At 28.6% G+C, this 144179-nt stretch overlaps 5 protein-coding genes and 2 long non-coding RNA genes across 9 annotated transcripts; 1 reads left to right on the forward strand and 6 right to left on the reverse strand.

The window, feature by feature from the left end:
- Window positions 1–350: 350 nt before the first annotated feature.
- On the reverse strand, window positions 351–26339 carry LOC135925902 (alpha-mannosidase 2-like). Its single transcript, XM_065461465.1, has 22 exons — window positions 26218–26339; window positions 26015–26171; window positions 22815–22978; window positions 22427–22577; window positions 16359–16530; window positions 15187–15314; window positions 14050–14223; window positions 13477–13663; window positions 13187–13364; window positions 12808–13025; window positions 11137–11319; window positions 10306–10485; window positions 9884–10070; window positions 9082–9239; window positions 8426–8537; window positions 7613–7856; window positions 3621–3716; window positions 3277–3422; window positions 2720–2876; window positions 1862–2262; window positions 1153–1263; window positions 351–668 (listed from the first exon to the last, which is right to left on the reverse strand). The coding sequence occupies exons 2-22, from the start codon at window positions 26070–26072 to the stop codon at window positions 483–485; spliced, it is 3591 nt and encodes a 1196-aa protein (XP_065317537.1). The 5' UTR covers window positions 26073–26171; window positions 26218–26339; the 3' UTR covers window positions 351–482.
- A 4236-nt stretch (window positions 26340–30575) lies between these two features.
- LOC135927449 (uncharacterized) lies at window positions 30576–37333 on the reverse strand. Of its 3 annotated transcripts, XR_010572093.1 has the most exons (7): window positions 37222–37333; window positions 36507–36605; window positions 35249–35379; window positions 33072–33240; window positions 32807–32956; window positions 32507–32610; window positions 30576–31091 (listed from the first exon to the last, which is right to left on the reverse strand). XR_010572093.1 is itself a non-coding variant. In XM_065463425.1 (6 exons), exons 2-6 carry the CDS (start codon window positions 36580–36582, stop codon window positions 30958–30960), a joined length of 660 nt encoding a protein of 219 aa, XP_065319497.1. In that variant the 5' UTR covers window positions 36583–36605; window positions 37222–37333; the 3' UTR covers window positions 30590–30957. The 3 variants fall into 3 exon arrangements, 2 of the variants coding, with proteins under 2 accessions (XP_065319497.1, XP_065319498.1); XM_065463425.1 differs by lacking the exon at window positions 32507–32610 and having other exon boundaries at window positions 30590–31091; XM_065463426.1 differs by lacking the exons at window positions 30576–31091; window positions 32507–32610 and adding an exon at window positions 32617–32645.
- A 7565-nt stretch (window positions 37334–44898) lies between these two features.
- On the reverse strand, window positions 44899–47275 carry LOC135926477 (uncharacterized). The gene is made up of 2 exons (XM_065462367.1): window positions 47084–47275; window positions 44899–45879 (listed from the first exon to the last, which is right to left on the reverse strand). Exons 1-2 carry the CDS (start codon window positions 47214–47216, stop codon window positions 45272–45274), a joined length of 741 nt encoding a protein of 246 aa, XP_065318439.1. The 5' UTR covers window positions 47217–47275; the 3' UTR covers window positions 44899–45271.
- Window positions 47276–62351: 15076 nt separating this feature from the next.
- LOC135925796 (large ribosomal subunit protein uL24-like) lies at window positions 62352–63004 on the forward strand. The gene is made up of 3 exons (XM_065461287.1): window positions 62352–62566; window positions 62612–62752; window positions 62794–63004. Exons 1-3 carry the CDS (start codon window positions 62399–62401, stop codon window positions 62926–62928), a joined length of 444 nt encoding a protein of 147 aa, XP_065317359.1. The 5' UTR covers window positions 62352–62398; the 3' UTR covers window positions 62929–63004.
- A 2745-nt stretch (window positions 63005–65749) lies between these two features.
- LOC135927307 (uncharacterized) lies at window positions 65750–66491 on the reverse strand. Its single transcript, XR_010572034.1, has 4 exons — window positions 66418–66491; window positions 66237–66375; window positions 65941–66193; window positions 65750–65880 (listed from the first exon to the last, which is right to left on the reverse strand). It is a non-coding gene; the product is annotated as an uncharacterized LOC135927307 (long non-coding RNA).
- Window positions 66492–79589: 13098 nt separating this feature from the next.
- LOC135926424 (uncharacterized) lies at window positions 79590–82757 on the reverse strand. Its single transcript, XR_010571868.1, has 3 exons — window positions 82661–82757; window positions 81187–81994; window positions 79590–79984 (listed from the first exon to the last, which is right to left on the reverse strand). It is a non-coding gene; the product is annotated as an uncharacterized LOC135926424 (long non-coding RNA).
- A 30112-nt stretch (window positions 82758–112869) lies between these two features.
- On the reverse strand, window positions 112870–129682 carry LOC135927428 (eukaryotic peptide chain release factor subunit 1-like). Its single transcript, XM_065463405.1, has 11 exons — window positions 129553–129682; window positions 129336–129511; window positions 129150–129289; window positions 128947–129085; window positions 123058–123248; window positions 121883–122012; window positions 121504–121665; window positions 119101–119165; window positions 118478–118550; window positions 114781–114855; window positions 112870–113229 (listed from the first exon to the last, which is right to left on the reverse strand). Exons 1-11 carry the CDS (start codon window positions 129627–129629, stop codon window positions 113123–113125), a joined length of 1335 nt encoding a protein of 444 aa, XP_065319477.1. The 5' UTR covers window positions 129630–129682; the 3' UTR covers window positions 112870–113122.
- Window positions 129683–144179: the final 14497 nt, after the last annotated feature.

Genomic DNA, 144179 nt, shown 5'->3' on the forward strand with positions numbered 1-144179 from the left:
AAAAATAAGTATCATTTTGACGAAAAACGTGAAATTTATAAAAGAAGTAAAATAGTCTTAAAATCTATTACAAGTCAAAACAACTTATTCCCCTCTCGATTTTTTTTCCATTTATATAATAATAGTAATTAGTGTTACTTGCCTTCCCCACTTACTATCTAATTATTCTTCTTTAATTCATTATTTAATTCCTATATTTTTTTAAAGTTTGATTTCGTAGATTTTTTTTGCCCCATACCTAATTTTATAGGCTAGTTTATAATTCAACATATGCGATATAGCCCTCTTTTCTTAAATAATATTCAGGGCAAATTCGCAATAGGAGATATTTCACCCTTTCCTGTGCGAAGTTCATTAAAAAATATTCCCCATTTTATAATGTATTTAAATTTCGAGTTACAACGTTGAGACCAGGTATAATATATTAGACATAATGCAATGATAATTAAATATTCGCATGCTCGGGAATTATATTATGATGATTATATATAAAAAATGGCTTTATAAGCTTGGAGTTCGAAAGGTTTCAATGCTATGATGTAATCACTTCCATTGCTCGTATCGCTGTAAAGTTTCGAATAGCTAATTTTTTCGGAAGTGAATGCTAAATTTGTAGCGTAGATATGTTTGAAATTCGAACGTGATGGCAGGAGTCGAGATAGGTCAATCTAGGGTTAAGTATTTAGAATATTTTTTTTAAAAAAAAAACAAATATAAAATAAAATCAACAAATCTTGTTCAACTTTAAGGAATTTTTTTTATTGAATGAAATATTCTAGAAGCGTCTGGAGTAAGGAGTAGGATTAAAGGTTTGAGAGATATGGGTTAGGAAGATATATCAATTAATAACAAGTCAAATCTGACAGGTCATGTGATTATAAATAGACCAATAGAAATTAAATTAAAATAAAATAGCCATTGTAACAAAAATTCCGCGCGTTTTTTTTAAAAATTTTGAAAGACCTGATTGAAGTCGGATTACCCATTCTGCGAATGTTTTAAACTACCCAATTTTTTACTTATAGATTTACTAAATTAGCAAAAAAATGACAATTTGCTTAAAAATTCTCAGAATAGGTAGTGGCTATACATGATTTAAATTTAAAAAAAAATTTGCTAAAAAATGTTTAGCAAGGAAGGAATGGAACAAACTTTATAGGAAATTTTTGAGGTATCCATTCGGTAATCGCAATCGTACAAAGTAGTATGAAATATAAATCCTACGGAGAGAGGGAAGCGAGATACGGGGTCATCAAAATTTTCCTGTTAGAAAATAAATAAAAAGTAAATTTAGGGAAAAAATGATTATTTATTTTAGTGTGGATAACCCCTTTGATATATAGGTTCGGTTCAGGTTCCAAGAAGAAATATTTAGGTTCGATTCAGGATTAAAATCAATGGTTTAGGTTTAGAAACCTTCCTCGAAGGTTCTTATAGCTTCAGTAATTTTTTTTAAAACATATGGTAAGCAACCGTTCATAGTTCTTTAATTAAGCTGTTTTAGGTGGGGGTAGATATTATATTTTTATATCCTAAATATTCTCTAACGACTGAAATCTGTTTAAATGTAACATACATTGTTATTGATTGTAGCAAATAGGTAGAATTCAGTAAAAGGTCGCTAAAATTTTCTACCCTTCCATTATGTGTAAAAAGAACTGTTATTGTTAGTACTGTCGATGTCATACTTTATCAAAAAAAAACTATCTTCTTGTTTTTCTATTACGCGCCATATTTTTTTAATGTTTTAAAAGTGAGTCAGTCGTCCAGATTAAATCTTTTTGATTTGGAAACTAATAAAAGAAAGAAGTAATAATTTCACAAAAAATTACCAATTGTTAATTTAATATAAATATAAAACCATATGAGGATCCCTCAGCCGCAAGGTTATAAGATTAACTAGATGCGAATTGGCGGGTAAGTAGTCACCGTTTCCGACATTACCTATCGCAGGCGCTTTCAGGGTCTTCATAATATTGTACCCTTTCTTTGCGCTATCAGAATCCGAACTCCGTAAAATCGCCGGGTGTAAGAGCCTAGCCGAGGCGTGCCATGCTTTATAATTTAGCAACCACGTATGGTCAATAGTTGGCTTTAGATCCATAAATGGTATGCGCGGATCCGAACTGACAGATTTCGAGCTCGAGATCTCGAAAACGAGTTTGAATTTGTTGGTGTAAGGCTCATTGTCCGCCATTACCTCGCCTAGACCGCGGTTGTCATCCTGAGAAAATTTTCGGTCCATTATGACTTCTAAACTGCCTAAATCAAAAATGGGTAAATTAAAGTTATTAAAATCCTCACTTTCATTGGTCCTTAAGGGATCCAATGAAAAAAATAAGAAATTTTTTGAATAGCAGATGAACGTAAAAAAGAGTTCACGTTTGATTTGTTGATTTGCATTTTTAAAGAAGTGGAAAAAATAAATTCAAAAATTTGGCCCATAAATTATTTTTCATAGAAAAAATAATAGGAGTGACTAGTAATTGTAAAAGGCTGTCAATCTCTCAACGCTGTCCATCTAAAATATTTTTTAGTCACCATACGAATTCAAGTTAGGCATTTCTGATGATTTGGGATAAGATGGGGTAGTTAATTATAAAATAAATGCCTTTCAAATTCAGTAAACGCCATTTTTAATTACAGTTACGACACTCATCCCCAAAAATAATAACAAAATATTTTAAAAAATCGTTCGATATCCATTTTTAAAAAATACCTAAATGCAAGCTGCCCACCCCTAGCGGCTGAGCCGTCAAAAGGGTCATTCGAACTTTGTCCCCATTATATGAATCATCTTCGATAAAACTAGAAGTCGGCATGGGATAAAAATTGGCCTGAATCGGTAATTTATCCAAAAAACGTCTTTTTTGAATCTAAATTTTTTTTTTGATTGTTAAAAAAAATAATGACGATTGGTTAAATATGCTTTTATCCATATCTATAATTGGGTTTCTTAATAAAAAAAAGATTTATTTGCAAAAATATTTTTATTATTTTCGGAAAATTACATTCTATTAAAACTTAATATTAAACGGTATCACCTCATTTCTGTGAAAAACACTTTTTTGAGAGCGAACGCAATACGTCAAGGGTAACGCGTTTCGCTGAAATGACAAGTCATCTAGATATTAAAACTTTCCAATGAGTGAAGGCTATATAAAGGGAGAAAAACCGAACCCTCAAAGGTAAGATTTTTGACCTCGACATAATTTAGACTAAAGGTTGTGGGAAGCATATTCGATACGAATATCCGCTCATTATTACCAGTGCTACCTGAAATCCATTATTGTCGGTGTAGAAATAACGTTTTTGGTTACGGATATCAGTGTCGATCCTCATGACAATTTCTTTGTTCGCATCGGTCGATGAAGCCATGTATATATCATTTTCTATGTGCAATATATCGTTCTGAGAGATGGCTAGAATATATTTCAAAAAAAAATACACATTTATATATTGTAATTTAGAGATGTTCAAATATCTTACAATCACCTGATTCTGATTTCGTTTCTTATTTTAGAGAGATCGATCTTTCTTAATACGATTTAGAGTTTCATAAATCATTATAGGGTAATATCTTATTAAAAATTATAAAGCAAAGAAGAAAAAAAACTTACCATCGTCGACTCCTACATTCCACAAGGATACTTTGTGAGTCAGATAAGAAAGAGAACCCATTGAATTGTCTTGATAATTGTCCTCGTAATCATCGTCTGTATTAAAATATAAAAAAAAAAGTTGAATTTTTATAACTCCCCTAGAGGTCGCACGGGTTGTCGTAGCCCAACCTGACTCGGGTACAGACATAAAGACCTTTTATTTTCTGGCTAGGGTTCGGGTTGTATGAGGTGTCTGACCAGAAACCCGACCCGATAAATATAACCTAAATAAAAAATTCGACGTCAACCTGAGTACATTTTTTTAAAAAAAATATGGCTTGTCCAAAGTACCCCGGATAAATTGGGCCTGCTGGTCTCTGATATATAGTTGTAATATTCATCATTCATATATTAATGTATATTCAACTTCGAATATCTTTTTTTATAATATAATACTAAAATACATTCGCGATCCTCAACATTTTGGTGTTAACATATATATTTTGGATTATGCCCTCTATCAAAACAAAAGATGGATTGGGTAAGCCTTAGTGCAGGCTGGACCTGGCAAAATTTTTAGGCCTTATTTTGCCATCTGCAGGCTTCCTATGAAAAATGCACATTTAATACTTTATAAATGTTCCATTTTTATAGAAAGTATGAAATTAAAATAATGGAAAGATTCAAATATAAATCGTTGGACCAATAACAAAAAGGTTTGATCGTTGGACCAATAGCAAAGGGGTTTGTTTATGTATTTTATTTATCTTAAGAATATATTTTTAAATTATACAAACTCTTCCACCCAACACTTAATTGACTTGGCATATCTTGAAATAAAAATGTACTTTTATTTTGCAAAACATAATTTTAATTTATTAAAAACAAATATTCTCACCAGCAGTAAATTTTTTATCCTGAAAAACTAATTTAAAAAAAAAATAATATAATACTTAATTAACACCAAAAATGAATGGGTAAATAAATTGAAAAAATGGAAATTTTGTTAATCACAATATTTGAATTAATAAAAAATATCAAAATTTTGATGCATAAAAGTTGGTAATAAGAGAATCGAAATTGTTTTCTGTATATTTATTCATTAACTTGACGTTGACAACCATATGAGAAGTGAGTGAAAGTATATCATATAACGCGCATCAAAGTGTCAAAAAATGATTCTTAAAAAATGAACGTCCTATTACAAAAAATGTTAGCTATATTTAAATATATATCTATTTGTTAATCGATACTAATCAATCAATCAATCAAGTAAGGCAAAACGAAAATAAACAAGCTCTTCGGTTTAAAATTAAATTTAACTTTAAGGTCATAACATGTAAATTGAAAACGCAATAAAATATTAAGAAAACTAAAAATACAAAAAGTGAATTAATAAACTCCAATAAAAAAAAAATATATCCATTTCCGTAAAATTGGTAATGGCTTGTTATATCAATAAAAAAATTTTCGCGCCTACTTTGAATATTTGAATTTAATGACAAAGATCTTAACCTGAGCCATGCATCCATGATCTCGTACAAATCAAATCAAATCGAGTATTATAAAAATTAACGTTATGTTATATAGTCGTCTCCTTGAATTGTAATAACTTTTAAGATGATACGAAAAACGATCATTATGTATATTAGATTATTATCAATTTTTTATACAATCATTCAAAAACGAACATACATAAACAAAAATTGGGGTGGGGGCGGAGGTTGTCATTTGGGGGAGGGGTAGTGTGAATTCACCACTATTGATAACTTAACCTGAATCTTGATAATTTAAGTTTCTTTTTCAAAAGCATATTATGGCAAAAATATAAGTTATATAAATAACCCTAATTTAATGTTCCTGTTACCTCTAATAAAATAAATTTTTCTTTGTTTGTTTAGAACCATGGATAGGGCATTAAAATGATATAACAACATCTGCGACAAATGCTAGATAAGGTATTTATATGGTTTATTATATATATATATATATATGTGATTAACGTTCGTGAAGTTTTTTATTATCAGCATGTATGATGTGATAAAATAAAGATAAATTATCTCATAAACTAATAATCACTTCATCAGCGACCAGCTGTATGCTGTCAAAACTTCGCCCATAGCTTCCTCTGGCTCCTTAACATCTTTTCTAGTGGCTAGATATCTAGCCCGTTCGTTTTGGAGTGGTAAGGTGTTGAATGTATTAAAGGGAATCTTCGAAATTCTCCAGAAATAAACTGATGGCCATTATCTGATACAATTTATTTTGGCCTTTAACGGCCCGATAATTGCTATAGACGTGGTCTCTCTCATCAACTCGACCCTCAACCCATTTAGTGTGTGTATCATCTCCAACTAACCGTTAATATGAATCTATAAACCCCGCTAAATCTAGATGAATGCGTTCCCATGACGTATTAGAGATGTTCCACGAATATAAAGGTATCTCCGTTATAATTGACCCATTATTTTGAAAGAAAAACATTAAACCAACATTTTGTTCAATACCTTTATCGCAATTAGGCCACCAAACATTTTAAAGAAGCATTGATTCCTGGATACCCCCTTGTGTATGATAGTTAATATTGATTTTCTTGACTAGTTCTACTGACTATTCCTTAAGACTATTACTAAAAAAACACGTTAACCTGAATTATTTTTGGCATCAAAACAAAACCAATTCATGCTCGATCGATATTTTAAATTGCTTTATTTAGCAGTCTATCATTCGTTGTTTCTCTATGGATGTTCAACTTTAATCGAGATATGTAACGAGTAAATCTATAGATTTATATTTTTAAATACTTGTTTTTGGTCGTTATTTGATTCTATACTTTCTATAATGGGAGTCTAGATAATATATTTGCCAGAATATGTTTTCTTGGACGTTATTTGTAGTAATGTAGGAATATATTGTAATATACTATTTATATATTATGAATTATTATATTCGTCAATTAGATATGATTATAATGATTTTATATACAGTTGTATGATTATTATAATATTGGGTGAGGTTAACTACCTAACACCCATAGCATCAATTGTAATTATAATTTCCGCAATTTCCATATGATTTAACAACCTTGTGAAATTATATATATTAAAGATTGAATAAACCTGTGTACGTAGTATAGTATTCAATTTCAAAATCATGGACGAACATTTTCCATGCCCTCTTAGCTAATCGACATTGGAGTCGGAGAAAAATTATGCACCAATAGAAAATGAGGCACAAGCACTCTTGTTTGGAAATGTTAAAATTTTCCACTTTTATTTTTGGAAAAATTTTTTTTATTGCGAACAGATCAAAAATCTTTGGAAAAATTATTTGGCGATAAACGAAGTAACTCAAATACAATGGGGGTTCCTCATATTCGTGGAACATCTCTAAGCCACAAATCGTCTTAGATAATGACTCTCGGCTTATTTCTGCAGAATTTCGAAGATTCTGTTTAGTAAAAAAAAAATATTAAATTAATACATTTACCACACTTAAGAGTCGATATTTTCATCACTAGATAAGATGTTAAGGAGCCAGAGGAAGCTATGGCGAAGTTTTAATGAGCCGCGAGCACCAATCTACTGGCGAGAAAAGACAGCTCACGATGAGCACACTCGAATAAGGGAATTCGAGGTTTCATAACTTGTATGAGGAGAGAATGAATTATAGAATCCAGAACTGGTGGACATTCATATTCGGTAGAAAGTAGGGATATAACGATACGGAAGCATCAAAAGAAATGGGGAAGCCAGAGAGTGAAAGAGAATATGGTGTGGGAAATAGATAAAAATTGGGAAAATGTAGAAAAACCACCTATAGAAGGATCAACCAGCGAAACAGAAAAACTGATGAAAATTCGGGTCGAATGGATATGTCTTCAATACTTCCCGAAATGGAAACAAAAATGAGACAGAAATCACAACGATCGAGGAAGCCTACCTATCTTCTGAATGAGGAGATTTAAAATCTTAAGTGTAGGAAAATGTGATAAATGCTATAACGTCTACCTTTATTCGACGACTTTTGAATGTTGTCGTAAATGAGAGGAAAACGCGTTAACACTTTCGATTCTAAGGGTCCCCTCATCACGGCGATAAAAGATTTTTGCGGATCGCGAACCGGATTCAGCTCCTTTGCTTCCGTTTCGGGCATGAATATGTAAGCACCGCTGGTCTGAGAGGTGGATTCCTTGGCTTCGTAGTAAGAGAATTTGAGGCGAGAAGTTATGGTACGCGTTTGGGTTATGTATTTCTTGTAGTGTTATTTTCGAGTTATATGGAATATAAATCCTAAACCATTTATTTGCCCTATTCCCTTTTAATTTTATATAATACGTTCCTTCCTTTTCTTTCTTTGTTTCAGATATAGAAAATTTAAAAAAAAAGACGCTCAATTGAAATTCAAATTTATAAAGGACAATTTAAACCCGCGAAATAAAAATGTCACCTTAATTTAGTGTTATTAAACGGTTCATTTTGAGCCGATTTTTAAGAACGGCTAACTCAATATTTTAGCCTAAAAAATATAGCCTAAGCCTTGGATTTCGCTAACAGATGTCCTAACCTTGGTTCCTTCTACAAGCAAAATCTTCAGGCTTGAGTTATATTATTCTGGATGAGATAGTGAGTTAGCCGTTCTTAAAAATCGGCTCAAAACGAGCCGTTTAACAACACTACCTTAATTCACCGAATATCTTCTCAAATAGCGATTTAAAGGAATATTTAAAGCAAATGGTTCGTGGTTAAAGGATATAGCTTCATTATAGATATAATAAAGATTAAGATTAAAAACTTGAATAGAAAATATATTGTCTTAAAAACCTGTAACAAGGCGGTGCTAGAGTCGAACATCAGTTTGACATCCGAATTGTAAATAGAAAATGCGTCAGCTCCCTCGTGGGTGGGGGATTTGAAACCCACCTTAAAACCGTTCCTTTTTAAATGGGGGAAAAAAATAGCTATTTATTTTTAATATTATCATTATATCTTTCTTAGGTTGATATAAATGAGTGTTATTTCGTGGTTAATTCGCGACTTTTAAATTAAATATAATATGAAATTTAATTAAATTATTTTTTTTGAAATGTAATATAATTACATTTGAAATATAATGAATAAATATTTTTTTTGTATTTATAACCGGAGATAGACCATCTTATCGAAAATAATTACAAATATGTAACGAGACAAAAGGTTTCCTTTTTCTAAAATTTGAGAAGCATTATATAAAACATGTAGGAAAAAAAACAAATCTAGGAATTATAATCTAAAGAAAACAATCGTTACATTCTTTTTTAATATTAGGATTACAAATATTCATTTTCTTTATTATTATTATTAAAAAGTAACTTAACGCAGGTAAGATACTTTTTAAAACTAGTAGCATGTAATAATAATAACACTTTTCTACCCCCTTCTCCTAATTCATTTTCGTCAAAATATAAATTTTGTTTAAATCATGAAGATGAAAAACAAACCTCTTCAGATCTCCGAGTAATCGATTGTATATCCTTCCACCACGATTCCAAACATCAATTCCCGCCAGGCTCGTTTGAGAAGATAGCAAACAGGATTGCTCCCTTTTTATCTCATACGGGGTGGCACTTAAGGCTGGCAACGTTACCTTGAAGACCAGCTGATTTAAGAAGAATTATATATGTAATTTGGTTAAATTAAACACATGGAGGAAGGAAGAAGAAAGTGATCTTGTTATCAAATAAATTAAAAAAATGCGCAAGTTTTTAAGTGTAAAACTTAACACAGTAATGCGTACAAAAAAAAAGCAGACGATAATATAATTTACAAAAACCAATTCTTTTTTTTTTAAAAAAAAACAAGGGATGCATTTGGTAAAAAGCAGACGTTAAATTTGCGTGAACTAAAATGGCGGATAGATTTACGATTACACAAAAAAAAGGTATATTTATGATGCGAAACGAAATGTCAATGAGTGTGTGTGCTGAGGATAAACAAGTTAAAGAACAATATTTTACGAATTTGCGGATAATTCTTTGGTCAATATCGGCTCACAAACTGTTACTCGATTATTATCCAATCAATTCAATGTGTACTTTCATCTTTAAATCAGAAGAAATATCTGGAAACGTGCCTTTATCTATCACAATCAATTTAGCCTTCCTCCAATCCTCCACTACTATCTTGATTACAAGTTTTAACATTTAGATTACTTAATATTTTAAAGATCGAATAGTATATTAATTCTAAACATCAATCTATCAAAAGAGTTATGGGCGTATTATAAATTATTTTCCTTCTTACCTCGAAGGCCCTCAATTCTTCGGTCGTAGAAAGTCCAGCGAATGGATCGAACTTGAATTCGGGATTTATTTGAGCCTTTATGACTTGCTTCGTGGCGGGATCTAACAGGCACACCTCTTTGATATTCACGCGTAAGGTGTAGAGTTCCTGCCTCTCTTGGGCGAGAGAATTGACTAAGTAAAAAATTCTTTTTTTAAAAAATACGTCGATTAAACCTGTGAAATAGGAATAATGACTCGAAGATAAGGTGAAATGCCTTATATAGGTGTGGTAATGGTAAAGGGCTGAGGTTGGGGAAAGTCAACATAAAATGGCTAGATTATAGATTTAATAAAAGAGCGACCAATCGCAATAATATATGTGCTCCTTCATTTTTTTTCTTTAACCTCAGATATATATAATAAAGCAACTTAGAGATTTACTTGCTATCCTGTTCCTTTTCGGGATCAAAATATATAAAAATTTTGGACTTCTCAGTTTCGTTTCCGCTAACGATGATAAGTTGTTCAGCGCCGTTTAAAAAGTTAGATGACGAAGAATCCAATAAGAGATTGAGAGACGAGTCTAATATTCTTTCAGAGATTTTTATAGCTCTTAGCATTCTAATAAATATATTTTTTTGGAGTAATTGAATAATATCAAAATAAAATAGATAAATATATGATTTTCTTTGGTTCTTTTCTTAAAAACTCGCCCAATTGATTCTGTATATAAATACTTAAAAATGGAAGACATTTCCTGGTCAGGCCTATAAATGTATGTCACCTGACCATTCCACAAATCTTTCTAACAACTTTCCCTAGTTTCTTCATCAATCCATGAAATTCTTTTTTTTTCTATTTCCATGTAGATCAAAGTTTTACGCTCACGAACTTCAAAAAGCATGGCTTATTATCTAATTCTTTCATTTTTTTTATTCCATTGTACTTATTCTAAATTTATTCATAAGTACAATGCAACTTATTTGTTGTGAGTTTCACATCTTCTCGTGTTATCAAATTTGCTACAATTGACCGGCGGCCTTCGCGAGAGAATTTTTTTTTGAAGCAAAAATCCTAGATTTCTACAATCGCCTCTCCGAAATATTTTTTATTTGCCAACACCCTTCCACAGGAGTCTATGCCTCATGTAAGATATATGGAGCCAACTGACCCCCCCCCGCCTCCATCTTATTTTTGTTATCAAAATGCCCTAAAATAATTCACTCCCCACCCCCTTAATAGAAAAGAAGCGATAGTGTAAATAGATCGAACCTGAAAGCATAGTCCTCCACAACATGATGCCTAGCTGTACCCGTTATACCATCGTGATGTTGAAACAATCCCAGATCATTCCGCGCCGTATCTAACAGAGGGTAAAAAATTTCCAGATGATCCCTGATAGTTGGCTGGCTTTGGTAGGTCACGATAGCCAGGGAATAAAATATTTCTGCCGCTCTTATAATAATTATTTAAATAATAATAAAAAAAAAATATATCCTACAATGATTTATAAAATAATAGCAAGGAACGTTTTTTCCCTCTACCTCATTCTTTTAGAATTTTTTTTTTTTTTAAAAATTACTGTATAAGAACATTCCGATTCTGATATGTTGTGTAATCTTTAGGAAATTTTGGGGCAAGGTTTTTACAATCGGATGCCCTTCCTGACATCAACCCCCTTTAGGTGGTTTTTACTCTCCATCGAGGAGACGGTGATCATATTCTAGACCCGGACCGCGGGGAACCTTTTAAACCCCCATTAGCCACCAAAACACGTTGCCACTCTCCGGCCACGATGGGGCTGAAGGTAGGTTTTCGGGAGTGAATTGTTATAAATATCTTTTCTTTTTCTTTTTTAAAAAAAAAGGCAAAGTTATTTCAAAAAAAATATGAAGCTACCGTTTAAGACTATAGTAAAACCCTGTTATAGATAATTTCCAAAGGGGGCAGAAAATTTAGTTAACTATGGCAACTGTTAACTTTACCCGATAGAGCTAACTTTCACGTTTTTTTTAAATTTTTTTTTATCTTTCTTTCTTTCTTTCTTTAATCCAGGTATTTAAATAATTAAAGATATAAAACTATAATCTACTCTTTCGAATATTATTCGATGGTACCCGGGTAGGCTAGTTTTTTTTTTCTAATCCCCTTTTTTCATTTTATGTTATCGTTACAGATCAAACCTATCAATTCTCAAATAATTATCTGCTATTTTCACCCAGCTTGTCTTTGGTCGCCTTTTGGGTCTTGTACCCTAAACTTCCAAGCAAAAGGCATTTATCCATTTAAATGTCTTTTGACTTCCGAAAGTTTCAACATGTTCAAACACCATTTCAGCTTATATTATCTCACGGCACCACCTATCGCTTTTATCCTAATCATTTAATCAGTTTTTTGCTAGTTTTTCTCTCTCAGAGATACCACAATACCTAATTAACCATTCATCCGTTTTTCCTAGCGTGGCTTCATGTCCCGCTGCCACATATTTCACAAATCACAACTTTTTTTACTTTCATTTGCATAAAGTTTTCCCTTCATAGCTAGAGAGACATTTTTGTCCGTTAAAATGGAAGACATCTCTCTGAACTTCTTCCACGCATATCTTAATCTTTGCCAGTCAACGCCTCCATATGTGCCATGAGTATTCGCTTGGGTAAAAAAAGCTTCCCACTTTTTCCAAAGTTCTTCCATATCCAATATCAGAATTAGTCTTATCACCATCGTCATTAATCAGTTAAAGTTTAATCACGTGATATTATAATATTTTCAAAAGATCACGTGAATGCATGTCGTGTCCTTTTCGTTTAAAATTATTATTTAAGAAGTTATTTAAGCGAATGATATTTTGATTATTCAATACATGTACACTTTTAAATAAATGTAAGCTTAGGTTACCATTAAAATCATTGGTATAAAATTTGTAAGCAAAAAAAAAATGAATACCTCAGTTTGTATTCCAAGATCCTCTCCATCCTCTTGTACTTAGGTCTGCTCGTGTAATACCCACTCCAATAATCGTTATCCTTGTCGGCGTACGTGAAAAAGTCTCCTCTCAAAACCGGAAACCTCTTAACAGATTTTTCTTTGGAATTCGCATCGTTCTTAGTAGTAGTGGCCTGTTTAATCGCTTCGAAGTATTCGGAAAGGGTAGCAAATTTAATCTGCGTTTAATAACACAACTTTGAGTATCTCAATAAAATATTTTCCAGGAAAATTCATCATTATGGTTACCCTGTATTAACAGTTGGCACAAATTCGCGGTAAAAAAAATGCCTATAGCCATGACTGGCGCCAACTGTGAATGCACGGTTAGGCATTTTACTTTGGCATTGTATTGCGGATGATTATTGAGGTAATCCATGATTTGCAGATAATTTTCCATTTGGTAAGTCCATTCCTTTCGCGTTTTATACCTAAAATCGTCGCCCAATGGCACTAAAAGATTGTTGGTCTGGTACAACTGGCTTTTTTTGCGATACTGATCAAGCAAAAGATTGGCTCTGCATGCAAACAATAAATAGATAGTACGTGGTGTTTAGTTATATTTTTTTTCTCTAAAATAATAGAATATATCAATATTTTTCTTCCCCATAATTATCCCACTAATATAACCTCTCTCTAACATTTGACGCGCTTATGGATTGAGGGGCAACATTCCACGGACAGCTTATGCCCGTGTTGGGAAGTCTGTAGAAATCGAATTGGCAACAAACCTTGGGGTCAGGGCCGCAAGTATGAGGTATATCGTAGAAGTAAAAGGGCATCATGTGACATAAAATGTCGTTGGAACCTACGAAATCTAAATATATAATTTGTTGTTTTTTCATTTTAAAAAAAAAGATTTAATAAGACCATGCCTAAAATTATTATTAAAAAATAACACTCAAAAAATTAAATCAATAAAATAATTTTCCTATAAAAAAAAATAATAAAATATTAAATTTAACAAAATAAGTGAATTATAAAATGATTGAGTGGCTTGATTATGAATAATATTCAACAAATATTGGCAGATCATATCTAAAAATATATTGATATTTTAATATTTGCAATTAAATATTGTTATAGATTATATTTTATATTAAGGATTATATTAATAATACTCAGAATTTACGGAAATTATGGCAGGAAATTCATTGATATCAAATGATATTTTAAATAAGATCTGATACATAATTCATTTACCCCAATTTTGCCTCCAATAAAACTCCAGGGACTTTGAGAGGGCTAACGTTTTTTTGACGAAGTAATGCACCCTTTGTATCAGGGTCGACTCTAACCCAAAAGACTTGAGGATGTAAGCGTTAACCGGAGAATGGCCGAACGGATCTATGAACCAGCCGTGCTTGGGTTTAATCCCTTATATATTTTACATCTTTATTGTTCTTGTAAGCTAAAAATTATTGTACACTTGATCTAAAGCCATTCAATTGGGAAGCTAAATTGTTACAAAATTAGCATCATGCCAAGAACGGTAAATGTAAAAGAGCTAGATATCTGGTTACTTATCTGAATCAGTTTCCAAACCACAAAAAAAATGAGTTATAATTATGATAAAACTATAACGTCACGCGTTAAGCGTGAAGTAAATCATGCTTTTGGAAACACCAATTCTGAAATACAAGTAGTATATCTTATTGCTTTAACCTGTTTGTGAATGGTTTAATGGGGGGGGGGGGGGGGATAAAATCGTTGGTATAATAGAAAACATTTGCTAACATTAGCATTATAAGCCAGAACGGAGATTATTGAAGTTCTAAATATCTGTTGTTAACAATTAAGTCCTCACTTATTTAAGCCTTCAATCAATTTGGCTAATCACAAAAAAACTAAGCAAATTATAAGCCAAAAAAAAAAAAACTATGACATGACGCTTGCTCGAAGTCAGCCAAACCTTTGGAAAGCAACTCTGAAACTTATAATAATTATATTTTTAAGCGCCTAACCCCGTTTGGTAGGTAATACATAGAAGAACGCATCATTGACAAAATAATAAAAATTGCCAAGATTTACAAAATGTTAGCACTAAATATCTGGGTGCGTCAACCTGATTAATACTCACTAATTCATCAATCAGTTTTCCCCAATCAGTAGACAAATCAGTTACAAGCAAAAGACTATAATGGAGAGCCTTATCCCCCCCCCTCCTATTTCAAATAAAATCTCCTTTCATAAAATATCAAAATAGAAGAGTTATTTATTCCGATTTTGGGGATATAAATAATTTCGGCATTTTTAAATTTCGCTCTAAAGTAAAAAAATTACTTACTTCCCAATTTAAAAAAAAAAGGATATTTTTTTAAAAAAGCATTAAAATGGAACCCAAGTGATTGTGCAACCAGACGTTCCCTTGTATCATTTGGCCCACCATGGCGGAATAGTGGGTGTTCGCTTCGTCATTCATGACCCAACCCCCGTTTACGAATTCCAATCTTCCTTCTTCCGTGAGTCTTTTTTTTAATATTTATTTAATGAAAAGTATGATAACAATCTTGGGAAGAGTTTTCAGAAACCTAAAAAAAATGTTTTACACAGTAAGGAAATAGAGTTCCAAACCCTTCTGTCATCTATGAGCAAGATCTCCAAGCTCACATAAATGTTACTTTTGGCTAAAATCTTAAACGGGCAGTTTTTAAAAATCGATACAAGTCCGGCTTTTTTTCTAGCAACACTAGAGAAAGAAATATAATTTTTTTTAAAAAAATCAAAAAATCTGTGCGGCAGTTAGCGGGAACGGCGGGGGTTATTTATTCCAATAATCTATTATTTCTTTAAAAAAAACAATAATCCATGATTGAGTTATAGTATTAGAGATAAGATCTAGATTTGGAAATCAGATTAAGCTCAAGGAAGTAAAATTTTTCCCAGATTTTGGGTTTTAGCTAGTGCTGTTTTGATTTTGGCCGATTTTTAAAATTAAGATTTTATAACCAAAATAATATTAAGCACCCCTTAAGATTTTTGTTGTTAATACATGCCTCCAAACCATGCTCAACACATGAACGGACTCTCCTGTGTAGTATTTTTTGGTTAGAATATTGTAGCCGTTTTCAAAAACTATTGGCAACGGGTTATTAATTTACTTCAACTTTAAATAATCCGAGGAGGTTTTTAAAAATATGGGTTTGGAATACCTGTCCTATAAATTTTTGTTTTACTTGACAAAACCCCTTCCTAAGTCATTTTTTTTTTAAATGAGAGATTAAAAAGTTTCTGGAAAATTTAAAGCCGGTAGTGAGTATTCTAAGGTCTGCACCCAATGATGCATATATTCAACTCGGCAATTCATTAATAAAAAGTGTCCAATCAATACCTGAGTCATTAAGCTACACCGACCTAACTTTTCATTTTTTAAATATTGCTTTTATTTTATAAATTTTTTAGTATTTATATACAAAAATTTACCTTGTAATTTTTCTGATATAGAATTTGAAAAAAATAAATGTATTTTAATTATTTATCAAAATAAAAAAAATCCTTTATAAAATGAAAACTTTTTAACGGCTGCTCTCTTTTCATTGGTAGTTGAGTTCCACCAATGGGAGAAAAACGATATTTCGGCATATATAAATTTCATTCTTGGTTCGGTGGTCAGGTATTCAACCATGTAATCTAATATGTACTTCGTTTCTGTGTCGTAGTATTCCAGGAAGGTTTTGTGCCAGCCTGCGAGATGTTTGTGGTGACATGAGCATATATTTGTTTTTATAAAAATATATTTAAAAAAAAGTTTGAGATTTATATAAAAGATTGCGATATACATTTGCGCTCTTGGCAACTCTCACTAATTTGACCAAAATTTTAAGTCCATTAATAAATTGGGCATTTCTCTAAGTTTGGCAAAAGTCTTGGCACCAACGGTGGGGGAATCAGACAGGTTTTACTGTATATCAAAAATTTATAAAAAAATGTCGGGTTATGTTGTGTATGTCTTAAATTTTTTTTTGAAAAAATAAGTTAAAACTACCAGTTTGAAATCGAAACGAAAAATAGTTCTGCTTCCGGTTATTAAAATTTTGAAAATAGGAATCCAGTTCAATTTCCGGTTGCTAAATTTGATCCGCGGGTTCCAGGATGTGCGTTATTTTAAAAGGAAGCAAAGATTGCGTTACCAGAATTACTAACAAACAATAAGGATACTAGACTAAGAGACGACAAGATGATCTACCTTCCGGAGTTCTTATGGAGTTTATAATTTAGGTTAGAACAAATTCTGCAAACATTTTGTTTCTAAAAGAATTTGTATGCGTTCGACTGTTCAAAAAAATAAAATGAACACGTTAGCATTCAATCTTCACTTGCAAAGGAATAATAGATGATATTTTCGCAAATTATCCATCTATAGCAACATAAATCATAAATTTTGGAATGGAATGAAAGGCTTAAAATTTTAGATGCCCTGCCGAGGGTCCAGCAGGTCCGTGAGACTTTCCACTGAAACAAACCTCATCGAATAAGTTGGGATCGGAATTGAAGGTTACAGTGATGTGGGTTAGGTTTAATATATTTAATAAAAATGGGTCTTATCGCATTTCAGTAAAATTTGGGCATTGAGTGAAATTGATATAATTTGGTAAAATGTTAAATAACGCCATTTATCTTTACCAAAAAAAAAATGAATATACGTTCGCGTTCATTCATCGAATCTAATAAATAGGCTAATGATAATGCACGCTAAGCGTGCACTGTTTTTTCATGATTTTCATAAATTACCTATCACGCCAAAAACGTCATATGTTTATTTTTATATAAGTAAATAAATAAACTTACGAATGTAAATGTAAACAATTATTTAAACAGTCAATTTATATTATATAAGTAATCGTATTTATATACTTAGTTACAATATTTAAAATTTAATAAAACAGGTTATTCCTTTTACAGTACCTGTTCATTTTACAGTACCTTGATAGCGAAGTATTTTTATACTCAATTTATATTATAAAAGTATATTGTTATATACTTAGTTACAATAATAATTTTATATTTAAAATTAAATAAAACAGGTTATTCCTTTTACAGTACCTGTTTCTTTTACAGTACCTGTTTCTTTTACAGTACCTTAATAGCCAAGTATTTTTATACTCAATTATATATTATAAAAGTATATTGTATTTATATACTTAGTTACAATAATAATTTTAAATTTTAATAAAATAGGTTATTCCTTTTACAGTACCTATTTCTTTTACAGTATCTTGATAGCCAAGTATTTTTATACTCAATTTATATTATAAAAGAATAATAGTTGTTTAATTTATAGTTATGCTTATACAGGCACACTGGACAGGTTAAATGTAAGCCTTTGTAGCTACCCACCCTATTCAAATTTTTTACTTAAGTTGTTAGGCCCACCCTGGTTCTCTTTAAATACAAGCCCTAATCAAAAATGTATGTAGTTGAACATACAAATAAAAACTATTTGTGATATTTGGAATGGTTAAATTAAATATACTACCCCTTATTTACCATCTCTCTATTAATTCAAGATTATGATATAAATATTAGCACAAAAAAAATCCATATAATAATGATTATTAATTTATACCCAACTCATTAATATTTTTTACCCAACTCAGGCCAAATAAAATTTTCAAAATATTGCTCAGACTGGCCTATCATGAATATTTTTTATAAAAAATCTTATATTGATTCTTATGGATGAATATCAAAGCAATTTTGATCTAGATGAAGAAATAATTTCTACAAGTCAAAAAAAATTAAAAGTAACAATACATATTTTTTTAAATAAGGTTATCTATTCTATAATCTATTTCATAGGTTGGGGCACAATTTGTAACATTTAATGACTTGCGAGAAGCTATAGATAAATATGAAAATCTAGTGTTTACTAATTACCATATAGCAACATGTACCAAGCTTGGTAATTTTGATGAAAACATAATTCAAACAATACAATACAAATATATACGTTATGTTTGTATCCATGGAGGAAGACACTTTAAAAGTCGTTGGAAAGGAAAACGACTCACCCAAACTTTACAACTAAATTTCCCAGACAGCTTTTCAGTAAAGCACATAATAATAGGGGATCTACATAGGCTAGAGGTTTCCAAAATGAATAGTGGGCATAATCATGATTTGGGAATATATTTTTAAGAAATATACAATTTTTATTTATTAATTTAGATTATAATTTATTCATGCGTTTACCTAAGCAACGTAAAATAAATGATGAATCAAGATCATTAATTGTCAAGTGCTTAGAATATGATGCTTCAATTCCTAAAATAAAATATGTCCAAAAAAAAGGAATTTATGCTACAAATCGTGATTTATATAATATAAAAAAGAAAATACTATCAACCAGGGGACTCTAAGCTCTTGGATGTTATCGACTTATTAAAAAATCAAAACCCTGATAATATTATCAAAATAGTTAGTGAAAATAATAGCCTTCAGGGGATATATTACCAGACCCAAATATGAAGGAATACTTTAGTGCATTTCCAGAGATTCTCCTGGTTGATGCAACTTATAAATTAAATTATTATCAAATGCCAGTATTTACTCTCTTTGTTATTGATGGCGAAGAACAAACGAGATTTGCTGCTATCTGGATAATTTCTTAAAAAGAGTTAAAGATCAAACCTTTTCTTTTATTTTTAGCATCTTTGCGTCTTTTCAAATATCCAGGACTCATTTTTTCTGGCATTTCAATATTTTTAATAACATTGAAATTGATTTCTACTTCACTATGTTTCTGTGGATTTTCTGGTTTTTGCATAACATATTCTAAATAATCATTATTTAAATTTACAGAAACATTAAAATTTTTTTAATTAAATATAAAATGATTACCATTGTCATTAAATTTAAGTCCTGATGTGGGATAAAATATTTCAATGGCATGTTCAAATTTTTCAATAATTTTAGGATTTGGCTGGCATACATCCTTATAAATATAATTTAGGTATGAATATGTTTTGTCAAATGCATTTTGATTCATTTCAGATGATATTGAGGCTATATTTTGAATGATATCTTTAATTTTTCTTAATTTTTCGTCAGATGACAAAAAAATTTTTTCTTTTACAATATGATTTATTGTCATGCTATGATCAGATATAATATCATTCTGATAAATATTATTGGCAAATCTATTTATCCTTAGTCATATAAACTTTAGAATTCATGAAATAATCTCTCTGATATCTTGGGTGACATAAATTTTGATCATATAGATCCATACAATTGATCTTTAACTCTTTTTAAAAAATTATCCAGATAGCAGCAAATCTCGTTTGTTCTTCGCCATCAATAACAAAGAGAGTAAATACTGGCATTTGATAATAATTTAATTTATAAGTTGCATCAACCAGGAGAATCTCTGGAAATGCACTAAAGTATTCCTTCATATTTGGGGTCTGGTAATATATTCCCTGAAGGCTATTATTTTCACTAACTATTTTGATAATATTATCAGGGTTTTGATTTTTTAATAAGTCGATTACATCCATGAGCTCAGAGTCCCCTGGTTGATATAGTATTTTCTTTTTTATATTATATAAATCACGATTTGTAGCATAAATTCTTTTTTTTTGGAGGTCATATTTTATTTTAGGAATTGAAGCATCATATTCTAAGCACTTGACAATTAATGATCTTGATTCATCATTTATTTTACGTTGCTTAGGTAAACGCATGAATAAATTATAAATTAATAAATAAAAATTGTATATTTCTTAAAAATATATTCCCAAATCATGATTATGCCCACTATTCATTTTGGAAACCTCTAGCCTATGTAGATCCCCTATTATTATGTGCTTTACTGAAAAGCTGTCTGGGCAATTTAGTTGTAAAGTTTGGGTGAGTCGTTTTCCTTTCCAACGACTTTTAAAGTGTCTTCCTCCATGGATACAAACATAACGTATATATTTGTATTGTATTGTTTGAATTATGTTTTCATCAAAATTACCAAGCTTGGTACATGTTGCTATATGGTAATTAATAAACACTAGATTTTCATATTTATCTATAGCTTCTCGCAAGTCATTAAATGATTCAAATTGTGCCCCAACCTATGAAATAGATTATAGAATAGATAACCTTATTAAAAAAAATATGCATGGTTACTTCTAATTTTCTTTGACTTGAAGAAGTTATTTCTTCATCTAATCAAAATTGCTTTGATATTCATCCATAAGAATCTAATATAAGATTTTTTTTTAAAAAATATTCATGATAAGCCAGTCTGAGAAATATTTTGAAAATTTTATTTGGCCTGAGTTGGGTAAAAAATATTAATGAGTTGGGTATAAATTAATAATCATTATTATTTGGATTTTTTTTGTGCTAATATTTATATCATAATCTTGAATTAATAGAGAGATGGTAAATAAGGGGTAGTATATTTGATTTAACCATTCCAAATATCACAAATAGTTTTTATTTGTTAAATATAAAATTATTATTGTAACTAAGTATATAAATAGAATATACTTTTATAATATAAATTGAGTATAAAAATACTTGGCTATCAAGGTACTGTAAAATGAACAGGTACTGTAAAAGGAATAGGTACTGTAAAAGGAATAACCTGTTTTATTAAAATTTAAAATTATTATTGTAACTAAGTATATAATTACAATATACTTTTATAATATAAATTGAGTATAAAAATACTTGGCTATCAAGGTACTGTAAAAGGAACAGGTACTGTAAAAAGAATAACCTGTTTTGTTAAATTTTAAATATTGTAACTAAGTATATAAATTCGATTACTTTTATAATATAAATTGAATGTTTAAATAATTGTTTAGTTTTTCAAATAGAAAAAATAATAAACAATAACATTTACATTCGTAAGTTTATTTATTTACTTATATAAAAATAAACATATGACGTTTTTGGCGTGCTAGGTAATTTATGAAAATCATGAAAAATAGCCTAATAAATATTTAATATAAATAAATGTCTATTTTGGCAATAAGACCACATCACATGTTTAGTCGTTCAATATTTTTACTTTGCATACGAATAGAATATAATATATTATAATGTATAAAATAATTGTAAAACAAGAACAATAAAATATGATCAAAAACTTTTATATTAGTTTTTTTAAAAAATTATCGTCTGATAAACACAAAGGGCGATGCTTAGTTAAAAACGAAATTTACTCCACTAAAAAAAATGCGTTAGAAAGTGAGCGAAAATGGGATAGCCGTATTGTATTTAATACTTAATCTTTCTTCCAAATTCCTCGCCGAAAATAAAGACCAAATTTTATAAATCGATATTTTGTCCTTAGGAGGGAGGGGGGCTTCACATATGCTTATTTTTATTTATCCTGTTCTGTGGAAATCTTATCTAATCACTTTACTTTTCTAGCCAATAATCTATACCGAATGTATGTATTTTAATTTTTATATAATTATTCATGAAAATTTTGCGCATATGTAAATTATATAAAAAAAAGAAGTTAATAGGCACCTATCTTTCTTTTTTGTAAGTTTAGAAAATTTGCCTATTAAATTGTTTGTTTTTTCTATAAAATTTAATTTTTAGGTATTACAGCTGGGTAAAGCGTTCTTACCGGGGTCATTATGACTATGGGGTACTATAAATATATTAAGCGGGTTGTCGGGAGTCCAATCCTTCCTGGAATTGTATTTAATGCTGAAGCCTTGTTTCCATACCCCTCCATCCTGATTTTCGAACGTCAGCGAATCATACAAATCCAGCATCTTAATATAATTTTTTTTTCAAAATGAGCTTCTTGTAAATTATATAAAAATCCCTAGGACCAACAAGCCCCCAGCCCGGATTGGGTTCAAAAAGGGTACGAAGGGGCAGGGGCACATTTGAACCAGGACAATTTGGTATCCTCCAGGTTTCCGTATAAAGGTTACATACATCTATAGGTTAACAAATCAGAGGCAATAACACTTCGAATAAAATTAAATTAAGCTATAATTACATACGTCAATATCAATGGCTGGATTATGAGTTGATGCCCTGATAACTGAACATTGATCGGCATTTCTTGGCTTTAATGTGTCAGAATCATTACGCTCAGTTTTAGTCACGAATTTGGAAGCTATGGCAACGGTAGAAATTTCGTCGAGTTCTTCGGTGATTGGATTGTCTAAAATTAGTATTTAGTAGAAAAGTGAGAAGGGTAAGAAATGAGATAATAAATATATTAAATTCCGTCAAATTTTTAAAATCTTGTAATAATAATAATGGCTCAATTTAAAAAACCAAATTTATATATAGTACACATATGCATGTAATTTTTTTTTTTATCTCAATAGAATGGATGTTAAAAAAAATAAGTTGAATATAAAAATTAGAAGTGCGCTCATACCATTTTTGTTGGGCCGATACTAATACAGTTACAAATTTTTAGTGTTTAAGTGTCTCGATTTTTTATTTAATAATGAATTAATGTTCGATCTAGCCGATATTTTTAAAAAACGACAAACTCAATATCTTAGCCAAAGCTCGTAGATGATAGAAATATTTCCATATGTTAAAAAATATGGCGACTTGGGGTATTATTATTTTAACTAAAAAATCTTAATTTAGCCGTTTATAAAAATTCGGCTAAAAGAGATCGAGTCGTTTAACAAACTTATCAGGGGAAGAAAAAAAATTAACACCATCTTTCTTTCTTTCTGTATGGATTAAAAAATTATTTTTCATAGCTGCAGACCATAATGAGGAATATTAACTATTATTGTTTGAGCAGAGTTTGAAATGCCTTCAAAACAGATGTTTTTCAGGATGCCCAAACCAACAGAATTCTTGCTCAAACTAGACCTAAAATTTATGCACAAACAAATCTTTCACGATTGAAATCACTTTATTTTATGATCTATGCTCAAAATTTTGGTGGAAAAAAAAATCTATGTTTTTATGAATATCAGTCACACTGGTATTAGTTAAAATTAGGATTGACCAATAAAAACAACTTTAATTAAAATGGCGATTTAAATCACCCCCTGATTCTTTTTAATAAAATTCTATTTAATAAATTTGATTAAATTTACCTAAGGTATGAAGGAAAACAAAGATTTAGATTATTCCACAATTAAATAATTTTTATATGAACAATATTACTAAATTGTACACTAGTAATTATTACTTATTAAACAAAAAAAAAATAAATTACTTAATATATTTTGATTTTTATTTATTATTTCATCTGAAAACATAATTCAATATAAAGGGTCAGATTGTAGTTATTTTTTTTTTTTAAACAGTTGAGCAAATATTTTAAAATCTGAAATTTATCACCGAATATTTTGATATAAATCTTAGGACCAGGGATGAGAACGCGCACCCACGACATTTCGTTGAACCAAAACCGAACCCTTTTTTAAAATTTAGAGTTCAGGGTCCAAATTTTATAATTTATTTATTTTAAATTATATGTAAATAATATAATATAAAATAAAAAACATGCAATTTTACGATTTTCATTAATAAAAGATTTCCTATTAAAAAAAATACATTTTTTTGTTTCGTGGAATCATTTTTGTTATATTTTAAAGAGTCAGCCATTTTTCGTTAAAAATTTTTAAATTTTTACCCAGCAAAGCAGATTTTAAAAAGTTTTTTTTTTATTATTATAAAGATGATAATATATAATGATAATAATATCTAATTTAGGATATTGTTTGTGAATTATTAAATTGATAGTAAAAAAAAAAGATGTACAAAATCAAGCAAGTGGTAAAATATTTTTATAAAAATTGTAAGTTGCAAATAAAAATGGTGGCCCATTTATTTATAAAGTAAAATTTAAGAAATCAATTATAATATTATTTCCTGGAATATATGAGAGATCTAAATTGTAATTGGAATAAGGCAAAATCTTATGTTTAAATAAATTTTATTTAAATTTAAATAAATTGTTTTTTAAAAAAAAAAAATTAAATTTGTAGATGAAAATCAAGGTTTTATTTATTAGCTGAACATTTCAAATTTAATGATAAGGGAATTTCTGAATTTAGAATGTGATTTAATATTAGCAGGGGAGTCATAATAGTAATTTACAGAATCATATAAAGAGGAATCACTCAAAGTATTTTGATGAGTATTTAGGTAAAAAAAAAGAAAATCATAGAAAATTTGACTAAAACCTCTATTACTAACAAATCTGATATAAAAAATATAATATTAATAAAATTGAAAGATATATTATTATACAAAAACATCTATTCATATTTCGATGTCAGAAGAAGATCTAACAAATGCTTTGGTCTAACCCTAACCTAGAAGTATTCTAGTAATAAATATTCAGTGAGTTTGAAATAATATTATCGTATTAAGAAATTTGGCTCTAAAAGAAATAACTACAGAAGATAATACTAAAAAAAAATGCTTTTAGAGACCCTGAATAAATTTGGCATTCCATTAAACAACCTATATATTACAACAACCAGGGTGAAAATTTAATCAAGTCTATAAGATTATTAAATGAATCTGTGAAAGGGGAGAATTGGGATGAAGATGATATAATAAATAAAGAAATAGCAGATCAGGGCCAGGTGTAGAAAGATTTAACTCCCGTTTTTAGCACTAGATGTACAGCACACACATTACAGTTAGCCATTAATGATTTTTTTTTAAAGTTATGCAAAATTGATTATTGACCAAGCAAGACAATTGGTAAAATTTTTAAGAACTTCAACGATCATTAAAATCTTGAAATCACTGAAAATGATTATTTAAAAAAAAATTTTTTTAAGGGTATAAATTTAAATTTTATTTCTAAAACTTTGCAAAATATTTTGCATGATTTGCCTGTCCCATAATTTTTTTGGCATACTGTCCCTGATATGTCCAAGAGCATAATAGGAAGTCTAAAATTTGGCCCAAATTTTGGTTACATAAATAGTTTAATACAGAACAACTAAAATAATATTTTAAAGAATTAGTAATAAATATTAAGTAATAAAACATATTAAAATTACTTATGCTATTTGATTTGTTTTAAATTTGAATGTTATTATATAAAATAAAATGAATTAAAGTAAAAAATTGACTTTATAAAAGATCAGTCAATTATTATAAATTATTTTAATTAATATTAAAATATTATTTTTTTAGCATCTATAACAGTTTTCAACAATAGGATAGTGAATAATAATATTATTAAAGAAATTATGCTTACCAAAAAATGCCTTTATTTTGTTAGTAGATATCTCTAAATTTGAATAGTTATCATTCATTGATAATCCTGGATGAAGATTTTTTATGATTTGGGAATTTTTTTCTATTTCATTTTGAATAATTTCTAAGGAATCAATAATCTTAATACTGGGAGCTTTCTATAAATAAAAATTAATTAAATATTAATAATATAAAATATGGTACCGGTAAAGATTGAATGATAAATAAATTATTATTTTTATATAATAATATTAGACTAGTTAAAAATACAAATGGTATGACATACAACAGTATTTTAATTATTCTACGATTTAATCTGAGTCTCATTTTTTAAATATTGACATATGACTTCATGAATGGAAAGTGTGCTCTTTTTCAATCTTGACCAACCAGGAATTAGTCAATAGAAAAAAATATTAATTAAATTGAAGAAATAAAGTAATATAAATAAATCCATGCCAATCTTTGCTTATATAATACATGATGCTGATTCCATATAATACATAAAGCACATTTTTATTTTTTTCATATGATATCCTCATTAATTATATATCTCACTACCTGAGACCAGGGGCGTCACTAGCTTTTATAATCTCAGGGGCTCAACTAAAAAATTTTATATGGAGGCTACGCCCCCATATCCCGTATTTGACGGGCCTACGCCCGTTTTTGCCTGGCCTTCGGTCTGGTTTTATAATATTATATCGTCGGTCTAGACTTGGAGTGTTCCACTCGACATTTTCAAAATTTTTGAGTTAGAAGTGGATACTAACTTAATTACACCCAATATATATAAAAATAAAAACTAGATTAAAAAATATTAAATTTTTGCCAAAGTTATTGTCTAAATTAATCAATAACTTTTTCCTATATTTTATTTTAAACTTTAATAATGATTTTCTCATTTTAAACATTCAAAAATTTGAGTTAGTAGTGGATAATAACTTATTTATTCCCAATATATTTATAAATAAAATCTAGATTAAAAATTATTAATTTTGGCCAGAATTATTGTCAAAATTGATCAATAACATTTTAGTATTTTAAAAATTTGCACAAGTTGAGCACTTCAATTCTAGACGGAGGATATTATAATTTTTTAATAAAAATTTCAAACTCTAATCAATTATTCTGAATTTCATACTTTGTCATTTATTATGCATACAAATAATGAAAGAAACAATACAAGATATTTCTAAAAATAAAATTTTTTTATCACAAAATATTTATCCATTTATTACAATATTAAATATTTTCTATTAAGGATATAAAAAAAATTTACTTCTCAAGAATTACAAGTGATAAAAAAAAGGTTAATTAATTAATTCATACATTGCATCAATTAATAATGGTTTTCAAAAACCATATAAGGCAATATATTTCTTAGCATAAACTAATATAAAGTTGTGTTCATTTTTAGATAATGTTGTATAGAATGGACTAATAAGAAAATATTTGTAGACCTAAACAAATAAATATTTCTTGAAGAAACGAATATAAACGACTAACTCAATTTATAATACTATAAGGTGGTCAGAGCTTTTTCTTACATGTTATTATGGAAACCAGATAAAAAATCAAGAAAATTGTTCTGGAATATTAAATTTCCAAAAGATTATCTTCCATTTTTAATGATATATAAACGACCAGACAGACCATTATTGCTCATCAAAATTATGCAATTAAATGCTCTCAGCAATAGGAGTAATAATCTTAAATTATAATAGTCACACAAATAATAGATGTAGGTTAATTTACAGTCATAGCCATGACACTCACGGTGTAATTCATATCAGAACCTATTATGATAAATTATTAAAACAAAAAATCTTTAAAGGAAATAATTATACAAATATATTGAAGCCTTGAGTTATTTACACGGTAAGGATGCCTTATTAGAAATGAATAATATAGTAACTAGAAAATAAGGACCAGAATAAGATGAAAGCAAATAAGATTTTATATATTATTGTCGCACCATCTCTAGTTAGTATAAATAATATTAGTTTGTAATAATATCAAAATGTTAAGGTATTATTAAAAATTTAACTCAAAAAATGTTTTTCAAAGAAGAAAAAAATAGCTTTCCTAAAAGCACGTAAAAAAGGAGAAAGTAAAAAAGATATCTAATGGAATTACATTCATTGTGAGATAAATAATAAAATGTTTAATTATTTTTTTTTAAGTTAAAGAATTGAATGCAAATTACTTATATTTATTATAAAAAGCATTGATTAGTATGGTTTATTATAATAACTGTAATATATTCTATATCTTTCAAATATGTCTATAAAAGTGACACTAATATTTTGTAGCCAATTTATATAATAGAGGATTAAAGAAATTTCTTATACTTGTTTGAACCTTGGAAATATTTTTAGGAAAAGGCATGGTAATTAAATTTAATAATGGATTAGTGATTTTGAACTCAGCTAATCACAATATTAAATTTGTTAATTTAGTTAATTATTTATTTATTTAGGGTTATAAAATAATTTAAATAATAAAAATCAATTACGCTTTAACTGTTAATGCTAAATTGATATATAGAGATTATGATTGATATTCCATTTAACACAGAATTTGATTGTGCAAGCTTACATAGTAAAAATATAATTTATATGTATTAATCTATTCTAATAATTAAAATAGTACTCATTTAATGTAAATTTAGATAGTCTTATTAATTTTTAAATAATAATATTATCTATATATTACTTAATTGAATTATAATAAAAATCGTTCAGGGAGCAATCAAAAAAAGATTATTTTTAGATCAGGAGGATATTAGGGAGCTAAAAAAAATTTGTTTATTTTTCATTTCGATTTGCATGTGTGTGCGAATGTTTAATTTTTGGCCAGGCAATACCTGTCTATTCATTAAATGTTTTTTATATGTATATTATATAAAATTTCTAGGTATACTAAAAATTAGCTAAGATACATATTATAAATATACACATTTTCACCAATTTGTAGACTTGGTTGAATAGATAAGAAGTTAAATGGTGATGGCCTGTCTTAAAACACCATTTATCCCACATCTCCTTTAATTTTATGACCTTTTTTTTAAAATATAATACAGTTAGTTTATAGATTTTTTTTCCCCAGATTCTTACAATATTTTTTTTGATAAAACAACCATTTAAAAATAAAATTTTAATAATTTTTTTTTCCATAACATTATATACATTTATGAGATTAGTTTTGCTCAACTATCTTTACGAGAATGAAGAATAAATTTACAAATTATTTTATTGGGGTTTCATTAACCATGGGATATACTATATAATCTCTTAAAGAATGATTAAACTCCTGATAAAAAAAAATTAGAAATTTTGAAAAATATATATCAACCGGATATAACTTTCCCATTTATTAGGGACACTACAACAAAAAAAACTAAGTTTCCTATATGATCGGTTATCAAGGTGGCCATGGCTAGCATTTTCTCCCACCATTAATGGTGCATTCTGCAATAATTCCGTTTTATTTGGTCCAAAATTTGCTAGAAGAGTCCAGCAAAAATTACAAAGCTTAGAATTAACAGCATTTACTAAATGAAAAAAAAACGCTACTAAAATAAAATCCTCCGCCCCCCCTCCCTTCATAGGAAAATCCTGGATTCGGCACTGAAATAATTTATCTAAATTTGGGGAATATTTCTGTTATGAATAATTGGGATGATATTAAATTAATTTTTAGGAAATTGATGACTTAGTAAAAATAGAATATTATAGGAAATAATAGTGTGAAAACATGGATACTGATGATGTTGTGTCCTGGTATTGTTAAAAACCCATGATAGATTGATGGAATTACACCTTAAATATCTTATAATTCAAACAAAGGCTTAGATAGCCAAAAAAAATTTCCCCAATAAGGGCGCTTAAGAGTAACATTTAGAAGGCATTTATTCGTATTTTTCGCATTGCTAAATATCAGAGTTGTTAAAAGATAATTTTTAAATGGATCTAGATACAGACACATCGTCTAAAAAAATATCTAGATACTGATATTTTAATCAAAAATCTATCTAGATACATATACAGATACCATATTTTTATATCTAGATACAGGATCTAGATACTTGTATCTAGATCTTTTAACAACTCTGCTAAATATTATTCCAGAAAATTCTCAGAATATATAAAATTTAATTTCACGACATGATTTTGGCTTAATTCTATCTTAAAAAAATTAACTCAACCTTTATTATATTATGGCAAAAATTGCTCGACTTATGAAATGAGGTAGTTCCTTTTTTTAATCAAAGATAACTCGCGGACAGCATCGAATTAGGTAAAAGAACACTTTTAAGTATTCTGTCCTTTATCATGCTACATTAAGACTAAAATTTAATTTCCTGTCACCCGTGCCATAAAAATCTAGGAGAGAATAATTAACAACTTGTTATCTCGAATTATATTAGTATTAATAGATTTTATTATATTATATAATTATTTTTCTTTAAAATATGTATATTTTAGACCTACGTGTTAAGTATTACCGTAAAATTAGGAAATTAGGATTAATATCTTTATAAAAAAAGACACATATAAAATTGACAATGTTTTGAAAATATACATAAATAATAAATACCCCATATTTATATAATGCAGCGAAAAAAAATAAATATATATATAAATAGCATTGTATAATAAATATAATTACATATTTTTAATATATAAAAATTTGGGGTTTTTTATAAAGGGTTTAAATTATAAAAGTTTGTTTAATCAAGATATTTATACAATATTATGCCTAATACATTTGATAAATTGATTACATGGTTTGCCTATATTATGCTTTATGCAACAAAAAAATTATACTTGATAATCATTAATTTTTTATTTATGGCTAAATGAATAATTAATTGAGCAAATATTGAATTGAGATTATGATTTTACGAATAAAATAAAAAGGCCAAAAAAAAAATTTAATTTATTTACCAGGAAATAATATATTAGTTGGAGTGCAGAAACTAGGAAAATAGAGAATACTTGTGAGTGATGATGCCATTGATACAACTTGAAAAAAGTTTGCGTTCTGAGACGCAAAAATGTTTATGTCGATTACTTGAATAAAATAATATAGTAATTAAGAAATATATAATATTATCGAGAAAAGTATTTATTTATTAGGGAAAATTTTTTTTTTATTGTATTGATATCACACTCAAATTAAAATTAGGGTCGATACCAGGGGGCTAGTTAGCACGAAATTTTTGTCTAAATCATTATAGGTTCAGGTTTGAATTTACAAAATAGCCATAAGAAAGCCCAAAATATCTAATCTAACCTTGTATACATTGAACAAATTTTTTTAAACTTTAAGGTTCTAATCTAAAATACATTGTTATATTTAATAAAAAATTTATTTTTTTTCATCATTAAGAATATCAATTTTTTTATTATTAAAATTAAATTTTAATAAAAAGGAAATAAATTTTAAATATTATCATTTTTTTTACAATTTATATTATAAGTAAGTATATCTATTGTGCTGGAAGTAGAAAGGTGATTAGAACGAATGGGTTAAATTTAAGTGAACTATTGGGGAATAAAAAATTATTTAAAAAATATAGCGTTTTACGGGTCAGATAAGAGTTATTTAATGGGTGGGTGGATTGTATTAACAAACATCAACACCTGGCATAGAATCTTGCTCTATGTCGACATTTAAACGCTATTATTAAATTAATTATAAATGTAAACTAGGGGAGAGCGGGGCTAAGTCAGCCCAAGGGGCTTATCGGTTCAGCGGATTTTATTTAAAAAGCCAGACATGTTTAGAAATTCATATTTAATATGTGTTTTTGAGGCTAAAAATAAGTAAATACCCCCCTAAGTTATTTTAATTTTTTATATGAAAAATTGTGTTATTTTTGGCAAAAAAAAAAAATCAAAAATGTTTATTTTTTATATTAAAAATTATAGACATTTTTTGATAAATCAAAAATAATGTCAAATTATGTCATTTAATGGTATATTTATATCAATAAAACATTTGTCCACGAAAGTAATGGTCTTATGTGAGACTTGATAATTATAATTGAGTCTATAAGCCCCGGGTTTAGGGCTTGTTGGCGCAAATAACTACTTTTTACTCTTTTACTAGGAATCAATCTTGATTTATTTTTATACTTTTTTAAAAAAAAATATTAACTGTTACATGTATGTAAATCTTTCAATTTAAAGTCTTTTTATTTATTATTGTCTTAAGTTAAATGATTTATTGTTTAAGGCAATAATTATGTTATATTTGGATTTGTTTATTATATTATAAATAATATTTTTAATTTCATTTTATAATAATAATAGTATTTATTTTATGAATCATGGTTTAAAGACTTTCCGTTAATTGGATACGTTATAATGAAATTCATATATATTTATCATCAATCAATGCTACCTACTTCTAAGTCCTTATATTATCAAGCACTACTACCGACTAGTGTTAAACTTAAAAACCCGCTAACTCATTATTTTACCTAGAATAGTATAACGCCAACCTGAAGATTTTGCTTGTAGAAGGAACAAAGGTTTTTAGACATCTATTAGCGAAATCTCGGAGCTTAGGGCATAATTTTTCTGGCTAAAATATTGAGTTAGCCGTTTAACATAGAGAAACTTTTAATTTATTTGTAAATAATTATATGTAAAATTTTTGTACACATTAATTTTTGATTCCCATAATTACTAACCGACTACTAGCTATTTTTTTTTTTTTTTTTTACTAAAGATAATGTTTTAAACAAATATAGAAATTAAATACTGCAACACAAACTTACGATTCGATTTCATGAGAGCAGCTATCGGACCAGGATCTACGCTGGACTTTTGAGAAATAAAAATCAGAACCTTCTTCTTAGTATTCGTGCCCCCCTTTTTTAACATTTGATTCGCGAGTGCTAAAGCGCCCGCTACGTTGACACTGTGCACTGCGGAAAAAAACAAAAACGTTAAATTTTTCATTTTAAGATGTATATATATATTTACTCTTACTAAAAAAAAAATTTGTTTTATAACTATCATTTAAAATATTTAAGTTTTAACCTCTAGGGTTATAAATGGCTGTAGGTGAAAGAACCGAAATTATCTGAGCGTAGGTGATGGCCTGTCTCATTTTTAACGTGATCACGTAGGATTTACCGTAAGTCACGATCCCAATAGTGGAGCCATTTTTACCCAAAGGGTTATTAAAATCCCTGAAAAAGGTGGCGCTCTGTTTATTTTGTCGTTGTTGCAAACAAACAAACAAAACAAAAATATATTATCATATATTTTGATCTAAAATTCTTAACGGTGTATATCGGAGACCTGCAGAGATTGCTCGGCCATTGTCCGGATTTTTTTTTAAAAAAATTTACAAGCCCGACCCGGCCCGGCCCGGGTATATTTAAAAAATTGAAATGCGACCCGGACCGGGTTTAGTGCCCGGGCCTGCAGGTATCCGGCATATATATATCAATCTCTTTCTCATTCATTTAATTTGATAAAGTATACAATCTAAGGTTTTAATTAAGATGAATTTGTTGTAAAGGTCTTAATTAACTTAATTTATTTCAAAGATTTTATAGAAATAAAAAATAACTTGGCTTTCTTAACGTTAGTTAAAAGCCTGTTGCAAATAGTGTTGTTTAAATTTTATATATATATATATATATAATAAAACTTGTGAAATATTCATCTCAATTTTGATAGCTGACACTCAAACTTATAATTTTTTAAGTCGAAGGTTAAGTGATTTTGACAACACTAGTGACCGAACCTCCTATTTTTTTTCACTCTTCTTTTAAGCCCCAAATACGATGTCTCGTTTTCATTCGATTTTATTTTTCTTTCTCCCAATTTATTTGTTAAATTTTTTTTAAAAAATAAAATATAAAAAAATTTAAAATTAATTTAACCCCGAAACTTACACCACCATTTTTTATTTTATTTTAATTCAATCATACATTTTTAAAAACCTTTCCTTTCCTTTCCTTTCCTTTCCTTTCCTTTCCTTTCCTTTCCTTTCCTTTCCTTTCCTTTCCTTTCCTTTCCTTTCCTTTCCTTTCCTTCCTTTCCTTTCCTTTCCTTTCCTTTCCTTTCCTTTCCTTTCCTTTCCTTTCCTTTCTTTCCTTTCCTTTCCTTTCAGAAAGAAAGAAAGAAAGAAAGAAAGAAAGAAAGAAAGAAAGAAAGAAAGAAAGAAAGAAAGAAAGAAAGAAAGAAAGAAAGAAAGAAAGAAAGAAAGAAAGAAAGAAAGAAATTTTTCGATTTCCCCTATAACTTTCCAATCGAGGCTATTAACTTCCATATAAAGATGATCTTAATAATGCAGAAATATTACAACTTCAAAAGCGCAAGTTCTTTACAACATTTTATGGGTCCTGTCGTAACACAGAACTCTTATCTTTATTTTTTAAACCGGAAGGCTAATAAATTTTCTGAATGCAAATCATTTCAAATTTTTAGAAAACGTAACCATACGCTAATTCGTGTTGTTAAACAGCGAACTCAGCATTATAGCCAGAAAATTTTTTTTACCAGCATCGATAATTTCGGCAATAGATGTTCAATCCTATGTGCCATCTAGAACCAAAATATATAGGCTTGCATCATATTTTTCTGGATAAGAAATCGAGTTGGCCCCTTTTTAAGAAATCAGCTTTAAATTGTTAAACAAACACTAGCTCTGTAGAAGAAAATCTTAGTATTATAATAACATTCGATAATAAATTTAAGTTCGATAGTTGGATATATACATATAATATATGATAAGGCAATTTTAATATAAAATATATTGAATTTAAAGATAAACCACATCAGAAATTCTTTGCTCCTAAACATTTGATACATCAAATAAAATAGAGGGTATTTAGAAAGTTACCAACAATTTTTCGAAAAAAAAAACGTTTACTCATATACTACATTCGAATACCGATTTCAATGCCTATAACTTAGTCGAATAAAATATTCGGCTTTAGAAGCGTCAATCAAATGATTAAACACACTTCAAAATCTAATGCCTGTCAAAAATATTTATGGAATATGTAACATAAAATTAAAATTTATCTTTTCAAAAATATATAATAATAAATTGATTTTTTTTTTTGGATTTTATGCCTACTTGTTTAAATGAATCTGGCAACTGTTAGAGTTCTTGTAATTAAATACGCCAATTACTTCTCACCTATTCTCGGGCGACGATATATAAATTTAATTTTTCAAAAAATTTTTTAATTATTTACCAATATCATGGACAGAGCGCAATCGTATTCGAGTGAAGAAGTGTAAGTATCTTCTATTAGAAGCACCAAGTCGGTTGAATTCGGTAGAGGTCCAAACATACCAAAAAAGACGCCGAAGTCAAATGCGGGAACTATACGTTTATAAAATAAAGTAATATGGTGGGAAAGATTTTTCGATCAGTTAAAACCAATGTTTTTTTGGGGGGATATTTTTACAATTTTGTCTATAGTTATTTGTTAACGGTTCGGTTTGAGCCGATTTTTCAAAACCGGCCAACTCAATATTTTTATCCTGGAAATAATATTACGCAAAATGTCTAGACATCAATTAAGAGAAATACTCAAGGTTTAGACAATATTCTTCTAATTAAAATATCGAATTAGCCGTTTTTAAAAATCGGTTTGAAACGGGCCGTTTAAGCAACACTATTCGTTATTCGTAATCATTAATATTATGAAACCTTTTCCAATTTTCTATTTTATTTATGGATGTTAAGGCTTTTCAATGTGTATTTTTTTTTCTCCAGAAAATGTGTTATTTTTGTTTGTTTTCAAACTTTAATACATTCGAGACACGTTTTATCTGAAATGTATGTATTCCATCATGTTTTGGAATATCTAACCCTATACTATAAAATGTCAAACAAAGTCGCTATGTAAATGACTAAAAGATTTGACGGGGAAAAATTATCTACGCAATTTATTATTTATATTGAAAATATAAATAATAAATTAAACATTATATTTTTTAAATTTCGCACTTTGAAGACGGTTAAATAATTTTAACTGAAGGGATGGTTTAAGATTATTTTGTAGACGAAGGAAAAGAGTGTCCGAATTATATTTATTAATTTAAATACAAAGAAGAAGAAAGAATGAATTTGTCAAAGTTCCAGGACAATACCAAAAATGGCTAAAAACCCAGCAATATAGGAAGCATAAGTAGTAAATTTTCCAATCGTTAACGACATGTATAGCATAACAGAAGCTAGAGTGAAATGGTTTAGGAGATTTCAATTTTTCACGATAACTAATAAACTATATTGAGGTTCACTGTTGATAATCTTATTGTTAGAATTTATAAATTTTTGATGAATTTATTATTACGATAATTGAAGAAGGTTAAAAAGAAGTAAATTTCTTTAAAAAAATTTTCTATATCTTTGTAAATGTTTAATTATGGGATTAAATCGTATTTTATACCTTATAAGGTGGGCTTATTAATAATATGTGAATTCAAAATTTTAATTTAGCTTACAGCCTGCTTGAATCGATGGCAAACATCCTATCATAGCTGAGATAAGTACCAGAACACGTATGGAAATCATTCTCATAGTTTTAATGTTTAGGCTTTATTCTGAAATAAAAATAATAATATTGAAGCTTTAAATGATTTTGAAGGAATTAGAAAAAGGATATAAATTCTATTTAACGAATTCTCATATTTTTGATAACTTATGCCTTTATTTTATAAAAAAAAAAAAATTGGGGTTTATATTAAAGATCTGCAAACCGGCCCGTACTCAGCCCGGGCCTATATTTAAAAAATTTCGGGTTCGGTTAGAACCGGCCAAATACTTTTAAAAAATTTCGAACCGGGCCGGGTTTGAAAAATTAGGCCCGATGCAGATCACTAAATGCCATACTCTGAATTATAGGCGTAGCAAGGATTTTGCTAAGTGGAAGGGGGGGGGGGGTGCTGGAAGCATTATTAGATTGGTCATTTCTCACATATGATTTTATTGGAAACTATTTAAGTTCACATATTGCACGCCTTTGGTTATATTTGTTTATAAAATAAAAAAAAATATCTTGTTTCCATAAATGTTAAATCCCTTACTTCTAATTAAATGTTAAATGTAAAAAAAAAAATATAATTCCATGATTAAAAATATATATTATTTATTAGAATAGAACAATGTAAAAAAAAATCTTAAATATCTTAAATTGCAATGATAAAATATTAGGATTACCTTTCCTTAAAACGTTCAAATTTAAGCTAGAAAATAAATTTTTTAATTATTATTTAAAAAAATTTATGCTTATTTTTTGAAAATAAAGTGATAAAATTATTTATCACCTTAAAAATAAAAATTATACAAAATTTGGAATAAAAAACATAGTTTTTGTTCCAAAAAAACAGATAGCTATAGTAATATACGTATCACGTTTTTTTTTAACCTGTTACGAGAAATTTTATTATTTTCTAAATAATTTTATTAATTTATTCATAAATTCTTTTAAAATTTCGTTGAATTAACGGGAAGTTTTATTTAGCTACTATAACATCAATTTATCAATTTTTCTAAATAAAATTTAATGATCCAAAATTTTCATTTTTTTTTATCATAATTAATAAATATTAAATAATCTACAAATTAGAAATACGAATACAGATAATTAATCATTGGTTGTAAGGAAATCTAAATTATCGTGGTAAGCGGTTCGGTTGAGGTTTGGTTAAGGGTTTAGCGGCGATTTTTTATAGGTTACGATTCGGGTAAATTAGATACTATAAGACCGTGTTGTGGTTCAGCACATTTTCGATGCTTATTTCTGCTTAGTTCTATATGCTAAAATAGCTTTTGTGTTTTGGGTATAGCAATTGTTATTTCTTCTGTATTTTCTTTCTCCAATATAAAATGTTTGCACTATCCAAAAAAAAAATCTCCTTAGCCCACCATTCTTTTAACTTTATCATATATGCATCCATCAAGAAATTCATTATTCTATATCATTTCTATTAACCCTGAGTTCACTTATATTATTATCTTGAAATAGTGCCAGAGCATGGCAAATAATTTAATTATGCAACTTGATTCCTTATGAATTCGGTTATACTATATGCCGTATCTTGACGTGTGACCTTTCTTCCTATCTTTTAATTGAGCGACGAAATAACTTTATAATCGCGTGATTGACTCGAGCCTACTAGCGGCCCGATAGCTATTCACTATAGCATCTTCCGACCCCTCTGTCTGTTATGGCCAGCGGCCCGAATTTAAGAAGGAAAAAATGAAGGTTTAATAAGGAAGAAAAATCTAAAAACTTAAAATATAATCATTTCTTTTATTCCCTATATACGATTATTTCTAAAATTCATCAATCAGCAAATTCTTCTTTCCACCGCCAGTCGAAATGACAGGTCAGCCCTACAAGTCTTTAATATACAGCATGGAATCATAGTTTGAAAACGGCTTACTCGATATTTTACCCAGAATAATATGGCGCAAGTCCTGAATATTTTGTTTGTAGAAGGAACGAAGGTTCTGAAGCTTAGGCAATATTTCTGGCTAAAAATATTGAGATCAGTTTAACAACACTCATAACAATAAGAATAGTGCATCATTTTTAAGAAGAAAAATGAGGTGCACCTATCACTTTTATAACGAATTTCAACCAGACAAGGTCTCCCACATGTCAAACTAAATAGCATTAAAAATTTCCAATTTTCTGCCGACCTTAGGGCTCATCATATACGTTCTAGATATATTTTTTTAAAAAAAACTAAATTATAGTTCTGGTGGGGGGGGCAATTATTATTCGAGATAATTGGGGAGTTTAAAATACAAAACTTCTGCGCCGACTCTTTGTCTCCAACCCATAAATAACCGAGGTATAAATAAGGAGGAAGGTACATATGGTGGTAATATCATTCATCACGAGTAGTAATTTGAGGAACACAATGCTATGCTGACTCCTTTTTAAAATGATTAGTTATTAATTATTTAAAAAATGCCAAAATCAAATCTGTATATTAAATTTTATATTTTATAAACTTAATAAGCACGTGAGGGTTAAAAAAAAAAACTAAGTGGAAATTTTAAAATTAATTTTTCCAGTTTTTAAAGTAATTATTTCCTGCATCGTTTACTATTATGTAAGCTCCTTTAAGTGATTATCTCCAATTGCGTAATTTCCTCATAAAAATATGTTTGTTGAATTCATTTTTAAATAGACGTAATAATAGATGACGTTATTTTATATATAAACATTACTTATACAATAAAAGGATATTTTTTTTTTTTTACAATGGTTCTATTTTTAAATTAAAACAAAATTGGCAAATCTACTTTAAAACAAAGTTTTTAACTGCTTAGTATTTTTATTTTTTTTTTACTAATTAAATCAATTTTTTGAAATATCAAATCTTTTTTTGGCTCGGAAATTACAAATACTTTGAAATCAAGAAAATGAATAATTTTATTTATGATTTTCTAAGAATTCGGTATCATTTTATCACCCGTGGGAGGAGAACATGCAGGGGGTCGAGCCCCCTAAAAAATACGAAGTGACCCCTGAAAATTTTGAATCTTTTTTATATACCCACTTTCTTTCTTTCTTTCTTTCTTTCTTTCTTTCTTTCTTTCTTTCTTTCTTTCTTTCTTTCTTTCTTTCTTTCTTTCTTTCTTTCTTTCTTTCTTTCTTTCTTTCTTTCTTTCTTTCTTTCTTTCTTTCTTTCTTACTATAAAGAGCTAGTAATTCCCTTAGATGTAAGTATGAGGGGGAGAACTTGTAGCATGCAGTACATACACCGCTAGAAATTTTTTAAAAAAAGGTTAGGCGTTCCAACAAAATAAAAAAAATTAATCTTTATAATGGTATCTTTGCATATTATTAATATTTTAATAATCATGAAATAAAACATAAAATATTTTATGAACAAAATAGTAGTATATTAATGTAATTGTATACATTTCTTAATTCAAAATCTAAACCTTTCTCTATTATTTTGATTGTTTCTTAAAAGAACAATATCCGATAGGAATAGAGAATGCCGTTGTATCCGTTTTGGCTAGCCGTTTACTATCTGTGGCTTTCGACTTCCCCGCAAGGACTGCGTATTTCAAGTGAAATGTTGCATTTTAACAATTGTCAAGAGTGAACACATCAACTACGATGTTTTGCGAAAAATATTTAGGAAGCAAGAAACGCACACAAAGCTGCTGAAGAGGCAATGAAACCAAACAGGGAAAAAAAAATCTGCCCAAGAATTGCATTGGAATTAGCTAATCACATTGACAAACAGGACCAAGATGATATCTAATATTTGTAGATTTGGATTTGTTAATTGATTATTTTTTTTTACACGGACTTGAAGGCCGGAGACACCCCGTGAGCTATTTTGGTTAACCTAACTTCCCATAGCTAGCTTTTAATTGTTATTTAAAGTATCGTTGTCACACAGTTAAACAAAAGGTAAAAGTATATAATAAATCGATAATAAATAGTATAATGTAAATCGCGTGGCAAGATATAAAATGGTAATATGAATGACGAGGGCCCGAAAAAATTTGAGGGGACCAAGATGATAACATTCGCAATCATTTATTTAAAGAATTTTAGGGTAAAATTGACTCGAATGAACGTCGTTATAATATATCAATAATGAAAGATTATACTTTTAAATTTCTACATTTTTTGTTAATACTGTGCATGATATATATATACATGTCGTATGGGGATTCAGAATCTCTTGATTTTAAAGCTACCGAGGGCGATTTAAAAAATTTTAAAATCCCATTTAACCGGAAATGGATTCGAGCATGTGTAGAGTATTTACCCTATGAATTTCAGCCAATTTTGCCATGAACTTTAGAACTACTTCCAATTTATATTAATTTTTATATGGATTTTTTTTATATAAATTAAAAAAAAAATACTAAAATGTCTATGGCTGAAATTGGCTGAAATTTATAGGGTAAATACTCTACACATGCTCGAATCCATTTCCGGTTATATCGGATTTTAAAATTTTTTAAATCACTCTTGGTAAAGGATTTAAAATCAGGAGATTCCGAATCCCCACAAATTCCGAATTTCTATACGACACACACACACACATATATATATATATACATATGCGGGACTTTCTTACTTGGGGTTCATTCTTGACGTCTGATCCCAAAATTAATTTTTAGGGTCCGATTAAAACAACTAAATTATAATGCAAATTACATATTTAATAAATTAATGCGTAGATATAAAAGGCCAACTGTATTAAATAGACAATGGTAAGTACAATATTGATAACAATATAAATTAGCCGACAGGCCTATTGAGGTGCGGGTGGTGTGTAGAGTGAGTGGGGGACATTTCGTATGTGGGGACGGGCCTGTAGGGTTAAGTAGTATGCTAAAGGTTTAATCTTTATTTGTGTTCAAGATTTCCAATGACTGTGGGATCGAAGTTTGCTATCATCTGGTCAATTGCTCTCGTGGGTCGCCTAAATCGAGTGGGGTTGGTTGGTCAGTCATGTTGTTCTCAACTGACGGTTACGATGGATGCAATTTTTCCGAAGGGTATGAACTGTTAAAGACATGTTTTATTTTATCGAAGATAAGGGAGAATTCTGCCATAGGTCCATGTAGAGATTTAATACATCGTTGTAGATGATGTCATTAAGCTGGAAGGCGTAGGCCTTCATTAGAGCGGTTATGGTGACGACCTTTTTGAAGTAGGCTTGGAGGTGGTCAATCGTGTTAATCTCGAACAGGTAAATCATCGTGCTGTAAGGAGCAAAAACTCTGGATAATCCGGTATGAAATACATAATGGTTAAGAATCCTCAGTACCTTTAGGGCGATGCTCCTTTGGATTTGCATGCTTTAAGGCATGTTTTTGTACAGAATTAAAGAACCTTAGCCTTGGTTTGTTTTCTTTGTCAATTGCCTCTGATTTAGCTAGAAAATTGATGTCGATTCTTTGGTAAATGCCAACCTTGCTGATCCCTTATATAAAATAGTGAATAAAGATAAATGGGCGATGCCGGACATGAAAAATGTTTTGACCAATTGAAATTGCTCATCAGACAATTGCCGACAAGCTTCTTCGACCTTCGACTCCTAACTACCGATTGGCATTGCGACAGATGCATCCAAGCAAGGATTAGGAGTGGTACTGTTATACATAGAAGGAGACGGTAAGGAAAGACCCATAGCTTTTGCCTCGAGGTTATTAATAAAGACTGAGGTCAATTACGCTAATATAGAGCGATAAGCATTGGCAATAATCTTAGCCATCAGGAGATTCCAAGAAAACATCATCGGGACTAAATTTAATATTCTAACGGCCCACAAACCGCCGATTTATATCTAAGCTAAAGTGGATGAATGACATTAGAAAAGACGAAGTTATCAACAATAAAATTTATAGATTTAGAACGGATTGAACATAGCTAAAAATTCCCCTGATAACGAATCTGAGCTACTCATACCGTCTAAAATGAGAAAATTAATGTTGCAGGAATTACATAGAGGTCATTTGGGAGCACAAAAAACAAAACTGCCTACCAAAGATTACATGGGGTGGCTCGGTATCAATACAAACATAGATAAGGGGATAAAAAATTGCGAACCATGCAAGGTTTGGACTGGCAATCCAAAAACATGGGTTACTATTAAGAAGCTCTTGCAGGGCCATTTCTTCATACTCATTTGTGATAGTGGATGATTACAGCAAGTACCATAATAAAGTCGATAGTCGATAAACTTATCACCGGTGAAAAGACTGTCATCGGATTAATTTGGGACCGAAGATTGTGATCGATAATGGCACTAACTTCACCATTAAGTAATCCGGTAAGTTTTGCAATGATCTTTAGATTAAGCACACTATAACATCAGTATACCACCAGCAGTCGAATGGACAGGCAGAGAGAATGATAAGAATGTTTAAGACACACATGAGAAGAAGCCTGAGGAACAATAAAATCGATGTGAACATTTCCCTGGAAAGGTTTTTGTTCAATTATAGAAACAAGCCCAACGCTACAACGGGTATTCTGCCAAGCAAACTCTCCCTTACGCGACGAGAATCAAATGGAACCTGTTGAAGCCACAAGATGCGTTCGTTGACAAGAGAGGAAAAAAGTATTGCTCAGTAGTACCATAATGGTGATAAAGTCAGGTTCAGAACATTCAAATAAAATAGATGGGCCAGAGGTATCGTAACAGAGAAAGTTGAGAGTCTCTAATAGCTGCATCGTAAGAAAAATCTGGACCATATTAAGTGTAGATCTTCAGACAAAAATATAATATTCAAACCAACTCAATCATACGAGGGTTAGTAAATCTACAGGTGCAAAATACTAACGAGTTAACGCAGAAACCTACACCTAGCAGGGTCAAGAGATTGCCCAAACATATTCGTGACTGCGTTATGCACATATGCGATGCTGAGTATTGGCATCACCTCGAGATGTATCTGAGAAAAGACACCTTTAACAGTCGATTCTTAACACGTCTAAGGAGAACCTAGGGAGGATTTTCTTATAGGGTGAAATGTTAAGAGAGTCGATTTATTTTATTTTGCCTTTGAGATATAGTTCGCGAATGTTTAAAAATTTGTTATTTTTTTGAACTAAAACTTCCTAGCGTAGCTCTGTTGAAACTTCAACGCCAGAGGGCAAAAGCGCTATATATCACGTATCAAAGTTAAATGGGGGTTTGTTTTTTTTGATTAACTTGAAAATGAAACTCAAAACAGTACATATACTGTAAGATATACGATTATTTGATGTTGAAATAGGTAGCCTTATTTATCTGTAGAAGATTTCAATTTATACTACTATTCAAAATAAAAGATTCTACACACACTTAATTAAAGTTTTAAAAACAAAATCATAATCATAATCTGTTTTTCGTTACTAAACACACTCTTCCCAAATAACGGAAATGCCTGTTTGCATCAGAAGTACCTACAACTATTAATGGAAACTCCTACCACATTATTTATAAGTGTAATCCCACATGGAGCTTAGTTGAAACTTGACAGACTGGCTGGGATTGAGGAATCGTTTTGTAGAGATACATATTTAAAAAAATTAAATTCAACTTTGTCATCATGTATTTCAAAATTTGCTAATAAAAGCAGCATACTCGGAAATTGGTATTAATGATTTTTAGGCAACCCATTCTTCCATTTCCCCCAAATCTATAATTGAAGACCCATATTTTTCTGTCTTTCATAATAGTTTTAGAGACCCATTTTAAATAAAGTTTATATTTCTAATTTTTTACATCGCTTAGGAATTTTGAGAATTTGAAATGTGTAATAAATGTTACGTTATCATATAAAGAATATAAATTTTTAAACTAAATTGCATCTAATATAACTAGTGTAAGAAATTAAACTCCCCAAGTAAAAAAAAAAAAACTTGAAAATTATTAATTATCATTTACCAGTAATACGTTAAGTTTTTTTAAATTGTCGACAATCTTGTATTCCATAATTTTAAACTTAAAGAAAGCAACAAAATTTATTAAAACTAATAAATATTCGAATCCAATAGTGATCATAAGTTTATATTTATGAATTTATTTCTACAGTAATAAATATTCGTTGAAATTAAGCGATTACAAAGGGAAATCATAGAATTTATAATTAAAAAAAATAAATAATAGATGGTTGTAAATATGCTTGGCTTTTTTTTTAACGTTTATTGAAGAAAAAAATAATATTGTTATAATAGTCCTATTTCTAATGTTTGCTCACTAAATAATCAGTTCTCTAAGAAATTTTGTAAAAAAAATATAATTTGTATAAAATAGACTTAACGGCAATATCCTATGATCCTTTAAAAAAAATCACCTTAAATTGATTTAGACAAAATTATATTTGGTTGTTTAAAATAAACATATTTCAAAGATTAATACAATTATAATGTTATATATTAAAAAATACATAATATCACTAAATATAAATTACGTTAAACGGCTCGTTTTGAAGCGATTTTTAGGAACGGCTAACTCAAAATTTTAGCCAGAAAAATATTGCCTATGCTGCTTCTAGATTCCGTTGATAGATGTCCAAACCTTCGTTCCTTCTACAAACAAAATCTCCAGGCATTGCGTAATATTATCCTGAATGGTTAAGTCGTCTTTAAAAATCGGCTCAAAACCAGCTGTTTAGCAACACTAATATAAATACTTGATATGATGATGGCGAATTATATTAGAAATTCAGTAAAAATATTAATGGAAAATTGATTCTCGCAAAAAAAAATACAATTTAAAAAAAAATTTTAACCGGCGAACCTAAAATCAGTTTTTACGGCACCGGCCCTTATCATCTTCCCGCATAAATTGATCATGCCATTAACCGCTCCGGACTTTTTAGCCGAAATCAACATTTCCAATAATGTTCTCAGATCTTCCCTAGAATATAAACAGTCAGCATTATTTCTCCCCACTATAAAGCCACGCTTGTTAAGCTCTACTAGTGAATGCCGTTGTTCTGAGTGTTTACTAGGATCATCTTCTAGGTAAAGTTCTTCTTTTAAATGATTGGGCATCAGATTCTCGACTATATCTGAAGTATCATACTTACCATTTAGCTTGTGTCGCTTTAGCAATGTATCTTCTGGGATTTCGTAATCATCATTGTCATTATTACCATATTGGAAATAAATATTTTTATCTTCGTTATAATCAAAGCGAGGTTTGTAGTAAGTCACGTGTTCCCGATTTCTCAACGAATTGCGCCTGTTTCTTTTAGAAGTGCTTCTTCTTGTGTCGGAATTGGTATTGAAAAACATATTTTGATTCGAGTTCTTTAAACGATTTGTTATGTATTCCTTGTGTTTATCCAATTTATTGCTAGTTTTGCTTGAATCACTCTCTGATATTCCCTCTTTGTTATGAGCATAGAAAAAAAAACAATGGCATTAATAAATATAGCTACTATGTATATAATTTAATTTAATTTAATTTCAGGAATCATTTATAAATGGAACTGCTATAACAACCTCATGATATCAATTTAAAAAAAATCTTATGATGAACCATAATTTACCTCCCAACGGATTTCTAATTAAAACTCTTTCATGCCTCATGATTTAGGCTAAAAATAACTAATAAATATTTGTCGGTGAAAATCAACTAGTGGTTATATTTTAAAAATTAGCCCTCAGTGTATATAAATTCCTAAAATGTTATCTGTAAACGAAATGGTTTAAATAATTAAATCAATTTATTTTTATCTTTAATCTGGACGCTTACCTAATTATACTCCCTTTCAAAACTATTGGAAATAAATTGCTACTACACCACACTCTCACGCGGATGCTGTGGTCGTTATGTTGCTGAATATTTAATCCCCACATCTATTATTTTTAGTACTTAATATTATGTGGAGAAATTTTACCGTTTATTAATCGCTAAAAGAGTTAAGTCCTTCTTATCAGAAGGATTTACATTGTTTATTGAACCCCAGGTCTGGATCCCGACAGAGCTTATGAAATAGGTTGTTCGACACAAATTTTGATATCAAAGACAAAGTTCTATAGAAAGTCATTGGTTAGGGCCTCCCTATCAATAACTTTGGAAAGTAAGGGATATAATATCCTTCTAAATTAGATATTGGCCAACTCATCCTTCTTTAGTGCTTAAATTTCATTAGGACAACTTACCGGGTTGTCTCAAGTAGTCATTAATCTATATTGATTCTGAGAATATGACCTAATATAAAGCTACTTAAAAAAATTGATGACTTATGACAAAATATTTCATGATTATATATATCATAATGGACGGAGATAAAGTATATGTATAGGACTTTCTGGCTGAAATCTTATTTTTAAAAAAATTAAAAGATGTGTCGAGCGTGAAGAATGTAAATTTTTTTTCCCTTCCATGAGTGGGAATGCCAGACGTAAAAAAAACTAACACACCTCGTGGAATTATATTTCTTTCTACAGAAACAATTCGTTTATATTACACATCTATCTATTTATAAACCACTTGATGGGAGGTGGGGGGGGGGGGGGTTATATGATACTCTCACCTTAAGTTGAATACGCTTACATAAAATAAAAGACTTAATTAGTTCATTATACCTGATAGCGTGTCACGTGGATTGTAGCGAAGCGATGGCAAGTGACTGGCAGCGGTCAGGGGTGATGATAAGAATCTATGACATATAATCAAAATTAGAATCAACTTAATTTCGTTCGCAAAATTTTTAGGCATGGTTATCTTGTTATTCTATAATTTCGCCATGCACTTACAATTCATATTTGATTTTAAAAATTAAAATTATGAATTTTTCAAAAAAAAATATAAAAAAATACAAAAAATTATATATATATATTATTTAATTGTTAAAGAAGAAATTATTTATTAATTGATTAATTCCTTACAATTATCTACTATAAAATACACATTTATTTTTTATAAATTATTAATTTTTTTTTAGAAATTCCCATAAGGGGAAAAGACATAGGTAGTAGATAAAATAGTGAGATCTAATTCTGATATTATTTTGAAAATCAAAGTATAAAATAATTTAATAAGATATTATTACATTATTAGTAAAATAATAAATAAAATTAATCTTTTTTTTAAAACATTTGAAAAAAATTTATATACCAAAATATAAGTGTACATAAATGAAATTGATTTAAGTGATTTTTTGATTTTAAAAAAAAATTGAACAAATTTCACAGACTAAATTAGTAGTAAATCATGTTTATGTATTTATTATATAAAGAAAGAAAGAAAGAAAGAAAGAAAGAAAGAAAGAAAGAAAGAAAGAAAGAAAGAAAGAAAGAAAGAAAGAAAGAAAGAAAGAAAGAAAGAAAGAAAGAAAGAAAGAAAGGAAAGAAAGAAAGAAATTAAACAAGAAGAAATGATTTAATAAAAAAAATTTGTCGGTCTTTCAAAGTAAAACGTCATTAAATATTAATGTAAATAAATTTTGAAGTTTTTTTGTAATTTGAAATAATTTGTCAGAATGTGTTCATGTAAAAAAAAATTTCAACATAGGTTTTGAAGCATGAAATATATTTGTCAAATATTTATGAAAAATAAGGAAAGTGAGACATTTTTTATGAATATTTATTTTTGAGATTGTAATGATCAAATATTTATTGGAATTTAATGAGTATATCATTATCTTTTTTCCTCAGGTGTAAGTTAAGATGTGAATTAATCCTTTACTACATAAGGCCTTATTTTTAAAGTAAGAAGAGACGCATTTGGAGAAAAAAAAAATATTTCCCTTTTCATCGGTACTTTTTCTTTGATAAAAATCTTATAAAATTGGACAACACTACATTTTAAAATTTAATATAATAATTTAATTGAGTTTAAAAAATTATGATGTCAAAATCTTTAAAAAACTTATTTTTAAAAATAATCAATTATTTTTTTTTTCTTCTTCATTTAAGGTTTAACAAAACCCGAACTAGATTTTGCTGTATCTGACTAAAATAGAAAAAATATGTTTAAAATCTTGCTTTGAACTGAGAACCGTAGAAGCAATGTTTATTCTAAGAAGGATTGGAGAAAGGTAAAAGAAGCCCATATTATGACTTGAAAAAGAATGATAAGCTAAGGATGGAAATTCCCATGAGGTTGAGAAACAGGGAGTTCAGGATTTTTATCTGCATGTGTCGAGGTTAGGAAGGGTTCCATATATACTATTATCATATTTAATTTGGAAGTGATTGGATCTACCAAGGTATAATCCATGGTAGAAATTAAAATGGAATATTTTGACTGTTTATTATGCTGAAAATGGGAAAATCGAGCAAGAGACCATTGCTCTATGCTGTCAGCTGAGGAGATGAAGGATGAGACAAATGATAATTTTAGGATTCGCGTTGATAGCTAAGGAATGAAAAGAAAAAAATAAGGTACACTGAAATGCTAAGATCTCTGACAATCAAACTATAAGCCTCGTCATTCTAGCTAGGGAGGTAAATGAAAGGGGAAGTGGAATCGTTAGGTTTTGCGATGCTGGTCGAATAGAGCAAGGGTTTGAGTAAAGATGCTAATAATAACTACAAGATTAAAATTTTAGCAAAATCAGGAGATCGAGATCGTGACTCCAAGGCGAAAATAGGATAGGAATTTGGATAAGACGTTAGATCAACCGGAAATGAAGGAGGAAGAGAAACCTATCCCAAGAGTTTATAAAGAGTTTGATACAGACGCAAAAAGGTTTCTGGTAAACGGAAATGACAGCGACAAAGGAGCAGGAAAGTGTACAATAATCTTTTGCGAAACGAAGCGAGAAATACCTGTGGATTGTGCCAAAGTTCGGTGCCCACAATAACGATTGTAGTATACTACAGTTAATAAGGAAGAGAGGGTGGTAAGCTCAAGAGTGTGAAGTGTTGGAATACATAAAAGTCATATACAGGAAAAGAATGTATTAGACATTAGACGCTTAGTAAGAAAGGGTATAAATTTCCTATTATTAAATGTTCATATTGTTTCCTTTAACATCTAATTTCTCATATTTTTTACTAAAGAATTTGATAAGACAATAATGGCGGGAGGGGGGCTTTTGCATTAACATTAACGGTAACTATATCTTTTCCTAAGTTATCACCTTTCATAACATTAAGTGTTCCTACCTTAGTTTTCATAGACTTGGAGAAACTCATCTCCGCCAAGATACATGACCCAAAGAATAGATTATATTTTATGCAGAGATGATTTAGAAAATGTTCGCTTGTAAATAAATTGTCTACGTATTTTTTTTTTAGAATGCAAATTTTTAGGTTTAATTATTTGTTCAAATAAATTTGTTAAAAAAATGTATAATAAAAGTTTGTAAATATATAATTAAAGCCACTATTTTAATTAGGAAATTAAAATTTAGAAAAAAAAAATAACAGAATTATATAAATCGCTGCATAAATATTTACTTCTACGGATAATCTTCCCATTAAAAGATTCATTTTAAAAGGCCCGAATGTTGCTTGGAAATTTTTTGTCAAGCGTAAACTCTAGATTCACCTTATCTATTGAATAATCTAATTTTGATTATTGTCTGTCACTATCTTTCTTTTGGTAGAATGTGTTTATTTTCTATAGCATATTCCTATGTCTTATAGTGCGCATTTCAAGCGCAAATAATGCATTTCACATGACCTCGTTCAAATCGGTAAAATTAGAGTTTGGCGTTAGCAGCCATTTAAAAACGGGAATAGGTTTGCTTTTTCAATTACTTTTTATTATTATTCGCTGTGTAATATTCAGAGTTGTTAAAGGATCTAGATACAAGTATCTAGACCCTGTATCTAAATATAAAAATGTGGTATCTGTATCTGTATCTAGATAGATTTTTGATTAAATAATCTGTATCTAGATATCATTTTAGACGTTGTATCTGTATCTAGATCCATTTAAAAGTATCTTTTAACAACTCTGGTAATATTATATAAAATGTGATATAAACAAACAACTTACTTATATCCTAAAAAAGGAATATTTAGAAATTAAAGAAATTAAAAAACGCAGACGATAATATAATTTTCAAAAGACAAATCCTTTTTTTTAAAGAACTTATTTAAAATGTTGCGTTTGCAAACGCAGCGTTTGAAAAGCTTCAATTTGTGCGCCTGCGCACTATTAGTCTTGAAAATGTTTTTTTTTTCACTTGCTAATTTTTCAAGTCCGCAACTTTTATCTCGAGGGTCTTGTTCAAAACACTGTCCCTGTTCCTACTCACATGTACAGATGGTATCATTTTTCTTCTGATTGGCAGGCGACGGCTTAAGTATAACATATTTTTTTTCAACCTCCCAAAGAGTGTCGTTAAACGGTCCGGTTATTTTAAAAAACGGCTGACCAACTATTTTAGACATAAATTCAAGCCTCGAGATTTCGTTAATAGATGTTCAAACCTTTTCTGCTGCCATCTTTTAGCAAAATCTTCAGGTATTTCTTGGCTAAAATGTTGGATTAGCCGTTTTTTTTAAAAAAGAAATAGAGTCGTTTTAAACAACATTACCTACCCTCCAACAACCAATCATTATTTTATTTATTTTTTTGTTTTATTTATACATTTGATTTTCAAAATAAGATTGTACTTATTTACCTTTAAATCCAAGTTTAATATTTTAAATAAATATTTTATTAACATTATAATCAATTTTCTATTAGTCTGTTTTTTTAAATATAAAATGATTTCCGATAGATCATCAAAAGACTAGCCTAAATTATTAGTTAGTTCATGATCCAGAATAAGAATTGCGCCAATTTTTAGGAACATACATTAACCCTGACCCATATTTCTAAGATCTTTCCTAACCTTGTCCAGTGAAAAATATTGGTCCCTTGGCGAAGATGAAGAAGGGTTTCATCAACGCTGTTATGGCTATGACCGCTTGGGGTAGGTTTTCAAGTAAATCGATGGGAGGGGCCTCCTCTTCACCGACCATGGTCGCGTAGTCTGATGCAAATACTCTGGATAATCCGTGTAATGGATTAGGTTTAGTGGTATAAGGATGCCTAGTACCTCCAAGGCTATGCTGCCGCTCAAACGACATTGATTGCAGCGCGCGTGTTTGCGCACTTATTGGTTGCCAGAACCTTAGTCTGGCCTTGTTCTTGGCAACACGCTCTATACTCTTCTATTTCCTAAATACATATCTCCAAAACTTTGATAAGTATAATACTTTTAAAATATATTGGGAATTTTCCTCATTTCATAATATTCGATAACTCGTTATTTACTGTTATTTCATTATATACTGTTATGTATTATACGACATGTAATATGTAAAATATGTTTTTAGGAGGCTGTAAAAAAAAAATTAATTATGATAAGTTGAAAATAATTTTATCTAAGAACATTATATATTTAAAAAAAAAAATTAAATCATAAAATTGCAATAAAATTTTAATATTTTAAAGGATTTTAATTATATTTCGGAAAATATGTTTTTGCATTTATTATATCATATTTTTATATTTTGATCTTACTTACGGTAAGGGTTCATTTTGAGAACTATTGATTTAAATATTTATTTTATTTTGGATAATTATTTTGTGGGGGAAATTTATCTGATATATTGCACAATATTTACAATATTTTAAGTTGGAAAAATCGTTTAATTTTTTCTAAATTTAAACTCTTTTCGTAGCGAAGGCCAAAAGAGCGGGAGCCAAAATCGGTTATAACCGGCCAGAATGATCATCAATTGCAAAACCGAACTGTGACACTGCCGTTCGAAAATCGAGACACTCATGTCCTATCTTTTGGTCCTAACCCTAGGCCTCTATTCATGTTTAGGACCAAGTTATTAACTTTCTAATACAAAGTAGACGCAGGAGTGGCGGCTAATAACCAGATTTTATTGATTTTATTCATTCCTAAATCATTTTTTTATTGCTTGTGTTTAAAATCCCAAATTTTATGTGCAATTAGTAGGAATCCAAATCAATCTCTGAATATCACGAGGGCACCATCTAAAGATTAATAACCTCTCGAAATATATATTAGAAGGAAGAAATTAATTTTATTCCGTAATTATATACTAAAAATTTAATATTGGTATAAACACATAAGTAAGGAAGGAAATATAAAATTAATAATTATTTATATATAAATGATATAGTTAAATATATATATTTTTTTAAAGATTTTATTAGCAATTATTATCGGATGATTAATAACATATTTATCATGACAAAAATTTATTATAAAATATTTGATCAATTATTTCTAAAAAAAAAATATTATTTCGAAAAAAATGCCTTCATAATTAATTAAAAAACTGTTTTATATTAATGTTCACCAAATAAAATAATTTATAAAATAAATTAAAGAGAGGAGAAAAGAAGAGAAAGAGAAAGAGAAAGAGAAGAGAAGAGAAGAGAAGAGAAGAGAAGAGAAGAGAAGAGAAGAGAAGAGAAGAGAAGAGAAGAGAAGAGAAGAGAAGAGAAGAGAAGAGAAGAGAAGAGAAGAGAAGAGAAGAGAAGAGAAGAGAAGAGAAGAGAAGAGAAGTAATATATTTTTAAACAATGGATTAAAATTTCAAACGAAATTAAACTAATATCGGTTTTCAATTTAATGCTAATATTTCTCTTTGTACTGGCGTTATTCATTTTATAGCTTCTTCAACATTGTGAGTTCTAACTTTATTTCCAGAATTTTTGGATTAATTGATTGATTGATTTTAAGTTAATTTTTTTTGCCCCCTAGTAGCCCTCGTCAATTATTTTTTGAAGGCTGCCATATGTATTTCGAATCTAATTTGAGAAACTAGATTTATTTTGATTGGACAATACCAGATTAATTATGGTTAGTAAATTTTTGTGTAGACATTTCAACATGTTCAGCAAGGAGATTAAATTCTGCTTTGGAAGTCGTTTTTTTAAAATAATTTTTTATTTAGGTTCATATAGGCGTAGCCGTAGAGGAAATGTGAAGAACCCTTTTTTTAGAAATTTAACATTTTACGTGATTACGTGATAGGCGGGTTGTCATTCGAAAACGTTGTAGAATAACCTCCAGGTTACTCCTCATTTTTAATCTAAGGATGTTAAGGAAAAATTTGAAGGAAAAAGATATATGAGAAGCCTTTTTAAAGTAATAAAACCCATCTTTGACCAACTCCAATATGGCGTGGTCAACATTATCTCCTTAATAAATTGACCTTAAATGTCTAAGTTTAGCCACAACTTATTGATATTAAAAACTGGGGTAAGCCCTTTGAGAACTGGCCAAAGTTAGATGGTTTAAGCAGAGTTGTTAAGATACTTTTTAAATGGATCTAGATACAGACACATCGTCTAAAAAATATATAGATACCGATATTTTAATCAAAAATCTATCTAGATATATATACAGATACTACATTTTTATATCTAGATACCGGATCTAGATACTTGTATCTTGTATTTAGATCCTTTAACAACTCTGGGTTTAAGCAACACTAAAAACTATATCCTACATTACGCACCCTCAATCTCTCACACGCAAAAAAAAATGAATACAATTTGTCATTAAATAATATAATATAAAAAAAAAATTCCGGCTAAAAGCTGATAATAATTGGATTAGTATCCACCAATCAAATTTACGAAAAAAAGGCGCTCTTAATTCCTCCAATCAAATTCGCGAGAAAAAATGTCAGCTTTCTCCCTTTAAGAATTCCATAGTTTGAGCTTATAGTTGGGGTTTATTTAATGATTTTATTAATGGATCAATACTTTTAAACACAAAGAAGATAGTAAATAAATTATTTAATCTAGAAAGAAAGAAAGAAAGAAAGAAAGAAAGAAAGAAAGAAAGAAAGAAAGAAAGAAAGAAAACGTATATTAACAAATGAATATTTATATACTATATGTACATATATCCTTAATTGATATTTCATTGAAAATAATAAAAATGCATCTATCCTGCCTGTACAAAACATAAAGTAGACACTAATAAACAATCTTGAAAAATTTTTTTTTTAATATCTCCTTTAATTTTTATGCATTTAAGCTTATGGAAGTATTAAAACACAACCTTCTCTAAACTAAATTTTCCTCTCCTTAAAACAATATCATTAATTTGTGAAAAATTTTATTTTTATATTTAATAAAACAAAAAAAAATTTTTTTAATAATATTTTTAAAAAATTTGATGGAAATCGCAACATTGTAAGAATCGCTAATGAGGATAATATAGATTATTTAATTAGTGATAGAAATGCATATATATATAAACGTAGAATACATGATGTTAACTGTTTTGAACCCCTGTTGGTTAGCAAATGTTCTTAATTTATATTTGTCAAATAAAAATTTATAAAAAAAATTTGGTCAGTTTTGGCCTTGTTTTAAATCAATTTTTTAATTATATCAGTTTTTATTAAATTTTTTATAAAATAAATTTAGTCACAATTGATACCCCGACAAAGTTTAAACGTGTCAAATACCATCTAAACCTATCTAGTTGCCAGATTATGGGAATTTCTATTCCATAGGCGGAACAAACAAATTAAACATTTAACTATTGTTCCCTTCTTTAGGAACCGAAAAAATTCATGATAACTATATTTCTATGGGTCAAAATACTTAAATTGCCAACTAAATTAAAAACTAGATATGAGCTAAGGGGGGGGGGGTGGTTTAGGATTAGTCTGAGAATGGATAATATAGGTTGGATTAAAAAATTTATTAAAATATTATCCTTTTTTTTTACCGAAATGATAATAAAGATAAGGAATGGGTGAAGGGGATTGGTTTAGTCTTATATAAGATATATAGTTCTTTTTGCTTAGGTATCAGTTAGTTATAAAAAAATATAAATCAGAAATTATATATATATATAAAACAAATATTTAGGGAACAAAATAAGCCAATTTCAGTAAATAAGCCATTACGATGGCTATTTATCAAAGTAATAGCATCACTATTTACGTATCCATGCAAGTAAGTCGGCCTCATCTATGTTATTATCTAATTTAATTGTTTTTTTTTTAAATATATATATATATGCGGCTATATTTCTATAATCGTAATTTGTTTTTTATATAATGTTTTTTTTTCAAATTTTGTTTTTTTTTTTCAAATTTTGTTTTTTATATATATATATATTTTTTTTTTGGTTGTAAATTTCATTAGAAAAAAAAAATAGACAATGTTATTAAACAATAATTTCTTTCACAAATTATTTATATAGTTGATATCTTGAGTGTTCCCAAATGGGAAAAAAAAATATTGGTTAGCATTATAAGAATGAAGATAGCACGTCAAAAAATAGGGATTTACTAATTGAATTCTAAACATCACCAAAAAGTATTTAACACCTTGTCATCTTTATCCAAAAAACAGATGTAGTAGAAGGAGACTTTAATTAAAAGATTTAAAAAAACAGGGGAGTAGCATTATGGATTACTTAGGAGAATGCGGGCGGGAGATTGATGATAAAGGTGAAGTGAACTCTAATCTTTGTCTTATATTTAGTTTTGTTATTTTTATACCATGGATGAAGTCAGGATTTTGCTAAACGGTGTTGGGGGATGGGGGGGGGGGGGGAGGGGGGAGGGAGAGATTTGCGAGTAGATAGTTTTTCCATTAAATTTTAATTGTTAAGTCCTTTAGATTTAACTTAGTTAAATTTACACTCTAAAGAAAGAAAGAAAAGAAAAGAAAGAAAAGAAAGAAAAAGGAAAGAAAAGAAAGAAAAGAAATGGTAAAGAAGAGTCATTCATATAAGGGATATTTTCGGGAACATGGAAATTTCCAAGGAGGGGAACCTCTCCAAGCCTCCTCCTCTCCCCACACTGGGGCTATGACTTTATTATCATTCTAGCGTCTACCTTTCTTTCTTTCTTTCTTTTATAATAATATACCAATAATGATTAAAAAAAAATGTCAATAAGCGTAGAATATGTAAGATACCCAAAAATATCATAAAAATAATTTACAGCCAAAAATAAAAAGATATTATTATGAAAAAGGTTGCATCAAAAAAATTATATAGAGGTATCCCTTATTATATTTGGATTCGTGATTCAAAAAATCCAATGGAGGCCTTAGAAGGATTACATATATAAAATTTAAGGGGTTTTTAGGCATCCGGGCAAAGTAATCGGCAAAAAATTTGAATAATATTTATGATGATCATAATCTTAAGGGATTTATTAACATTATCCATTTACTATAAGTATCATGTTTGGCAAAATATCACGGAATTGAGTTAAGGGAGGGGAGTTTTCTTCCAACCCATGGTCTATCATGGTAAACTATATGAATAACAATGAATAGAATATTTTGTAATAAACTTTATTATGTGCTATGGAACAAAAGAAGCGGTTTTTGAAGACCTCAGAGATATCCCTGCTTTCTTCGGGCTCCATAATAGGTCTATCTGCACTCTACTTACGCACCCTCAACTTTATATTTCAGAAAGTACGGAGAGTGTGACTAGGGACAAACCAGACTCTCTAACTTGAGGAATTTAGGAATTGGTGATCATAGGGCAGTGATACATTAAAAATTATGGAAAATATTAGCGGTCTTTATGATATACCGGCCGACACTGTACCTCCCAAAACAATATCCAAAGAAGATTTTTCTATTTTAAACGGCATCGGATATGATTTTGATTGTTTATTTATACATTTTGTGATCTTATAATCTTTACATTATAGTTTTGTTCACTATTTTATTTTATTATTTAAATACAAAAATTTGGAAATGTAAATTATTTTTTAATCTTTTATATAAATTATAAAATATTTAAGTTTATTATTACTTGATTATATGTTAGCCGTCAGGAGTTTTTTTAACAGTCTCCACTCATTAAGTTTAGTCTAAACTTTGATGTTTAAATCAATTATTTAGGGGATAATCTTGACCCCGCCATATTGGAGTTGGTCAAAGTTAGGTGATTTAACATCGCATTTTTTTGAGCGCGTTATAATTTTAAATTTCTAAAATCTTATTTTACCGAACTAATTTTTTTTTTATAAAAAAATCCGGGCCGGGCCTTGAACACGGTACTTCTGCAAGTCTCCGTAATATCAATATCAATATCGGATTGCTTATCGTAATATTATTTTTTTTTTATTAGTACAAAGAGCAAATATTACGCCATACGCCCACCACAGCCATTGTCCATTTAATTTGGCTAAGAAGCCTTAGCCGATTTATTTGGGCAAAAAGGCTAAGCTTAGGCCGATTTTGATTGGCTAAGCTTTAGCTTATTTTCATTGGCTAAGACTGAGCTTATGCTAAGTTTGACTGGTTAAAGCTCTGTTTTTAATGTAAATATAAATAATGTGATTCAAAATGGTTACAATATTGTCATATTCGTCAATTCAAAACTTTTTTAATGTATTTTTTTAATGAAATTATGTATAAATGGATATTATCAATTTTGTTTTTAGTTATAGTGTAATTCAGAAGGGTGACAATTGTCATAATCGTCATTACAAAACTTTATAAGTTTTAATTAAGCGAAAATAGGTAATAATGAATATTTTCGATATTTTTTGTTATAATTCAAAGAGGTGACAATCGTCATAATCGACATTTTAAATCCTTTTTAATGTTGTTTTAAGAAGAAAAAAAATGAATATTTTATAGTGTAAATTCAATAATAAAGTAAGTTTTAAGGGTGCATATGGGTGACAATTGTCATCTTTGTCATTTTTAAAACTTTGCCAATGTATTTTAAAAAAAAAATAAGGTAAAAATGATATTCAAAATGTCCGATTTAGCCATTGTCATCAATAACAGTTAACATTTTACTAATTAAACTTTTTTTTCGATTTATAAATAGATATTAATTATATTTGTCTATTATAATTATGAATATAATCCAGGAAAATTTTGTTATAAAATTTTGTAATTCAAAATTAGTTTGTTTCTATCTCTCATTTGCAATTTTGGATAGTAAAATTTTTGCAAGGTACTCGTCGTCCTAAATGCCATTAATTTAAGACTATATTTTATCATTAATGGGAATGAAATTTATGTATAATATATACATTTTTTGTTATTAAAATTATAATTAGTATGGATTAGGCTTCTATTAACTAAATAGCTTCTATTTATTTATTTTTGTATTGGAAAAAATTTACTCAGTAATTTGTTAAGATGAGAGAAATTGAAAATTTGGTTTGCCCACCAAACAACATTAAAGGCCGAACTTATGATTAAAACAAAAATTATAATATATCATGCAAGAAATTATATAAATATCTTAATAATTTACTTAAACATATTAATTCCAATATTTTGAATCTCGAAAAAAAATACAATATATATTATTATTATATAATTCCAAAAACTAAGAATTTTTTATATTTAATCTTTAAAAATATTTTATTTTTTAAACGTTATTTAATATATTCACATAAAATTATTATTCAATTTTTATATATTGCAAAAATAAAGTTCGTTTATTAATTTTTTTTAAATAAAATTTTTATCTTGTCTATACAATCTTTTACTATAAAAAAAATAGAGATAATTTTATTTTAATAAATTCAAATGTTATGTTTAATTATTTTTTTTTAAATGTGTCTAGTTTGAATTTCGCATAAAATTATCTACTTATTTTTTGAAAAATTTTATCTCGATATGTAAGGCACGGTTGGCGACATTAACGCCACACAGTGATTAACCATGTAATAAATCGAGGCTTAAGAGCGGTCCTCATTCTGAATCATCTTGAGCCCATGTAGATAGCTTAAGACCTGACGGTATGATAACTATACCTTCCGGCCTTCGATAAATTACTAAATATGGAACTTCACATGGGTCTCTCCATTCCCCTCAAACATCAATATCAATCCGCTAGCAGAAGCAAACAAAAAAGATCAATGAATACCAAAAATCTTAGCAATTTCCTATTTATTCCTATAGTGACTTACACAAATGGCAGTTTTTTTGTTGTTGTTATAACTTCTAAGATTTCAAAAATCTTAGCATCAAAATTTATGATTTAGTTTAGTCTTTGTTTTTTTTAGATTTTTAGGATTTAAAAAAATAAATTAACTTATTTTTTAAACATTAAACGAAAGTACTAAATAAATTTTTCCAGATCAAAAAATGATGCTCTTATAATTGATATTATTTTTAATTAAAATTTTAAATTTAATACGCCATCTAACGGTAATTTATTTATGACTTTAAAATTTATATTATGGGGTGCTATTATATCTGTTCTTCTATACATATTAGAAATTTATGGACCAATTTTTCTTCATATTCTATATTTCATTTATTTAGATAATTTTAAATTTTGGATAAAATTTGATTTATATAATAAAAAAACATAATATTTAATATATAAAATTTGATTTATATAATAAAAAAACATAATATTTAATATATTTTAAATATAATTGATATGCTATAATAAAGATGACATAAAATTTGTTGTTGAAAAGCTTATATTATTTCAAATGAAATAATGTCTACATCACCTAAAAATTTGTATTTTTAAATTTTTTTAAAACTTTATAAATGAATTTCCAATAATCTTAATCTCATTTAATGTGCAATTAACATTAATTGTTATATATTCAAATTTATATTTTTACTTTTTTATAATCTAACTAGTTGATAGCCCGTCAAGTTTGACGGCAATTAATGTTCTTAAATATTGGATATTAAAATTTTACCTTATATTATATTAAAATTTAATAGAAAAAGAGGTAAATTTGTAAATCATACCTCATAAAATATTCTTAATTTCTGATTTAAATATTGGGAAAAATAACCCGCCTTTCTCGAAGGGCATAATAATAACTAATAACACCAGAGCTCCCGATAGTCAGCATTGATGGGTTTTAGGGGAGCAAAGAGATGAGCAAAGAATGAATAAAAGAAGGTAGAAATATAGGAAAAAGAGACAAAAATGTGAAAAATAAATTTATAATAATTTTCAACCACATACTATAAGCGCGGAATTAACGCCGCGTGCCGGTATAGGTTCTAAATCGCTAAACGATAAATAGCCAAAAAAAGAGATGTTCCCAATTTTGTTACCAGTAAAAATCCCAAAAATGGCTATTAATGTTTTATTTAATGAAGATCCAAACCGTAGCAAAAAACATAAATAAAATACTTAAGTATAGGAAAATTAAGTATTTGAACTAAATTTGTAGCATCTGTTTAATAATATAATTTGTAAGATATATATTTGTATTAAGTATTTAATATAACGATGTTTTATTGCCATTTAAAATATTTATTAAATTTCTAAAATGCTTTCTTAATAATATAATTTTTAATTATATACTAAAATTTATTATAATTTCACATATAGATATGTAATACATTCGTATTAAGTATTTAATATAACTATTGAAAAAAATTTTTATTGCCATTTAAAATACTTATTAAATTTGTAAAACGTTTTAGTATTAGAGCTTAATAATCCAATGAAAAAAAATAAATATTGATTAATTTTAGTTAATTTTAAAAAATCAAATATAAATAAAGATTTTTATAACAAAATATAAAGCTTAAAGGGGCTGAACGGTAAGAACGGTTGCCTTCGAAATTAAGGCGTGAGTTCGAATCTTCTAGTAAGAAAAAAAAAATTAAAAAAAATTTAACATTATCGAGATAATAAAAGCCCTCGATTTATTTAACATTAAGAAGATAGGAAAGTTGATAGAAAAAATAAAAATTAACGTTATGAAGATATGAAAGTTGATACAAAAAAATATTAACGTTATAAATATAGGAAAACGTTCATTTCTTGAATACGGCTATTATATATATAGATTTTTACAACCTTACCTATAATTACTTTTTGTTTTTCGTTTTGATTATATGTATTCTAATTTATATTTTTAGATAATATATATATAGTGTGTGTACGAATATAAAAAAAAAATAATCATTACTATTCGTATAAAAAGCATATAAAACTTTCCTTACAACCTACGCAATTTTTCATCATTTTCGAAGATAATCTAGGGATACATTTAGTGTATCCATCACCGATAAAATTCGCAAAAAATCTAGCTTCAGTCATTCCAACATTTAGACTACATTATAATACACAAATCGGACATCCATCTAACTAATAATTCTTAATAAAAATATTTTATTAAATTTAAATATTATTTATTTTATTAAGGCATCTAAGATAGCTATATCCATCAAATTTATCACCTTATAAAAAGATGTTAGCCTAAATAGAATGATTAAATATTTTAAATTATAAATATACAATAAAATGGATAAAAATAATTAATACATTATTTTGATAATTTTATAAAGTCTACATATTAAAAATCTATTAAAGGATGAGGTTGTAGTATGGTAAATTCTTAATTTTAAGTATTACACGTCATATGGTTTAACTAGCTCTTATGTTAATTAAAATGTTTTGATAACTTTATAGATTTTCTTAGTGAGATACAAATATAATCATAAATTAGTTTAAGTTAATATATAAAAATCTTAAAAAATTACCTGTTATTGAGTTGAGAAAACTTATAACATACACACACTATAACAATGTATACTAAATATAAGATGAATATTAATATTTGATATTTAAATTAATATATATTTTTTTGAAATATTTAAAAAATATATTTACAATTAAAGTTGTAAATCAAAATTTGAAAAACTAAAATCTTAATTTAGAGATAAATCATTTCTTAAAATGATTTTTAATTTAAGTAAAAACTATACTGTCCATTATGAAAGTTCTACTAAAGAAATTTATGTAACAGAATTCAAGGCATTATTGGGAATTCTACTGTTACTATATACGGATATAAAATTGTTGCAATCATACTGATTCTCTCAAGATTTTGTTTAAATAAATTAAAATATATAATAAATAATGTAATTTATTTAAACAAATGTTTTAGGCACTATATATATATCCGAGTTGAATATTTTTTTTCAATCATACGTTTAATTCATATCGCATTAAACTAAAAATGAAGCGAAATCCATTCGTTACTATCTCAAGGAGAAAAAATAGAAGGAGGCATTTTAACGCGCCTTCTCATATCAGAAGGAAAATAATGAGCTCCCCGCTATCCAAAGAATTAAGAACAAAATATAGCGTTAGAAGTATACCCATTAAAAAAGACGATGAAGTTCAAGTTAGCTTATTATGATAAGATTTGTTTGTAATTTTTTTTATATAGGTTGTAAGAGGACATTTTAAAAGTCAAACGATAGGAAAAGTTGTTCAATGTTATAGAAAAAAATTTGTTATACATATTGAAAGAATTCAAAGAGAAAAGGCAAATGGTGCAACCGTTTTTGTTGGTATTCATCCTTCTAAAGTATAAATAATATAGAAATACTAAATTAAATATGTTATTAGGTCGTAATTGTTAAATTAAAAATGGATAGAGATAGAAAACGAATCTTAGAGCGTAAAGCACAATATAAGAAGCTGGATAAAAGTAAGGGCAAGCATACTGAAGCATCAATATCTGCAGATGCCATGGAAAATTAAATTACTATATATATATATATACATAATTTTTTATGATATATTATACAAGATGTAACTTAATAAAGTAATTAAACAATATTCATGATTATTTATCAAAATTTATTTGCAATAACTTTATTCCATATTTGATGATGTAAATTTACCATGACCAAATAATATGACAAAATATCTACCCTCTGAATATAGCTTAAACAGAGACCTAATTAAATATATGATTATAACTAAAATAAATTTAACATTTTTTGAAGTTTTAAAATTATTTCAACCTTTATATTTTATGATTCAGAATATTATTCCTATTATGTTTTTAGATTTGCTTTGCTTTATGTACTCTTTTAATAAGTCATTAATACTCTTGAATGACTTTATTAAATGATATATTCAGAAAACAATCAAGGTTTGCTAATTGACCTGCTACGCACCCTGCTTTAGTTTGCAATATCTTAAATTAATTTTTGTCTTGTAGAAAAAGACAATTAAATGTTACATGAAATAGTTAATAATTCTGAGAGATTATTTATTTCCTATAAAATTGATGTGAATTTTTATTTTAGATTATCAAATTTCTGCTATTTTATAAAAGTAAAAAATTTTATTTTGATTGTTAAACTTCCAAACAAGACTATTCTAATAAAAAAAATACCACCAATCCTTGATTTTTAATGAATATTGTTGTCTATTTTACAGATAAAACTAGTGTTCATATTAGTACAATTTACTACAGCTAAAAAGGGCAATGATTTTGCCATGTTCAATAATTTAGATGGCTACAAAAATATTCAATGGATTTCAGCAGATTAACTAATAAAAAAAAATACCTATATTGATGTTGAATGGACAAATCTTGCATTGAACTAACACTTACAAGTGTGAGTAAGTTACCACTTAATCTGCTGAATTTTTTTAACCAGTTCAAGTCTCTGAATTAGAAGCATAACTTGACTTGATATTCTTCACCTTTTAGTTAAAATTATAAAAATTTGAATTAAATTGAGCAATATTAATTTTAGATTTCTTGCAAGAATTTTAAAATGTCTCAATTTATTAAACTAAAAGTATTGGTATATTTAAAAATTTAAGCCTGGCCCCTAATTTTTTTTAAAAAATATTAGGTCTAAACCTAAATTATTTTTTTTTAAATTAGAGCCAGTACACAATTCGAATATCTCTACTAGCCAATCCATGACCTGGCAAATTTTTAGAAAAATCTAGGTCTGGCTTATTGCCATCAATGACCCAAATCTTTTAAATGGCTTGTGGGAGAGATGTCAAACCACCATTATTTAAAAAAAATAATAATATCTTTGCTGCCTACTACTATGAATGCTATATCGCTTACGACACATGAGCTGCTCTGTCACTTAATGTCGTGTCGCTCTCTACTGTGAATGCACCCTTAGATGGGCGGACGAATACACCGCCCAATGCAAACCTCTAAGGTACATATCATAAATATACACATTTTGACTAATTTTGAGAGAAATTGGTCTAATAGATAAAAAGTTAAAGGGTTCTGGCCAGTCTTCACACATAGCTATTTATGGCACATTTCCCCTATTAATTTGTCTCTTTTTTGTCAGTAATGTTGTGATTCTTCTATATTTCTATTTATAATTTAAATTATTCTTTTTATAATTGAGAGCACCCTTATAAAACTGGGGCAATTATAATGATTTCATTCATTGTTTTTTTTCTTGAATAAAATTTTTCCTGGAATAATTTGATATGCAGACAACCAACACAAGGATATTTTGTTAAATAAATATATTGATTAATAAAATAAATATCTTTTTAAATACTATGTTTCCCTTTAAGCAACTTGATAAATTTCTCAAATATTTTTCACGTATGTCTATTATAAATTGAACAAAGTATTCAGGGAAATTTAATAAATTATACACGTGAAACCCAAAATAAAAGGAAATTTTGTATTACATTACAAAGAATTATAATATTTAAAATTGTAAAACTTTAGAAGCCCCAGGCTTGATTTTTCATACAATTTTTACAAACTAGACCATACAAATTATATAAAAAAAATTATAGCATGTTTTATTGGGCAAACTTTTTGAAATACTAAAACTGAACAAGCCTGAGAAATAAATTTTTAGGCTAGACTAAACAACTTGTGCAGAAATTATTAACAAGCCAGACCTTTATGATCACATCAATAAAATACAAGTTGTCTTGATTCCAAAAAAATTCATATTTTTTTCTTCCTATTCTTTTATTTCCTGAAGCTGGAATTTTAATTTATAATATTAAAAAATATACACAAATTACAACTTTAAAATTAATCCTCTTATATCGAGCAATGAAAAGACGCAGAAAAAATAACCTATCAAATATATTTAAAAAAACTATTTTTATGATTTGTAATTATTTATTTAATAAAAAGAAAATATCTTGTGAAATTAAATTTTATTAATATAATAAATATGCAGCAAAACATTGATCCAAGAGTTTATGATAATTATTTAAAAGAAAGTATATTGTGAGATAATTTTATTAATATAATAAATATGCAGCAAAACATTGATCCAAGAGTTTATGATAATTATTAAAAAGAAAGTATATTGTGAGATTAAATTTTATTAATATAATAAATATGCAGCAAAACATTGATCCAAGAGTTTATGATAATTATTAAAAAAGTATATTGTGAGATTAAATTTTATTAAGGGTCTGCTCAAGCATCACATTGATCCAAGAATTTGTTGATTTTCTGCTTTCTTTTATTCTTTCAATTTCAAGAACTTGCTAAAATAAATCTAGTTTAAAATAATATATTTACAAATGCAAATTACCTTGATCAATATCTCTCTTTTTAATTAACTTTTTGCCAGGTACATAAGATTCACTAGTTGATGGTGTTGCTAAATATATAATATTATTTATATAAAATATAATCACCATCATTCCTAACATCTGTAGATTGACTCTGACTAATCTCTACACATTCAATTTCAACAGCTATATAATAAAAATTTTAACAAAAATTAGTATATTTACCATCTTCATATTGGAAATTTCCACTCATCTGTTCAAACATTGCTCTAGCAATGTTTGCTTCACCAATATTAGGTATAAGAGGTTTTATTTTTTTCAGGTTGGTGTATTGTTTCCCAGATTCTATAGTGGGAATCAAAAAAGTTAAATTATTATAAAATTTCCAGGTGGGACTGTTATCAGCCCCTGACCCACTTTTTATGTTCCCTCAAAAAAGAATCTCTTAGATTCTTTTATGTAGATTTAGTTATCTATACTGTAAAAGAAAAATATTTTAAATTAATATAATCTTTAATTACCTGTCTCAATACTATTTTCTGCTGCTATGGATTTCCGTATGGAATTATTTTTCTGGGTATTTTTATACCCAATTGATCTTTTGTCATAAAGACAAGGGTAAAATCTAACAGAGTTGATCAACTCTTCTTTATTTATATCCTAAAAAATATATATATGATATTTTTATAATCAAAAATTTACTTGCAAATTTTGTATTTCGGCCATATTATAGTTTGTCGCTTTGAAAATAACAAAATGTTTTGTAATGTGATTTTTATGTTTAAAACAATGACATATAATAATACCTAGACTGACGATTCATTCATTAAAAGTGTACATCAATACAAATCAGCTAAAGACGCCATCTTGGTTACTGTAATAAATATTAAAATTTTAAACGAGAGCCTAATTTTATATTATATCTGATGCAAACTTTATTAAAGAATTGCCTGATCATCGAGATAATAAGAAAGTAAGTTATCAATTTAATATTAGTTTTTAACATGAAAATAATTATTATAAAGGTTACCAAAATGGCGGGTCCAGCTGATTTGCTTTTAACGACGCTTAAAAATGCATTTTAATGAATGAATCGTCAGTCTAGGTATTATTATATGTCATTGGTTTAATGCGACAAATTTGGCGGGATTGTCTTGACGGGTCGCAAAAGCTCACTATGAATAATCATTGGTATTTACACATATTTATTTTGTCGTGTCGCTGTCGCTCTCTACTGTGAATGCACCCTAAGTGGGCGGGTAAAAAAAATTTCGAGAATGAGCAAGCGGGTGGGTTAAGAAATTTAAACAATGGGGGGGGGGGGGGTTAAGGAAATTTAAAATTTTTGTTCAAAAACAAACTAAAAAAAATAAGTTTAAATGATCTATAACAATATTTCTTTTTTTTTTATTGTACCAATCGTTTTTTTTTTTTAAGTGAAGAACATTTACCTAACTATATTATGTAATAAACAACGATAAAACTTTTTCCTGAGAATAAATAAACATTCTTGTCTATCAAAAATTTCCTTTTATGGGAATGTAATGAAACTTTTCTGGTGCTTCTTCCGAACGTGGAATTAGCATTGCTGGAAGATTTTTTAGAACAAAGAAGAACGTGTCTGAATCCAGAAAATGTCGATTCATTATTATTTTTTCATTATAATTACAAATAATATTAATTTTACATTTATATTTTTTTTTTTATAAATATTCAATTTTGATCAAATAAATTGTCCATAATTTACATCGATTATTTTTTATACCTATATTAATTTCCTAAATTATAAACTTTTTGTAGAGGTGTAATGCTGAAATATTTTTTTTATTAGATGCTTAAAAAAAATGAAATAATGACCATAATTAAATTTTATAAGCGGGCTTGGGTTAAAAAATTTTTATAAATAATGGGCTACGGGCGGTTAAAAAAACCCCTTCCCAATGCAGACTTTCAAATAAACTGTTTTTAGTACCTTTTTCTGGAAAAATCACGTTACACATTTTTTTTGTTTGGTGAAAAAATTAATTTAGATTACTGATATTTTATATAAATATTATCCTTAGGCATTTAGCTTTATTCACACAAAAAAAAATTAGACTTTAAAAAGCTTCATTTAATAAACGTATAAAGGCGCTTATACCTAGAAAAATAGGCAATGGAAATTTCGTAACTATTAATTGATATATTCGTTTAAATCGAATAATTATTTGTATTCGTATAAAATGATTATTCGATTCATCGAATATTCGATTCAATTTCTAAAATTTTATTTAACCATAAATAAAAAAAGATAGAATATTAAATTTACTTCGTAAAATTTTACTATGGATAAAAGACAAACTATTTTTATTGGTAAGATAATATAAAAGCAGATATATATATATATATATAGTATTTTTATAAATAATGTCGTAAAATGAATAAAATATTCATATCATATTTTTTAAACAAAAAGTTTTTGCAAAAAGTAAAATTTATGATTTCTCCATCATCAAACGACGGAGAAATATCTGGTTCGCCCGTCATTCTTGACGGGATGGCTACTAGTTTATTATAATTGTACATGTGTTAAAAATTGCATATAAAAAAACATACTTTCTTCGTCCATCATAAAACAATTTTCGGAAGTTAATTTTATATTATGAAGGTATTCGAATAAAAACAGCCGTTAACAACAATTTAAGAAATATAAAATGTTTCTTCATTATTCCACTAGGAAATTTTATTAAATAGGAATAATTGCAAATAATTCCTACTAATAATATATGATTATTTTTCATTATTATTATTTTAATCGAATAATCTCGAATAATTCGATGGAATAATAGGTAAAAAATTATTCGATGAATAATGTATTTTCCATATTCGAATTTTCGAATCGAATAATTGTGTTATATGTATTCGTAAAATACGAATCGAGTCGAATATCGAATAACAAATAATTCGTTTTAGGTATAGGCGCGTATAGAGAGGTGAGTATTGACTGGTCATGTATTGATTGGCCACAATTCGCACATTCACATTAAAATGAAAATCTCTTGCAAAATAACATTTGGTGAAATAAAATGATGAACAAGCCTAAGAATTTATTAAAATAATTTAATTAAATATTCAAATACATACTTAATATTAAATTACTATACCATACATGATAATCAAAGTTCGATAAAATAACTATTCAAATTATTTAACTATACAAATACGTGATACGTGAAATATAGCGCATATGCCCTCTAACCGTTGAGTAAACAACAGAGCTACGCTCTGTATTCCTCACTTCCATCTAATTGGAAAAAACGAAATTAATTTGAGTACGAAAGTAAAAAAATGTGAGGAGCCCTCTACACGTTTGTGGGTAAGCCGCACGTACTTGTACGCACTTAGGCGTCCATAGGCTCCAAGAGAAAGAGCGGGGCAGAGATAAAGAGCCTATGCCCAAGAACTGCTGCGTAAGTTAATTACTTTAAGGGTGGGTTGTGGCTGATTTTAAGTTTAAGAAAATTGTTCAAGCATATATTGTTTCAAACAATATTTAAAATATAAAGTACATACCAATTGAGTTATAGTTTGTCCGATCTAGTGGCAACACAGTGGTTTAGAAATATTAAGAAATTATTCATTTCAGATATCTATCCTTAATACGGAAAAGTTTTTTGATAGAATTTTTGCAATTATTTAGTTTGATGATATGCTTCATGTTTAAGTTAAGTTCCATAACATCTTTTATTGTTTTATAGTACCATATGGATTTATATTTAGTGTATTCTTCTTTTTTTTTTATAAGTGTATAGTCATTTAATTGCATCATGAACTAGATTATGTTCTGAGTTCCTTATGATTTGGGCGAGGAATTGAATGCGCCGTTTTTTAAGGTAATGTTAATTGGGGTGTGTTTTGATATCTTCCATAGATAATTGTTGGATATTACTCTCGGGTAGAAGATTTCGTTAATGATTCGGAGGCAGTCATTTATGAATGATTGTAATTTTCTGTTCACCGTTTTGTTTAATTCCCATAGATCTCTTCCATATAGCAATATTAGAGTAACTGTGGAATTAAAAATTCTTAGTCTGATGTGTACAGATATTTCTTTTGTTTTCCATATTTTCATGTATTTATAAAAGGCTCCTCTTGCTTTTTATATTCTTATTTTCAGCTCTTCTTTATAACCTCCTGTGTTGTCAAACATGACGCCTAGATATTTTATTTTGTCAACTATTTTGATTTCATTTCCATCGATTGTGAAATTTAGATTTTGAGTTGCGTTTGGAGAAGAAAGAATACAAGTTTTTTGAAATTTATTTTTAACCCCATCTTAGGCTCAGGGTACCTAATAAATATAGCATATCTTTCGTTTCTTCGAAGCTAGTCGATATGATGACTATGTCATCGGCATAAGATATTATTTTGTTTTCTAAAATCTTGTTGTGTTTGAGCTTATTTCTATTAGATTTGCGCATCCTAGGACCTCTTTTATAATTTTACTGATTATGATATTAAACAGTAACGGTGATAGAGTACAGCCTTGTTTCACACCTTTTTTTTATTCTGAAGGTGGGGGATATTTTATTGTTGACTCTATATTTTGAGATAAAGAGTTTCATGTAGGACTAAATACAGTTAGAAAAACTATATATCTTAAGAAAATTAAATCTTTTATAAAATAAATTTGGGAGGATCAAAGGAGGTAAAAGCGACAAAAAAAAACTTATGGAGAGAAAATAAATAAGCGAAATATTAACCTTTAATCCGGAGTATTTACTAGGATCTGAGTGATTGGGTAAATTAAGATAAATATAAAAGTATTGCAATATAAATTAAAATTTAAAATTTATTTTAAGTTTTAAGTATGGCAGAAAAATTCTTAAATACTAGTAGATAGCCTGTCAAAAATGACGGAGAATGAGAATTTTATTCGTTTTTTAAGAAAGATGTTACCTTTTATTTAAAAATTATATCCAATTTATATTATTTTTAACCCCCCTCCCTCCCCATTTAGGTCAAGTCCAACCAATGTCATTGAGTCCAACCCATTAGGACTAAGAGTGGAAACTATTTTTTGAGTAAATATATATTTAAATGAGCTCTTACCCAATATCAAAATTCTTTGTAAATATATTACTGATTACATAAGACTAACATTTAACATTAAAAAATTTCAAGCCAGGTCCAAGCTTATAATATTTGGAAAAAATTTCCAAGCGTCCAAATAATTTAAAAAAATTTCTCAAGCCTAACTCAACCCATAATAATTTTGAAAATTTTTTCCTAGCCCGGCCCATAATAATTTGTAAAAGATATTCCCAAGTCAGGTGCAAGCAAATATTAATCTTGAGGAATATTTCACAAGCCCAGTCCAACCCATATTAATTTTCAAAACTTTTTCCCAAACCGGAAGATAGTTAAATTTCTTAATAATTTATCATCACATGAAGGGGAAATCTCGGATTTACCAATTAGTGGGTTAACTCTTTTTATCAAAAAATTTGATAAGGGCTATCTATTTCTTTATGTTAAGTACAAAAAAATGCTATCTATTTAAATTACAAAAATGCCATTCAATACTAAAGAAACTTATATGCAATTTATTTATATATTTTTTAAGAAATTTGTTTTTCTTGCCATATAAATTTAGGTAATTTTTTAAAAAAATGATGAGGATTAATTATTATTTTGTGTGTCTGATAAAATTAAGAGCAAATCCTTTATGTCATTTTAATTTTTGATGGAAAAAGCGACAAAATAAATCTGGGCAGTGGTCTGCAGAAGAGGAAATAATTAATGTATAATATCATCCCATTTAAGGTTGTAGGTGAAAGTAATGAATAATGACGGATTACCAAAGCAATGTACAACACTCATTGCGTGCTGATAAAGCTGAGGCCTTGGGCTACTGGTAAAAGAAGAACGCAAAATGATATTTCAGCCAAAGTGTCAGTCTTAGTATCCCCCTCTAAAATAGAATCATGAACGACATTGTCAACTCAACCATAAAACGGTGGTAAGTATTGTTATAAAGGCCATGACAAAACTACCGCATATTTTCCCATTAATAATGTTAATGAAATTGACCGCACTGCGCCTTCACGTTTGAACATCCCTCTAAATATTCATGAAAGTTTCTCAGGGAATCGGATAAAGTATTATCTATATTAACTCCTAGTGAGGTGAATGATAGTGGAATTAAATGCTTATATTTGTTAAAAATTAGGCAGAGGTGGCATAGGGATTGTGGTAGTGGTGATAGAAATATAATTTGGAGGCAACTGGGTGAATATAAAATAAACATAAAATATAAAACATTAGATAAAAAACAAAATAAACCTCCAGAGTAGTTTACAGTTCCTTATTATCTTGGCCACCAGTAACTCTAGAACGGGTAAGGCGTTTGTTGAATCGCCAATTTTTTCTTTGCTCACATCATGTTTTGTAATAATGTGAGGGATTAAGTTTGGGCTAGCCTAGACAAATAAAGAAATCAGTCACAAATATAAATAAACTATTGTTGATATTAAACAATCATTAATATACTCTGTAGAGGAGTCAATATTAGAAGTATATTTCTAGTAGTTGGGGACAATAAAAAAAAATTTTGTGGGGACTTATCAAGCCTATCATGTTCTTCTTAAGCTTTATTTTGCATTTGTTCATAATGACTGATATATCAATTAACTAAAGTAAAAACAAAACAATTCTCAAGTTAATTTTATAAGGTAGGATTAAAAAAAATACCATTCGGAGAGTCCAATTGGCAAATTAAAAAAAAATAGGAACCTTGTGAATAGATATAGAATAATTTAAATAATATAAATACCGTAGTATGTATTTTGTTTTGGAATAAATGTAAAATCCTAAAGATAGAAAACCCCGTTTTGTCTTTTTTATTGAGTTATACAAAAAAATTAGTAAGAATAAAAAGGAGTATTGTTAAAAAGGTAGGATTCTTAAAAAAAATATTGTAATAGATATATCGATTTTTTGGATAGATATAAAATCCTATATAAAATTATTTATAATAAAAATAATGTACTTATTTTTTGGTGAGTTATACAAAATAATCAGCATGGAGAATAGAGCAATTGTGGATCTGACAAAAGGCAAGCTTTTAAAAAAGTAAGATCCTTAAAAATTGATATATTAATTTAGTTAAATACTAAAAATAATGTACTTTAGATATTTTTCTGTTAGTTAGACAAAATATTAATAAGAGATAAAAGGGCATATTGTGCGGCCCGACAAAATGGATAGCTTTAAAAATACGTAGGATGTTTAAATAGATATATAAATTTATTTAAATTATAAAAAATATCAATGGAAAGAAAATAGGGAAATTAAAAGGGAAAGGAAGCTAAAGAGAAAGAAATAGGAAATTAAAAAGTTTGAGAAAGGTGAAGATAATAGAAGAAATTAAAAGGGAAGGAAAGGAAAATAGAATAGTTTTTTTAAATTTTTTATGAGGCTGATTTTTCACATATTATTTGAGACTATTGTTAAAATAATTAATGTTAGTGACATCTTCAATAATGATATATATGTTGTCGGCGTAGCATAGCCAGTCTACATTTTGTAGGTTACTGATTTGTGATGTCATTAATTAGTAGATTGGAAATGGGAGGTGGCATGTTTTATACTACATTTTTGTTTAAAAAAAGGTAGGGTTAATCTTTTGTGTTTTGAAACTATTTTCATAAATATTTATAATAATTTTGAATGTGTGTAGCTGGAATGGGAAAGTTTAAATTATTGATGTTATACTTTTTGTAAACTAAGGGTGTATGATGATTGTTTGATTTGTAAAAACTCTACAAATATTATTTACCCTTAATTTGCTTTTCTTCTCAAAATAAATATGGGCTGAATTAATAATTGAATAATATTTATTTTTTAATATCAACCCTTGTAAAAACTCATTTTAATAAATAGAAAATAATAATTTATCAGGAAAATAGTTGCTTAATCAGCATCTGTACAATCATTAAGAGAGGTGAAGACAGGGCTTGTTATCTAAAATAAAAGCATAAGAATAATTTTAAAAATATTAATGTATTAAACCTGAAGAGGATTCAATATTAGGTTCAACTATCTAGAAAGAGTGGGAATATCATCAAAAGCTAAAATTGATGTATTCTAAATGTAAAAAAAAATATAAGCATTTATAATTTACTTTACTTGAAAGAATTGAATGATATTTATTTTTTGATATTAGCCCTTGTAAAAACTCATTTTTTGGAAAATAAGGGTAGGTGATTGTCTGATTTATAAAAACTCATTTTTATAAATAAAAAATATTATTTACCCTTTCTTCTCAAAATGAATATGGGTTGAATTAATAATTGAATGATATTTAATTTTTGATATCATAAATTAAAAATATTATTTACCAGACTATAGTTGCTTTTTATTTGAGTCTTGCTTTCTTGGATTTTCTTCTCAAAATATTTCACCTATAAAAAAAGTTGATAAATAAAATTTTTTATAAATTATAAATATTATTTACCAGTAAATAATAGTTGCTTTTTATTTGAGTCTTGCTTTTATTAAAAATAAATAAATACGTAACGATGACATGACGTATAAATGACATGACGTAGCGATGACATGACGTCACAATGACGTAGTGATGACATCGGAAAATTATATTATAGATAATTAAAATAAAAAAACATGGAGATCATAATAATTTTGTAATTTACATGTTATTTATTTATAATATTCAAAATTTCTAAAAATTATAAATTAAATTACAAAATTATAAATTACCATTTATTTATAATATTCCAAAGTTATGATCATTTTGGAAATAAAAGGAAAAGAAAACAAACAAAAATAATAAATAAATAAATAATAATAAAAGGAACCCGACAAAATTATAATACATGAATAAATAAAAAATAAGATGGAGTTCTGAATGCTAAATTTAATAAAATTCTATTCAAATTTATGAACGCCTTTATTTAACAGCAATAAAATGGTGTCATATCATTCGTATCGTCTCGTAGTCTCGAATTATTAACTTTATACGTTTTGTCGCTTTACGAAAAGGTGAAAAAATGTGAAATTGGATTTACAAGCTAAATACCATTTTTCAATAATCAACCCAGCATAATACTTTGAGTTTATATAAATAGGAAGTATAAAGGTAACCAATTTTTTTTAAACTAATTACATAATTATATTTATATAGTATATAAAGGTGCATATTCTAATATCAATCAAAAGGGTCATATCCTACCCAGACCAAATCTGATATGTATTATTATGATATTTTGTTTTCTATTATAATATTAAATTTTAGTAGATACCTTTCAATACTTCATTCAGTCTATAGGAAATATTGTACATATTCTCCAATACTAATATTTCAAATATTATCTTAAATAAAATTAAGGTATATCATACATTCAATAAAGTATTATTACTTTAAAAGTATTTGTAATAATATTATACTTTGACTATATTATTTGAAATTAAGATATAAACTTAGTTAAGGAAAAATATTCCACTAATACCTGTTTCAGATGGCTATGCCTAATCACTTTAAAAAGCATAAAGACTATAATAGCTTTACTGCTTACTTTACATGCACAAATAAACCATGCCTTGGACGCTGGATTGTTAAGAACAATTTATTTACTATGTCCAAAGAATGAACGAGTATATTAATTATAGATAAATTTTATATTAATATATTATAGATACAATCTGCCTTCAAAAATATTATTTTTTGTAGGATGCCAAAGTAAAATCAAATATTCTTTTAATTTATCTTTGAAAAAATTTACAGATCATTTTGATTTATCCTTACAAAATTCATATCATCCTTTAACATTATTTACCATTTTATTAAAGCCTCGCAAGTGTAGGATGCCAAAGTAAAACCTCAAATATTCTATTAATTTATCTTTGAAAAAATTTACAAATCATTTTGATTTATCTTTACAAAATTTATCATATCATTTACAACTTATAAAAATGAATATTTAATTACATACAAATAAAAACAAGTTATTACAACAATAAATAATTTAAAAATATTAATTATTAAATAATATTCGATAATAAAAGAATATGTATTAATACCTGTATTTCAATTTTTATCCCACAATAGTTAGTTTAAAATCATTTAATATAATTACATTAAAAATATTAATAATAATTACATTTTAAATTTTGATAATATTAAATCCGCAAGTTGGCGTTTACTATATAAAAAATATTATTATAATAAAAATATAATAATTTAGGAAAGTTATATATATATATATAAACATATTTATGAGAATTTACTCACTTAAAACATTAGAGGTTCATTTTAAATGAAAACTGAATTACTATCAATACGTATGGTGGAAGGGCCATGTATAATATTTAAAACAAAGTCATTATCCAGTAAGTTGTGATATTCAATAATACCAAGTGACTATTTAAATAAAAAAAGAAAATTAAATATTATTTATCTAACAGTATTATAGTATATGATTAATTTATATTTATATAATTAGAATCATATTTTCATAAACACTATGGCATTCATTCATTTACCTATTTATTTTTTTTTACCTCATTTTATTGGATGATTACAATCATGAAGTGTTGTTAAACGGCTAACTCCTTCATCCAGAAAAATATTACCCAAGACTGAAGATTTTGCTAATAGAAGGAACAAATGTCTAGACATATATTTTCGAAATCTTGAGGCTTAGACAATATTTCACTGACTAAAATATTTTAAAAATCGGCTAAAAACCAGCTGTTTAATAACACTAATAGCAAGTAAGCTACTATATAAACTTAACTTAATATAATTTAATTATTCAATCACAAATGGATATTCACATTAAATATCTAAAAAAAAATTTGGATATATTTTATAGCGAATTAATCGCTAAAATTGTTTGGGATAATTTTGTAGTGAATATAAATGAATATACATTAATAATTGTATTTCATTTTAGCTCATAATAAATAAGTTTAAATATCATTTAAATATAATTGTTATATTATAGAAATAAATATATTATATATTTTGGTTAATAAATAGTATATGTTTATAATGTATCGCACATTCATTTAATTCTGTTTATTCAAATCGCGCATTCATTTAATTAATAACTTATTCAAATTATATTTTTATTTTAGTTATACTTTTATTTTATATGTTAACCTTTTTAATATTATATTCTAATTTTAGTTTGTAAAAAATATATAAATAGTAGATTGATAAAGTAAATAAATGAACATTTTAATATTTCTTTATTTTAGTGTACCGAGGACGTCTTCCTTATTTCTTTCTTCATGGTGCCCCGGCTCTGGGTGGTGGACTTGAATAAGATGACCAATGCCTAATCTAATGAAATGAACAATGCCTAATCTAATGAGATGTCCAATGCCTAATCTAATGAGATGACCAATGCCTAATCTATGAGATGACCAATGCCTAAGCTAAGGAGACGACCAAGAACCAAAAAAATTCCCTAGCACGTTCTTTCATGCCAAAAGCTTCTTTCTTCATGGTGCACCGGCTCTGGATGGTGGACTGGAATATGATGACTAACACCTAACCTAATGTGTCGACCTAGAAAGAACTGATATGGAAGTTGAACGATAGGCTATGAATTTTATATAGTGAGACCAATGATAATTTACTAATAATTCTAAATCCACGTAAGAAGAAAAGTTATTATAAATTAAAATTTTATGCCAAGATAAAGGCATGTTGTAAATGAACTTATTAAAATAACTTAAATGTAAATCAATCATAATGGACATATTTGAATACATAAAAAGCCTTAAAAAATATTTACTTATTAATGAATTAACAGTTGAATTTCTTAGTAAAATGCCTATTGATATTTTTCATATTTTTGATTTCTTGAATTATGACCAATTGTGGAAATTAACTGAATTACCTTTAAATAATATTTACTTAATAATGAATTAACAGTTGAATTTCTTAGTGAAATGCTTATTGATATTTTTCATATTTTTGATGACCAATTGTGGAAATTAACTAAATTACCTAAAGATGAATTCTTAGATATAATTAAAAATATTACAAATTTAAACCATTAAAAATCCTAAACAAGAAGATAAAACTATAATTTTAAGTCTATATCAAAATGTAATTGAAACATATGAATTAAAAGATAAAAATTTATGATTGATTTAAAAAATTATAAAATTAATATACTCTTATAAGTAATATTTAATATGATAAAAAAGTTTTTGAAATTTAAAGCTTTGAAGACAAGAGGTTATGTAACATTTTCATTTTAGGTAAATAGTTAAATGATGTGATGAGGAGATCATTTTCTAAACATTATCTTATGAAGAATTATTATTTAAAAATACACATTTTGAATTAAAACTAGGGTGTGAAATTAAAATTTTTTTAAAGAGAGGGAAATGTGAATAATATTTTATTTGCATATTTTAACCTCGTGGATTGAAAATATTAATATATAAATAAAAATAAGTTAAATATTAAAACGCAAAAAATTAATTAAACACTAAAACGCGAAAAAATAAATTGGACACTAAAACGCGAAAAATTAAAACGCTAAAAATATTATATAACAATCTTATTGATTTATCATTCTTCACTTATTTTTATATCCAACTTGATGAATTATTATTTCTCATTATTCGCAATTTACTGATGATAATAACAATTTTGAAAAATAATAATAACAACTGAGTACTACAAAGCAAGCTATATGACAAAATCATGATTATGGAGACAACTTTCGATAAGGATATCAAAATCAAGCTTACGATTTAAACAAAATTAAGATGTGACTGATGCAACATTGACAACCAAAACGATAAACCATTTGGACAACAAACTCTCTATGACTGCTTAGATAAACTTATGAGAAGGCTTTTTAAAGAGGAAGAATGTTATATTATAAAAATTAATATATTATATATTTTGGTTAATAAAAAATATTATATGTTTATAATGTAACGCACATTCATTTAATTCTGTTTATTCAAATTATATTTTTATTTTAGTTATATTTTTATTTTTCTTATACTTTTATTTTGTATGTTGACCTTTTTAATATTATATTCTAATTTTAGTTTGTAAAAAATATATAAATAGTAGATTGATAAAGTAAATAAATGAACATTTTAATATTTCTTTATTTTAGTGTTCCAGGACGTCTTCCTTCTTTCTTTCTTCAATAATATAATAATAACTACATTTTGAAATTTCAATAATATTAAATCCGCTAGGTGGCGTGTTATTATTTTATGAAAAGTTTATTTAAAAAATTTTTATTTTGTTGTTTAAATATATTTTCAAATCATATTGTATTAATACTTAAAAAGTAAGCTAGATATCCATTGACTATCAATCAATCAAAAATTGATTCGAACAAATTTACGAGTAAATTGCGTGAACAAATATGGGTTTTTATAAAATAGGAATGATCACATTTTAATGGTTAAATTATGTTAAATTAATTTTTTTAAATAATTTTTGCCTAGTATTGTTAAACGGCTCATTTTGAGCACATTTATAAAACGGCTGATTCAGTATTTTAGCCAGAAAGCCTAAGCCTCAAGGTTTCGCTAATAGATATCCAAACCTTTGTTCCTTTTACAGAGAAAATCTTCAGGCTAGCGTAATATTATTCTGGATGAAATATTGAGTTAGCCGTTTTTAAAAATCGGCTCAAAACGAGCCATTTGACAATACTATTTTTGCCTATATCATTCTATAAATAAGATATCGCAAAAAATATTTTATCGAAAATATAATATTTGTAAAAGATTATTTTACACCCTAGCATAAAGATATATAAAGATTTTTCATTTTTATTTAGGGGAATAAAATATAATTGATTTAATTTGTATAAAATGTCAATTGTTATTATTTAGTAAGATTAATTTAAATTATTTATTAGCAAGCACAATAGGATAGACAAGCCCCTCATATTGATATTTTTTTGAGAATATTCTTTTAGATAAGGGATTGCGATAATATTATAAATGGCGGTATATTTTATTTGTAAATAAAATGATACGTTCGTTTTGGCGACTATTTAAAAAATAATGTATAAAAAAGAGATTTCGATGAATTTAATATCAATAATTTATAAAAGTAAAGATTAGAGATGCGATAAGGTATGTGTATTTGTTCGAATTTCCATTTGTTACTAAAAGGAGAAACACTCTCTGAGACATAATGACTTGGGCTTTTAACGTGGATTAATATCTAATGAGAATTGTTGGCGGGTTGAGCGTTCATGTATTTCTTTTCCTACAAATTTAAGTGAAATATATTTTTAAAGATACAAAAAAGATTAAGATATAAAGACAACGAAGGGGATTATAATTAGGAGTTGATTTTGTTGCATAATATAATTTAATATCATAATATACAAAGTTAATTGAAGCTTTAAACTATGACTATTTACAATACAAAAACATTCACTAAATAATATATTATTTTATTTCTACATACGAAGCCTCAAACCATCAATTGATTTACCTTAAATTGATTTACTAGATATATATATATATTTGAAGTTTTTGACTTTCAAAGAACCCCATAATTTTACTTGTTAATAAAAATTACTTTTTTAACGACTTGATATATATATATTTGCGTTATATTTAAACACTAATAAAAGAATTAATTTAATCGCATTTTTATTAATATTTGGAGATATCGTTATTAATTATTCTAAAGCAAACGAAACCAGACTTACATATTCTTATCCTATTACTTATTCGTTTTAGCGCAACCAGATTTACATATTCTTATTCTACTACCGATTCTTTTTAGCGCAATTATTCTTTATTTGCGTCAGATTTGTAGGTATAGACATCCAGTAATGTTGATCGGTGATATTGAAATAATTGTTTTAAGTTTATCGTTAAATATCGAAGATATCGGAATACTTGTTGTTGTTAAGTTTATCGTTAAAGAAATATAATTTGTTGGTTTAAATGACCATGAAAAGGGCCTTTGGATAAATTAAATCTGAAATAAATTAGTGCCTATTGGTTTAATTTTTATAAAGGAACTATAGAGACTGGGTTTAAGTCCTATCTAATCTAGATCTTTTAGATTAAAATGTTTTTTTTCGATCCTTTAGGTTGAATTCAATTCACGTTAATCCACCACATGTAGAAGTAATTTTTTTTTGTTTATTTATACCATGTGGATTTAAGTATACATTTAATAATATTTTTTTTATGTTGATCATCACTCACATTTGGTCCCATTTATGACGAATCTTTGTCGCGTCATATTATTTTGTTAAATAATAATTACCCATACCAAGATAGGCTCTTTCGAAATCTCCATTATATGTACAGATGTAGTAGAATGTTAAATTTTAATTTTTAACACATTATTTAACATTCACAGTTATTCCTTGTATAGATCATGATTAAGATAACCACATTATATTTAAAGGTAAAAAATATATATATATATAAAATAAATCTTTAAACCGGTATCTATATGTTACTCATTGTCAACTGAAATTGGAGAATCGAATAGTAAATCATCATTAATAGATAAAATAGTTGATAAATAGCTAATAAAAGGTGGATATTCGATTGGAGTTGAAAAGATATGTTTGGAATTATTCTGAACTAATGGAAAATATGTATGGCGCATCCTCAATTCTAAGCAACAAATGACTAACAATATTGGGGCACTCGATAGTAATGATTGTAAACAGAAATGATATGGATTAAAATTTGACATCAGGATAATTATAGTGGTGAGGTATAGGCGCTATATATTCCACAATTAGAAGGCGGGCAGTAGGATTGAAATGCTTCCCCCACAGCAGCACTTGATGCATCATTTGATCCCACCCTATTACCATTAATGCATCTTTTAAAATTTGATTGTAGTTAGAAGTTGATATTCTTTCATCACTTATTGTTTCATTGCTAATGTAAAATTTATCATCTTAATCATAATACATTCATTCTTTTAATATTTATTTCTATTGATGTCAGGACTCTCATGTAGAGACGTTCCTCCTTGTTATACGATAAAAACAATTGCCATCTCCAATAATATTTTTAGGCGAATAATTTTCTAAAAGATGCCCTGAAATGATTTTAATAGCCTCTAAAAAATAAAGTCTTCCTCCCTAACTAAGAAAAATTATTATTACATTTAGGTGAAATATCATAATGTAATCTAATAAGGCTTAATTCATTTAATGCTGAATTAACTGAAGTATTTTCCTGGAATCTTAGCAATCAAAAGTATGGCTTCACATCCATCTTTCCCATCATTGCCCTTTTAATTTAAATAATGAAATAAGATTATTAATTCAAAATTTTAATATATATAGGTGAGGGCCTTCTGGGCATTTAAAGATACATCTCAAACCAAAATTACCACTTTATTTTTATTATTAGTTTTACACTGCTCATTCATTGATCAATATCAATTGTAATATGGTTATAAATATTTTCTCACTTACATATACTATATAATTGAATCCTATAACAAGTTTATACAAGCACAATTAAACTTTATTACATAATACTTGTAAAATCATTAAATCAATCTATTTCTTTAAGCTATTATAAGTCAATTCTCATCTTCTGTCTAATTTTATAAACATATTTGAATATTTTTATATGTATCATTTATCAAATAAAATTATTGTATTTTTCAATTTCTTGTTCAAAAATTCCTTTAATGGTATTAAAAAAAATTCTTTACAACCCCTTCAAATTTTTTGCCTGTTCCCTTCACCCTAATATATAGAATAGAACCTATTATATGTTATTGTCAAAGTAATATAAGGTTATTTGATAGTGATTATTATTTGTAAGCTTTAGAATATTTAATGTGGATCCATATGTGATTGAATAATAATAAAAAAAATTAATTTGATCTGAAAGTTAGAAAAATATATATAAATTATAATTTTGTTGAAATGGATATATAGCATACTTGCTGTGATTGTAATCTCGTGCTATTCCCCTAATTTGAGACAAAAAAAAATAGGTAGAATGAATGGATGCCATTGTGTTTATGAAATTATGAATCTAATTATAAAAATATAGAGTAATCATTTACTATAATACTGTTAGATCAATCAAGATTAATAATATTTAAATTTTTTTTATTTATATAATACCTTGGTATTATTGAATATCATATGTCACAAAATAATAATGTACATCATAATATTAACAATAGTTTATCGGCCAATGACTTTGTTTTTATTATTATACATAGTCCTTCCACCATGCGTTTTTAGGTAATTCAGTAAAATTAATCTTTAATGTTTAAGTGAGTTGTTAATTAAGATTGATTTTTTAATATATTTAAATTTCTATTGATATTTTATATAACTTTAATTGTTATTATTTGAATATAACTTTACTTAATAATATGTTACGATTATTTTAGCTGTGACCTTATTTTTGTTTAAATTGTTTTTATAATACATATATATATATATATATACATCATTTTGTTGGTTAGTTTTTTTTATAAGTTAGATAATATAATAAAAAATAAGTTTTATTAACATAATGAATTTTTAGTACTGAAGCCATTGTTATTGTTATAAAATAATTATATTAAGGGATTTAACTATTTATTGTGAGATAAAAAGGAAATACATCTATTGATATATAGTCCTGTATTATTGAATATTACTAATAATTTAATTTTTATAAGTTATTTATATCACAAGATTACTATTTTAATTCAATCATATGATATAATAACGTAATAAATGGCGATAAATAAGAAAATTTTTATATAAATATTTACATTCATCTCATACATTATAAAATATATAATAAATATCCATATATATAAAATCATTAGAAAACGTAATAAAATTCTAATTAGGTTAACTACATCTCCTAGACCAACAACTTAAAGTTTTCCTAAACATCCTTGTCTTTAATCTCCATTTACTTTACAGTTATCCTTTTACAACTCCTGCCACATGGCCGTCTTATCAGCATCCTCCTAATTCCTGGGACTAAGTTGCCACTTCCCCAGTCCCGGCAGTCTCACTTAGCTCCAAAGCTATCGCATTTCTTGTCATATTGGCTGCTGGCCGCATTCCACATTTCTCAGGAGTCGGCTAGCCCCATCTTCCTTCATTTTGATTAGGCAGCCTTTCTTGCAATGATTTCGGTATACCGCAACCATCACCGGCCCAGCTGACCCCAAACGGCTTTCTCCTCTGGACTATCCCGGCGATACCATAGTCGTACATCCCACTCTCCGCACCCGAAGCAGCGCAGGAATTACACCTCGTCGGCCATGCCTCGGTCTTCTATCTAGCTGGGGTTGCGGCTCTCTTCATTGTAAAGAAGCATGTAAGGGCGCTCTCCACGTGTTCGAAAATCAAGATTTTTCTCATAGTCGCAAATCCTATACTTTTGTAAGTTATATATAAAACACCTAATAATCTTAAACCCTCTTATAACCCTAAATTCCTCTATTTTCTTAATAAACACCTCCAACAATTTAAGCTCAATAGGTACAAAAAAAATTTACTTCTTACTTTAATATTCTAGCATTCCAAAAATTTTGACTGTCAATAATTAAGATAAAAACAAAATTTTTAACCTAACAATAAATAATCATTTAAACTCAATACATTATCCAAAGAAAAATTCAACATGAATCTTACCTTATTTATTTTCTTTTATTATCCCAGAACGTTGTAAAAAATTACTCGTCCATTTATATTTTTCAAAAGAAATAATAAATTTTTAGCTTCCCGAATCTAATTGTATCTTTTTTTCCCCACTATCTTTACCTGCTTCTATGATTTATTAACCCCTTTTTACTAACCTTCGATATATCATCTTTACTTCTCCAAAATCTAAATTTAATCTTAAATTTTCTCCTCCTATCCCACCATCGTTCTCTTAACTTCTATGATTTATCAGCCTCCCTCTACCATTCCTGTCACTTGTCAAATTTTATTTCATTTTCTTTTTGGAGAATTTCTTAAACAAAACCATTAGTTAAAAACTCGCTCCCCCCCCCAATGTACCCCATAATAAGAGTTTAATTTCACAAATTTTCATCACGAGACTCCGTGATATTTTCTAAAGAGGAAAACTTTACATTTTGATTTTTATTATTATTTATTGCAAATTATGATGATTGAATATTTTTAAAAAAAAAAAATTTAGAGAAATTATAAATGAAATTGATTTTATAAAAAATATTTGCCAATTTGGGATGCCAAAAAGTAATAACATAGATGACATTCTTCTTCAAATTAATGCCGACATTTTAATCATATCTGCTTGCTAAAGACGTGAGTATCATAAAATGTTAAACTTATAAAAAAATTGCTGTATTACAACTCACAAAAAAGATACTATACAGTGCAATATAATAAATTAGACCATATAAGTTTGTTCACGATCTCAATGCTGAATTATTTTTCATTAAGAGGGCAATGGTATTAATTGAGTGTATATAGCAAAAAAAATTTTTTTTAAACTACATCTCACCTTTCGACTTCATTTCTTTAAATTAAAGGAAAGATGGTAGATGCAGAAACAATTATTTTATTGACGTGACTGGTCTTAGAGAACTCAATGATACTATATCAAATTACTGTATCATCATCAACAAGACAGCTTCGTCTTTATACTTTCCCGAAAAACTTAACTCGCGTTCGCATGTTAAACAAATAATTTGATAAATTTAAGAATATATTTCTTAAATTTTAATATAATACCTACGTGGTACCATCCTTTACTACAATTCGGTAGTTTGATCTTACCATCATCCAATGCTGTAAAAGCTTAACTGAGATTGAACCTAAATCGGTGTGTGTAACCTAAATTTTTAGTTCATAGTTCAAAGAATACATCAGAAATTTTTCCAGAATGGAAGCCCTTTAAACCTCCCCACGATAAAAAAAATTGTTTACATGAATCAACTAACTCTACCCCCAACTTAGAAAAATCAGATGCTTGGATATATTCAGCTCGCTTCTTGTTCAATGTTCTAATGAGCCTGGGAACACTGAAGACTTTTTATAGAATCTTAGGAATGTTTATCTCGATATACTGATTTATAAATCAAAATTTCTTGATATTAGCTCATTGCAATCCACCTTTCTCCTAAGCAAAAAATTATGCATAGACTTTCATTCACAAATCTCAATCTCAATTTGTAATGCATTACATCATACTCCTGCTTCCAAATACAGGCGGTACCTCTCAGAATTTGAAAATATTATCGTTTGGTTGTGGGCATTATCGTTTGGTTGTGGACCCGTATTGTTCGATCTCAACTGACAAGGATTTTTTAGTTTTTCGTAACAAGGGTCGATAAAACGTAATTTACTACCAAGATTTTAGTGGCATATATTTGTTCGCGATTCACTTCACTAGCTCACTTCACTAGCTCACTTCATTATTTCAAGTGCGGATAGGATAGCCAGCGTACTATTGCCTCCAGTAAATTAACAAGGGCCAGTTTCCTCACCATATCATCTGTAACTCCTTCATCAATATGACTTTTTCCTCCATTCCTGCAATTCAGTGGTACCGGCCTGAAGGATTATCAAAGTACCGTATAATCCGCATTGAATAGATGCCTCATTTCCAATATAAATTGCTATACTTACTATTACTGAATCCGATGTTCCATCTAAGATAACCACATCCCCTTTTCATAGTTCGAACCCTTTTATCAATTATTCATAAATATAAAAAAAAATATGAACTTAAAACTTTTATTTTCAAAGGATATTTACATAAAAAATTGCATTATTATAATTTATAAATCAATATATCATATCTTGAGTATCCCCTGACACGTCAATATAATTAATCGTCTTTTAGAGGAGGTAAAGAAAACTCTTTGCCTCCTAAGCTGATGTCAATATTATAAATTCTATCCTCATTAGTTGGCAGCTCTTTAATATCTGTATCATGTTCAGGCGATTGAATAGTGTCTTGAGATATGGGTAAAATAGGATGTTCAACTATTTCAGACGCGGTTAGGTCATTTGTTGACTTTTTAGTGGATGGCTGTAAAGGAGGTGTGAAAGTTGCAGTCCCAGGACTAATTGAGATTGGTTGGTGTTCATACCTCAATTGTAAGACAGAACCCTTATTTAAGGCTTGACGGGATTGAACTGAGGAACCCAGATTTTTTTGGAGTGGCGGATTAGGACCAGTTGCCTCTTCCAGATGTTCGTTTGTAAAAGTGGTGTGTGTTTTGATTGGCAATGACAGAATTAGAGGCGTTTTTTCGTCATCTTTATCTTGAGATGTTTCAGCATTATTCACGTCATTATCATTTTTTCTTACTAATGGAAGGAGATCATGGTCGACGCCATGTTCTGCTTGACTGGGACTCTGTTGAGGAATCGTCAAAGATAAGGATTTTTTATATTTACGCGGATTTATTTTGGAGGTGAGAAAAGAAGCTGAAGCAGATATAGATCCTTTTTTATTTTCGACGGGATAATCCAAATCAGATAAATCCTCACTCAGGTCAGAATCGAGAGGAACAAAATTGGGATCGAATCTCTTGTCAGCTGATTTCCTTTTTTTAAATTTGTCATCGTGATCTCCATGGATAATTTTGCTCAGTCCGAATCCAGCAGCTGGCAGGGCACGTGTTCCGGAGGCCAGTTTCGGAGTGGTAGGGGTGGAAAGCGTATTTATCATGGGGTTAAATATGTTGGATATCTTTTTTTTTAAATCACGCGTTGGCGACGCTTTTATCCACGCATCTCCGCTTCTATGTGGAACGTCCGTCCTATCCTTGCGTATGAGACCAGGAGACGAGGCCATTTCGGGTGAGTGGAAACCTGTTCTAATTGCAGATTTTTTGGCTCGCTTCGGGAGATCGTTAAATGTATACCCCGCGGTTGGTCTTATTTCCGAGTCCGAATGATTTCCTGGATCATCTTTGTCCAACAAGTCATGCAAATCTTTGGCCAACCTGTCGGATTTGATCTCGGAAGAAGGTCTCCGCATTTTACCCACCATAACGGAGGGGGCGAATCTTCTCGCCCTAAAATCTTCGCTTGTTTTGTGTAATCTTTGAAGGACCGGAAATCGGCCAGGAACCGAACCCTGTACATCCGATCTAATATAAATAAAAAAATCAAGGATAATTAATAAATTCAAAAAAAATAAATGAATACTATTTTGCCCTTTATACTACTACACTGTAACAATTTATAATAAAATAAAAATAATTCAAATTATTTCAAAGAAAGGAAGGAAAGAAAGAAAGAAAGAAGGAAAGAAAGAAAGAAAGAAAGAAAGAAAGAAAGAAAGAAAGAAAGAAAGAAAGAAAGAAAGAAAGAAAGAAAGAAAGAAAGAAAGAAAGAAAGAAAGAAAGAAAGAAAGAAAGAAAGAAAGAAAGAAAGAAAGAAAGAAAGAAAGAAAGAAAGAAAGAAAGAAAGAAAGAAAGAAAGAAAGAAAGAAAGAAAGAAAGAAAGAAAGAAAGAAAGAAAGAAAGAAAGAAAGAAAGAAAGAATGAATGAATGAATAGAATAGAATGAGATGAATAGAATAGAAAGAAAGAAAGAAAGAAAGAGAAAGAAAGAAAAATAAATTATTTTTTTTAAAAACCTTTTAGGATAGGGTTTAATAAATCTATTCAATCCAAATTGATCATTCAAAAATGGCGCATTTTCTGGGATCGGCTCCAAATCTTTAGCAACCGCCATATCTTCAGGATCCAAACTTCATATATATAACAAAATTAATATGCGAATGTAAACATATAATATTGTGCGTTTGTAAGATCATCAATAAATCATGAAAAATCTCAACAAATATAAACTCAAAAAAGAAAGTCACGCGTTACGCGTTACGCTGGGAGAGGAACGCTTTACTCGCTATCAAAAAATGTAACGCGTCTTTCGTTATTTAAAAATCATAAAATATTTCTTTTTATTTATTTATTTTTTTCCCTCCATAGAAGATAGTATAAATAAATTTATACAAAAAAAATAATTTGTAATAATAAATTTTTTTTTTCATTTATCTTTAATAATAATATATCGATTTTCAAAATTTTGATTCGGATAAAAGCCAGAGACCTTAACACTCACTGTGCTACACACGTGATCGATTGATGCGAAGGCTGAGGGAGTTAGAGCTCTTAGTGCCTTAACACAGCTTTCACTGTGCTAAACACGTGATCGATTGGTGAGAATTATTGGGGGGGGGGGGGGTTGTAAATCAACTTCACAGGGATTCTTCCACAATTTTTTTTTACTTGATTCAGATCCTCGTAAATTTTATTTAGATATTTTATCTTTAATCAGAATTTCATCTGAATTCAAATTCTCACACTTTTCATATGTTAATGAGTTTATTTCATATAGTTAGATCTGAATTGCTATGAGGTTGGAATATTATCAGGGCTCATACATCTAGAGGAATCCGATCCGACATGATTTAACAGCTGTTCGATTTTTAAATCGATTTAGGAGAATCAATTGTTTCTTTATTAAAATCAATATTTCTTAGGTTATTACCATGTAATAGAATCAAAGATAAAATTAATATTATTTTAAAAAAAAATAAATATTTATTCTCGCACATATTTTTTAAAAAAAATCAATCAGCTGTTAAATCGTTTCGGATAGGATCCCACTATGAATGCGACCCTATAGTGGCCCTGATTTTATTCATTCGCGCGAAAAATATCCCCTAGACAAATACTCTAAGAATAATAAGATATATTTAGAAAGAAGAAAGAAAAAAAAATGGAAATGCTTGAAGTATAATGACTCCCTTCCCCCCCCCTTCCCCCAAAAAGATTATTAAAATAAAAATATAAATGGTAGCGGCCATGTGCCTTTTTTCCTGGCAAATCACTTTTTAAGCGCGTTTTTTTAAAAATTCAAAGATTCTAATTTTGCCGGAAATATATTCCATCATGTTTGGAATGGTCAATCTTATGAAATCGTAGGCGATTTTGCCGTTTAAACCTTTGAAGTCATTTATAATTTATGCAAAAACAAATGTATGGAAAAACTAATACAAATCATATTAAGTTCAAAAGTTTCCCGGTGAAATTGTCTGAAATTTCTAAGGTAGGTATTCCAAATAAGGCCAGGTCTGGGTATCCGTGGCCGAACTTATAGCAGGACCTGAAGATCCCTGCATTACTGAAAAAGGCCAAATGAGAGGATTAGCCTCCTATAAAATGACAAATCTTGAATTAAACAAATATTGGGTTATATATATATTTTTTTTCAGAGTTTGAGTAACTTATTTAGCCCCGGTAAAAATGAAAGAACCAGTGACACCCCACTTGCCATTTATATTAATGTAATAAATAAGAATTTTATAATAACAAAATGTTAGCGGTGGATCCCATCCAAGGGGCCTTTTTGAACTCCTTGGCGGCTGCGGTGTACGGAAGATCTGGCTGATCGTCATCCCAATGAATATCTTTCTCTAACGTCGGAGTCACGTTATATAAACCATCCACGATTAAAAATGATATCTAGTGGAGGATATTTATTTTTATTTTTTTTATAAAAAATAAAAAAATACTCTCCATATAAATGTAACATAAATGTAACTGTAACTCAGACCACGTGGATAATAAATAATCAATTTTGGCATCTTAATAAAATCAGCTGTTACAGAAAACTCCCCAACTCTCAAGAAGTCTTCAATTGCTTACTATTGTTAATAATCTCTCCAAAAGCCAGCATTTCCACCAGTAGTGTAATGCCTTTTCTTTCTAATAATATATGGCGCCATATTGAATTTTAATTAGAAAAATGCACCTCCACCCCCCCCCCCCCCCTACCCAAATAAGTGCTGCTATTATATTTTAAATATGCGATGAGAGCTCTGTACGATCCTGCTAGAATGCTTAACCAAAATCACCAAGCATCAACTTTCTTAAGTTGAAGATGTCCATTTAAAACTTTAGTAAACACAAAATTCTCTTCACATTTTTAGAGTCTATAATTTGATTTATTTGATTATATATACATATTTAAAATAGTTTTCTCACATCAAATATAAAATAAAATAAAACAATATTATATAAAAACGGAGGTGGGACTACAAGTTCCCAAAAAACATGAGTAATTATATTTTAAAATTGTGATTTGAAGGTTTTGTTTTATTAAAAAAATAATAACCTAATGGTCATTTAGAATCATTATTTTTAAAATAATCCGGCCAAGGGTCTTAAAAAAAATCTGACCTACCTTAAATTCTTCGATAAAATTTATGGTTAACTCTGCCTTTTACGGGAAAATGCTGGAAGAAGACGCCATGGTCCATAAGCACCCCGTTTCAAGGTGCCACTTGTTCAACTAACGTAAAAAGCTTATATCATAAAATATTTAACACGGTTTTATCAAGCGGAAATATGTTGATGTGGATAGAGGAAGAGGTGCTTTTATTGGATGCCTAGCTAATTTCTAAATTTGATCTCGAGAAAATCTAAACCCAAAAAAAAATTGAAATTCTATGATTTCTCGAATTAGAAATTTTTAAAAAAGGGCAAATTCAATATTTTATCCAGAATAAATATCCGATCCCGAAGATTTTGTTTGCATAAGGAACAAAGGTTGGACATCTATCAGCGAAATTTTGAGGCTTAGGTCAATGTTTATCTGGCTAAAATATTGAGTTAGCCGTTCCTAAAAATAGGCTCAAAGCGAGCCGTTTAACAACACTATTTCAGTATAATAAGGTTAATATACACATATTATTTGTTACAGTAAAAGGATAGGATCTTCTCCCTGAAATAATAATATTTTTGTGCCCATTCATATACAAATCACGATACAATATTTATTATTATTATTTTTCGATATAAGAAAATGGAAACCAAACATTTGTAATTACTTGAAGATTCCTATCGATGATCCAATTCACGTCGAAATCGTCTTCGTCTTCGCCGAATGGATTCATGAGTTCTTCCGCTACCTGTATTGGCGTTAAATTATTTGAACCCAGATGTAACTGTACCAAAGTAAATGCCGCGGAATAATACTGAGCAGTAGCATTACAAAATATCAAAACTGTAGAAAATATCTTATTATCCCCCTAACCCTAACACTAATTCTAACCATGTGCAAACTTATTTTTCAAATTCTTTCGGCAAATAAAAACTTCTTCTTTTTTTTTTCACTGAGGATTTAAATATCAAAATAAAAACAAACAATAGAATAGAATAGGATAGGATAGGATAGAATAGACTAGAATAGAATAGAATTTGAATAGAATAGAATAGAATAATATAAAAACCTTGAACCATCCCATGTAAAAGAAGAATTGAAGAAACGTGAAGATCGGGAAATAAACGTCGTCATGATTGGGGTACCGCTTCTCCACGTCTAGCAATTGTCTGCCCATGAGCGACGCGAAGAAAAAGGTGTAGTTGGCCAAAGTTACAACCTTTCCCAAATAAAATACTTTAAAAGCAATTTTAAAAATACTCGGGTTTAATTTTTGAAAAATAACTGAAAGTGAAACCGGGTTAATTTTGAAAAATAACCGAAAGGAAACCGGGTTAATTTTGAAAAATAACCGAAAGCAAACCGGGTTTAATTTTTTAAAAAAATAACCGAAAGCTAACAGTAGGGAAAATTGAATTGTAGCAAAAAAACGTAAAAAATTAAGAAAGAGAGCTCACTGGAAGTAGTTTATATTCCCAGTAATACTAAATTTACTGTGTATTTAATAGGACGTAAGTTTTAAAGAATTCAATTATAGTATAAACCGGCAGAAAATTTCTATTTTTTTTGTTAAATTAATTAATCAAATTTTCCATAGTTTATGACTATAATTCGGTTAATAGCCAATTTTTTCTGCTAAGTGTATCATTGGCTAATTCTAAGAATCATTTACTTTGGGTTGAGACTAAGCATGCGCCGAAATTATTTGGTTAAAAAAGTTTTAAAAATGTCGAATATGACAATTGTCACCCTTCTAAAATTACATAATTATTGCAAAACAAAGATTTAAAATCTTCATTTTTTAAAATTTAATTTCATTTTTTTTTAAAAAAAACATTGGAAAAAGTTTTAAAATGAACGAATATGACAATTGTAAACCCTTCTAAATTAAATTTATTATAAATGTAAAGCAGGGACGTTTTACCCAATCAAAATCAACTTAAGCTTAGCCTAAGCCGATCAAAATCAGCGCAGGCTTAGCCATATAAAAAAAATATAATAATAATATTAACCTGCGTATAAACTAACGGAATAGCTACCCAATCGAAACCGTATAATGCCCCACAGGTGTTGCGAAATTTTGCGAGTGTCTAAATAAACATAATTCTAATTTAGTTTCATTGGATTAATTTTTTTTTTAAAATCTAGCTTAACTGACCAAGCTGAGTTACTTTGAAGCCCCATATCTCCGGTTCTGATAGAGTTAAGAACCTAATATTCTGGATTGGTCAATTACAATACTTTAACAACTTAAATACCAAATTTTAACAAAATCTGAGATGGTCAAGTGATTGATTTGACATGGAATGACCCTTTATCCAAGTACAACTATGCTTTCCATTTCCCTATTATTTATGTACAAATATTAATTTTTATATTACACTTATTATTTTTATTTTCAAATGATTATTTGTTAGTAGGGGAGACCGGGGTAAAGCGATTGACGGGGTAACAATGTTAACGCGAATAACTTTTTAACCATTGAGTATAAAGACCTAAAATTTGGTGTGAAGATGTATTTTTATATCTAATTTCTTACCTATGTTCATCTTTCAAAAAACTTACCTGGTTTTATATATTTTGTCAAAAAACTGTTTTTTACCCAAAAAATATAAAAATCAATCTCTAGTATATTTTGCTTTTAGTAAAATTTACATATCCTCAGGATTCAAAATTTGGCACACATGTTCCTTAATGTATTAACTATAAAATAAAATTTATCTGACATCTTTAGCTATATTAGAAGTCACGCAATAACGATATATATAATATATGTCACCTAGGGGTAAAGCTGTTATGGGTAAAACGGTTAAAATATAAAATTATTCACATTAAATTTTTCATTCATTCATTTATTATAATCAAATAAATATTGATATTTAATATTAAAGTTACCAATTGAGCATTATTAAAATTATGAAATTAATTCAATTTATTTAATTAATTATATATCATTTTAACTCTATGGAACTGGTATTGTTAATTATTAAAATGAAATTGTTTTATTTTATAAATAAACAAGATAAGAGGATTTGCATATCAGCTTGCTAAAGAATATGGCAAATCTTTCCCAGAAAGCTGGACAACTAATGGTATGGCTGGAGAGGACTGGTTTATGGGGTTTAGAAAACGACATTCCCAACTTTCGATTCGTACCCCTGAAGCTACTAGTCTAGCAAGAGCACATGGCTTCAATCCCACAAATGTCAATAAATTTTTTGAAAATTTAATTAAGCTATATAATTCTTATAACTTTGAACCACATATATACAGATAAAAGTGGTTTCACCACCGTTCAAACTCCTGCAGAAATTATAGCACAGAAGGGTGCCAAACAAGTCGGCTCTATAACGTCAGGAGAAAGAGGAACATTAGTTACAATATGTTTAGCCATCAATGCTATAGGCCATAGCATTCCACCATTTTTTATTTTTCCAAGAAAACGATACAAAGATCACTTTATTCGTGATGGGCCTATTGGATCTAAGGGTGTGGGAAACGCATCGGGTTGGATGCAAGAGGAGGAATTTTTATCTTTTTTGGAACACTTTAAAAAATATTCTAGTGCATCCAATGAGAAAAATGTCTTATTAATCTTAGATAACCATAGCTCTCATTGTTCAATTTCCGTTATAAACTATTGTCGCTCCAATGGGATTGTTATTCTAACACTTCCACCACATTGCTCGCATAAACTCCAACCATTAGACAAAGCAGTTTATGGGCCATTGAAAAAGTTTTATAATGGAGCTATTGACACATGGATGAGAAATCATGTGGGCAACAATTTCAGATTTATGATATTCCAGGAGTGTTAAAAAATGAAATACCAAGGGCAGTGACACCAAATAATATATTAAATGGGTTGTTAGCATGTGGCATATTTCCTTTAAACCCAAATATATTTACAGAACAAGATTATATCTGCTGTAATAATTCAAATGCTAGCTCAAATATTGAATTTGAAAATAATGATGAAAATATTACAGTGACTCAAAATCTTACAGTGACTCAAAATCTTACAGTGACTCAAAATAATGATAGTGATTTATCTATATTATTAAATGAAAATGTTCCAGATGATATTGATGAACCTTATCATGATATGTTACCATCATGCTCAAAAAATTATAATAAAGTATTCAATTCTTCATCTATAATACCTATTCCAAAATTATTCAATATTTCATCGGATAAAATATCTAAAAAAAAGAATTCAGAAATATTAACATCTACACCTTATAAAAAAAAATTATTAATTCAGAGAAAAAAAAGATATCAAAAAATAATTGTTTATGTGTTATTTGTAATAAAAACTATAAAAATAGTCGCAAGGGCGATGAATGGCTAAAATGTACAATGTGCCTTGAATGGGCACATTCTAAATGTGCTAATTATGATAATTATTTTACATGTCCTTGTTGTATCGATTAATTTTTAAATAAAAATCATAAATAAATCTTAAATTTGTAATATTTGTTAAATAAAACAATAAATATGTGTCAAATATTATTTTAACCACTTTACCCTAGTGCTTATCCATTTTAGTATCCAGGGTAAAATGGCGAAAATGAGTAGTTTTACATAACTAATCATAGCTCCTAAAATATTATAGATAGAGGGCTACACTTTTTTTTATCTTGTAGAAGAGGGATGGGGCTACACATTGATCTATAATTTGTTGTGTTTGACTCTTGTTTAAAATTTTTATGGTAAATATGCAAAATGCCTATCGTTTTACCCCGGTCTCCCCTACATATTTTGTATAAATTTTTAAGAGAGGGTACCACGATGGGGTGAGGACTGAGTAGTTGTGGGTAGGAGATCCATTTACAGGCGAATTTTATTTCTTTGCTACGCCTAATGAATCAATAATCAATAAACAATATCCAGATATTGATATATCAATACCCCAATTCCAAATATTACGATTTCAAATTAAAACAATGGTCCTTTATTTTGTGTTTTTTATTAAATCCAATAAATTTCTTTTAACTCCTAAATTCCCAAATTGTTCCCCATACATTAACATTATGACTAACTTTCTATTTCAAAACTGTATTTAAGAGTAATTTTCCCCTGTCATGTCATTTCAAATTATCTATCCTGCGTCATTCATTACGATCTGTTTTTTTTTATATATAACTATTCTTTCTCTAACATACATACATGCAAATCATTCGTCTTACTCTCCCGTCACTCATCTGTCATTAAACTTACAAAGGCTTTTTAAAGCTCGGATAATAGTCTTCCGTCTCTTAGATTAGTTCCTCATCAATTCTCGACCGTTGAACTAAATAGTTGTCTCCAATAACCAATCTCCAGAAATCAAGGACTCAAGTTCTACATCGCTGTTCAAATTTTTTAACAACCACTTTCCAAAGATCCCTTAAATTGTTTCCTTATCACATTTGCAATTGTGATCGTAAAGCTCCAGAATATTTTTCATATTAAATTTAAATCAATTTCTTGAAAGATATTCCTTAGAAGATGGTAAATCTTAGTTTGAAACTTAATTGAAAAGGGATGTAAAGGAGATTCACCCTTCCCCAAACCCCTAAACTCCAGGGCAATAAGGTATATAAGGACCAAAACTTTTTTGATTTACAAAAAAAATCAAATATATAGAAATAACATACTTCGAATAATGTTCTGTAGCAGTACTCATCCACTATCCGTCTCTCTCTGTAAGCTTTGGCTAGCAAATTGGAGGACCAAATGCAAGGCACGTACCATTTAGAGTGAGGAGACGGAATATCGTCAAACATTTTCAATTCAACTTCCGTTATAAAACCTTTTCAAAAAATAAATGAATATATATTAAAAATTACTAGAAACAGTTTTTTATAAAAAAAATATATCAGTATTTAGATACTATTTTAGATGTAACGGTATCTGTTTTTTTTTTAAAAAATACTTTTACAAGATACATTTTTGATATACTTTTATTTTTAAGAAAATAAAAATATTTGAAATGTAAACAAAAAAAAAATTCATTTTTTTTATCTTAATGAACATATTATAATTTTCAATAAATAAATTATTGATTACATTGAAATAGGTGAATATTTTTTTAAACCAGATGTTTAAAAAAAACAATACTAAATCATATTGTATTGTAATTGTAATTATAAAACATTATAAAAAACAATTTTTTAAAAATGTTACACTTAAAAAAATAAAGAATGTTTTGTCATCCATCATATAATTTTATGTAGAATATAATTTTAAAGATAATGATAAAACCTACGTCGTACCCCTGATTCATAGTGGCGTGGCGTGGCGCGATTGCGATTTAAGGTGCGATAAATATAAAATACAATAAATATCGCATCGCGTTCATAGTAACCGATCGCGCGATTTGAGTAGCGAAAACTTGCCGCCATGTTTATTTTTTTAAAAAACGCAAATCAATTTGTATTTACCGACGCGATTTTTAAATATCGCCTTAGTTATTAAATTTTACAGTCAAAACCTTTTTTTTTAATTTTTGAAAAATTTTTCCAATTTTTTTTTTAAAATTATTTAATGTATTTTATTTTTCTCCCCACTTTTATTTTATCATATTTTGAGAATTCAATTCATAATTTAAAATATCCTTTTTTGGAACTTGAAAGTATTCATTATTGGTCTTGATAGGTAGGACTTAATAAAAAAAAATATTGATATGGGTTTGTTAATAATTATCACTCTACTTGGGGTATTTTTCGATATAAAATACCGATATGGATATCAAATTATATGGCGATTTAAATATCTTTTGATTGAAAGCATTCATCTTGGTCTTGCTGTGTATGACTTGATATTAGAGGGGTTGATCGAAGGGGGGAGGGTTAAAAAAAACATTTTTTCGATATGGGTATCAAATAAAAGGTAATCAAAAATATTTTTTTTTATTGTAATAATAAAAATCCATTTAAGTGGGAGAGTCTAGATCTTGAGGGGGTCAATATATTTTATCGAGACAAAATATCGTTATGTTGTATCAGATAAAAAGCTAATTTTAAATATCTTTCGATTGTAATCTGGAGGTTATATATGAAACCATCGATTCATAAATTTTAAAATAACATTATGAAAGAAAAGAAAAGAAAAGAAAAGAAAAGAAAAGAAAAGAAAAGAAAGAATATTACACTTCTTTACAAGCAATTACATTTTTTTTTTGCAAGAAATATAATCAACACAATTTGATTTTTGATAATCGAAAATTTTAAAATATAATTTTGAACAATTATTAATTAATTAATTTATACATAAATAATATTTAAGTGACATTCCGTGGAACGATTAATGCCATTTTTAAAACATTGGCATCTCCTTATTGTCGCAACTTAGCAATTGTGCAAATTGATTTACAATTACAATAAGAAGACCTGATGTAATTGTTATGGAGATGGTTTTATTGGGAATAGTTAAATTGTTAAATTTTCTTGGTATGTGAAGGTTCATGGGGGAATCAATTTTTTCCCAAATTGGTTCCAGCCCAATAGTATCTCTTCCTCCCATTACAGATAATTCTGGCTTCAATCATTTCTTGGGGCCATAGATAGTTCTATCATCTTTATCTACTGGGATCAGTACGTGAGATGCTAAAGGGATAATTATATTTTTGCAAACATTGTCTCACTTACATTCCATCTATTTAAATAGGCAAAAAAACGAAGGCAGTCTAGGTAAAATATTTTCTATGCTATTGCTTATTGAGTTTGTGTGGTATTTTTTATCTTGCCACTGGTATTGGTGTTGCCTATTTTATATTTCGTTCACTCCGAAAGAAATATATTTAATATTGTTAAAATGATTAGCAGGAATTCCCCCCCTCCCGATTTTATTTAGTGAGCAATCACTTATAACCCTCAGGTGGTTCATTAGTATACTATTACGGTTATAAAGCAGAATATAGAGTATCTGCGCAAGTAGGATTAGAAACTCTGATGAAATCTGGTTTAAAATTCTAGAATACAGGGAGCGCAGTTGACCAATCATGTTTTTTTTGTCTCCAGCATGTATCCGCTTATTCTTGACTCTAAAGTTCCGATTTGCTCGCTCTCAATTAAACCATTGGTTTCCTGGTGCAAATACCATTGAAAAAATATTCCTTTAACAAGGATTCAACCATTTTATTTATACAAATGCAATTAATAAATATATAGACTTTTTGACTCTTCATTTTTTTTAACCAGATTTCAGCGCAGTTTCTGATCCGACTTGCACAAATACTGTATATCTTGCTTCATAATCATAATCAAGAATATTAATGAACCTCCTGAGGTTATGAGTGATTGCTCATAAAATAAAGAGACCGGGGGGGGGGGTGAATTCTTATCAATCATTTTAGGATTAAATATATTTGTTTCGGAGTGAACGAAATATAGAATAGGCAACACCGATACTTAATGGCAAGATAAAAATACCACAAAACTCAATGGGCAATAGCGTAGAAAATATTTTAACTAGACTTGCCTTCGTTTATTGCCTATTTAAATAGATAGGAAAATAAGTGAGAACAATGTATATGAAAATAAAATTATCCATCATGGATCTCACGTACTGATCTCAATAAATAAAAATGATAGATCACAAGTCTACGCCCCCAAAAAATAATTGAAGCCAAAATTGTCCAAATGAGAGGTGAAACGTGCTACTTTTTTTTTGAAGCGACGTACAGCACTAATTGAGCATTATCTTTAGGGGAGCGATAAAAAAAAATCGTCACGTGATCTGAGTGATTTTCAGCTAGCGTAAACCGGTCCGATTATGATTTTTTAGACAAGGTGTTATTATGTGAGCCCCGTCAATTTTGCTGACAGACAGCCGAAAGGTTTGGACGTCTTATTGGCTAAAATTCTTGAGGCTTACATATTTATTATCTTAGATATCTTAATCGAGCCGGTTTTAAAACCGACCCTTCTCAGACCGGTTTTTAAAATACCCGACTCGGTCCGGTTTTAAAATCGACCCGAATCGGGCCAATTAACCACATTAATTTTTTGGGAGAGTATTGAAAAAAATCTTTACAAAGATTATTTAATTTTTTTGACAAAGAAATTTTTAGGTAAAATTCGATTAGAAAAAAAAAATCTTCAGTAAGGAAGTATTCGTACCAACTATGAGGAACATGATTGGCACGTATTTTTTTTTGATTGGCATGATTATATAAAAAGTTTTCAAATATAGATATATAATAGAATAATGAGAAATGTCTTACGAACCGGCTTCGACTAAATGTTCCATGGTGGGAAACCTTTTCTTGACGGGACTACTGATGGCTCTGTACACTAACACGGCGCTGAGATTTAAATACCTAATGATGGTGCGTCTGAGCATTCGACCGTGTTCATCGTTACCTATTATCATAGAACTCACGCCGAGTGCCATACTGCAATATAAAAAAATAATAGCCTCAGTTTGTAGAATATTAGAAAGAAAGAAAGAAAGAAAGAAATGTAAGTTCAATTCGATATATTATCCATCAATATAAAAAAATAAATATGATAAGCGTGGAAATAAAGAAAAATTCAAATTTAATAGTGCGCAGGCGCAAAAATTTAGCGTTTTTTCAAAAAACGCAAATTAATACATTTTAAATGCGTTTCGTTTAAATTAGACAGCTTTTTTTGTTTTTATTTCTGATTTACATTTAGACGTTCAGAGTTCACGTTAATTTAAATCTATGATCACAAATTACTCGACAATTATAAATTTGTCGAAATTAGCGTAGATAAACGGCTCGAACAGCTGACTCAGAATTTTTAGGCAAAGAAGTATTGCCTAAAAGCCTCGAGATTTCGTTAATATAATTTCTAAGAACCTTCGTTCCTTCTACGAGCAAATTCTTAGAGGCCTTGCGTTAATATTTCTCCGGATAAAACATTGAATACTAGTCGAAATATCTCACAGATAAAATTAAGTCTTTATGCTTTATTCGAATCAATTTTTCCGAATCACTTTTTTTTTTGGAATATTTATAATAACACTTATATATATATATTTTTTTTAGCAAGTTTTACAAAAAAAGTGAGACATTTAATTTATTCGACTTTTCCTATTTGTTGTAGTGTTTGTTCGAATGGCTCGACTCGAGCCGGTTTTTTAAAAATGGCGAAATCAATATTCGAGCCGGTTTTTTAAAAATGGCGAAATCAATATTTTAGCCCGGATAAATATAGACCAAGAAGCTCTGTAGATTTCGCCAATAGATTTCCATTTGTGCCATTCTATGATCAAAATTTTCGGGCCTTTCGCGTAATAATTTTATCTGATAAAATATCGAGTCAGGCCGCAATTCGAAAGCGGAGACGGGATCCGTTTTTTTAACATCCGTTCCGTTAAAAGTCAACCTGATTAAGAATGATATATGGTGGAAATGTTTTAACTTCAAAATTTGCCGGTTGCGTTTTTTAACGCGGGAGGTATCGGAAGGCGCACTTTAAATATATATCATTTTTAATGAGATTGACTTTTGACGGAACGGATGTAAAAAAAAACAGTCTCCATTTTGAATGCAGCCCTTGGCCGTTTTTTAAAAACATGTTAATTCCTTATGCTTAAATATTTTTTTTTTCTTCATCAATTTAATTTTAATCTAATATTTTGTGTAGCATTTATTTAAAACAATTCTCAAATATATAACAACTAGTAATTATTACTTTAAAAATATTATTTCGAAGGAAGGAAGGAAGGAAGGAAGGGAAGAGAAGAGAAGAGAAGAGAAGAGAAGAGAAGAGAAGAGAAGAGAAGAGAAGAGAAGAGAAGAGAAGAGAAAATAAAAAATTAAAAAATATTTAAAATAATAAAATACACTTTTTTCTCTCTATTTTTCAAAGCCTGTTTTTAAAATTTTAAGAGGGAAAACATAACTTTTTTTTTATCGAAGCTGAAGAAAAACTACCAAAGAGTTGTGATAAGTAGTGTTGTCAAGACGGCTACCTCAATGCTTAATTCATGAAGATATGCGAGCCATAAAGATATGGCCCCTAAGATGACAACAAAGGTTTGAACGATCTCTTAGCGAAATCACGAGGCTTAGGCAAATATTTTTCTGGCCAGTACATTGAGTTAGGTACGCATTCGTAGCGAAATCCGACCCGATCCGACACGCGATTTCAAATTTTAAAAATCGAACAGCTGTTAAATCGTCACTTCGAATGCGCGGATAGCCGTTTTTCAAAATCGGCTCAAACGGAGCCGTTTAACAACACTCTTAGATAAGATGATCAAATTTGTTCCTTCGATTATCACCAACAAAAAAATGTTATTTTTTAAGAATTTCTTAGTTAGTTTCGATATATAACGAAAAAAATGTTATGGCTGCGAATTATAGATCCGCAAAAGTAGGCCCTGCCCGTACCCGACCCGTACCCGTACCTGACCCGTACCCGACCCGCATCCGACCCGACACGCACCCGGCACGACACGGCTTCGAGCCGGGCGGCCTTAGAAATTTTTTTGAAATATATCTTAAATTTATCAATTTTTATGTTGAATTATTTTACGTAAAATAAAAATGTGTGATTTTATTTATAGAAAGTGGACGTTGTCGTATTTGTAAATACGCGAACGTTTTATATTTTTTTTTTTACGCGAATGGCCAATCAACCAATTAAAATAAGGTTTGATTGGATAGAAAGAGATTAGATGTAATATATTATATGTGGATTATTATTATATTTTTAAATTAATTTTTTTTTTTTATAAAAAATTACGGATTTTGATCATTGTTTAAAATAAAATTAATTTTTTTTTTATATAATATAAATTTATTTTTTTTTTGAGAAACGAAATTTTCTTTTGAATAAAATTTTTGGATTTATATTGTAGTTTTATTTGTTTTTGGATTTGATAATTTCATATAATTCTTGACGATTCGTTTTTTCTAGAAAGTTTGATTAAGTTTCTAGGATTTGGTTGGGGTAGATTTTAGATAGGTTTTAGTTTGTGTTTGTAGTTTTTTTTTTAGACGCCAAATAACATGTATCTTTATTTTGAGTTATTGTAAAAATTAATCTTTCTTTCTCTTTCTTTTCTTTCTTTTTCTTTCTTTCTTTCTTTCTTTCTTTCTTTCTTTCTTTCTTTCTTTCTTTCTTTCTTTCTTTCTTTCTTTCTTTCTTTCTCTTCTCTCTTCTTTCTTTCTTTCTTTCTTTCTTTCTTTCTTTCTTCTCTTCTCTCTTCTTCTCTCTTCATCTAAGGCAAAACGAATATATAATTTTATCAAAGTTCAAAAGTTCAGAGCGAAATTGTCCCAAATTGATAAAGGTAGGTACTCCAAACATGATAGAATACATTTCCCCCGTAAAATAATTTTTTTTTTAAAAAAAAATAAATAATGGTTTTAAAAGTTGAATAGCACGTTGGCGGGAAAAAACACATTGACGTTAGGTTATTAGGGTTAGGGTTGGGTTAGGGTTAGGGCTAGGATTTATATAGACACATAAGGATCCAACAAATGTCGCCTCATTTATACTTTATATCAACAGGAAATATATTGTTACAATCTATTCGACATTTATAACTGCAAGTTAGAGAAAAAAAATATATATATATGTCATATTTTTTTATAATGAATATAAACTAACGTATCTGGCCATGGTATGCTTAGAAATTGCTCCCACCACCTAGTAACCACGGTGGAGACGAAAAACCCCAGAACGAAAGACAACGGGATAAGATTAATAAATGCGTCACAATACAAGACTACCCTTTCAAATATCCTGGATAAAAAAAAAATGAAAGTTGTGAAAAAATTTAAAATATTATAGCTTAGAAAAGAAGGAAAGAAAAGAAAAGAAAAGAAAAGGAAAGGAAAGGAAAGGAAAGGAAAGGAAAGGAAAGGAAAGGAAAGGAAAGGAAAGGAAAGAAGAAAATAAGCTTACAATTTTTCTGTTTCGTTCAACGCGAAACGGTAAACGAAATTACACGTGTAGAATAACACGACGAATATCAGTAATTCTTTCCACACCAATTTGTATATACTGCCCTTTGTATATAATAAAAAGTAAGAATAATTTAAATAAATATATATAGGCCTATATTCATAGATTTTAAGCTCCCAGTGGATGTGTGTTTCAGATTTCCTACTGTTCTAAAAGAATGTGATTTATTAACAGCAAGATCCAAAGGGAGTTTAGCCAATTTTATTGTTTATATTGACAATTAATTCGGAGATACAAGTCGCTTAAGCTAAAAAAAAACATTTTTTCCCATTATTTTGATTTTTTTTTTTTAAAAAAAAAATACATTTTAAAATAAAAATTAAAAGCTAAAACCAGCCAATAAAATAATTTTACTAGCTGAAAGCAAAATATGTTATTAAAATGTTTCTAAAAAATAAAATTCAAACATTTTTTGAGACTATTTTTCTAATATAAAAAACTATACATCTTGACAAAAAAAAGAAAATTTTCTTCTAACAGAATCTTGACTCGTTTAGGGCTTAATCCCTAAGCATCCAGATTTGGCTAACAGATGTCCAAACCTTCGTGCCATCTAAGAGTAAGAATCTTAAGGCTAGAGCAAATATTTTGGAGGGCCCGTTTCTAAGATTCTAGCCAAGAAAATATCACGTGAGTCTTGACAATTTGCTGCTCGTAAGTGTTAGAAAAAAAGGTTTGAGCTTCTAATTTGCCAGATCTCGAGGTGCTCACAATAATATTTATTTTGGTCTAAGAATCTTGATCGGCCAGTTTATCAACCCCACTGATAGAAGCACTACCTCAGAAAAATAAGTTAAATAGAACGCCGTTGCTTTTTACTTTTATTATCACTGAACCAAAACCTCAAACTATCATCATGATCGGAATTAAAGATATCTGGCTATTTAGGAGGCTGAGGTTTCATGGATGATAACACTTACTATCTTAGCATTCCTAGAAAAACTTCCTGTCTAATTTTACATCTCTAGCTTCCTAAAGCTCATGCCAGGATCCGTACTATTAGCGAGATCCCTATTAAAATTAGGAGTATTCGGTTTAATTAGGCAGTTGACCCCTCAAGCACTGATGAAATCATCGAAAATTAGCTCAATCCCGGAAAGAAGATTAGCCCAAAGAAGGTTAATAAAAAAATTTAAACATTGATAGTTTGAAAAGGAGGGGAGTGGAATATATTAATCGTAGTTAATATTTGTTATAAAAAAATATTTGTCTAGGGAAAAATTGGATTTCCGTTATACGCGACCCTGCATGGATCTAAAATCTGGCGGGACTCAGAAAAAAACGTTTTCTTGAACACCGACGAATTTTAAATATTAATTTTAGAAAAAAAAATATATTTGGGATCATCTATCCCCTTCAGGAATTTAAAGTTTTTCCTATTCGTAAAAAAAAAATTCTTGGAATCCGATTGGTGGATAAATATTTTTGACATTTTATTTCCTTCAGATCGGGTCGAACATCAAAAAGTGAAATTCTCAAAAAAAAAATAAAAAAAATATTTAAGCTATTTTTGAATATGAAAAAAAAATACAGAAAAGTTAGCTCAGAAATATTCCTTCGGTGAAAAACCTACTCTAGTTGTGAAAGTATCGAGATATATAAATATTGTATCTGCATCTTATCTAAATTTATTTTTTTAATAAAAATTATCGAATAGATACATTAAATGAAATAAACGTGTCCAAACCAAAACATAACTCAGAAAATTTTATAAAATTTTAAAATTTACGAAAGTTTTGAAACTGTCATTTTTTTAAAAAAAAAGAAATATAATATATAATAAATTTTACCTTCCATATGGATAATAGTTTTAAGAAAGTAGTGAGGCCGGATTCAGAAACTCTACTGTTATAGGCAACTGTCATAATCACAGAAACCGAGAATCAATTTGTCACTCTTTTTACATGATTTTTAATTTTATTTTTTGTCAAATAAACCCCAAAAATAGTTATAAAAGTGATTTGTCAAATATTTTCTTTAAAACCCCAAAATAATATTTATAAGTGATTTGTCAAATATTTTGTCAATAAACCTTTTTTTAAAATTTCGATATTTTTTACAAATTTAAAGATAACATTTTTTGTCATGATTCAGCTAAAATAGAAAAAAACAATACTTTTTGGCTTACAAATTTATTTTTTTTTTTAAATTATTGATTATTTGAATCAATAAAGAAAATCAAAATAAATTATTAATATATTTTATTTTTTTTTTAAAAAAAATCAAATTAAAATTTGATATCTTCCACAATTTTTAGGTGTATATATATATATATATTTATTAAATATACAAAATTGTAACATGATAATCAATATTTAGATTAGATTAAAAGTAAATATTTAGTAATTTAAATTAAAAATACATATTATATATAATATAAAACACGTATTTATTATTTATTAATTTATATATATTATCAAAACGTGAATGGGGATACGACCTTAACCCGTATATTACAGTGATATATTAATGATTACAATATTGAGTTGAAGATAGATTTTTGAAATTTATTTTATCTTATATTATTATATCATCAATAGTTTTTTTATATTTATATTTATAAATTTAAATTTGATATGTTTATAAAAACAATATCGCTTGAGTATTTAATAATTAAGGAATTTTCCATTTATTCATTCATTGTACATTTATATTATTTTTAATTTCCATTTTTAATCTTTTTTTTTTATTCTATTTATTACGCATTTTTTTTTTTCAAATATTTTTCGAACTAATTCTTAATTTATCCATATCATTCTGATTTGACTGAATTACCTAGTGGGATGATTCTTTATGTCTCGAAAATTTCCTTGTTAATTGTCGAAAATATTTAAAAAAAATATCGTCTTTATAATAGAAATTTTTTGTTTTAAGTTTCAATGTGCAGAAGGTGGTTCAATTTTCTATAAGCTAAAATAATAGGTATTCTACGATCAGTAATCATTACTATAAATAACAATAACGTTTTTTTCTGTAACGGATCTTTGAGAAGCAATGCTTTGCTAAAACTCTAACGCCCAATTAGTGGATTTTTTTAAATTTAAAAGAAGAAAGAACCTCACCTTTTCCTAAATTGTAATTTCTTTTGCAATATATGGGACTTATGGAGTAGCGAGGATTATTCATAAAGGAAGTGGAAAGGGGGGGGGGTAAAGTGAGGTGGGGGGGGGGGGTGTTAAAAATTTTTTTAGGGGCTTGCCTGGGTCCCTCCTATAAAAATATTATATATTATCGATTATTTTTGAGTGGTTATCTTATATATCATCTCAGTTAAAGTTGAATGAACAATCGGAAGTATATACTAATCCTAAAATATGCCAATGTTTTGTGCTTTATCAGTGTCTGACTTTCAACCAGTATAGTTAAGCCAGCATAAATGAAAAAAAAAACAAGTGGCAATAAAAAGCGACTGAAAGCATCATTCTGAAAATTTTATCAATGCTGCTCAATTGCATATTAATTTGATCCGTTTAAGCAGAGAGTAGGCAAAAAAAATTGGCATTTATGATAGAATGGAAAATATAAAACAGAACTGATTTACGTGGCATACGCGATTATATGGTGCCTGATTCCTCAATCAAATGTAGAACCTAAAAACAAAATAAAGCTCTTTGAGTGTGAAGCTAGCCAGTATCCTAAAATATTAAGATACTTTTTTTGTATCTTAAATGATAAGATGCTTTTTTGTATCGTTTTAAGCTTGAAGCTAGAGCCAAGTTTTTTGAAAAATCTGAAACTTATAATAAACCATAAAGTGGAGCTTTATCAGATCACTTCAAAGTTAAAAGGGAAGACAATTATTGGTAAAAAAAAAATAAATAATTGTCAAAAATTAGCATCGCGTCAGAACGGAGAATAGGGAAGTTAAATGTAACTGGTTTTTTAAGATTTAGTCCACCTTAAGAATGCGTATATAAATGGCGGAAAAGTTTGGCCCTTCTTTTAACTAAATCTAGAGGGCAGCATCATTTATTTTTGGCTAAAATCAATCAAGTGTTTTCGACACAACACTACTCATAATACGTCAGTAATGGGCGAATATTAAATATTGATGACGTCACGGTAAAATACTTTTTAATTAATCGAATAGTTGCAATTTAACGAAGGGAAGGTTTACTTAGAGATTTGAGAGGAAAACAGATGTAATCGTATCTAAGTAATTTGAGGTGGTACATTACGTCACCATATTACGTCACCCCACTTAAGAAGTCATATTTTTTGTGACATTCTTTTGACTTTATTTTTCCACTTTAGACTTTGCCCCGATTCTAAAATCGGTAATATGATCACATACGAGGTTATTCCTATTTCATTTCTATAGTACCAAGAACGCCGCTGCTTTTACTTTTATTGTTCCTGAACTTAGACCTCATTGAGACCCCTCGGAATTTCTAAGCACATCACTCATTTTTTTTTCAGGGCAAAAATCTAGCTCTGTTTTTTTTTAATCTCTCACTGCAACTCTAGGCATGCCACCTTTACATATCCTCAAGTAGAAGAGTATTTTCAATACCCCTTACTCGATTAATGATTCCTGTTTTGGAAGAATCTAATTTTTGTAGCGATAGAATTCCAGGAGTTCGATATCATTACTGGATCCATATTGCTAATAAATTTAATAATTGAAAAATATCCAATATTTATTTATTATTACATAAAAAAAATAATGATTAGTTAATCATTAAATTTTGTCTCCAATTAATGCAATTTAACTACTTACCTTTAGTTTGTCATCCCATTTATTGAAATTCAATTGATTTAAAAAAAAAAGAGTTGTACATTCCTTACCCCGAGGTGTACCGAAGCTTTAGGCTGGAATGAGCGTTAGAAATTCTCTGAAACTCTAGCTGAACCTTTACCTCATTTGCTAAAAGAAGCGAACGCATCCTATATAATATTTCTGAACAGAAATGAATTCTATCATATTTGGAATACCTAGAGAAGAGAAGAGAAGAGAAGAGAAGAGAAGAGAAGAGAAGAGAAGAGAAGAGAAGAAGAAGAGAGAGAGAAGAGAAGAGAAGAGCTCTAAAAATTTCAGACAATTTCGCCATGAACCTACAAATTACAAATTACTCAAAGGTTAACAGCAAAATTATCTAAGATTCGTAAGACAGGGTATTCTAAACATGTTGGAATACATTTCCGGTACAAAAAAAACGGGCTAAAAAATGATTTAAAGTTGATAAAAATAACACTTTTGCCGGGAAAAAAAAACATGGCCGCTACCATATAAATTGTAATTTAAACTTCACATTTGTTGACTTATTTTTAAAATCATTTTTAATAAACGTGTATATAATTCAAGTATTTTAAATTTTTGCTTGATTATTGTTATATGTATATCTCTCCGAAATCAATTGAAATACGTCCATAAATGTCAATTATGTATCGACAGATACAACAATTATTACTTAAATTTAGAAGATTAAGAGCAGCAGTATATCTGTTTTTTTTACGATAAAATAATTTTTATTTTTAATCTACAGTTACGTATTTTATTTACAGTGGTTGAGTAAGGCTAAATATTAGTGTTGTTAAACGGCTATAATGGTTAACTCAATACTTTGGCCAAAAAAAGATTGCCTAAACCTCAAAATTTTCACCAATTATATTCCTAGACCTTTTTGCCTTCTACCAACAAAAACTTCAGGATGGCTTAATATTTTTCTGGATAAAATGTTGAGCTAGTCTTTATCGGCTCAAACACTACTATATATATATACATTATACGATTTTCAATTAACTAAATATTGTGTACTTTTTTGGGAACACATATTACTTATATACTTTCATTTTTTTTTTAAAAAACTTTGATATAACATTTCCTCAAATTAAGATTAAGTTCGCGATTTTTGCGTCTTTTTATTTACTGTGGCTAAGATAAAGATTTCAGCTCAAAATAATATCATGCAAGCTTGGAGATTTTGTTCATAAATGGAAAAGGTTTTGCACCTCTATTTGCCCAAATCTTACATATCATATCTGGGCCATTCCACGTCAAATCAATCACGATTCGGCCGACCCTTTTTAAAATTGTTAAAAATTTCTGGAATTATTTAGATAAGTAAATGAGTGAGAAAGCCGTTTATTTTAGCTCGCTAGCACACCTCGTTCTCGAGATATAGCAGCTCAAAGGTACAAAAATGAGCCACTTTGGAATCTGTAAAATTTTAAAAATGCTAATATCTCAAAAATTATTTATAGTAAAAAAAATTATAATATATCATTTTGTAGGTAAAGAAATTCTCTATTGGGCTAACAAAGAATAATAAATATTGGTGCCATTATAAGCTTTTAACATCCGATTTACCTAAATTGCTTAACCTGTATTTTTAAGCAAAATGGTTAGTTTGTTTTCAAATTTTTTTTATTGCTTTTTATTTAGACACCTTTGCTAAATATATATACAATATCAAAACCTTGGCGACGCTACCGACTCCAAAAATTGATAAACAAATAAATGGCGCTTTATGAAATTACGGATTATGGTTAAAATTTTGCTGCTAACTTATCAATAACCAGATATTTTCACTTTTTATACTAAAAATTTTGATTTTCTATTAAATATACTAATTAACTGAGGAGCAGACTGGGCATATGCCCATTGGACACTTAATAATGTAACAAATTTCCAATAATAAATATCTTTCATATAATTTTTTTAATTTTTAAGGTATCTACAATTACATCGAATTTTTCATCATTTGATCAAGATAATGGTATAATTTTTGTCATTAATACTTTTTTTTCTTCGAACATTTCTTAAGCCTTTTCCCATAATGAGAGATTCCCCATTTGATTGTAGGGATATATTAATGTTATCAATAGCCTCTTGGTTAATTATATGAAGGGGAGAATCAATATCTACAATGTCATTTGAAGTATAAGGAATGTTTGCTAATATTTATCACAATGAAGAGCATATTAACATATCTAAATTGAATGGTAAATTTTTTTGGGTCATCCAGGGTAGAATTTTTCTTAGATTCTCCTCTGTAGATTAAATGGGTTGCAACATTTTAATATTTGGTACGTTCATCTGTGATATAGAATAAAATTTTAATTGATCCACCTAGAATACATGTTTTCACACTTTCCAAATCCACATTGTTATTGACGATAAAATTAATCTGAACGGATAGGTTAAAATTATTTCGCAGAAAGAGAGATTGTTTTAAACAATTTATTTTGTAAAATATAATCAAATATATGCATAATAAAATATTCGTTTTTACTGCAGCTGTTATATATTATCGAGTTAATAATTCGCTCGCTATACTAGCAAAGTAGAGATCTAAAAAATGTAAAACATTTTAAGTATAGTGAGAGAGGGGGGGAACTGGAAAATTTTATCACAATTCTTATAAACGTATCAATATTTTCATTTTCCTTAAGATTAATATTTTTCAACCATTAGCGCCATCTATATTTTTGGTAAAAATGTATATTTCGGAAAAGTCGATAGCGTCGCCAAAGTTTTGACATTGTATATATATTTATAAAAGGTGTCTAAATAAAAATCAAAAATTCGAAAACAAACTCTATTTTGCTTAAAAATACAGGTAAAGCAATTTAGGTAAACCGGATGTAAAAGCCTATAATGGCGCCAATATTTATTATTCTTTGTTAGCCCATTAGAGAATTTCTTTACCTACAAAGATATATTATAATTTTTTTTTACTATAAATAGTTTTTGAGATATAAGCATATTAAAAATTTTACAGATACCAAAGTGGCTCTTTTTTGTATTTTTGAGCCCCCATATCTCGAGAACCAGGTGTGCTAGCGAGCTAAAATAAAGGGCTTTCTCATTCTTTTACCTATCTAAATAATTCCAAAAATTTTTAACAAGGTGAGCCGAAAGAGCCTTTTTTGATCGATTTGACATGAAATGACCCATTTGCTAAAAATCTTAATACACAAATCGGGGTCGTTGTAGTACCATTTGCAGGGCCCGGATTTTATATATTCAAGCCCGTCCTAGATTCTATATTTTCAGGCCCGGCTCGGATTTTTTTTAAAAAAAATAATTTTATTAACTTTTAATTTTTATAGATAATAACGGTGATTTAAAATATTTGGTTTTTAAATATACGTTTTTAGGCCCAGCCCGGGGTATATTTAAAAAAAATTAAAATACGACCCAGCCTACAGGTATATATGTTTTAAAAATCATAAAAAAAAACCATTATTTTAATAATATAAGCAGCTGCTTCAAAACCATTTGGCTCCTTCAAACAAAAACCTTTATATATATAACGGTTCGGACCCCCTGATAATAAGAAGCAGTAACGATTCAATACCTAGAGTATTATAGTATACAAAGAATTGAGTTTTGTGGTACTTTTATAAAAAATAATAAATACGCGTAACGCATCCCATTTTTTAAATCGATGGTTGTCTTTCTTACTAATTTCGTCGATTCAAAAATTTTAATCTCATTTATAGTAAAGGCGTCACGTTCAAGCGGTGCGTTATCTACAAAATCAAGCCAATAGGTATAGTTTATGATGATAACGCTATGCTATGACAACATTGGAAAAACATATATCGAGGCAGGTGTCGTTCAATGGCTCAATTTGAACTTAAAAAAGGCTAACTCAATATTTTAGCTAGGAAAATATTCCCTAAGCGCTGAGAGATGTTTAAAACTTTGTGCCATCTAAGAACAAGATCTTCAGGCTTGAGTATTATTTTTCTGGATAAGATATTGAGTTAGCCATTTTTAAAGGTTGTAACTATTAATGCCATGAAGAAACAGCCACTATTACGATAGCGTTAAATAACGAAACGCATTTAACTATAAATCTAGCCTAAGTTATGACAAAAATAATTTGATTTTGTAAAATTATATTGCCAAACGGCAAATTTTACCAAATTTGCAACGATACCATTTGAAATGCATTATTCACGTTTGCTTAATAAGTTACATTGTAAAATAGGTTAATTTTCATTCATTATATAAAAATAATAAAATTTGTACAACGCATGTTCTGTTGATATAATAAATACAATATTCTATAGGAAGAAGATGAACGGCAAGCGGAATACAAATCATATAGACTTTGTTTTTTTTGTGGATATAAAAAAATATATGATAAGTTTATGAAATATAAATTACACGTCGGATTATATACTTTCGAAATTTTGATAAATAAAAGAAATACCCATTACTCATCGTACATTATAAATCGCGTACAACATTGTTTTTGTGTGTATATATATAATGACTGTTTATAATACAATATATATATGTATAAATAATAAATTGTTGAAGATAGGTAATTGCATATCATTCGTTTATATATAATCTTCAAGGTCGATTTCGTCTTCTAACCCGACATCGTTATCGAATTGGGATTCAAAATTTTCTAAAGTTTGAAAGTCGACTTTGTACCTAAGAATTCCTTTTTTTTAAAAAACAAATGTATTAATAGCTAGCTACATTTTTTTTATTAACGGTACTTGTAACTGTATTTTTTAGAAAATGTAACGACAGTGTAAACGAAAGTAACTCTTAAAATATTTCATATATTTATATAGGTTATGAATTTTTTTGGGGCAGTAAAATTAATCATAATGAGTTGATGTAATTATTGTCAAAAAATAGGTTGTTTTCAAATATGGGTTTGACGCAGCTGTAAATGCGTAGGTATTATAGGTAAATTGAAAATGATTGACACATGCCCAAATCACCCAATGACTTAAATCAATCCTTTTTTTAAAAAAAATAGAATGATACTTAATATGATAGTTACATTAAGTTATTAAAAAAACATTAAAATTAAATTGTTTTATTTCTCCCATTCTAATTTTCATTTTAAATATATTAAGTAATGAACATATTTGGTTGAGTTTTATCGTTCCAAATTAGGGGTTTATAGCCGGAATTGGATTGGCAACTGATAATTTTTTTTTAACGAGAATTATATATAAATATTTTTTTGAATAATTTGGTTAAAAGAAGAAATCGCCCGCATTAGAACTTTGAAAGCTTATAACTCGGGAAATACATTTGAGATGTATTTTATAAAAAAATATATGCTCACTTATATAAAAACAACTTATCTGGTTTCGTACAAAAAATTGTCATGGAACAATCCTATTAATCAACTTAAAATTTTTCTTCTTAGCAACAAAAATTTATGGAGGAGCCATATTTTTTTTTATAATGAATATTATATAGAGAATTTCCCCTTAGTTTTGCCGTGTAATTATTATTTATTCAATTTTGTATTTTCCATTAAATTCCCTACGATAAACTATTTAAGAAAAAGTTACTAGTATTTAATAAAATTATCGATTATAGCAAAAAGGTTAATAAATAACTATACAAAATCGATAATAAACCTTTTATTTTTCTACAAAAAAATATAAAAATTAGGTGTATCTTATTACCTTTTTTTGTAAATATCAAAGAATTTTTTTAAAAAATAATAATGTTTAGGGTTTTATTTAAGTTTATAAATTTTGAACCTAAAAGGTCGCGGTGATCACTGTCCGAATTTAACATTTTATTAATCACTCAAAAGATTTTTAACTTGGGAAGGGCTATGGGAATTTTTTTTGAGTTATTGAATCGTGATTATTTATTTTTTATTAGGAAAGTTGTTTTATTTTGCAGGGCAAGTCATGTTAGGAAAAATTTTTTTTTTTCTTTCTTACAATTTTAGAAATTTAAATCACCGATATCTGTTCATTAATTTATTTTATAAAATTTCTTTCATTTTTAGATTATTTCTTAAAACATATTATCTGAAAAAAAATAAAATAAATTTTGTGCTCGAGTCAGGGGAATTTATGTTTTTTTCCCCTTATATGTATTTTTTTAAAAACAAACAGTTTTTTTTGTTTTTTTGATTTTCCAAGCCGATTCTAATGTCAGATATTATGAAAAATGACGAATTTACAACAAAAAAAAACACAAATTCAATAAATTATGATAATGATTGTAAAACCTCCGATTCCCCCAAAACCCCGACAGAATTGGGATCCTTCTTGCGATTTGTCCGTTATGATTTCCAAACTCGCTCCTGCGCAAACGAATTATATTAAAGATTGGTCAAAAGATATTGATTGATAAAATAACATGTTTGATTTAATATTGTACACACACACAAAAAAAAGGCATAACAAATTTATATGGTCAATTTTAAATTTACCCTCTTCTATTACGGCAATATGTAAAGTTGCAAAAAATAAGAGGTCACGTGACCATCGTTATTAATTCTTTGTAATTATTTTAAAAAAGGGGGGGAGGGCTGTTGGCCACACTAAAATTCTAGACTGATCAAGTCTCGGAATCTAAGAATAATAAATAAAATAGTTAGAAATGTCCCGAAGTCGTTTTTAATTCTTGAAACTCATTTCAGATTTTCAGAAACTAGGACACCCTACATTTATAAGTGTGGACTTAAATCTAAATATTCCTTTTTATTCTGGTTAGAATGAAACTAAAAAATAGGTAATGAATGTATAGAAATAAGCTGAGTCAGGACAACGAGCGTTTCAATAAACATATTCCAATTAAAAATTTCGGGGTATTAGTTTGTGGTTAGATAAATTATATCAGTGTGTCTATTAAAGTGAGTAGTTTTATTGCTACACAACTTCTCGGCGCCTTACAAGGTTACCGAGTAGAAAAGCATCGAAGTGTTGATACCATTAAATTATTAACGTACGCTTTATTAGAGCGTGCCATTTGATTTGTTGTAACAACACTCGAATCAAATTAATTTTAAATTTGATAGTTTTTTATATTATTAAAAAACATCATGTTTATGGCGAAAGAAAAATGATTTTAAAGGTATGTACGTACATATTTATATACTAATTAGCAGAGTTGTTAAAAGATACTTTTAAAATGGATCTAGATACAGATACATCGTCTAAAATAATGTCTAGATACCGATATTTTAATCAAAAATCTATCTAGATACAGATACCACTTTTTTATATCTAGATACAGGATCTAGATCCTTTAACAACTCTCCTAATTAGTGTTGTTAAAGGGCTCCTTTTGAGCCGATTTTAAAAAAATGGCTGATTCAACATTTTATCCAGAAAAATATTACACAACCCTCAAGATTTTGCTCGTAGAAGGAATAATGAAATCTCGAAGATTAGGCAATATTTTGCTGGCTAAATTATTAAGTTAGCTAAAAATAATTATCAACCATCTGAAATGAGAAAGCTTTGTCGAGAGGCCAATCTAGTTCTTATCGATGCGGCATCGAAGGAACTAAACTTATTGCCCGGTTCTATTTATTGATTGATGGCAATGGACATGACCACATCATAAGCATTAATGCCTCGTGTGCTAAATAGGAATCTCTCTTTCTATACCGTTTAGGAGGGGGGGGGGGAAGCTATGATTCCTGTTTAGCCATCTATGACGTCGAGACACAACCACAGTGATTTCTTTTAAAAGGGTTCCAATAAACATATTTCAACTAAAGTTTTGGGTCAAGACCTACCGGGACCGATAAAAAAATAATTTAGCGGGTGTTTCGTTTGTAGTTATTATTTTAATACTAACTTTTATAATAAAATAATACTAACTTTTATTTATTAACTCTAAAAATAACTCTATATTTAATATTTATTAATATATATATTATCTCTCCGATTAAATATATTCTATTTGGTATTTCTTTTTTTTAATAAATTCTAGGTATTTCTTTATTGTATAAATCTAAGTATTTAATTATAAATTTTGTATCTAACAAATTCTAATATCTTTTCATAAAATATAATCATAAATTTCATAATGATTCAAAATGTCTACATCAAAAATTCTTTTCTTTGTTTTACAATTATTATATTCATCCGCATTAATTCTTTATCAATCAATATAAACCAAAATCAATATTTTTTATATTTCTAAATATATATTAATAATTGATTGACATTTATAATTTAATAATAATATTGATAAATATATATATATATATATAATATACCAACATATATGAAATATACACTGCAAATATATAAGAAATATATAACACGACCGCCAAAAAAAAATCCAAGACGTAATGATAAAAAAAAATATGTGAACTTGAAATTTCTATATTTATTCAATATCTTTGTCCTCTTTCAACATCTCATTTTCTTCAGTCTCCATTCAAGTATATTTCTTTTGTAAACCCATATTATCGTTCATTTTAATCACGGTCAAATGAGAGAAAACATGAAAAATTTATCCAGAGATGTGTCCAACTTAAAAATTAAAAATAATAATGTGATTGAAAGATGTGAACTTTGTGGAAGAAAGGGACATATCGGTAAAAATTGTTATTCAAGACACCGATTATAACAAGATTAATGAGTTAGAATCTCGTCAAAAACAATATGGGAATAGACCATGGCCACCGCATAATTATGATGGAAAATTTAAAAGAACAAATGGAATACAAGCTAAAACCGTGGTGGGAACAAATTCAATTATGGAAGATAAATAAAATATTATACTAAGATGTCAAATATCAGTGACAAGGCTACCAAAATGAGTTCGACCGTGATTAAAATGAACGATAATATGGATTTACAAAAGAAATATACTTGTATGGAGACTGAAGAAAATGAGATGTTGAAAGAGGACAAAGATATTGAATAAATATAGAAATTTCAAGTTCACATATTTTTTTTTATTATTACGTCTTGGTTTTTTTTTTGGCCGTCGTGTTATATATTTCTTATATATTTGCAGTGGATATTTCATATATGTTGGTATATTATATATATATATATATCAATATTATTATTATTAAATTATAAATGTCAATCAATTATTAATATATATTTAGAAATATAAAAAAATATTGATTTTTGTTTATATTGATTGATAAAGAATTAACGCGGATGAATATAATAATTGTAAAAGAAAGAAAAGAATTTTTGATATAGACATTTTGAATTATTATGAAATTTATGATTATATTTTATGAAAAGATATTAGAATTTGTTAGATACAAAATATATAATTAAATACTTAGATTTATACAATAAAGAAATACCTAGAATTTATTTTAAAAAAAGAAATACCAAATAGAATATATTTAATCGGAGAGATAATATATATATTAATAAATATTAAATATAGAGTTATTTTTAGAGTTAATAAATAAAAGTTAGTATTATTTTATTATAAAAGTTAGTGTTAAAATATAATATTTTATATGTAATATATTAATTTCCAAGAATTTAAAATAATATTTTCCAAGCCTTTCTTTATTTTATAATTCATAAAAATCATCATAATTTTTTTTATAATCGTCTCATAAAAATTCTTTTCTTTGTTTTACAAATATATATCCCTCCGCGTTAATTCTTTATCAATCAATATAAACAAAAATAATATCATTTATATTTCTAAATATATATTAATAATTGATTGACATTTATAATTTAATAATAATAATATTGATAAATATATATATATATATAATATACCAACATATATGAAATATCTACTACAAATATATAAGAAATATATAATATATTATAACTATAAGAGGTCCCCTATAAAATATTAAAAATCAGGTGATCTATCACTAACTTTTTTTTTAAAATAAAAGTAATCAAACTTATATTAAATGTATCTCTCAAAAAAGCGATAGCGAATTTTAATATATAAAAAAAAAGTATATAAACCGAATGTTTTATAGTTGTTGGCTAGCCATTCCAATAGAGATTGACTCTCGATAATCTCCATTTCAACGCCAGTCTAATGATTTTATAAATGAATTTTTTTTTTAAAAAAAAAAAAATAAATAAATAATTAATGATGAATAAATACACAAAGATTATCTTTTAGGCTAATTAATTTTTTTTTAAAGAAGGGGATATAATAGTATTGCGGCAAATAAATAATTAATTGACACATCGAAACTGTTTTTTTTATAGAACCTGGACAAGCGTTGTCTAACAGCTGATTTGGGCCGATTTTTTTGGGATAACTCAATATTTTAGCCGTTTATTATTGTAAGCCTAGGGATTTGCTTTAGATGTCCAAACCTTCGTGTTTATCTACGAGCAAAATCTTTAGCCCATTATGTGCAGCTCACAAATCGAACGGCATGACAACACCAACCCTGGGGGGGGGGGGGGTAAGAATCGGGAAATGTAGCGGGATTTGTGTTTTTGGAGAGCATTTATTTTATCAGCAGGGTCCGGGAAAATAGGAAATACACAACCGGAAGGAACTTCTCAAAACCCAAGAAACGGAAGCAAGAACTCGTACGTATTTATATAAATAGAGTAATAAATATCGAAACCTCTTTATCGATGAAATGACTTTTGTCCTTTTCCTGCACGGGTGTCAACAAAACTGTCTTCAAATCTATCAGGTTTTCAAACAAAAAAAAATTTTTTCTTTTAAAAATGAATTAAACGGCCATAATAAGGGCAAGATTTAAGATAGAATTATTATTTTTATAGCCGAGCTTTTATAAAGTTGAAGGAAGATAGGGGGCGCTACCGATTTTCCGTTTCGGCGGACCTGTCCGAGTACACCCGCTCAAAAACGGGGTTGAGTGAACCGGTTCTAATTTTAAAATTTTGTATTTAGGACATGCTATGGCCTGTTTCTTTATGTTCCTTCCTTTCTCCCCTCTAAAAAAATACCAATTAATATCTTTATATATTCGTGGTAAGTCACTGAAATTCGGGAAAATTTTCACAATTCTTTAATTTTACATTAAGAACGCCGAGTATATTATTTAAAAAATTTTAAAAAGGCGCGTTGCGCCATGATGGACGCTGCTAAATTAGGACTATTAAATCGAATACTAGATAATTAATAACGTTTATTTGAAAAAAACGTGATATATAAACAATGATAATATATAGATAGATATATATATAAATTTATATCATTTAAAAAATTTAATTTTGACATATTTTTAAATATTACGAAAATTTGAATTTATGGAAGATTTTCTTGCAGTTCTGGGGCATGCTCGCCTTGAGCTCCCTCCTCATAAATGCTCAATACGTTTTGAGTGTGGAATGATATATCATTAGGGTCTTTAAAGTTTTTGCTATGATTGACGGAGTAAATGATCATATCCATTTTCATTTAAGATTGTTATAACTTGGAAAAATATTGAATTTTAAGATTTATCAATTATTTAATTTGTCCCTTTCATTTGTCCGTCATTATAGTCGAATCAGTATGGACGTGCTTACTGATTATGCCCAGAAGGGTCTTTTAATCTCTCTTTTCCAGTTTCAGCGATAAAAAAATTTTCTCCATCATTTCTAGATATCCCACCTGCAACTCAAATGGAGTTTGATCTTAAAATCCTTCCCGCGTTAATTCTTCCTTTTTAAAAAATACGGGATTCATCTATTCCGATCGCATACCCAGGGCCTCCCATTTTTTTTTTCAAAAGAGATGGCCTGTCTATGGCAGATTAATCTTCCTGTGAAACAAATTTATTCATCTACTAGATCTTTTTGTGTCCAGGACTTCTATAAAGTGAGAGTCTTCGTTTAATAGGGTCGACACAAAGTACTATTGGAAAATGGTAAAATATATCTATAAAATTTGTGTACAAGTTTTTTTTTTTAGGTATGCAAAAGCACGTTCATACTGATTCAACTATAATGAGGGACAAATGGAAAGGGTAAATTAAAAAAAAAATTGAGTAAATCTTAAAATTCAATATGTTTTTCCAAGTTATAACAAACTTAATGAAAATGGATATGATCATTACTCTGTCAATCCTAGCAAAAACTTTATAGACCCTAATGATATATCAGCCCACACTCAAAACGTATTGAGCATTTATGGGGAGGGATCTTAAGGCGAGAATGCCCCAGAACTGGAAGAAAATATTCCTTGAATTCCTATTTTCGTTATCGTAATATTAAAAATATGTCAAATTTGAATAAATTAAATTAAATTTTTTAGATGGATTTATAAATTTATGTAGAACTATTTTTTGTTTTTCCTTAAAATTCTAACATATACAAAATTGATTAATTATCTAGTATTCGATGTAAAAGTACTCCTAATTTAGTAGCATCCATCACAACCCACGCGTCCTTTTTAAAAAATTTTTAAATAATATACTCCGTTTTTTTAATTGTAAGATTAAAAAATCGCGAAAATTATAACCAAAAATATTAAAATTTAATTCAAATTAAAATTGATTAAAAATTATATTAATTTTTATTTGCCGTTGCTTTTTCAAATTTACCGATTAAAAAATTTTAAAATTTCCTTTTTTTTACATTTTGCCATCGATTCTCCAAACATTCCCAAGAATCCTTTTTCCAAAATCCGATATTAGTTTATTTAACTTACATTGGGCGGAAGAGAGGGGAATTCTGTTCCTTCGTTCACCCTCCTCGCAAATATCATCTTAAACAGAGACCTGCAGGCCCGAAGCTAAACCCGGTCCGGGCCGGACCGTGCGAATGGTACCTCTGAAGGTCTCTAATCTTAAGCTGATAAAAAAAAATCCTAGATATACTTCATCTGTCCTGACCTTCCTCTCTCCCAAAAAATGAATACAATACGTCACTCGTAAAACGATAATTTTAAGGGGGGGAAATAAGCAAATAGGAAGCCAATGCAACATAGCCAAAAAGGGTGCAATAAGTGATCTCAAAGTGCGAATCTGTTACGAGGTAAAATACTAAGAAATATATATATATATTAGAGCTTAAACCGATAGTATCGGAATTGGGATTTTTCATGATGTACCGAGCGATATCCAAATTTTCCCAGGCGATTAAAATATCGACGCAACCCATTTCCAGCCCTTTCAGGGTTTCGTTGACCCCGAAGCAGTAGCGGCCAGTCTCTTGGGATATCTCCTCGAAGAATCTACCTTTATTGTTTATCAGTTATTTTTTTGATTTAAATCAAATTATTCACCCCCCCCCTTTTTTTTTATAGAAATTTCTTTTTCCAACGTTAATTAATTAAGGTAATTTTTTTTTTTAAAAAAACGTTACTTTTTCTATAAAAAGTAAGGTAATAGACACGTTACTTTTCCAAAACTAAGATACAAATTTTTTATTTATAAAATGAATATATATAAATACTTATCAATTTTTTTTCCTGTATGAACTTGACGTCGCTCAAGGCCTCTGAAGATAATTCGATGGCTTGATTGAACCCATTTTCTCCGCCATACGAAATATCTACGATTTTTATGATTTTCGCTTGGAGCCGCTAGTAAAATAGAAGCCATTTTGTTTTTGATATTATTTTTATGAATGAAGATAATAATATGACAATTAAATAAATATAAAAAAAAATTACAATTTACAAAAAAAAATTTTGGAAAAAAAAAAAGAAAATAAACAAAAAATTTAAATTTTCCAATTCTTCCCGATAAAATGTGCCCGCGATAAGAGACCTTGTAGATGGAGTCATAATTTTAATGACGTCATAATAACGATCAAATTTGGGAGGGTAGTGATATTTCGAAGAATACGTCCGTTCCTTATGCCCCCATGTTTCTCGAAGTGATGTTGGGTTCGGTGATAAGGTCAAAGAGAAAACATTTATTTTCCTCGAGGTCTTCAAAATCGATATAAATTTCTGAAGACGTCGAACCGCGAGGAAGGGGGTGACAAGAAAAGATTACGCGCCAGTAATTTTGCCGCCAAAAATTTTGAATTCATTTTTATAATGGAACTAACAGATTCCCAGCACCATTTTTTATCGCTGGAATCTTTGAACCGCAAAATTTGTACAAAATAAAGTTATACGTGGCACATGTCAACTACGTCACGTGAATATTGTTTGAGCGTGTATTATACATTTACTGTCATCTATAAAAATCGTACCACGCATGATTCACAAAATCAACCAATCAAGTTCATGGAAATTGTAACGAAAAATATTCCCCAAAACTCAAATCCCATACTTCGAAGGAAGAAAAGAATTCCCTGTCCTGACCCAACCTGGACATTAAAATCGATTCCATATTCCAGTCCCAGCCCGACAAAAAATTCACAATTTCTAAACCCATCCCATGGATCCAGATAACATTTTGAGTTGGGGTAAGGGGCATTGGGACCTCTTTAGTACATCTTACGACAACAAGGCCCACCTCGCGTGTTCTTCTGACCGGAATTTTTAATTTACATCGATAATAGTGAAAGGTTTTTAGTGAATACTAAGGGCGAACTATACCAAGTGCCGACTATTCGTCGTATACGATATGGATATATATATAAATTAATATAAATATAATAAAATCGGCCATTACCGGATCGAACATGTCGGATTGACTGAGTTCGTTCTTGAAATCGGCCGAACCGGCTAAGATGAGGCCAGAAACGTTGGCCCTATCGTTGGCGATGTACATCTGAACGGCCACCTCGGATACCTTCTTAACGTAATTGTGGCGTTTCTCCATTCTCAACCTAGCGAACCTGAGGGCCGACTGTCCGCCTCTACCTTTACGCGCGCGATTTTTTTTTGGTAAAAGTTAGTATGATGGGTCAAGCTTTCAAACTGGACATTAGATGACCATATGATACGTAATAAAAAAATTCATTCCCCATCCCACCCCCCGAATTATCGATAGGTTTATAAAAAAAGAGTAGGCCTATCCCCATTATCTCAAACAGGGTCGTGCATTTGACCGGTCAAATATGATTCGGTCAATTGACCGACATTTGACCGATCAAATATGGTGGAATTCGAATAAATGTATTTTTTAAGACAGTATTTTACTTTATTTTTATATATAATTAGTAAAAAAAAATGAATTTTAAGAAATAACTCCATGGCAGTCCTATTCTGATTGACGTTTCAATATTATCATTTTCTTTAATCAATCTTAGGTTATGATTATACTCTTACCAATTTTCTGGTTGTCGAGATCTTCAATCATATTTCTTACCTGAAAACGGAAGTATAACTAGGATAGGATCGATAGTAAGATTGTTAGACACGTGTTCAGATAAACAAAGCCCATTCCAACAACTGTGGGCTGATCTGTTTTTTTATGAATGTCACTACTTTCCACATATTTAGGCTATAGCCGCTTTTACTTTTAAAATTTGTAAAGCATCACTTAGAATATTTTTGACTAAATTCTTATATCATATCACGTGATTCATCAAACTCATCACTACCAGTAAGATGTTTCCCTATATTGGGGATCCAACAAATAATCAGCTGTGCGAGCGCATGTCACTTGGACTATTTATGTTATCCAAAAACTTGTAGATTAATAGCTTTGAATTAATTATACAATGGCATTCTGCAGTGCATATATTAGATGCTACAATATAAATAACACATGGTATTATGGATTGGGGATACAATAAGATTACACCCATTTGTATTGCGATAAATATAAATATGATTATTAAACCATTTGTATGGCAAAACTATTAAAAAATGAATGGGAGGTTTTAGTGTGGCACTATATAAATAAAATAGCAGTGTCGAAAACAATACGATATCATGATACACAAATTTAATAACTATAAATTTTTGAAATTGACTTATATCACTTCCGGTAAAATCCGACTCTAAATACTTGGATCGATAGAAATGTTAATCCTTTTATTGACAGACATCATAAAAACAATTTTGGTACAGAAATGGAACAAAATTTATCGTGATTTGAATATAAATATCAGGATATTTTATCCAAAAATTCTATAGGGGGGTAAAAAAAAATAACCTCCACAAGTATAATATTATCTTTTCATTTATTTTTATCTTTTCCCTAAACCTTGGTGCCATCATCTAATTACGGATTAATTTCGATCCTATAATCCCATCCCATATTTTTTAACGGTGCCAATATAAGAGATGAATGTTAGGAATGGGAATAAGGGATGTATTCCATGATTATTCGTCCTCACGCCCCCTATGTATCAAATGTAAATTCCACCACAACTTGATATTCACATTTCGCGTTATGATTTATCCAAGTATTTTCAATCCCGAAATCTTCAGCTGGTCGCCTCGGATCGATAATTAAATATGGCGCATCCCTTTCCTATCAAAAATAAAATGGATGACCATTATAATTAGATAAAAAAAAATTTTTTTACGTATCATTATTCTTGTCCGAATAGTCGGGGTTCGGTCGACACTCTCGAATACGCCCGATAAAATAACGGCCCTCAACAATTATAGCGCGGTAAACCGCTTTGAGGGCTAAATACAAGCCAATTTTCAAAATCGTTAGCGGCGAATCGACGGGGACAAATAAATGACCCTAAAGATGGACAATAACTTTTTTTTAAATAAATGATAGCCATATTTAAATCTGGCAATAAAAATGTTACGCACACATAATCAGAGTGCGACTAATTAAAAAATAGAAATAGTATAAAAATTGTTTAAATAATTTACGCGTTCCGCCAAAACAAAGGCGTGTTAAATAATTTGTTTTCTTCGCGTTAAAATTATACCCATAAATAGATTAAGAGGAAATGAGGGTGTAGTTAGTTGACCGAACCTAACACGCCCCATTAGAGGTTTCACCGCCAAATAAACGTTGGCAAAGTAATTGGATGACCTAAACGGAACGTATCCAATTCCCGAATGAGCATTACTTTTTGGTAAATTTTCTGTATACTCAAAGATCTGATCTTTAAGTCTATTAATGGCGACGAGAAGATGATATAGTATTCATTCATTCATCATCACGGTGGATCATGTGTTCGGGTCATAGTAAACTGCGCCCCCTAATTTACCTTCCTACCCCCCCCTTACACTTATTTATGGCGACATTTGTGATATAAGTCGTCTCATAATCAATGAACGCATAAATATTGGTTAAAATAGATAAATAATATTGTTTGTCGTGTTTTGATTTAATTAATAAAAAAAACTATATTGGACCATTTGATTTTAAAAACAAAGTTTGATCACGTGTGTTAGAACTGTTTTGAATAATGGCTTTAATATTTAACTGGCCTAGTGATATTTCAGTTATGGTCATTCTCTTTCCTCCAACACTTCTTGGTTCATAACTTTGTTCAAAAAAAAAATGATTCAGTACAAATATATAATTGAAATTTAATTGGACTATAGATCGTATCGTTCCTACAAGACTTGTTGGTTTATAACTTTGTCCAAAAATGTAAGGGGGGACTACGACCTGAACACATAATCACCGTGATGATGGAAGAACACTACATCATCTTCTCGTCACCATCAATAAAACTCGAAGATCAGATTAAAAAAATGGACAACTACGCATTCGGGAATTGGGATGTGTTCTGTTTAAATCATCCCATAACTTGGCCAACGTTTTTTTTTGGCGGTGAAATCTGTAACGGGGCGTGTTTGGTTCGGTCAACTAACTACACCCTCCATTTCCTCTCAATATAATTATGGCGTAATTACGCGAAGAAAAACAAATTTACACCTGATGAGATGAAATTTTTTTTAATTTTTTTTTACAATTCGTAAACTTTTATCACGCCTTTGTTTGGGCGGAAAAAATAGACGGTACTTTTAACGCGTCGCGTAAATTATACAAAAAATTTTAATACTATTCCTATTTTTGTGCGTAACATTTTATTGCCAGATTAATGTTTATCTTTAGGGGTCATTTATTTGTTCCCCATCGATTTGCCGCTATCGATTTCGAAAAATTGGCCTACATTTAGTTAAAGCCATTTTTCGCCGCGTTATAATTGTTGAGGGCCGTTATTTCGCACTTCTGTTCAGTGCGGTTAACGGGCGCATTCGAGAAAGTCGAGACCAAACCCCGACTATTTGGACAAAAATAATGCTACGAAGAAATTTTTTTTTCTCGAATTATAATGGTCATCCCTTCTCGTTTTTTTGTTAGAAAAGGGATGCGCCATATTTAATTATCGATCCGAGGCGAACAAGCCGAAGATTTCGGGATAAATTCACTTCACGATCTTTGAAAATACTTGGATAAATAATAACGCAAAATGTGAATATCAAGTTGTGGTGGAATATACATTTGATATATAGGGGGCGCGAGGACCAATAATCAGGGAATACATCCCTTATTCCCATTCCTAATGTTTATCTCTTATATTGGCACCGTTAAAAACTATAGGATGGGATTATAGGATCGAAATTGATCCGTAATTAGAATGGCACAAAGGTTTAGGGAAAGGTTAAAAATAAATGAAAATATAATACTTTACTTGTGGAGGTTATTTTACCCCTATAGGATATTTGGACATTATATTCAAATCACGGTAATTTTTCTTCCATTTTCTATACCCAAAATTGTTTTTTATAATGTTAAATAAAATGATAGCATTCCCATAGATCCAAGTATTTATAAGCCGGGGTTCGCCGGAAGTGATATTACTTCAATTTTCAAAAAATTTATAGTTATTAAATTTTTGTCACATATACCATAATATCGTATTGTTTTCGTCACTATTATTTTTATTTATATAGTAAACACGCCACACTAAATCCTCCCGTTCATTTTTTAATAGTTTTGCCATACAAAGGTTTAATAATCATATTTATATTATCGCAATACCAATGTGTGATCTTATCATATTCCCAATCTATACAATTATTACGTAAAAAAAACATGTGATAAAAAAAACATTAAATTATTTTTAATATCGTTTACAAAAAAAGCTATAACAAATATTTAAAATTTTATATATATGACATAAATGATAAATGAATATATTGTGATAAAAACTTAGAGAATATTAATATTACTAAAGGTTAGATTTTAAATATTCTTAAAATATATTAATCCTATTTTATGTTCATTCTTGAATAAGTTCAATCTTAAATATGACCAGGTAACCAGATAAATTATATAGCCAAAATATTATTTTTGTCAAAATTTGACAAATAGAGGTCGAAACCTATTTGCATCTATGTAGCAAAATCTCCAGGCATACGGGATATTTTTTTGGGGTAAAATCTTAAATGGGCCCCTTTATAAAAATATACCCAAATCGGGCCCATTTCACAACACTACTTTTGAGCCTATTGAAAAAAAGGGTTGAGTCCCTAATATGTTAGAACCTCGTAATCTTTCATCAGATGATGACCTCACAACCACCCTAAGGGCTATGGGTAAATCTCTCATCTGGGATTATTGCAACAAGCTTAACTTAAACAAGAATGATAAATAAATAGAAAAAAAATTGGATAACCTTATTTTTATTTAGATTGCTTACATTCACCAGTGGACATTGTGCCCCTACCATCTTCCCTTTTTTAAAAAATTTTGATCCGTAAAATGCGAATCCACACATTAAAGGCCAAAAAATTCTTTTCTAAAGACAAATAGATATTTTGTGTTATAATTATGCCCCCCCCTACCAGATTCTTAACATAATTTTGTATTTTATATTTTATGTACTAATTGTTAAAATGTAAAAAAAAATATGTTGATTTATTGGGATAGGTGGTAAATAGTCAATAACTGGGAATCTTGTTTATATTTCCTAGAAAATAATATTAGTAGATGGTAGGAAAGTGAAAACTTGTATTTGAATTGAATCGAGTTTAAATAAAATTGCTAAAAATGGGGTAAATATCTTCAATATTCTCAAAATAGATTGCAAAACTAAGAATATTAACAATATTTTTGGCCCTAATTTTTGAATTTATTTTTTAAAAAAAATACTCAATTGAATTTAGCTTTACAGCATCAAATTAACATTATTTTCAATATTGCTCTAAAAAGATTTCTATGAGTTACAAGCAAGATTCATATTTTTTTAGTGATTTATGTTTTGGCTATTTGGATTGCCAACTATTTATTTTTAAAATTCTTTTGTTGGCTACATAAATATTCCTTTTTTTTAATGTGAAAGAAAGAAAATGTTTAATAGTAAATTAGCCATGACCAGAATCTCATTTTTTTTACTTACTTAAAAACAGCTTGATATAAAAAAAAATTTTAAATTAAAAATATACTAACTCTAACCAGTTTTATCCCACTTCGCACTCAAGTGGTCAGGTCAAAGGAACCAGATAGAATATATTTTATCTACCATAAAAGTGCAACCTAATTGAGCATATGGGTTTTGTTATGCAAACAATATATTTCCGATGGTATGAACAAATTGATCACTGATTATAAATGCTTATAGATTTGCTTTTTTTGAAAATGCTCAATTACTAATTGACTTAATATTATGTTTTAAAAAAAACTCACCATGCTTTTTAGGCAAATCTACTGTAAATTTATGCAATATTTCCCTTGTATTACCAGACAATGTGCCAAACAATGCACCATTACCATCCATTATTATGAATCCAAATTTACTGTCATCTGTAAGTAGAGCACTCAATGCCTTATAAAATATTTTCAGATTATAAATGATTATTGCTTCAAATATATAAATACTATATATTTACCTCTGTGTGAAATTTGTTATCACAAAGATAAAGGGATGTGTTAATTGGCCTAAAAGGTTCGAAATCAATGTTAACTTTCTTCTCCTTGCCTTCATCTGTCACTATGGTCCCACAATATATGACTAATCCATTAGTAGGAACTATAAAAAAATTACTAACCTAGAATTTGATTATAAATAATGTTACCTTTATTATACAGTTTAAGCCTTTGCTGCACAGATGTAATAGCCCCTAAGACAGATAACCTGTTAACTCGGCTTTTGATATTCGATGCTGTACCAAATTCATCAGCTAACATCTTTGCAATGCGAGGAATCTGATCTCTTGGTGGAATTATTAATGAGATCATACTTGTCCCATTGCTAAAAAAATATAATTATTAATACATATATATGTAAGGTACCCTCTAGCTGCTTGTAAGCTTTTAATAAGCTTTTTGATTTTCCACATTTCAACATTTTTATCAGAGGAATCACTCATTTCCCAAGTTTTGATGTTTATCGGGAAATTGCTTAATAAAAATGAATAATTGATGTGAGAATGACTACAATTCAATCATTAAGATGACAAGTTCAAATAAATCAGTGCGGAAAGGGGTGGGAAAGAATTATTAAGTAACTTTAAATTGGATTTAGTCAAGTATACAAAAATTCAACTATATCACTGAATAAAATTTTTTTTAACTGGTGTAAAAGTTGTTATTTAACTTTTACTTTTCTTTAGTCTCGACCTGTATGTAAAAGTCGTAAGGCAAATATTTTGTGTTTTAAAATTATTATGTAAAATTAGAATATAGCTAACAAGTATAATAGCGAAAGTTATAACTTTGAACATGGTTAATTGAGAACCTAAATGTATTTTAAAATTTTCTTCATATTATAATCGATACTTCATTTAAATTAATGTTGTTATAATAATATACAAAAACGGAAGGCTAATTTTTAAAACACATTTAAAAAAAAAAATTAAACAACAAATAATCACAAATTTGTAGGAATATTTAGTTTAATAAACAATTGATAATATGTCTGATATATTAAAGGTATGTGCAATATTTGTGACGATTGAATTTGGTTAAAACTGGATAGCTTCGATGCCTACCCAGACGGACAATTAAAGCTTAAATGCCATGATAAAATTTTAAAAAACTTCAATATTACATTTCTATGTGTTCTACATAGGCCTAAGACGAATTATTTATTATTAGAAATTCAATTCGTTTCGTATTTTATGAATACGAATAGCACAATTATTATATTAGGAATGAGGAAAAATATTCGTCGAATAGTAAACTTTTTATTATTAGATTCGAATTATTTGTATTATTCATATATTCGAAATTATTCGTGTTATTCAAAATTATTTATTAATAAATATTCGTAATTTTTCGTTAATATTCGTAAATCGTAAGAGCTAAGATTACCAAATAGCAGTAAAAATAAAAATATAAAATATATGAAAAATATAAAAGATATTAAAATAAATTGAGTCTTAAATAAAATGTTTAAAAAAAAAGGTTTTGGAATAATCAAATAACATATAAGTTTTTTTAAAATAAGTAAAATTAGATTATTGTTTACAATAATATTAAAAGAATTTAGATATGAAAATAAAGTTGTACTTTTTTTTTTAATATTAAAAATCATTATTTTAATAAAATATAAATTATTTAGACTATAAATGATCATAAATCTATATAAAAATATATAATTAAAAGAAGGGAAATAAAAAATAATAATTTAAGATAATTAAAAAAATTTTTTTTTTAAAATAGGTATGATCAACGGGGCTTAATGACCCATGTATGGATATGTAAGAACAGATTTCAGTTGATATTCTCTGTTGAAGATAGAAGCCTTATGGATCACCTGTGATTAAACGTAACCTTTGCCCTATTGTTTTAGAATAATTTTAGGACTTGGGGTCCAAACGATCCACAGGTGTTAGAGATTACCTGAACAAACAAAACATTATTAAGGTTTATTTGTTTGTTTTTGTGTTTTCGGCTTTTGTGATAGAGTTGGAGGAAAAAGATCTGGCAAAACGATCCACACAAGTATAATCCCAGTCGAGAGGTAGACCTTGATTCTAAGGGACTAGCGTCATACCATCTGGTCTGGTTTGATTGTCGGGGCTGAGGCAGGGTGGTTCCAGGGTAGAAAGAATATTTGAGTATTTCAAGGTTCTGTTGATGACTGAATTGATAGCATGGTGTCTGGGTAATCTGCCTTTTGAGAAACGACAGTGTTGGAGGTGGTGTCCTTGACTATCGGTTGGTTTCACATAGAACACATGTATAGGTGTTACGATTTCACATTCTTAGCAAAGATTGATTAATAACAAGCCTAGATTAGAACTAGGTACAGTTTCTAACCATTCATATTAAGGTGGCATGTGGGTGAGTTGTAATTATTTGATCGGGCAGAAGCGTCATTTATTGTCCTTATGTATAATTGGGTTAGAGTAGAGGTGGAGAAAGAGCGATGGATATTTTCTTTGTACAGCTTTAAAGTGTAAGTAATCGGCGCAATGCTGTATCAATGGAAAATTCCAGTAGTCTCCTTGTTTTAATACATCTGGATATGAGCGATTTGGGGCATTATTGCTCCAGACGTCTTAGTGAAAATTATATAAATCATATAATAAATATAAAAAAAATTCTTGTAGTTTATAAAATAAATTCTTAATACAATATAATATTTAAATAATCAACATATCATCTTTTCTGGTTTTGTTGGTCTTCTATCTTTTTATTAATTGTAAGAACATTAAATATTATTATGAGCATTAATTGAATACGACAACTTACTTTATTAAAATAATATAGTTAATGAGAATCATTCTAAAATATTAAGTCCTATTTGGTTCTAATTATTCATAAAAACATTAATTTACTTAGTATCATGTTATTACTCTCATTCGATATGTTTCGATAATTAAATAAAAACTATTTATTGCTATTTCCAATTCTATTTTATTGTCATCTTCTGGCTATTGTAGTTATAGTGGTGTGGAGCAGTAAGTACGTTTTTCATCCCAAAAATTTTATAGAATATTTTAAATAAATTATATAATTGGTAGCATTATTACGATTATCAAAGGTATAATATACCAAACTTATGATTTTCATTAATTCTCATACATCCACATCGAGTTGTGAGGCAACATTTTACCATTAAAGATAATTATTAATTCAGGTAAATGTCCGAGTAGTTAATTAGTGTTACTAAGTAACCCGATTTGGGTCGATTTAAAAAAACGATCGGATTAATTTAACCAAAAATTGTGTTAGCCTAGTGATTTTTGATAGATGTCATATGGGTTAGACCTTCTACTTGTCAAATCTTTAGGCTTATACAATTTTATTTTGCTAAAATCTTAATCGGGCAGTATTAAAAATAGACTCAAATCGGGGTTTTTATCAACATTAGTAGTTTTCTAATAATAAGTGACTTTTATTAGTACATGAAAAACATAACTGATTAATTTTGGAAATGTTTTCAAAGTATTTAAAAATACATTTCTTTTTTTATTTTATAATACTCAATTATTGATATAATTATTTTAAATTAATCAATATTATAAACAGTGTTATATTTTATTAGGTCCTATGTTCTCTTTTGATATTATATATATATATTTTAAACGGTTCAGATTTTCCTATTGTTTATTATTTCTTTATTAAATAATACTTTTTTTTTTTTTTTTTTTTATTTTTTTTTTATTTTTCTTTATTTTATTAATTGCCAAATATATTGAACTAGAGTAATTTTATTCTTGGAAAATAAACAATAAATCTAATAAGAATAAGATAATCTTAAAAAAAAGTAAAAAAAATATAAATTTGGAAGAAAATAATTATGATTTATTTCGTATTTCTCTTTTTAAAAAATAAATACTAATTGATTTATAATATAATTAATTTAAAATATATGACATAATTATTTTTTTTAATTATTCCTTTTATTTTTTTTAAAAAATATAAAAAATAATATGTTAAAAGAATAATTACGCAAGATAATCAAAAAAAATATATCACCAAATTAAAAATAAAGAATTTTCAATTACACAAAAAACGACCAACATAACAATAATATCGATTATAAACAAATACTTTTTAAATTATATATATTTTATAATTGAATCAAGAACAAGTATTAAACAAGTTATATTTAACAATATTATCGTTATATTAATATATTCGTAAAATTATTAAATCAACATATTTTTTAGAAGCTATAAGTCAATTCTTATCTTCAATTTTTTATAAACATATTTGATTATTGCATATTTTTATATGTGACATTTTTCACATAATATTGTTCATTTCAATTGTGCGTTTAAATAATTTAAATATTTGGTCTATTCGGTATATATTTTTTAACTGCCACCCTCCGCATATTTTTGTCTGCTCTACCCGCCCCTCCCCCAAATGGATAAAAATAGAATCGAGCCTGATTATATTTATAACTAAATTAATGTTTATGTGTGACAAAATAAGATCATTTTATTTTCTTTTAACATCTAGTAAAAAATATCCACCCTTAACTCATTATCAACGTTTGGGTAACCTCATTATTTTGATAAGAGTATTTCATAAACTAGGTGTTTTTGGTCATAATTTGATCAATATTTTTTTGTATCATTTTTGTGTTTATTAAAATTTTTATAAACAAGATTTTTTTATGTAATAATAAATCCAAAAATAATAAATCTGCAATACCTTAAACATTTATATTTAATGTAGAAGAAAATTTATACAAGTTAACATTAACTAATTAAAATAAAATGTACCTTTTTTTTACAGGAGTCAAATGCAATTATTACATATGCGCAAAATTTAAATTTAAGCCTATGGTTTTTCCAAAAATTATTGTAACCTACGGTAAAAATAAGCAAGATGCCATATTTGACAAAGCATTGGCTGATTCTAATGCGAAATTTAGGTATAATATATAATATCAACTCTAATTTATTTAATTAGTTCTCAAGATAAATCAATTCTAATAGATAATAGAATCACTTCCAAAAAATATGCTGATATACAAGAAAATATTGAAGTAAAGAAATATAAATTTTAAAATCATACGCCCAAAATATTGTTGGATTTTTTTCCATTAGATATTTACATAATAAATTTTTTTTTAATAAGCTAAAGAACAGATAATTTAAGAATTTCTTCAAATTATTTTATATTAAATTAATTGGTATAGAGGTCCCATAACAAATACAATTTCTAAGTACCTCATATTAATATACACATGTGGTATTAGTTTAAATTTTTTTTAAATTTGATAATAAATTTATAAAAGATTTTTTTTATTTTTAGTAAATATATAGATCTAGATTTTATTTTTAGATCTGGCCAGCTTTTTTAAAATAGGCAGGTCATTCCATGTCCAAGCAGTCTCAATTTGGCTGACCATATATTTTTCTGAAATTTTGTGTGTAAACTAAGGTTTATGTAACCTAGATTTGGGAAAAATTTTAACCTCCTTACTTTTATTTTTTTTAAAATATATCAGGAGTAGAAACATAAAAAATATATTTTTTTTTTCATTTAATTAATGAATGATTGAAAATTACACTAATGAATAAAGAATCTAGCATTAAAAAAGCATATATACATTATAAGATAGGGTGATGCAAAATCTATCACATTTAAACTGAATGCCACTATCTGAATAAGCCAGGAAATTTATTATAAGCCTGAGATTTCATTTATATATGTTTAAATCTATGTGCCACCTATGAGTGAAATCATCAGGCTTGCTTAATATCTGGATAAATACTGAGTTAGCCATTATTAAAAATTGTCTCAAATGGAGTGTTTTAAGATGCTTAATTATTATAGGGCAAATTACAATACAATTCTTTAAGAGGGAAATTATAATGATGTAAAAGTTATCAGCTACATTAATAATAAAAATAAAAAATTTGAAAGTTTTATTTGTTTTTACTACGTTATAGTTTATATTGATTGCACTATTAAGCTGAAATCATTTAATACATTTTAATATTTCTTAGAATTATTTAGCTATTTTTTTTGTTGCTAAATTTAATAATTAAAATGATTAATCAAATAGAGGCTTATTTTTTTTGCTACCTTAGTTGGCACATTTGATAAGAAAACATAGATATTTTTTTTGAATATATCTTCTTTCACGTTTTTTGGGCAGTTTTATTGAACTGCAATCATATAATATGATACATTATTTTAAATATCAATTAAAATTAAAGAGAGAGAGAGAAAATGAAGCTAACTCATTGATTCAACTTAGGTCAGAATCGTTAAAACTCTTTTTAACAATTCTAATTAACTAATGTTTATTTAGTGGATTTTCTTTGGAATATATTTGCAGATTCAGCATATTTTTAGCCATTACTAAACTTTGTTAGGCAAACATAATATAAAGTATAATGCAAATAATATAAGTTAAAATATATGATATCTGAAGTTTTGTTCTGCAGTAGGAAACCTATAATCAAATTCTTTCATATTTATTTCAAGGGGAATAATATCTAACAAGCTTGTAACCAATAGTGATGAGGAAGGGGAATCCCCCCTCCCCCCCTCCCCTCCCCCCCCACAGCAAAATATTTGAAAAATATAAAAGGGCTCGGATGTGTAGTCAGCCGGAAGTGGGTGAGAAATTTTCTCTTCCCCACCACCCCAGTAGCAAGAAATTTTGAAGAATATATTAAATGCCTCACGAATTGTGAATTCCAAGTATTCTATTTCAAATAAGTTATATTCTATTCTAAATATTAGAAAAAAAAAGTTAAAATTAATTTAAATATTTATTTTCTTGTATATTAATATTTTATCTCACGAAAATTTATAGTTCATTACTGTTTGATATAAGAAAATTTTATCAACCAATAAAAAAAATGTTATTCATTTTATCTCTATTTAATACCTATATTTAGAAAATTTCTAAGAGCGTATGAAATGTTCAGATATCCACCAAATAGACAGAATTTGCTGAATATAATTATTTCAGAGACTTCTTGTGTTACAGGAAAAATGAAACTGTAAAATGCCTGCACCAAAAGATGGAGCCTTCAACATCAAGTTCAACGTGGGCAAGTGTGGGGTTGGGTTATTAGGCAGTTTAAACGAATACCAATAGCATGAGTGAGCTCATTTTGGTTATGTTGTAATTGTAAATTAACTGAGGGAATGATTTCAAGGAACTCATGACCAGATCCATTAAGCAGCGAGGAGAATAAAGGACGGTCAGATAATTGCATCCTGGAAAGGAGTGATTCAATGCAGCTCAATAATAGACCCATCCCATTCCTTCTGCTTATTCGTTTCTGAAAGTGGGTGATCAGTGATAAAGGAACAAAATCATTTAGACGCTCCTGTTGGGGGGCACACTGCAATATCTTCCCTCCTACATTCCATACCTGAAACGCTTTTTGAGTTGGCTGATATATTTTCCCTTCTCCTCCTTTATGCGCTTTGATCAACTCACATTTTTTAAATTTCATATTCCTCTCGGTGTTTATGGAAATGAAATAAAGTCCTAATCGAAAATATTTTAAACCTTAAATTCGATGAAATAGCGCGGACTCAAGGCCTCTTTACCCATCAAGATGGGTGGACTTGGTATCAGATCTCCTTCCGATCTTGCCCTGACTGCCTTCATATCCATCCAGTTGTCTTTTAACAAAAAAAATATAGTAAATTCCCATTTGATAAAACCTGACCCTTCCTATAATGGTGCGATTTTCGAATGAAAATCACGAATTGTCACTTGTCACTCACTTCCAGAAACGAATAGCAGAAGGAATGGGATGGGCTTATGATTGCAAGCTGCGTTGAATCACCCCTTTCCAGGATGCAATTATCTGAACGTTCTTTATTCACCTCGATGCTTAATGGATCTAGCCGTGAGTTCCTTGAAGCTATTCCCTCAGATAATTTTACAATTATAACTTAATCAAAATCAGCTAACTCACGCCATTGGGTTTAAACTACCTAATAAACCAACCCCGCACTAATCTCCATGGTCATTCTTGTAAAGGTCGAATCGTTAGGCGTAATTTATGCAATTCGATTATCCTCCTTAGAACTTTGAGATCAGCTCAAATTCCCTCTATTCTTGAACCTTCCGGTCTTTTCAGATCCGATGGGAAACGTCCTGATGGGATTTCTCAGATTCCTTGGAAGTGTGCTCAATTCGTGATCTGGGATTGATCCTTTGGCTCCCCATCCAATCAAACACTTTAACATTCTGGAGAAAAAGGAGTTACTTAAAATAGAAAAAAAAATATTCTGAAATATCACAAAGAATACATATTCATTCCCTAGATTTCCACAAACCCTAAAAACACCCTTTGGGATTCGTGCATTATCCTTTTCCAAGGAACTTGGTTAGCGCATTCGCGAACTTACGTACGAACCTTCGCGAAAGCTTTCTCTTAAGACAAAGACTCGCCATAGCGATTTGCGGGGCTAATTACATTAACTTCATGGGCAGCCTCATCCCACAAGATGATTCGTTTTATCATAACATATATATGTATATAAAATATGTTAATTTTTAGATTTCCGATAAATTCAATGACAGTTTTCCCCTGTTTAAAGACGAAACATCTAATAAATGTCCGAAAAATGACAAATGTTTAGCCGGCGATATGACTGGCTTGACCTTGAGAAATACGGCGAAAACTCGCAAGCCCAAAAAGAAAAATATTGTGACCAAGCAATCGGTCCAACTGTCCGGTGACGAAATTTCGACTCTCGGAAGGCCTACATTAAAAAGTTTTTTTTTAAAAAAAAGATTCCTTTAATGATAAGCTTATTCTTCAAGAGAGAATGAAGAGAAAGAAATAAAGAATAGAAAGAAATAAAGATAAGAAAGCAAGAAATAAAGAAAAGAAAGCATATTATATAGTATATTTTAGAGCCCTGGATCTATATTTTTGCATGATTTGTGTATTTGAAATACATCTGATCCATTAAAATAAAAGTTATGAAAAATTATACGGATTTATATTTATTTGGAAAATTAAATATTTTTTTTTGTTTATATAAACGCTCAAGGAAAGTAAGAAATTTTTACCCATTTTTTTTTTGATTTTGGAGAAAAATAAAGAATTGAATTTTAAAACATACTAGGAAAACAAAAATAATTTGATATTAAGTCCTGTTCATCTCTAATGTAAGATTTGAAGCCAATTTCCGGCTCGACTGAGTCCGAACAGAATATCAGTTCTGTCAGATCTGTGTAGGACTCTACCATAAATACAATACTATATAAAGAAAAAATAGATAATGAATCTCCATATCCTGTTTGTTAATAAAATTATTTAAACGTATAGATAATCTGACTTCGGGTAAAATGGATGCCAAAATATTTGACGATCTTTTGAACGAATCCATATTCTTGGAAAGTTTTATAGTGAGCGATTCTCCGATCGACGATATTCGCAAAATATATCCGTCCTTCAATAACGATTCTTACACCGACGATTTCCTATTTTATCACCGCAACCCGGCAAAGCGCTCAAAGAAACGGGCCCTCGATGAGCGGAAGTACATTTATTCATACAATTATTTCCTTCCGGAATAAAAAGACGATTATAATCTTTTATCAAAAATTTGGCGGTATGTTTTGTATTTAAAAAATAAATATATAAATGATCGTTTTTCCTCGTGTAAAGAATATTAGAATATCTTTGTGATTCATTATAACTTTACCAATGACATATAATAATACCTAGACTGACGATTCATTCATTAAAATGCATTTTTAAGCGTCGTTAAAAGCAAATCAGCTGGACCCGCCATTTTGGTAACCTTTATAATAATTATTTTCATGTTAAAAACTAATATTAAATTGATAACTTACTTTCTTATTATCTCGATGAACAGGCAATTCTTTAATAAAGTTTGCATCAGATATAATATAAAATTAGGCTCTCGTTTAAAATTTTAATATTTATTACAGTAACCAAGATGGCGTCTCTAGCTGATTTGTATTGATGTACACTTTTAATGAATGAATCGTCAGTCTAGGTTATTATTATATGTCATTGAACTTTACCCTATGTTTATGCTCATTCAATATTGCAATAATTTACGGGGAAAAGAACCCTAATTTAAACTTTGATCATCTTAGGATTCATAAATTAAATTGTATTAACTTTTATTTTATGATAAGGATTAAAGAAGAGAAAAATTAGTACAGAAATTATTTTTTAATTAGCCTTTATTTTATATTTTTTTTCTTCTCATTGCCAGCAAACTTATTTTTTAAAAAAAAATAAAATTTCAGAGTTTGAAAAAATACTCTTCAAAATATAAAATGCGCAAAAAATCTTCAAATTATGAATTTTTTTTAAAAAATAATTGCTCAAATATGCTCTTTTTTGCTGATCAAATTTTATCTAAAATTCTAAAAAAATTCGTGATTTTTATGCGTAGAAAAAAAAATCTTACAAAAAATCTTCAATTTTTGTGATTATTTTTTTGCTCAAAGTTTTAGGGAAAATGAGATTCCCCCCCCCCCCCCCCCTGTCTTCAAACTCTGAATAAAACAATGATATATAATAATACCCAGAAAAGTGAACGTCCATTGAAAAACAGCCGGGGACGCCATTTTGGTTGCCCGTATCATTTTTAAAAAATATTTAAAACGAGAGGCCCAATTTATTCTCCCATGTTCTGACGCAAAACTTTATTAAAGAATCGCCTGATCATCGAGATAATGAGGAAGCAAGTTTATCAATTTAACGGTAGTTTTTTAACATGAGAATATAATTACTATAATGGGTTACCAAAAATGGCGGGTCCAGCTGATTTACATTCAACGACAATTTCAAATGCATCGTCAGTTTAGGTATTATTATATGTCATTGATTTTAAAATAATCGAAAATGAAATAATAAATTATTTATTATGTTTAAAATATTTTATACATTTCGGATGAAGAATCGGTCCCACCTTAGAAGAGGCTTACCAAAGGTTGATATATTTTTTGACCGGAAATCCACCATCCAACGATGATTTCAAAACCACCGAAACCAAGAAAAAAAATTGCCCGAAAAATCATGGCGTACTATCGTTCAACTCGTATCACTTATCGTCCGCTAACCAAGGGAAGCGCAAGGGAAACAATAAGTGTTTACCCGGACCTCTGTCCAAAAAACTATTTTTTTCGTCCGCGTCTTCCGCCGATAGCATCCCTACCAAACACTCGAATCTTCCCCTATCTCGCAAAATTCTTCCCGCTAAAAAAATTGTATGCCCAACCGTACAATACGGTAGTAATAGTGGATTTAACGATCCTTCCAAAGAGATTCGAAACTTTACGGAATTTTCGATTGATCCTGTCACCTATCAAAAAAATTTACTCAGTGGTCCGGTCACGAAGGACTCTTCTGGTTCGGTCCTCAGTTCGGTCCCCACAATTATTTGCGAATTCGCCAGAGAAGAAAGAACTGACGAAGATGAAAGCGCGCAAAATAGAATAGTCGAAAAGAATGCGTCGAACAAAGGGAATAGGTTAGAAACCTTTAAAATTTCGCCTCGTTTTACTCTCCAACCTCGTAAACCTGTAAGGGGCAGTGCTGTTAACGACTCCGGAAAACAGCTCTACGATAATTTCTTCTCCATCGGCAAAAGTTATAAAGAGAGCACGCCATTAGCCAGTCCCGACGTATCCTTCAACGCGAAAGATATTTGTTCAATTAGGAATGATAAATTAGTAGAATGCACAGAGCTCGAGATGTCGAACGACAATTATTCTTTATATTCCCATCAATCTGCTAACGATAACGTTACCAATATAAACCGCCCCGAAAATTCCGCGACGACTGATGACCCGAATGAGGACCTCCTTATCGTTAATCGCGAACGCGATATAAAATATATACGTAAAGCTGAGTATTTAGTACTCGAAAATGGCGACAGCCCTCATCTTTCGGCGATTAAGGATAAAACGAAACGCATTTTGGTAAACAAAACCATGGTATGCGACACACCTACCCCTCCCAAGATATCTCAAATTATGGCCAGTCCATCCGGTAAAAAAAAGAATCTAGTTTAATTAGTATCCCCAGACAGAGATTTATATCTTTCAAAAAACATTTAAGAATAATTCCATTTTTCTTTCGATTGCTAAAAAACGCGCTTTTGAACGCTCACGAATTGAGCGTTCAAACGCCGCGTTTGCAAGCTCAAATAATGCATTTCAAAATGGCCTCGTGCAAATTGATAAAATTTACCGTTTGCCGTTAGCAACCATTTAAAAAAAACATAAATAGTTTATTCATCGCTTTGTAATATTAAATAAAAACGTAATATATATAACTTACTTGTAATCCTAAAAAGAATATTTTAGAAATTAAAGAAATTAGAAGGCAGACGATAAAATAATTTTTAAAAAACAAATCCTTTTTTTTTTTAGAATTTATTAAAAATTTTGAATCGACGGATATTAATAAAAAGGACAACCTCAATTTAAAATATGGGATGCGTTGCGTTTTTTTAATTAAAAAATTACGGCAAAACGTAAACACTCAGTTTGTGCGCACAGTGAAGGATTGATAGGTTTACTAATTCTTTACTGTTAAGATTCCTTATTTAATACCATTCGACATATCTATTCCCCATTCATCTAGACGATTCCAGAAAAAAAATTAGCTCGAATATTCATTTGGAAGTTTAATCTCCTCATAAATTATTATTAATATATAATTCTTAAACGTGACGTAATTAAACACGTATCCTTTTTAAATTCGTTATTAGATCTCCCGCAAAATTCTGTAATAGAACTCACGATAAATTGCGATGATACAGATTCGATAGAGATTATAGAAGATAATCCCGAGAAGAATGTCCCTGACGATTCCTATGAGGAATACGATATGTGCGAGAATCAACCGGAAACGGATGAATTTACCGAAAACGAAGAGGATGAAACTGCGGAGTATAACTTGCTGAAGACCATAGCGGAGGAGACCGAAGATGGTAAAGCGAATATTTAATCCCATTTAAGAATGGTCTATACAAGTTTTTAAAATTATACGAAATGACAAATTTAACATTATTTATACCATTTATTTATTTATTTATTTAGAATTGATGAATATATCTAGAAAATCTAACAATCACAAATACCGAGTGTCAGATATGGCGCCTCGATTATCAATGGTAATAAAATGTTATTAAAATCTATATTTTTATTTTTCGAATATTGTAACAACAGCAGTTAAGCGAATCAACGTGTTGAGGATAGTGGTTGACAATCAATAATTTTTCTAAGTTTATTTATATGGTTATGGCATTCATGAGAACGGCATAATCGTTATAGAACAATAAGGATAAATTTTCAAAGGCAATGAGGATAGATTTTCAAACAATAAAATGGGGAAAGACATGTAAGAGACAAATTATTTCGATCTAATCCATAGGAAGAAGAGAATTTACACCACCCGATCCAACCCGAAATTTTTGATAAATTACATTAACCCGACCGGGCTCGTTGGGTTAGGTTTTCGGGAGTTTTTGGACCTCTAGTTTAAGGTGTTCTTTGTGATGATGACACGGTTTTTTAATTGTTGTTATTTCGTTGGAAGTTGTAGTTTTAAAAATTATCTTTGTTTAAGCCAATTTCATTTCAAATTTCCAAAAAGCAGACGAACTTTTTTTTTTATGAATAAAGAAGACGATACAATAAATTTAAAAATAAATTTTAAAAAAAATTTAAAATTAAAGAATATATTATATAACCGCTAACCAAATATCTCTCTCTATATATATATTATATTTTTAGAAATCAGATGATTTAAATCTGTCACATAGACATATCATGTTTAGAAGCCAATACGATCAATTGCTAACCGTCAATAGTTTACAAAATCTTATTCCATTCCAAAATTTTATCAAGGATAGGATGGGAGAGATATATTCACCCGAGTAAAATATGATTTAAAAAATTATTTATTTATTTTTTTTGGCTATAAGATTATAAACAATATCAACTTATTCAAAATTATTTTAATAAGAGACTCCTATATTAAGAATAAACTATCAGTGATATTTACTAGTGCTGTTAGCTAACTCAATACTTAATTCAGAAAAATATTACCCAAGCCTGAAGATTTTTTGCTCATAGAAGGAACAAATGGTCTAGACATATATTATCTGAACCTTGGGACTTAGGCAATATTTTTCTGGCTAAAATATTGAGTTATAGCCGTTTATAAAAATCGGCTCAAAATGAGCCGTTTAACATAACTGGATTTTACCGATGACCTAATAATACTTAGCATAGACTGAACGATTTTCACCCAAAATGCATTTTGGACACGTCAATGAATACAAATCTGTTGGTGACAGGAAATCTTGGTTTCCTTTCTAAGAATTTTTTTTATAAATGTTATGGAAACGCTCTGATTTTATTTTCTTCAAAGTTTTCGTAAAATTTTAAAACTTTAATATTAATTAACACGAGAAATCAAAAATGGCGTGTCATCAGCTGATTTATCTTGTCTCATTTAGAATAAACGAATGCCGTTGGAATATACGGCCAACGATTTGCTTCTTCGATATGCAAAATTTGTCCTATTTTTTTTTGACGAGTGACACTTCTTGATTAATCACAGATTTTTGGGGTTAATCCAGAAATTTTTAAATGCCAAGATTTTTATGTTTGAGATGAAAATTTTGGGATGGAAATTATTTTGGTGTTATTTAATTGATGATTTACTATTGGTGTAAATCAAATTTTTTTTTTTAATTCTTAGAAAAATAATTTTGTTGTTATTTGTTTTTTGTCACCCTTAATAATACTGTCTTTTAAGAGCTATTTGCATATAAAAAAACTTTGTAACTTTGCTATATCAAAAGTGTAAGAGAGGTGAGAGTTAGCTTTTAATAATATTATGTTATTAAACTACGAAAACGTTGGATAATTTCTATTTGTCATTTAATTTTGGGTTCGCGTTAATGCCATGCCACCTTGTTACTCCTGTAATTTGTGTCCACCTATAAAACTAAAGGCCAAAATGAGG

The sequence above is a fragment of the Gordionus sp. m RMFG-2023 genome, chromosome 3, assembly GCF_954871325.1.
Source record: "Gordionus sp. m RMFG-2023 chromosome 3, tfGorSpeb1-WG-v2, whole genome shotgun sequence".
Taxonomy (NCBI): Eukaryota; Metazoa; Nematomorpha; class Gordioida; order Chordodea; family Parachordodidae; genus Gordionus; species Gordionus sp. m RMFG-2023.

What these genes read in the sequence shown, in the direction of transcription:
- LOC135925902 (XM_065461465.1), bottom strand. Translation starts at nt 26,072, where the DNA reads ATGAATGATAACTATTCAAATTTAGAGATATCTACTAACAAAATAAAG. An exon ending in CCATAGTCATAATGACCCCG is followed by an intron (nt 16,531 to 22,426) that starts GTAAGAACGCTT and finishes AACATCTCGCAG; the next exon opens with GCTGGCACAAAACCTTCCTG. An exon ending in ATCTTGGAATACAAACTGAG is followed by an intron (nt 11,320 to 12,807) that starts GTATTCATTTTT and finishes AATTATTATAAG; the next exon opens with AGCGGCAGAAATATTTTATT.
- LOC135927449 (XM_065463425.1), bottom strand. Translation starts at nt 36,582, where the DNA reads ATGAGAATGATTTCCATACGTGTTCTGGTACTTATCTCAGCTATGATA. An exon ending in GCGCTCTGTCCATGATATTG is followed by an intron (nt 33,241 to 35,248) that starts GTAAATAATTAA and finishes CAAAATAAACAG; the next exon opens with AGCGCCACCTTTTTCAGGGA. An exon ending in TGCTCTCATGAAATCGAATC is followed by an intron (nt 31,092 to 32,806) that starts GTAAGTTTGTGT and finishes ATTTTATTCAAG; the next exon opens with TAATCGACATAAACATTTTT.
- LOC135925796 (XM_065461287.1), top strand. Translation starts at nt 62,399, where the DNA reads ATGAAGCGAAATCCATTCGTTACTATCTCAAGGAGAAAAAATAGAAGG. An exon ending in AAAAAGACGATGAAGTTCAA is followed by an intron (nt 62,567 to 62,611) that starts GTTAGCTTATTA and finishes TTTTTTATATAG; the next exon opens with GTTGTAAGAGGACATTTTAA. An exon ending in TTGGTATTCATCCTTCTAAA is followed by an intron (nt 62,753 to 62,793) that starts GTATAAATAATA and finishes ATATGTTATTAG; the next exon opens with GTCGTAATTGTTAAATTAAA.
- LOC135926477 (XM_065462367.1), bottom strand. Translation starts at nt 47,216, where the DNA reads ATGCCTAAAAATTTTGCGAACGAAATTAAGTTGATTCTAATTTTGATT. An exon ending in TCCACGTGACACGCTATCAG is followed by an intron (nt 45,880 to 47,083) that starts GTATAATGAACT and finishes CTCATAACAAAG; the next exon opens with AGGGAATATCAGAGAGTGAT.
- LOC135927428 (XM_065463405.1), bottom strand. Translation starts at nt 129,629, where the DNA reads ATGAGTGATTCCTCTGATAAAAATGTTGAAATGTGGAAAATCAAAAAG. An exon ending in ACAGGAAAAAAAATTGATAA is followed by an intron (nt 121,666 to 121,882) that starts GTATTTATATAT and finishes TAAACAATAAAG; the next exon opens with GTAGATTCTTCGAGGAGATA. An exon ending in TCCCAATTCCGATACTATCG is followed by an intron (nt 119,166 to 121,503) that starts GTTTAAGCTCTA and finishes AAAACCTGATAG; the next exon opens with ATTTGAAGACAGTTTTGTTG.